This window comes from Vidua macroura, chromosome 9 (genome assembly GCF_024509145.1).
Source record: "Vidua macroura isolate BioBank_ID:100142 chromosome 9, ASM2450914v1, whole genome shotgun sequence".
Lineage (NCBI taxonomy): Eukaryota > Metazoa > Chordata > Aves > Passeriformes > Viduidae > Vidua > Vidua macroura.
Window position 1 is genome coordinate 29,708,531 of NC_071579.1, and position 143,451 is coordinate 29,851,981.

Below are 143,451 nucleotides of genomic sequence, written 5' to 3' on the forward strand. Positions count from 1 at the left end.
TCTAGGGAAAATTGAAAAGAGGAAAAGATTGCTCTCTGCTCGTTTCCTCAGCAGGAGAGCAGGAGCTGGAGGTGTGTTCCTGGTGCTGTGCTGATTTCCTGATTTCCCATCCTGTTCCTGGGAGCTGCAGCTTCTGCCTGGAGGTCTCAACAGGCTCCTTGGGGTGCAGCTGTTTCCCAGTTCAGTGCATTTACTGGTGTTAACCATTGGTTGCCAACCTTGGGACTGTTTCATGGTGTAGATGATGGTTCAAAACAGTAATTTGTTGCTGTTATTTTCCAAGGCACCCTTTTCCTCGTTAGACTGTTGAGTGCAGCTGAACTGCATTGTGTGTTGCTGGAGCTCACCCCACTGCCCTCGGACACACCAGCCACTCTGTGATGCTGGGCAGGTAAACAGACAGAAGTTTGCACATTGTAATTCTAACTGTGCTGCCAGGATCATTTTTTCCATCACTTCTGTAGGAATTGCCTTTGCTTTTACAGTGCCAGCCTCCTGCAGCGCAGGGACAGAGACACAGGGCATGGCCAAAGCCTACAGCCTGTGTTGGACATGGCCTGCATTGGGCTTCACTTTGCAGAACACTTCATGACAAAAATGCTTTGATAAAGATTTATTATGTATGAGACAAGTGTTATAGAGTGACTTTTTTTTAGATAAGTTCATATTAAGAAAATGTCAAATTAATACTTGTGTTAATGTTATAACTGGTATTGCTCTCCCACTGCACCCAGCCACAGTGGGTGGCTCAACAGTGCAGTCTCTAAAGTGTCCCTCATTTTGCCAAGGTGAACCATGGCCATCCATCACAAAATTAGGAAATCCCCAAACCCCTCATTAATTTACAGTGCCATAGGGCAAGCCTAATAAGGCCCTGGAAATTCCTAGGCTGATCCCATGATCATCACATCATGGGATACAGAGTGCAATGTCTAATTGTGGAAAAAAAAATATTTTAGAATTGCTTTGAAAGAAATAAACCACCCAGCCTCCCCCTAGAGCTGTCAAGGGCTTGTTTTCAGCACCCCTGACAAAGGATTTTCCATGTGAGGATGGTGGCCAAGGCTTCCCTACCGAGGTACTGCACAGATCTTGTAGGGCTGTGGGGCCACTGTGATGCCTATCATGGGCTGGAGGCTGAGTGTGGTGTCCGGGGGTGCCTGGAAGGTGAATTTCTGGAGCAGGGAGGTGAAGAAGAGGAAGAGCTCGGAACGGGCCAGCAGCTCTCCCAGGCAGGCACGCTTCCCTGTGGAGACAGCAACCCACAGCATCCTCAGACTGAGCTTTTGCTGCTGAAAATGCTTCTGCCTGCCCTTAGGACCGTGGTCCAGCTGTGTTACCCCATTGCTGCGTGAGTTTTTCAACCCAAACCAAGCTTCCCAATAATACTTTGGCATTACAGCAAGGTCTGCCCCCAGACTGCATGACTTTTTACACACACGCGTGACCTGGGTGTGCCCATGCTGGGACAGCTCACCAAAGAGAGCTACCAGAGATGTGTGGTGCTGGTGTGGGAAGCAGGTGCTAAAAGCAACTTCCCCATGGAAGCTGCTGGTTGGGGAACCCTTTAGTGGCAACAGTGAAGCCCAAGCATGAGGGAGCAGAGCAATGGCCTCAGTGAAGATGTTCCTAAGATCTCTGGAATTTACATGGTTTTTTTATTCATCCTCATTTCTCTACTGTGCATGTGAAAGATAGAAAAGGGCTCCAAGTGTGGTTGTGGTTCTTTGGGGAGGCAATGGGAGCATTTTGAGCAGCACCTCCAGGGTGCATCTGCCCTTTCCATTGCTGTTTTCCTCTCTGTCTCCGCCCTGCAGTTAGAAACCCAAGCCCACACGTTCACCATAATTCAACAAATCTTACCCAAAGAAAATGGTAGGAAATGCTCCTTTTTCCAGAACTTCCCATCCTTCAGAAAATGCTCGGGGTTAAAAGTATCAGGGGTTTTCCACTCATTCTTGTCAAACAGCAGAGAGGTTAAATTTGCCATTATAGCAGTGCCCTAAGAGGAAAAAACAATAAATCACACTTTCTTTGGCACTGACAGCAGGAGGGGCAGTTTTATCTTCCAGTCTCCTCTCCATGAAAAACATCCTTAGTCAAATTCTACTGAAATTATTTGTGCAACACCCCACTGCAGGCCCGGATTTTCTACTTCTTGTCTGTTTGGAGGTGCAGTTACATAACTGCATTTTCCCTCATCAGCATCGTTTTCATTGTTGTAATCTTGGGCCAAAGTCCCTGCAGGAGCTGGGAGCCTCAAAGGCACGTGTGGGGGCGTGGCACTCTTCGGAGAACTGGAGAACATTGGATGGCAAAAATCCATATTCAGCAGGAGTGAACTCTGGACAGGGCAGGGACAGTGTCTGCCCAGGAGGGACGTGGCCTGGCACCGTGTCTGGGGAGCTGGGAGTGTCCCTGGAGTCGCAGCACGCTGGAGTTTACCTTTGGGATGTAGTAGCCATCCACGTAGGTGTCCTCCGATGCCATTCTTGGCACATTGAAAGGGATAACGTTGCCTTTCCTCTGCACTTCGTGGATGACAGCGTTGGTGTAGTGCAGGTTGTTCCTGTCCTCCAGGGCTGGTGGCCGTGCCTGGCCGATGACCGCATCGATCTCGGCTTGCACCCGGGCTGGGGAAAGAGCAGCAATGAGCCCAGGGGAAAAACCCTTGGAACAATACAAGGTTATTGCTGTAAGGGTCTACCCAGGGACTTCTTATGTGAGTGTGGGGACACTCCCAACTGGTCTCTCACAAAGCTGTGAGGGATAAAAGCAAGGCAAAACACCTTTTTGTTAATTGTACCTTGAATTTCTGGGTGCGTGGCCATAAACAGCAAAGCCCAGCGGAGAGTTGAGGATGTGGTCTCAGTCCCAGCAAACATCAGGTCGAGTGAACAGGCTATGAGGTGTTCCTCCTGGAAGGTGTCACTGTCATGGTCCTTCAGGAGAAGGTGTGTTACTGACACAGGAACAGTGAGGGTGTCCTGGCACCAGACTGGGTCCAGACCACACCAAGGATTTTGGCAGATGCTGCTGACCCCTCACATCCCCATCCTGCTGATGCATGGCCTGAACCTGATGTCTGTCCTGAGCTCATAAAAAGCCACACAGGCAGCTCAGAGAATCCCACCCCTTCTGGTTTCTAAGCCCCACTCCAGGAGGGTTTTCTCCTCATTGCTGACCTTGGAGATCTCCAGCAGGTAGCTGTCAATGTAGTCCCGGCTCTCTGAGGGGTTCCAGTCCTCCTTGTGTTTGTTGATCTGCTCTTGCATAAATGTTTTCAATAACCTCCAGTTTTTAAAAATGGTATGGTGGGCTCCAGGTATGTACTTCATTATAGATGGGAAACTGTTGTACAGCTTTGAACACAAAAGGAGAAAGACAAATTGAATAAAGGACTTAAAAAACTCTTCTGACATCAAGACTTTAGCCTGTGATTGTACTTGCTGAATTTCTGGAGCTGGTGGAAACAGCTCAGCTCCAGAAGAGCAGAATTCTCATTATGGGGTAACTTGTGTGTTACCCACTATTTCAGCGGGCAGGTTGGCAAACATTGGGCAAGAAAAGTGATTTTGCTTGGGAGAGAGCAGCGTGAGCATGGCACAACTTAAACAGAAGGAAGAAAGAAATGACAGGCAAATCTACCCTGTGCAAAGGAATAGGGAATGACAGCTTGGTGATGACAACACTGTGACTTTTAAGGTTGACTCCAGAGAAGAAACTATGGCCCTGGGTTGGTGGCAGGAGGGCTGTACCTGGCTTGTGACGGCTCCATGGAGGACAGTAATTTCGTACATCATCTTCAGCAGTCTTTGGAAATCCTCATCATGGTATTCAAACCGATTGCCAAAGATGAGAGAGCAGATGACATTTGCAACAGAATTAGTGACTTTCAACTGAGGGTTGAAAGCATTCCCTGGAGAAGAAAAAGATCAGTTCTCTTCCACTCTTCTCAGAAAAGAAGAAAACACACGTCAGAGGTAAAGTAGTCAAGAAATATGAATTAAATTAATGGCCCCTAATGGGCACTGTCCTATATCAGTGCTTTCCTGGGGTGCCTGGCTGACCCCATGAGCTGGCCAAGGCAGGACAACCCCAGTGGTCCCAGTTCAATCAGCTTATGGAGATGTTTGTTTACTTTGGAAAGCAAAGGTCTGTAGGATGTCATTTGACTTCATTGGAAACATCAGCATTTATGCACATGCAGTATCTCCCAGAGAGGAGTAGGCTAAAGGTGGGCTGTGAACAATGCTGTGGGTGTTGCCTGGCTGCATTCCCCAGACACTTGGAAGGCAAAGCACCTGTAGGAAGGAGCAGGGATGCTGGCAGGGTTGTATAAAATACCGCTTGCAAGGTGTGGTATTTTTCAGCATGCAGTGAAATTATAACAGGCCCTGCCAGTTCCTGCCTTCACAGCTGCTGAGGGCCGTGGCACTCACCCTGTTCATCCCCAAACACATCCACGAGGTGTCGGCACTCCTCCTGGATGCGCTCCTCCAGGCTCCTCTTCCCCAGGCCGAAGTTTCGGAGCGTGGTCAGGGTGAACCTCCTCTGTGCCTTCCAGAGGTGCCCGATGGAGGAGATCAGTCCTGGCAGGAACACTCTCCGTGAGCCAGGACTGATCCCCAGCTGAGGGAGAAAAGCTCCAGGGCTCTGCCTTGTCTCCAGCTGTCTCAGACCTCTGCAGGGTCAAGGCTTGGACCTCACAGCTGAGGCACGTCTTGAGGAATAACTCACCGATCTTGCTGAAGATCTCCTTGTCGATGGGAATGTCAGGGCGGTCCATGAACTTGTCCCCTTGGTTTACGAGCACTTCCTTCACCAGCCGCATCCCATTTACCATCACAAACTTCATGCTGCCCATGTGTATGCTGAAGATATCACCATATCTTTTACTTAGCTGGGGGGGGACACAAATAAAAGGGGTTTTCATTTGCAATGAATGTTCCTGGTGAGACCAGGACACCCCTGTCAGGGGACATGGGTAAAGACAAGGGAAGAGTGGGAGGGGAGGCAGAATGTGTGCACTCTGTCTGAGGGCACAGTCTTTTTTCTTTCCTCTTTTCCTGAATCAGTGACCAGGAGATGGTGTTAATTTGCCATAAATAAGTAGACCAGGTTTGATTTTTCAGTCCAGTTTTTGTTTCACCCCATTCCAGCCCCCACTTGGACCTGCAGGGTTTGTACATCTGTGACTGCACCTGTGTGATTGTGCTGTGACCTTTGCCCATGGAATCACTCCACCCTGCTTGTACTCAGGTAAATGTCACCGATGAGGGCAAACCTCCTGCCTGCTTTCACTACCTGTGGGGTTTGGGTTATCCCTTTCCCTGCATGGCCAGGGATGTGTAGCTGCAATCCCTCCATCCCTTCCCCATGCTGCTCACCACCTACGTACCCTCTGCACTGTGACCGCAGGATCTCTGAAGTCTAAGAGGTAGATGTGCCCCAGAAAGGGAAGGCGCAAGGGGGTGGGAGGGAAATTCCTTGGATTTCTGTTCTTCATGTAGTCTGCGATGAGCAGGAAGATGAAGAGAAAGATGAGGAATGTCTGAAGGGAGATGCTGTCCCAGAGGAAGTTCAGCATGGCTGGATGGTGCGGCTCTGCAGGGACGTGTCCCACAGCAGGTCAGGCAGGCTGAGCTCACAGGGCACCACTGAGGCCCCAAGGGCCAGGGGGAGATGGGTGATGTGCTGGCAAAGCTGTGGGTGCAAACACAGGACAGCAAGGAGTGGCTATTTTTGCCTGCTCTCAAGGCTACATTCAGATTCCTACTTTCCCAGCTTTCAGAAAAGATTAAACTCCTTGATAAAACTGAAACATTTCCTCTCATCTGATTTAAAACAAACCCACCAAGAACCAGGACACCCCCAGCTTCCCCCTTCCCCTCCAGCCTCCCCTCAGTGCTTTAGCAAACCCCAGTGCTCCATGCCCTTGTCTAAAGGACAGAAATGAGCATTGTGGGATCGAGATTAAAACCTGGCAGTTTCAGCATGCAGCTCCCACAAACCCATCTCTCAGGATGACTCTGTGCCCTCCTTCCCAGGTGTCCTCACCGTGCTACATCCCAGTTTCAGCTTCTCAGTGCCAGGGAGTCTCCAGCTGCTCCGAGGGCCTTGTGCTTTGCTTGTTTACAGCAGCTCACTCCCTCGTATGAGGAGTCCTGGGCCAAGCCCCAGGTCTCAGGGGATATCTGAGATAAGGTTGCAAAACCTTTCACAAATCATCTGACTCAGTTTCGTGTTTCCATGTGTCCGGGTGACGTGGGCTGAAAGCGAACAGCTGTCCCGGAACTCAGTGGCTCCTGAGCACCAGCATTTTCTGATCACCGGACGAGTGCAGGCAGAGCAGCTGGCTCTGGCCATGCCCTGAGCCCTCCAGCCATCCCTTCCCACTTGCCTTGTCCTTTGGGTCATAGCCCACGATGAAGCTGCTCCCAAAGCCCCACAGAGCTGATGAAGGTGCTGAGAAGCCGATGCAGATGCCCAGCTCTGCAGGCTGGGGCCCTTTGGTGGGAGCTGGCAGCAGAATGTGCCTCGTTTTCCCACCCAGGAGCAGCTCTGGGTTAGGGAGGTGTTCATGCACATGGACCAAGTGGAATTTTGATGTGTTTGTTGTGTTTTACTGTGAAAGAAGTGGGGAGCAGCAGCACTTTGCCCTTGCATCACATGGCTCTGTCACGGCCCCTTGCAGTCATCAGCTGCCACCTCCTGCTCTGGGGGACGTTTTGGGCTCCTTTTGTCTCTTTTGGGCTCATCAGTTGTGGCTGTTGGGATTGTCTAGTGCTGATGACAAGGCACACAGGTGCAGCAGAGCCACTGTAGTGATGCCATACACATGTTCTCCATAACCTTACACTTGGGAAGCTGGAAAAGTCAAATCTCTGTTTTACTGTGGAATTTTAAGGGGAGAGGCCTGTTTTTGAGAATATCTCTTTTCACCTCTGGCTTTTAAGCAAACTTAGGCATAAGTCCCTGGAGATGCATGTGTTCGCCAACATGAAAAGGATCCATTTGAAAATTAAACAAATTCATGCCTCCTGCCTTTAAGGTATGGCACCATTGCATTTAATTGAGAAAAAAAAAAAAGAAAGAAGATGCCTTCAATCATTTATTCTTTCCAGGAGTAGGGGAGGAAACCCCAACGTAATGAAGAAACACAAGCTGGAAATGAGATCAAGATATCAAATGAGATCAATATTTATTTGCTAAGCCAGTGCAACAAGCCAGAGGTCAGACCTACAGCAGAACAAACACAAAAATAGAGAGAAACCAGTTCCTAGTCCCGAGTTCCATTGAAGACTTCATAGGTAAAAAAAAGTCCCTGTATCTTTTATGTTTTCTTTACAAAGACAAAAACACAACATGGGAGCCTGTGACTGTGAAACAATAATTAAAAATGCAATAGGATTACAGTGATCAGTCGGAAGGACAGCTCAGTGACAGAATCCCCGTGTGCCCGGCGTGGCAGGGATGTGATGTGCAGAGGACTCTCCCCTGTGGCATAAATCTGCCACTGCACAGGGATTGCTTTGTACCGCAGCAAAGCCGCTATTGCCGGGGACAGAGGAGAAAACCAGTGGAAATGAAACTCGATGTAATCCTCTTTTCCTGTTAACTAGACCATATCCTACGTGGGTACCCACAGAAAAGTCACTTATGAAAGGTAAGAAGCAAAACAAAACAAAACCAAACCAAGAAGAAGAATCTTTGCTGTGACTATAGTCCAAACTGAAGCACATAGGAGACAGCATTTCTAAGCCCAAATGCCTGGTCACATAAATGGAAAAATTCTCTCCAAGTTGCACATTTAATTAACTCTTATCCAAAGAGGCCTGGCATAGGAAGAAGCTGTGTCCATCATGCAGGGTGCCCTGTCCCAGCCACTTCCTCGGCCCCCCACTATGCCTATGCTGGTCACACACAGACACAAATCTCTGCCAGAAGCAGAGGGGGAAGTGCTGAACTCGTGACTTCCCACCACAAAGCCACTGTTCCAACACTTCCTTCCTGAGGGCCGGCTCTGAGCCGCCACGGGCACGACCCTTCCAACACTCTCTGCTGTTCCCTTTCTGCTGTGCTTCAGGTGAACTGCTCCCCAGCAGCCCCAGAGGATTATTTTGTTGCAGCTTTTCTGATTTGTATTTTACTAGCACAAACCTTTTGCTTTTCTAATATAAAATTGCTGTATCATATTTTTATAGCCCTTCCAGATCTGCTGGAAGCACAGCTCCTTGTGCCATCCCACTTGGGCTGGGCTTTGGTAGAAACAGCTTCTTCCCCTGTAGCCTCCTAATTAAAATTCCCATATGCTCTTTGAGATTCAAAAAAATGCTTGCTGCTGCTGCAGAGATCTCTGCTTAGATATTTTTTATCCCTGGAAGTGTCCAGGGATAAAAGGCCAGGCTGGATGGGGGCTTGGAGCAACCTGATTTTGTGGAATGTGTCCCTGCCCATGGCAGAGGGGCTGATCTTTAATGTCCCTTTCAAGCCAAACTATTCTTTGATTCTGCGATTTCCATCACATAGCAGCAATGTGGTGCTGCAGGGAGTGTCCACCACCCTGAGCCCAAGCCCAGCTGAGGCTCGGGATTGGCTGTGGTCACCTGAAAGTCCAAACTGATGCTGAGTCATGAGTCCAGAGCTTGTGTCCAAGGCCAGCAGCTCTCTCTGAGCAGGGACACCTCAGGAGCCCTTGGCTATTTGGGTGCTGTAGCATTAGGGTCTGCTAAGCTGTGAGGGACATATTCCCTATGGAAAAGTCAACACCAAACCATGCTTTTGCAGCTGGCTCGTTCCCTTCCTGCGGCGTTCTGAACGGGCAGGCAGCCTGGGGCCAGACACCGCGGGAGAGGGGAACGACACGGGGGAAGCACGGGGGTACAAGGACTCGGCTAGCTAACACAAATAAGAACCCCTAATCCCAGAACCCCTAAACCCAGTCCCAGGATGCAACAACTTCCTGGGAATTGCTGACAGTGGAAATTAGGTAATAAGGCTTTTAAATTCATGCATTTTGTCAGACTGGTAGCAGGGAGCAGGAACGAGGTGAAGGGAAGAGCCACAAGGGTTGTGTTTGCGCAGCGTGCGGCATGCGGCCCTTGATCCCTTCCCCTACCACCCAGATGCCGGCAGGTTCTGGACCTCCAGGACCCATCATTTCAGCCCAGCATCTCTGGGGTCGTCAGGAGAAGGGGATTTCCCAGTTTGTGAGGCCGCGGGGGGCTGTGGGGCAGCTCCAGGCCTGGTTCAGTGGCGGGGCACAGCGCAGAGCTGGAAGGGTTTGGGGCAGCGCGTGAGGCTGAGCGTGAAGGCGAAGGACAGCGCTGCTGGGGCCTGGAAGGTGAACTTCTGCAGCAGGGCCACGAAGAAGATGAAGAGCTCGGTCCTGGCGAGCTGCTCCCCGGGACAAGCCCTCTTGCCTGGAAAAGGAGCACAAATAACCCAACAGAGTCCCGAGCGAGCTCCAGCCAGCTCCGAGCCTCCTCTGGCCCACGCCGCCTTGCACAGGCTGCGGCAGCTTTTCTTCCCGGGAAGGTTAGGTGGCAATGTTCACCCACACAATCTGCTCAAACCTTCCCCAGAAGTTTACTGCTGAGCAAACTGCGCCTGTTCCGAGAGGGGAGGAGCGGAAACTGTCTGAACAACCCAGTTATGTAACTTGTGCAAGAAGAAAAAAAACGTATTTTTTTATTTTTTTTTTTTTTATCCTGCAGTAACAAATTGATTTCCTCCCCTCTCCGAGCAGCCTCTATTAACTGTGACTGGGATTTTCACTGTGGGGATGGGCTGGAAGCTGGACAGGAGTGGTACCCCCTATTCTATAAGCAGTGTCTTGGGGAAAAAAAATAAAAGCTTTGCAAAAGGAAAAGCCACCTCCCCATCCTTCATCCTACCTGCAGAGAAGGGCAGAAAAGCCTCCCGCCTCCTGTATTGGCCGTTTTCCAGGAAATGTTCAGGATTAAAGGTGTCTGGAGTCTCCCACACGTTTTTGTCGAACATTATTGAAGTCAGGCTCATCATCAGGGTGGTGCCCTGCGAGAGGTGGAGAAAAGGGGCAATTACGCGGCAGAGGGGACCCCACGTGTTGTCAGACTGGGTTATTATTAGCTCTGTAAACGACACAGTTTTAAGGGCAAAACAGGCTTTTTTTCCCCCCATTAGCTATATAATTAAATGAGGGTGAAAGCCTGCAGGATTGTTCACTTCTGTGTGCCTTTACAGATCACCGAGCGTTGATCTGCATCCTGAGCTGCAGTAACAGGTGATGTTAATGCAAACCAAGTTTAAATTGGTAGCACTGCATTCTCATAGGACCTTGAAGCAATTTAATCAAGTAATTGTCAATTGATTTGTTTAAATGTGTTTTTTTTTTTTTTAATAAATAAAACTGATCTGGTTTATCTCCACATTCTCCATCAGCAAGAGAAATATTCTAATCAATGTGGAGGAAAATGCCTGGATTTTTAAAATTTGCCTCATTGCAACCAGTCATATAGAGGGAAGAGACCAGTTATATATAAATCCCATATTTTCTTTTGTAATTTGCTTTTGTAAACTGCAGAACAGTGTGTGTGAAACAATACTCATTACCTGCCTTTCATCAAGTGCTCCTAATTTTAATAGGTGATTATTAATATTGTGTAGAAGTAACAAACCCAAACTGTTTGCTTTCCTATGTTTCCTCTATTCCCATAACGTGTAGAGGGTGTCTTTTACAAAATTTAAGGCATAAACCTTTTAAAACTGGCAATTACAGCCAACACCATGAGGCTCTCACAATTCTCCTCTGTAAGGACGCAAGACCCATAACAGCCCCACAGAATCCATCAGGAGGGCTCATATTTTCTAAGTAGTTGTGATATTTCTATAAGATCCTGCTGGCTGGTTCCCCTCCAGGTAAGATTTGGGGCTTGAGCCATGAAGACCCTGATATGGTGAGATGAAGGCTGGTGGGGTGAAAGCTGGTGGGATGAAGGTCACTAGGATGAAGGCTGGTGGGATGAAAGGTGGTGGGATGAAAGGTGGTGGGATGAAAGGGGCTGAAGACCAGTGGTCCCCACGCACTTTGGGCAGGTGAAAGCCGGCCAGGGTGGTGTCGCTGGTGGCCATGCGGGGCACCCCCAGCGGCACCACGTTGCCCATGCGCAGGACCTCGCTCAGCACAGCGCTGGTGTAGGGCATCTTCTCCTTGTCGGCCATCGAGGGCTGCCGGCACTGCCCGACCACGGCGTCGATCTCCTGCTGCACTTTCTCTACAGGGAGCAAAAAAGAAAATTCAAAATACCCCTCTTCATAGAATTGTTAGGGTTGGAGAAGCCCTCTTAAATGATCAAGTCCAACCATTGAACCAGCACTGCCAGGCCACCACCAACCCGTGTCCCCAAGTGCCACATCCACACTCCTTTTGAACACTTCCAGGGTGATTACACCACTCCCCTGGGCAGATGTTCCAGGGATGGACAACCTTTTCAGTGAAGAATTTTTCCCTAATATCCAACCTAAACCTCTCCTGGCACAACCTGAAGCCATTTCCCCTTGTCCTATCACTTGTTTCTTGGGAGAAGAGACCGACCCCCACCTGGTTGCAGCCTCCTTTCAGGGACTTGTAGAGCACAAGAAGGTCCCCCCTGAGCCTCCTTTTCTCTGGGCTAAACACTCCCAGTTCCCTCAACAGCTTCTCCTAAGACTTGTCTTCAAAAGGTTCCCAAGAGGATACCTGCGGCACAGGCATATCCAAGATGTGGCAGAGCTGGGATAACTCTGTTCCCTGAGGTTCCCTTACCTAATTTTGGGCTAAGCAAAGGACCCCTGAGTGGCCCTACCCTGAATGTGGGGGTACGCGGCCATGTAGAGCAGAGCCCAGCGGATGGCGGTCGCTGTTGTCTCAGTCCCAGTTAAGAACAGGTCCAAGGTACAGCACAGCAGGTTTTCCTCATGGAAATAGGAGCTGGTGTCACCCTTAAACTTGGAGGAAAAACATGGCAATGAAAGCTCTCACTCTGGAGGGGATGCTTTTAAAACCCAATCCAAAATCACCTGTGCGTAACTGAAGTCCTACTGCTCCTTTATTATCTACACCTGGACTTGGAAATTTCCAGCCTTTACTTTCACTGGATTTCAAGCCCTATGGACTGTTTTGAAAGACACCCTGGTTGCTGTAGAGTGGCTCTTGAAAGCAGGTAGCATTTTTAAATGTCAAGTTTCACAATAGCAAACACAGGCGTGTGAGTGCTCACAGAAACATGAACATGTTCCCTGAGAGTCCTCCTACGCCGTGTGACAGAACGAAAAAGGGAAGAAGACAAAGTGTAAATCCTTTCAAATGGAAAAAAAAAAAAATCTGTGTGTTTTCTACGTGATCAGGCTTCTGCTGCTGCTAAAGTTTGATGTGGCAGAGGTAGGGAGGGAAAGGCAATGTGTGAGGCAAGAGCTCCCCTGACAAAACAGCCCTGAATCTTCTCTGCTCATTCTATGGGTTAATCTTTAGGTGGTTTTAGTTATTTACTTCCTACCTTTTCTATTTCCTTCAGGTAACAGTCAATATAATCTCCTGCCTCGGACTGGTCCAAATCCTCCTTGTGCTTTGCAATCACTCCTTTCACAAAATATTGAAGTTTCTCCCAGTGCCTGAAGATTTTCCTGAAGGGTCCTGGCAACCATCTCATGATCAAAGGAAAAGCATTATAGAGCTGGTAAGAAATCAAACAGAGTAAAAGAGCATTTTTTGAGTTAGAAAAGAGCAGGTATCATAGTTGAGAGGATGAGACTCTCAATTAATTTATTAACTCTGCTTGCTACCATGAAAAAAATCATCCTTGCTATAACAGTCCAATTATACAAATTTATATATATATAAATATATATACAAATGATACAATTATACAAATTTACTTACACAGGTGCAAATAAGATAAGAATTGGACAGATATTTGCTGATAATAAAGTTCTCAAATACTGAGTGGCTAAAGCTGCCCCCTAATGTGAGGTGGCCACAGGTGAGGTGGATGCAGATGAGCCCCTTAGTGTGTCCCCATGGAGGGGACAGAGATCAGACCATGGTGTGTGGCCACGCAGAAAATACATCACCAAATCCACCTATTTTGTTTCTAAACCTGGTATCTCAATTTTTTTCTTAAATAGAAGTTATTTAAGAAACTGGCTGGGATATGCGTGTGGGAAAAGTTAGGAATTTTTATAGTGTTACTAGTTCTTCTTTTTGTAGAAACAGATTCTTTTAAGGTTTTCCTGTTGTTCTTTGGTTATATCAGGAATAAGATTGGTTTCACAATCCTGTAGTAGTTTTTTTTTCCATCCATTTCATCCCAATAATTTTAACTTACTTCCTTGCTTTCCTGATAGACTTTGTGTATAAATCCAATCTAATGTAAAACAATTCTCCTGGTCATTTTCCTTTAAACATGGCTATTTTTCTACAGGAAAAGGCAGATTATACCAGTGCCTTAGAAACCCCAGTTTCTGAGCTGTTACATGGAGCTGAAGCTGGAAAAACATCCAAGTGGATTTACCTGGCCCCAGAAACTTCCGATGAGCAGCAGCGTTTCAGCCAGGGAGTGCAGCAGTTCCTGGAAACGGTTGTCATGGTAGTCAAAGCGGTTCCCAAAAGTTATGGAACAGATGATGTTCGAAACAGCACTATTAATTTTGTAATGAGGGTCAAAGGGTTGTCCTGGAGGAAAGAAAAGGAAAGGAAACTGCCTGAAGGGAGGTTGTGGCCAGGTGGGGGTTGGTCTTGTCTCCCAAGGAACAAGGGATAAGAGGAAACAGCCACAAGTTGTGCCAGAGGAGATTTTGACTGGATATGAGGGAAAATATCTTCATTTGAAAGGATGGCAGGCTTTGGAAGGGGCTGCCCAGGGCAGTGGTGGGGTCACCATTCCTGGAGTGTTTGAAAGGTGTGTGGATGTGGCACTTGGGGCCATGGTTTTGTGGTGAACACGGCAGTGCTGGGTTAATACTTGGACTCAATGAACTTAAGGATCTCTTCCAACATAAATCTCTCCATGATTCTATGATCCTAAAGACAGCTTTCATTCTTTTTTCCTGTTGAGTCTCAGTCAAAACCATGTTCTCTACCAGATCCACAGCTGTGAATCTGGGTGAGACCTGCTTCTCACCCATGGTGGTGCTCAGGTTTCAGCCCATGTTCTGGGGTACCCACCACCCCCATCACCTCCAGCATCCCACTGGAACCTGGGTACTGTGGGCCAGGACATCCCATCGTTTTTCCAGCCCAGGCTGCTGGCAGGCAGTGGCATTAGCACTGAGCTGCCCAAGCAGGGTCTGAAGCATTTTCCAGGGAAAACAACCAGCAGCATGCCATGCTATGTCTGTCAACTTTGCCTGCTCCAACCGGTGTTTGGTGCCAATTTTAAACACCAGGAGAGGGTCCCTCAAAGCTGAGCCCAGGGCTGGGAGCCCAGGACAACCACACTGCAAAAATACCATTGCCCTGGGCTTTAGCTGTCCACCATGAAGAAATCAAGGGAGCTGGAGGAGAGAGAGGAGAGGGCTGCAGATCTCTGCCCACCTGTAAACCCCAGCAATAGCTCATGTGCCCATAGAGCCCATTTATAAAGTGAAGTGTGATGTGATGCTTGTCACATCTGTGTTCCCTGAGAGAGCTACTAAGCAGAGACCTTCATCTCCTCGGGCACATTTCAGCAGCTTGGAGAGCCACTTGCTGTGACAAGAGACTGATCTCAGTGACAAGCCCAGTCCAGCCCTGAGATGCTGTTGAACATCACTTTGAAATGCAAGGCACTCCTCGCAGCACTGCTGATCTCCCCACTCTTCAAGAAAGTAATTAAACTGGGCTGGTACTCAGATATTAGAGTGATGGACATGATCACTATCTGTCATTACTAATGGGAAGAAAGGCCCAAACCAGCAGCTTAATTAGTTTATTGATTAGGACTATAGAGGACTATAATCAATTGGCAACATGGAGTATTTGGCCTGTTCAGTGCAACAGCAATTAAAATGGAGCAAGTTTAGTATATAATTTCACAATTCCTTTTTAGATCTTTCTTGTTTACTATATATAGCTCCATAGAATTAGCTCAACCCCATCTGCTTCTATTTAAAGCTGAAGTGCAACATCACCCATGTACCAACATACAAATTATTCTTACAAATATCCCTCTGGCAGTTTTTAAAAGCTGGACCATAAAAGAGCAAGGCACACGCTTCATCTGTGTGTGATACAAAAGGAAAGCCTGACTAAACAAGTTTTAAAATACTTTGCAAAGCCAAGGACAAGCAGAGGTTAACTAAGCCTCTGAGTGGAAGTGCCTGATAGCAGGAGAGCTGCGTTTATTCCTTCGCAGAATGCACGAGACACTTCCTTAGCCATGTAAACACTCATGTTTTAATAAACACCTAGTATATATTTGCTTAATATTAATAAGGAACAACTGAAATAGGAGGCCTGAGGTCTAAAACAAGTGCTAAAAGGCACAGTCTGGAAGTGTAAGATAGAGATTTGAGCTGTTGAAGAAATGTTTTGCATGTTTGGAGCTGTGCTGGGGTAAGAGTTTTACTTCTCATCATTCATTTAGCTGGAAGCTCTGAGCACAGTGCTGTGCATTAACCCCCACCTTTCTCCTCCTCAATTGTCTCCACGAGGTACCGACTCTCCTCTTGCACTTTTTCCTCAAAATTTACAGAAAGGCTTTTCAGTGTTGCTAAAGCAAACTTCCTCTGCTGCCTCCATATGTGCCCATTGGATGATATGAGCCCTGTAGGTGGAAAAAACAGGTGAACAATCCTCTCTCTGGGTCATTTGTGAGTGTTAGGATTCTGAAACGGCCATTCATCATGGACAAAAACCCCAAACCAAGGCAAACAAAGCTCGTGGATGTGGAAAAGGCTATGCCTTTGCCTGGGAATTAAAATTCAAGAGTAATTGGCTTATGCTAAAGATCTAGCTTTATGGATTTGCTTTAATCTGCTACTTTGTCACTTTGCGTGGGAAAAAAAAGGTGTAAGCCAAAATACTCTGAGTACTATCACGCTGTTGGCAGAGCTGCAGGCAGGAGCACCCCGTCTCTGGAGCTGTGTGCAACCCAGGCAGGAAAAGTAAAGGAGAAATGAAAACCAAGGGGAAACGCTGCAAGTGTCTCGATCTTCAGAGAGCTTGCATTTATATCTCCTCTTGCATTAAAATCTGGTTTTGAGCCCATCCTCATCCCTAAATTGCACAGAGATTAAAACATACCCCTGTGAGATTATTAGTATTCTTGCCTTCCCCCGTGCAGGCTTTCACAGGTGAAGCTCACAAGGGTTGAATTCAACCTGTTTCTTTCCCTCTAACAGTTATCATTCCAAAGAGATGAAAGTTTTGTTCCAAAATCCCGGTAGCTGTGCTTACCAAAGCCTCTAAATATTTCTTGGAGGAGTGGAATATTTGGCCGATCAGCAAATGTTTCAGCCTGGTGGACAAGAGCTTCTCTCACCATCTGGTACCCGTTGACCACCACGAATGTCAGACTTCCAAACTGCACGCTGAAGATGTTCCCGTACCAACCCGTAAGCTGAAAGAGAGCCCATTGTCCTCTGAGAACAAAAAGATGGGGGTTTTCAAAACGCACCAGGCCAAGACCTTGAACAGGGAAATCCGACTTTGAATTTAACCCTGCTTGAAGCAAAGGGACTTCAGAGAAACCCAAACCCAAGCATGCAGGTCCCATCCAATCTCAGTTACTCCATGAAGGCTGGAGAAGGCACAAAAAGGCCTGGAGAGCTGTAGTGTGGGAGAGATGGATTGCTTATATTTGTTATTTAGTGTGACCTGGGCTCAACCAGGTGTTTACATCAGTTTGGCTTGTAACAGGGATGTAATTTGCTTTGTAACTGATGGGCATCTGCTCTGTCCCTTTCTGTCCCACCACCTGGGTCACCACACTCAGGCTCTTCCTGCTGAGGGCAAAGCACGACAAATTATCCCTTTCATCAACTTTTTGTCTAGAGTAGTGTGGCTTCTTCTCCAGCTCTCCCATTTTAGACAGGAGCTCTAACTGCTTATTGCTAGACATGTACTTCTAATTTTAAGCCTGACTGCATTTATGGCCAAATCGCAGCCATTTTCCTTGCATGGACTTTGCTGGCATTAGTGTCTCCTCTGAGATGTATAAGGGTAAAGATGGGATCATATCTTCTCTCTGTCAAGGAGCTCATCCTCTTCTTAGAATGAATCTACGTGAAAGGACACACAGGGTCACCCCAAATTGCTGTGGTGACTCGTGAAACCAGCCTGGGACCAAACGGGTGTCTCAGTCATTGTGTTCTTGTAAATAAATGGGATTAATTTTCATAATAACTGTGTATATTGACAAACTATCCTAAACTCGCTGCCTCAGCCTTCCCCGAGGATTCCCTCAGGAACAACCCATGCTGGTGGCCTGAGAACACCCAGGGTAGACAGGCTGGTGTCAGTCTGAAGCAAAAGCAAGAGACAAATAGTCACCAGAAAGGATTTTTGCAGTCAGCATGCCAGAACTTCTTCCACCTTTTCAGAGAGGAATACTTAGCATGTATAAAATCTCTCTCTTTTTGTCTATGGTGGGAGCCAAGGATGTGGAAACCTTTCCAGAGAGATCACTGCCTCTTTCTGCAACATAGAAGCAGCCACAGGATATAACTCAGGATTTTAAATGTTTCTTTCAGATGTGATTGGGTGAATTGTTGGCCTCTGAGCAAAGACAATGACAGGACTATTTTCAAAGGTGATCTCCAACCAGTTCAGCTGTCACACAGCACTTTTCACCTGTCCCCCAGCCTGGCCCAGCCCTTCTGAGTCCTTTCTGGTGTCCAGAAGGAAATGGTCACAGTCAGATGGGAAGAAAAAGGAGGAACATATAGGTCTTCCTCCATTATGGATTTCTTTCCCATTGGACCATCCTCCTGCCCTGGAAGAGGAGGTGATAGTGAGAGATAAAACCAAGAAGGGTCATCTATCTCATGTGGTTATTATATACCCAGCTCTGCAGAGGCTGCTCTTGCTGCTTCTCAGTGTGCTGGTAAGAGTCATGGAAGGGTAAGATATTGTTAGTAGGGAAAATGTCCATTGAGCTCTTACCTTCTGCAGTGCAAGGTGGAGAGGCTGCTTTAAGTCCACAAAGGTTCCCACGAGAGGAAAGAGCTGCGGCCCTGGAGGGAAATTCCTGGGTCGTCTCTTTTTCACTAGGTCAATAATCAAAAGAGATATGACCAGAACCACCAAGAGCATCCAACTGTTCAGCTTTTTCAAGGGAGACACCAAATCAGGCCAAAACTGAAGCTCCATCTTGGCTGATGAATTCGCAGGTTTTCTTCCCAGGAAGGGACTTGATTCTGGTGTTACATTTGCTAAAACAGGAGTAAGCAACTACTGTAGAAGAAACAAAAAAAGTTAAAATGCTGATAGCTGACTGAAAGCTGCTTTTCCATATACAGCTTCTGCCAGACCACCTGCTGAATAACTAACTTTAAACACCAGGATCTCCAAAAACAACCCTGAAACCTCACAACATTTGGCCAAGCAAAAGCAATCTTGCAAACCTTTAGCTTTACATCTCTGTCAACTCCCCAGTTTTCTTATGGAAGAGCATTCCTCCCTTTTGCCCTGAACAAGGGGCTCCTTTATATGGACACCCCGCTGGGATTATCAGCACAGCAAACATTCGAGGTGAGGTGAAAGCAGCTTATGGGGCCGATCACATGTGGTGGGCATCGCATAGTTTCAGGGATGGTGAGGCATCTGAGGTGATGGACACCACACAAGCGGCTGAGGGGCTGATCCTGTTAAGTGCTAAGCACCATCTGCATGGGCTGGGTGCCTTCAGTGCCCACCAAAGCCTTCCTGGCTTTGCCGGAGCCGTCAGGGGAGGTTCAGACAAGGGAAGCACTGCAGGGGCCCAGGGCTCTCCGAGCTACACAAATGAGAGTTAAAGGAGCTTAATTTCAAGAGTGAGAACATAGGCTCATGTGCTTCCCATGTGTTATGGTTTGACACTGGCGCAATGCCAGCACCTCTATGAAAATGCACCTTCTTAAATAAATGCTGTGAGATGTTATCAGGAACAGAGCAGAGCAGGCCCAAGCTTAATAACAAAGGAAAAAAAAAACTTTATTAAACTACTACTACAAAAGACACACAAACTAAATTCAGGATGAAGACCCTCTAAAACACCCCTCCTCTTCTTCATTTCTAAAACACCCACCATGAAACATTATTTGGGATTATTGATCAAATTACTACCTTTCAGATAATTAATACTTAATCTATCAAGGGAGAGAGAAGTCTCTCTTGTACCACAAACCCCCCAGGAAACACAGTTGCCACCTCCTGTGTTTCCCTGTCACACATGGCAACCGCCCGGAGAAAATCTGCCAGTGTGACCCTCTCCTTTCCATGTCACAGTGCTCTCACCACCGTGCATGGACAGACTGCTCATAGGGCTCCTTTAAGGATGCTTTGCCATGGACCCAAAGATACAACAGTTCAGCTTCTCATCCTGGGACTACAGTCCCCCCCATTTTCCCCTTGGGCCAAGGGTCTAGGAACAGAGATCATCTTCTTCCTGAAGACAGAGGACATCACCATTCCCTCCTCAGCTTTCCTCTGTTCTTGCCATTCCTGTGCTGGTGGTTGCTGAAGCAGGTCTCCTTGGGTCACCACTGCATCCCCTTAAAATGCAGTCTCTATTGCAGGAGAATTTGGTTCAGTCTATGGCTAACAAGAAAAGTCCAGCCAAAAGCTACTCCATCATCTCTTCCTACTTAAAAATTTCTTTTTCTAACATCTTAGGTCCCGGACTGTCTCTCTTCTACTACAAATTGAGGAGGAGTAATATTTTATAAAGCCTTCATTTCCCGGAAAGGGTTAAAAATTCAGACTCCCTGGAGGGCTGAAATTTCTGCCCAGAATTCCTGACTCTTACGATGGGCATCATCCCCCCCCTTTCTCCTTCTCCTCTGCCGGCAAATCTCCAGGTGCGTCAGGCTCTCTGTCACTTTCCCTCTGGGCATGGGAACAAAGACATCTCCGCTTCTCTCCACCCTTCCGTCCGCAGGAGCTGGCTCGGTTCTAGACTTTCAGCCTCCTTGGCTTACCTGGACTAGGCCGCGTGGCTTCCCCTCCCTCACCCAGCCCATGGCTGGGCAGGTGAGAGTCTGCACTCTCTGACGACCGGAACCAAAAGAGAGAGTTCTCCTGGGAGTTCTTGCTTTTAACCCCCTGTGTTCTCAGAGGCGTGTCCATACTTTCAGTGGCCACTCCAGGTGCCAATATCCAAACCTGACACTGATTGGTTTGACCCAACTTCCTGAAAAAAAAATTCACTTCCATGTCAAACTACGACACTCTACCCTTCGCTTCTGAGAACACACCTTTCTAAAATTATTATCAAAATTACATTCAACACACTTTTACATAAAACAATAACTTACACTAGCCCTCTACCTCTATATTTGCACCATAACCTAATACATGCTTTGCTCTTATTCCTTTTGATCCTATCTCACAGTTTTCATCTTATCTTCATTTCATCTTGCCTAGAATTCGATTTCCTGGTCAGGGAACCAAAAATGTCATGGTTTGACACTGGCGCAATGCCAGCGCCCCCATGAAAATACACCTTCTCGAATAAATGCTGTGAGATGTTACCAGGAACAGAGCAGAGCAGGCCCAAGCTTAATAACAAAGGAAAAAAAAAACTTTATTAACCTACTACTACAAAAGACACACATAATAAATTCAGGATGAAGACCCTCTAAAACACCCCTCCTCTTCTTAATTTCTAAAACACCCACCATGAAACATTACCCGGGATTCCTGATCAAACTACCACCCTTCAGATAATCAAAACTCAATCTATCAAGGGAGAGAGAAGTCTCTCTTGTACCACAAACCCCCCAGGAAACACAGTTGCCACCTCCTGTGTTTCCCTGTCACACATGGCAACCGCCCGGAGAAAATCTGCCAGTGTGACCCTCTCCTTTCCATGTCACAGTGCTCTCACCACCGTGCATGGACAGACTGCTCATAGGGCTCCTTTAAGGATGCTTTGCCATGGACCCAAAGATACAACAGTTCAGCTTCTCATCCTGGGACTACAGTCCCCCCCATTTTCCCCTTGGGCCAAGGGTCTAGGAACAGAGATCATCTTCTTCCTGAAGACAGAGGACATCACCATTCCCTCCTCAGCTTTCCTCTGTTCTTGCCATTCCTGTGCTGGTGGTTGCTGAAGCAGGTCTCCTTGGGTCACCACTGCATCCCCTTAAAATGCAGTCTCTATTGCAGGAGAATTTGGTTCAGTCTATGGCTAACAAGAAAAGTCCAGCCAAAAGCTACTCCATCATCTCTTCCTACTTAAAAATTTCTTTTTCTAACATCTTAGGTCCTGGACTGTCTCTCTTCTACTACAAATTGAGGAGGAGTAATATTTTATAAAGCCTTCATTTCCCGGAAAGGGTTAAAAATTCAGACTCCCTGGAGGGCTGAAATTTCTGCCCAGCATTCCTGACTCTTACGATGGGCATCATCCCCCCCCTTTCTCCTTCTCCTCTGCCGGCAAATCTCCAGGTGCGTCAGGCTCTCTGTCACTTTCCCTCTGTGGGGTGGAACAAAGGCATCTCCGCTTTTCTCCACCCTTCCATCCGCAGGAGCTGGCTCGGTTCCAGACCTTCAGCCCCTCGGCCTACCTGGACAAGGCCTCGTGGCTTCCCCTCCCTCACCCAGCCCATGGCTGGGCAGGTGAGAGTCTGCACTCTCTGACCACCAGAACCAAAGAGACAGTTCCCCTGGGAGTTCTCGCTTTTAACCCCCTGTGTTTTCAGAGGCGTGTCCATACTTTCAGTGGTCACTCCAGGTGCCAATATCCAAACCTGACCACTGATTGGTTTAACCCAACTTCCTGAAAAAAAAAAAATCACTTCCATGTCAAACTATGACACCATGGGTTTGGAACTTATGCATTTAAATCTCCTGGGTTTTCCGAAAATCTCCTTTGAATAAAGCTTCACACTGTCCTGGGGGAAGGCTGCAGTGGACTGACAGTGACCTCTATGACTTGGAATTAATCTTGTGTCCCCTGCTGATATTTAGCTACAACTTGGTCTCAGCTCTGTCTTTCTTTTTTTTTTTTTTCTCCTTTTACAAAATTTGCTTTTACAAAGAATCTAAATTTGTACTAAAGCAAAACTATAAAGAATGAGTTTTCAAATTAATTGCCTAGAACAACTTAATGTGAGAAATTCTGTAGGATGGTCCGTTTTTACTGCCACAGAGTCCTATGATGGTTTGGGTTGAATGGGAATTTAATATGAAAAATTCTGAAGGATGGTCATTTTTTGCTGCCATAGAATCCTATGATGGTTTGGGTTGAATGGGAACTTAAAGATCCTCTGGTTCCAACCTCCTGCCATGGGCAGGGATGCTGTGTCTTCAGCTTTAAAGAAAGCTTTAATTTTTAAGGAAAAAAAAGTGCAGCTTTTCATCAGAAACAATAATTGGGGAAAAAAAAAATCTGGGATTTTCTAGTCTCACCATTTTAAAAAGCTTTGCTGTCCCTGTCTTTCCTTATCTTAGAAGCAGGCTATCTGACAGACCTGCACCTTGGCTATGGCAGGAGTCTTTTTTAGGGGCAAAAGTTATCTGCCACTCAGCCCTTCTTGCTTTGAAATATTATTTGCAGCTTCCTAGATGTGATTAGGCAGCAAACGGGGAACAGCAATGGGAGAAACATCTCACATCCCTTGTGTACAAAGCACATTTTGCATGTCCCCATAGCACAGCTGTGAGCAGCAGTGGTTGGATGTGCTTTGCTTCTCCTCATGCCAGCACACCCACGGTGCTCCTGCACCATTTGCATCCATGCACCTCTTCCAGCCTGTTGCATCCTGGGTTTTAGGTTCAGATTAGGGGTTCTGGTCTTTGTTAGCTTATCGGTTCCATGTATCCTCGTGTATCCTCGTGTATCCTCATGTATCTTCGTTTATCGCCCGTGTTTTTCCCCCCCATGGAAGTTAGCCCCGGGCTGCCTGCCATTGGGTTTTCTCCCCTGCCACTCCTGTGCCCACTCCCCCGTCCGATCCCCGGCAGTTCTGTGCTCGTCACCTCATTCCCGCGATCCCACTGGCCCTGAACCCCCGTGTCTGTCCCCGTCGTGTCCCCATTGGCCATTGTGGCAACGTCACCGCCACGGCATCTGCGCTCATTGGGCGGAGAGCTCCCATCCTCCCCTGTCCCACCCCTACATCCCTCCGCGGCACCCCAGCCTCGGGGCCAGATCTGTCCATGCGAGGTTGGGAGTGGCCGCGGCTTCTCCATCACGGCTCCTGTGACCAATGAAGCATCCGGCCGCCACACGGACGGATTTGGACATTTGCCTCTTCGTTTCTTCCCTCACGCCGACGGCGACGTGCGGCCAGCCCACCCCGGGTGCAGCCGCAGAAGTGCCCAGAAGTAGCAGCAGCACCGACCCTGACGAGGAGCCGAGGCGCCAAGCTGCGTTCTGGGGAGCCGGCCGGGGCGGGAAAAGTAACGCGCAGCCGCTCCAGCCTTCCTGGTGTGGCAAGCCAAGCCTGGCTTACCAGAGGCTAAATCAGGATAGCAGGCTCGTGCTCCTCATCCTGGCACCAGGGAGATGACTCGGTTGGTGGAGGTGTCAGCCTACAGCATGCTCAGAGGGACTGTGATGATAAGGCGTCAACTTCTGCTAGCCCAGTTTCACTCCTCTGTTCCTCGCTGTGCCATATGATTTGTCAGCATGCACAGAGTGCAGATCCCTCTACCACTTGTGGCTGCTGTGAATCGGGCTACGTGCAAAGCCAAGGTGTTAATGTGTTCTTCTGGGTGGTGTTGTGGGGGTGGGTGCATCGTGGTTGACAGGAGAAATGTTATTTTTAGCAGGAGGAGCACATTCTGCATGTACTCACATGTGTCTTGTCAGTCAGAAACCTCAAGTCTATTCCTTTGCCTTGAAACTTCACATGTCCAAATGCATCCCCTCACAAAGTTCTTAACACGCCAGATTTACAAAGAATTATGGAAGAGCCTTCCAGTATTACCAGGGCTCTCCTAACCTTGGCAGACAATAACATCAACATGTTATCAAACTGTGGCAATTCTATTTTGGGTCCTAGGCTTTAATCAACCCAGTTCTCAGCACATGCTGATGTGCAAATCCCCAAAGCACTGAGGAGGTCACATCGCTGTGGCACGTGGGCAGTGCAAAGGTTGTTGGACAATGCCAATCTCTGCAGTGACAAGATCCTTATCTGTAAGATTGTAGTCACTTGCAGGATGAACCTGTTCTTCTGGCCAGCACCATGAATGCTGGAACACTGGTCTTCTGCAGATCAAATAACGCAAATTTGAATTCATAAGAGGATGTGCACCCACACGTCTAGTAGGGAACAGGATGTAGACCCACCTTCCCCCAATTTCTCCTCCAATACCTCCGCTGATGCCAGTACACAGCTTTTGACCACCTCACCTGAGCTCAAGGATACCACGTAGATAAATTGTGCCATATTGCGTGGACACACACACATCACTGCCTGAATATTAAGGCATCTTGAACAGCCAAGAGACAGAAATTGGCCCATATGCTTTGTACCTTCTTCCCTGGCTAGATGTCTAACTGTGTGCAGAAGGTTTTGAAACACAAAGAGAAACATTCTGTTAAAAATGCAATTACCATTTGTTTTTCAAGATATAGTATCCCATTATTTTTTCCAGAGAAGTGAAATTCAATAAGGTTACAACAGAATGTAGTCCAACAGTTACCGTACTTTCAGAGCATTATTTAAGCTACAGAATTTCTTAATGATTAGAAACATATGTAGGAAAAATCACATGCAAAATGAGAATGACTGAAGACAATTTTCCCCCAAAACACTTTTTTTCAGGCAAATAACAGCTCATCCACCACTGTTGTTCCATCCATCACGTTGGAGGTGTGAGACTCCCATCCACCCAGGGAGCCGTGAGCTCAGGTCACGTCAACAAACAGGCTTAGCAAAGTCCAAGGACCCATCCTGATTTCCAGCAAAGAATATTTTGCTGTTTCTTTCCTCTTCATGTCAGACCCAAGGAAGTGAGGCCATTTTCACCACGGGCAAGCTCTTGAACAGCAGCGACCACCCCAATGTCTGTCTTAATGCCACATCCCAGAAGGTTTTCACACAGGTGCAGCTGCTGTTTCATGGTCCAGAACAGGTGAGTCTTCATGAACCTGGAGTCAATAACAGATTAGGACACTCATTTCCTTTCAGGATTTACTTTACTGGATCAAATGAAATCTACAGGGGATTTGTAGATTTCAGAAAGCCAGGAATGGAGAGTGCTGGAGCACCCAAACCTCCTGGGGTAAACTCAGGAAAGACATGGTTGAACTCACTTCCTAGGATGAAGTTCCCCACTTGGGGTGATTCCACTGAGGCATAAGGGCTCCCATATATCCCAGACTTTGGCTTCAATGCCCTGAATCAGGGCATTGGAAGCCAAGTCCATATTTACTGCTCTGTGTGTGTGGTGAATACTAAAGTGCTGCCAATTTTGCATCTTCTCTCTCTCCTCCCTCACCCAGACTAGGTGCAAGTAATGTCTAGGTTTTCCTGGGACTGTAGACCTCTCACCTGTAACCTCCCAGCCACAACATTTCCGGTGCTCATTAGAGCTCCAAGTCAGGGAGCTGTCACCAGGAATGGGCAAACTGAGGCATTACAAGCCTAAACCAAGTGGTGTGAGCAGACCTACAGTGTCTGCCTGTGCCATCTGGGAAGGATCCCAGAAGATGGGATGCTCAGTCCCCTTCTGTTAGAGTCCAAAATGTCCCTTTTCTGCTGTAGAAGCCAGTTGTGAAGGGATTACATTCAGACTTCAGCCAGATAATTAAATGCAGTTAGCAGAAAGTGCTGCAGGGAGCCCTCCCTATGCCTCCTGACCCTGGATCACCCCTGGCTTTTTGGTCCAAGATTTTATTCCCTTCACACCCGGGAGCTGCGCCGCCGTTGCCAGCGCCGCCCCGCGGGCACATCCCGTCCGGATGCACCGAGTCAGATTTGGGGGTGCCGGGTGCTTCCCCCCGGGGGCCGCGCCCGCGGCAGCGCCAGAGGCAGCGCCCACCCTCCCCTGGCACAGCTCTCCCACCGTCTGCCGCAACCTGGCAGCACCGGGGCTGCAACCCGGGCTGTTCCGCATCCTCCGGCTCCCCGTAAACCTCGGGAAAACTCTCCCATCTAAGGCGCACCTTTTCAGTATTCACAGAGAAGAGTACAGTCACATATTCCTCTCAAAGCCACAAGGACTTGACTAGAGCTAAAATGTCATTTATGTACATATCACAAGCGTTTTTCTAGGCACAGATGTCTTTCTGGTGCCAATATGCTGTTTATGTACTTATCTGTCACAAGCACATGTCTACATACATATGCCCTGCTGGCAGAGGCACAGAGCATTTTGAAACTCTTATTAGACTGCTAATGAATAATACGCATACAAAGGAGAAAACAGAAGGTGGGTCTATCAGGAACAGCCTCTTTCTTAACTACCTTTTAATTGTAGGAGAGGAAGAAAAGAGATGAATTTTGATATGTTGGCATCTGTGAAGGCCTGCTTAGCAGCATCCAACGCCATCATTTTAAAAGTGGATTTTTCACAGGTTTGGGTATTTTGGGGGGAGGGGAGGATTTTTTTATTTTTTCCCTCTTAAAAAAAACCCACAAAATTTTGACACTGAGAGTATTGCAAATCCTGGTGCCAATGATGTATGATAGTGTGATTGTCACCATGGAATGCTGAAAAGCTCGAGCAGCTGTTTGGCATATTGACAGTGCGAATTTAGAGCATTTTAAATGCAAATGACAGTATTCAATTGATCGCAGGAAAACAATGGGTCATAGCCTTACCTTTCCTTGGCTATGCTCTGAATAATCAGGCTGCAAATCCATGCACAATAGGGATATTGTACACGTTCTGGGGATTTTGTTACCCGTGTTCATGGGGGTCGATATGATGCTTCTTTTGGGCAGAGCTGAAATAGAGGTGCCGCTGAACCATCCCAGGCACCTCGCAGGGGTGAGGTGGGGAAAAGGGCATAATTTGCTCCAAATCCACCACGTCCTAAGTGTCAGCCTGTTTTTCTTCACTTCTATCCTTTTCTGCTTGCTCTTTAATCATTCCCAAGGGTGGCTGGCTTTCTGCCTGACTTGTCTCCATTATACCCTGCTGCAATCAATATGGCAAGCAGAAATCAGCAGGAGAAGGCATGTTCTGCTCCCAGTGAGAGCCGGTGGGAGGGAAGGAGATCAGGCCAGCCAGCTGCAACCCCAGCCCGGCAGGCGAGCCGAAATCCAGCCGAAAAAAGCTGCCGCCAGACGGCTGGGTCCTGTTTCCTGCGTGGTGCCCCCTGCCCTGCAGCCAGCAGCGGGTAAAGGTCTTCCTCCTTCCCCCAGCCCTGGGAGGGCAGGCAGGAAAACCTGGCCCTGGTAAAATTTACCCTGAAAGCCCTAAAGCCCTTCTTTTTTTTCTTTTCTTTTCTTTTTTTTTTTTTTTTTGCTATGGGGGAAAGAAAAAGAAGGGTCTTTCCAAAGCAGAAAAGTCCAGGAATGGGGGAGCCATTTTCACCTGAGCAGGTCTGTTACATGTGGACACTGGTGAGTTCTTCTTGGGTTCAGTCTGGCTCAGGTCTCCAAAGTTGGTCATGATAGATTGAAGCAGCCACTGCCACTCTTGTGTACCTCTAGCAATAGATTTTTGGTTTTAAGACCCACATTTCTTTGAAAACAAGTTAAAAACACATGCAGGAGTGGTGTGGATGAGGACATCACCAAGGCAGTGCTCTCTGCCCATGGCTTTACCTTGCCATGTACATATCTGACATCTCCCGCCAAGAATTTTAACTTGGTGAATTTCTTCCCTTTCCCTAATTTGTAAGTCTGAACTGGATATTCAGGATCCATTCCCTCACTGCAGTCCCCTGATTGTATCTAAATTATACCAGTGAGCAGAGCTTTTCTGGCTCCAGTGCTTCCATCTACCCTTCTGATGTTTCAATCTTAAGTACTTTGGGTCAAGCACTGGTTTTTGTGTCTCCTTGATCCAGGGGTTGTGTGCTCTGGGACATTTCTGAGTGTTTCTGCAATACAACCACTGTACAAGGGGCATCACAGTTGCCAGAGTGGTTGCTGAGATGTCTGCAAGATATCCATGATCAGATTTGCACCTGGGATCAGGAGGGTGAGTGGAACATCACAAATGGCTGATGCTCTTGAGCTGTCTGCATGTGAGATCCGTGTTGTGGGCTCCTTGCGCCAGAAATTGGCTTCTCCAGGGACTCTGACAATGTCAAAAAGTTCTATTTTATAAAGGGGAGGTTCATGAGGAGCTGGGGTTGGAGACCACACGGTTAATGTCATCCGTTTATGGAGTTTTGTTAGAAGACTCCACAAGTTTTTCAGGCTTTCCCATTCTTGCCCAGCAGTCCCAGATGCCCATTCTGCCTAGGTACAAAAATCAAGGGGCTGTACAGCTAAATGACACCTATTTCAGCATCGAGCCCTTAAGTCTCTGATGGAAGGCAATGAATAAAAAAAAACCCAGCATCATTATTACCTATGCCTTCCTAAGATAAATCTGTTTACCTGTAAAACAGATACATTAAAAACCAATCAGCCAATAGAAATAATTAGTTACAGGGTAGGCATGTGATTTGCTCAGCCTCTGGAACGGGGTAATGTCTTGCTTAGCTTGAACTCCTTCCTGATGGATGCTTGGTGAAAGGTCTTGGAGACGATGTACTCAGCTAAACGCTGGGGAGACAGAAAATGATTACTACAGAGACATTGCTCAAGTCAGCTCTGCGAGAAATTCATCACCAGCAGCATTGGCACCACACACGAGCAGCGGCGTATGGAAACTGAACTGTAAAAAGTAACAAAATCAGTGAACTAAGGGAACACTGCATACCGTGAACGTGAGGGAATGCATCGTTTCCCAGAGGGAGAAACGTTCCTATTTAGCAGGCTTTTGTTTTGTTACAGGAAACACTTGGATGGAGGGATTTAGCTGTGAACACAGAGCCTTTGTTTTCTGGGAACAAAGGGAACCCAACCACAGGTTGGTAGTGGTAAACTTTCTATGCTGAGCTGGTAGGTGAAGCCTTGGGCTTGATATAAAACACGCAGGACCGGCTTCTTGTGCCTAAAATCCCGTGGCCCAAAACAGCAGCCAGTGGAGGTAAATTTATAGCTCATGTCTGCTTAGTGGCCACAAGACCACCCTAAAATAAAGCCAAGACCAAGAGGAGGGGCTGCTGCAGAAGGCTGCTGCCCCCTCCCCAACATTAGCAAGACGCTCTTGATAGACCTTTAAAAGACATCAATGTTGTCTGTAGTCTGGAAGGCCAGTGCTGTGTGTCCTGCTGGGAAAATCCTCCTGCGTGGAAAGTGGAATTGGGGTCTCCTCTGCCCCAAAGGCTTCCTGTGAGCCCTTTTACCTGAAAGATGGAGCACAGCAATCTTCAAAGGCTCACAAACACCCGACAATTTAACAAAGGCCCACGTTGTTTACAAGCAGCTTGGCACATCTGGAACGAGAGAGAGGATGCCTTGACTTCAGCTAAGTGAAGGGACTGATCTCATCCTACCAGAAGGAGAAGGGTAACAATAAAACAATTCCACAAGTGTCCCTTGCGATGACAGGACCAGTAGAATTTTTCCAATCCTGCTGGCAAATGGTAGAAGGCAAAAGTCTTGTGGAGACAGAAGGAAGAAAAACAAAATGTCTTGCAGGAGGCTAGAAAACTTTCCCAAAGCATTTTTCTTTAAACTTAACCACATGATTTACAAGCTCATTATTAGTTTCCCCCCTTCCTTACATAAAAAGAGAAAATAAAAAAGTGTAGATTAACACATTTTTGGATATCTTCCAAGCTCTCAATTCCTCTGTTTAAAGGATTATTTTGACAAATCAAAAATCACTTTTTGGGTGGCCTGGAGAGACTCAGATTTGCTCTTTCTCTGTAGCAGAAATGATCCCTTCTCAGAGGGTGCTTACTTGTTCCTCTCAGACAAATAACAGATAGAAATCCAGTCCAGCTTCTGATCTAATTGTAATACAATATTGCCTGCTGATTCCAGGGAATTTTTTTCCAGATTGGCCAGGCTGAGGAATGCATTAGGTACCTTAATCTCTACCTAGTCACTACTCAGGAGATACTAGAGGTTCTCCAGTGAAAGCAGAGCCTTGGGAGCTGTGACAAGACCATCTTCACCCGGGTTATGAGAGCAGAAAATGCTCCTGAGCAGGTACTGACTGACATTTTGGGGGAGGGCACAAGGGTTGGGCTGTCTGCTGGAACTCCCCGGTGTCACTCACCTTCATGGCACCCAGCTGGACACCAGAATGCCACATCCATTGGGATATGCTGGCTTTCTCACTGGGATGTGGCTGCAGCTCATGGTCTGGCCCTGCCACAGTGATCACCCTGCAGCTGGCAAGAATTCCTGGTGGCCTCAAAGCCTAATGAGCTCATTGAAGGATCACAATGCATATTGGAAAGGTAAGTGGATTAGCAAAAAAAGTGCCCAGCAGAGAAGTTCAGAGAGGCAGTTTAAGAGCAAACCAAACCACTGTGAAAGAAACAATTGTCCTGGAATAGAAAAAAGAGTTTTATATATATATTCACTTAAAGGCAATCTTTGTAAACAGGTTGAACAAGACTATGAGGCTGGAGGAACAGATGGGAAAACGGAACAAACAGATGGAAAAACTCTATTTCTGAAAAAAAAAATATCTATTTGTAAAGCTATAGCTACTTGGAATGAATGTTTCAAGGTTAGGAAGCTGAGGCATCAGGAAATTTATAACAAGGCTATAAATTCATCCATCTGAGATCAGTAGGATGGCAGATCTTTTAGACAGGTGAGTAAGGTGATTCCCAAACAGCCATGTACATTATTTATCCATACTTATTGCCACTATCCTTGCTCCCCTTTAAGGCTATATCTTACTCTACAGTTAAAAATTACCTTTCAGCTTTTCATTAACCACAGCTGACTAATATATTAAAAGAAAAGGAGCAAGTTCACCTTGTTTTCTGCTTTCTGCTATCTAATCACAGGGGGAAAAGAGCCCACCAGCACTGTTAGAAAAGTCTTATAGACAAGAAGGGGAGAAGAAGTGAGCACCATGGCTCAGCTCTCCAACTTGATGGGGAAGTAAAGGCATCTTCATTAAATGCCTCCTATCCACCCAGCTGTTCTTGAGCAGCCCTCTGAGTTGTTTTAGAGGGGATGATCAAGAGAAAAAGTGGGAGAAAAGGTTTGATGTTACACTGATTCCAGGGGGAAACTTTTGCAGCAACCAAGCTGCAATGCTTGGGGTGAGACAGCCTTGCAGGAAAATGTGTGTCTTGTGTTTTAGTCAAAGAACCACCACCTGCAGAGACAAATCCGGCCCAAGCTTCGCATGGTGTTCCTTGGTGAAGAAGGGTGAGATACTTACAGAAAAAAAATTCCCAGCCATGGACCAGATGTGCAGAAACTCTCCCTGGAGTAAATGAATTCAGTAACCTCCAAGCAGTGCTGGGATAAGCAACAAAAACTGCATTACAAAAAGGCTAAGTTGCTGCTAGGACTAGGGGGATGGTGGTTTGGGCTGGACAGTGTTAACAGGTGCTGGTTTATGGTGTTGGCTCCAATCCCTCTGAATCACAGCTTCACAGCTGTGAGAAGGGACAGTAGAAGTGCTCCAGCTCACTGGGGAGATGCGAAGATTGAATTTTTAACTGAGTGCATTCAGCAGCGTGGAGGTAAAAAAGGATGTTTGCTTTCAGCACGGGGTCTGGGATGGGGATACAGGGGTGGGGACCCAGCTGCCAAATGTGTTTTGTTGTCTCCCTTATTTCAGGTCATTTCTTTTAAGTTGGTGCAGGGCTTTTAAGGACTGTGTCCCATATCTGGGTCTTAGCAGATTTGCCCACATGTTTTCCTGTGTGTGTCTCTGGGACTCATAAAAGCGTCTTTAGTGCTCAAGTAAGTTCCCCTTTGAGAAGGGACTGTCAAAGACAGGCACTAATGTCATTAGGAGGTTACAAGGGGGAAACAGGAGAGAATTTGCTACAGATCCTCATTTCCATAATCTTGCCTTGGCTTCCTCGTTTGTCAGTTCTTAACCTCAATTCTTTAACCTCCAAATCTGTGGAGTCGTTGACCTTGGGGATTTGTCTTCAAACTGATTTCAAGTTTTAGGCAATCTAAATTAGGCTTCCCGTGACAGAAGACAAAACTTGGTCTTTCACCCAAATGTGAAAGACAGGCCCAGAGTGCAAGTGAAATCTTGCAATCGTTTTTTCAAACCATCTGCCCATCTGCAGTCCCAGAACAATATCAGTTCGGTGCTGCCTTCCATCTCTCTCTCTCAGGAATAAAGAAATTACCATAAACAAAGCAGATCAAGGGTCTTTTTAAGCCAAATGCAGCCAAGACACATTGCTTGAGAAAGGAGCAGGAGAGGAGAAAAGAGCTGCAGGGGAAGTTTCTTCCTAATTCTCATTAACTCCAGTTTGGCCAGTGATGCTGGATGCTGCAGTGTAATTTGGAGGGGATGGTGCTGTGTCCCTCTCCATGGGCACTCAATTTCCAAGGTATTTCTGTGGCAAACAAAAGTGATCACCATGGGGAAAAAAAAAAAAAGGAAAAAAGACTGCAGAACTGCTCCTTAAAAGTGCTCCCTAACTGTGCAGAGGAGGGAGAATACAAGAAAACAGGGAAATTAGTCTGGACACAAAGAGCCTTTTGGTCGCTCAGACCATTCCTGCGTTGCACATGGCAGTCAAACCCCTGCCTGAATCACGCTCTTTATTTCAGGGAGCGAAGCCGTTGTGAGAAGATGCATTTATTTCCAAGAGTGCTCTGAGTTAGAGAGGCTGCAGCAAGCTGGCAGGGCAGCTTGGCACGAGGATTTTCTGGAGCAGCAGGTAGAGATGAACAACGGGAGCTGGACCAGTCCCTGCACGATGGGGAAACAGGGGAGGAAGAGAGATTAAATAATTCAGTGTGTGTTGATGTGATGCATGGAAAAATACCACCAGAAGTCACAAAGCTAAATGCCTGGGTACCTCTCCAATGGATCAGAGAGCAGGTTTGGGGGGTAAAGAGAGGGAAACAGGCACATCCGTGCTGGGGAGCAGCTTGTGCAGTGGTGGCTGCGGAGAGGCTGCCCCCGAGGTGCCGAGAGGGGGAAGGAGATCTGCGGGAGCCTCAGCCTCATTATTTTTATGTTCAGCTGCCTAATTACTACGTGTCAGCTGTCTGTTGGAAGGAACGATGTACTGCAGCCTCTCGTTTGGGAATTTATAGTGATTAATGGGCCTGGAGGGAATGACTAACGAGGAAATGTTAGAATTAGTAAATATGCATCACCGTGCCGTGAGTAAAGCAAGGGACATGACAAATGAGCCCAAGTATGTGAAAGATGTAAATGTTGCAGAGGGACAACCTTTGGGATGTCCCGGGGACCCACAGAAACCGAGAGGAACAGGAGGGTGGGAGCAACACAGGTGTGATCCTGTGGGGAGACAACAAACCAAGTAAGGAGGGCCCTCCAAAGCTTTCCAAGCAGTCCTAGGCAGACTTGGAGGAACAAACTCACTCTGGCAGGCACTGCAGCAGGATGGAAAGCTGTTTCCCTGTCTGTTGCGTCCTGTGGAGCACAGCAAGGAGCACCGGTGTCACGGCCACGTGCTGGGCCATCACCATAATCTGTCCTACACCAGGACCCGGGGCTTTGAAGATATTTAGGTACTGTAAGATCCAAACCACTTGGTTTATCCATTTCATGTGCAGAAATTGCTTTCAGCTCTACTGTTTCAGAAGAACTTGTTTACCAAATAACAGCTTTGCTGCGTGCCAGGGACCTGTAGCTGGTCCAACATCCATGCAAAGTAACACCTGCAGGCTCAGCCTTACAGGCAAGGACAGCACAGAGCAGCATCATGGAGGGACCTGGGTTTTGGGGCTACTTTCCTTCTATTCCTATGTAAGAGAGATGTGTAAACCCCCAGCATTACAGCTTGCAGGTGTTCTTGAATGGCTGTCATTTTAAAAACTGTAACTTTAGGAAAAATTCCACTAATTTCAGTAAATTTATTAAAAGCTGTAAAATGAACAGGATTAAGGAAGAAAAGCAGCTGTCTTAATTTCTTGATCAAACATCTCTCTGAAATCATCTGGTAATCACTGGTCTGTACACCTGTCCACTGCCAGCATCTGCTGGTGAGAACATTCCTTGAGCAGTGCAAGGTAAACTTTTGTACCAGTGCTGCAGTCTTTATATGAAACTAGAACCCAGATTAAAATGTTTGTGAGTTTTGGGTCACAGAAAATCTAGAACTAGATCTGCTACAGAAAACTGAAATTTGGTCTTATTTGGACCTACCAGATCAAACCCCTCACTCCATGTGGCTTTTTCCATTTTATTTCCAGCACAGCAACATTATTCAAATTTCACTCAATTGAAAGATGCAGCTGTTTCTATTTTTGGTGTATCCCTGTTAGAGAATAGGAATCAAACAACAGTTCTGCACTGTTTGGTGATCAGCAATATTCTGTCTGTAAGATAATTTTCACTCATTGGAAACAGAAGTCAGGGGAGCAATAGCTTAGGTGCTTCTGCCCTTTAAATACTGCAAAACAGCTGTAATGTTATGTTTTCTCTAAAACAGATATTTCTGAAAGCTGAGGCAATTTTCAGGGGACATAACTAGATCATAGACAAGCCTGTAGCTATGGAATTGGTATTTTTCCTTTTCCAGCATGCCTAGATGAAAAAAAAAATTATAGGGGGAAAACAAATCAACAAAACAAACACCCCTGCCCCCAAACCAATCAATTAATCTCCTCCATGAAAATGAAATAATCTAAATAACTCCTGCCCTGGAGGATAACTGTGAACTCCTGCAGGTAGAAGGAGGATCACTCTGTGCTTCAAAGTGCTTTAGGGCTCGGAAGGCAAAGCAGAAACCAGTGATGACCTCCAGTTTCTTACTGGACAGCAATGATTTCTGTAATTACATTTAAAAAGAACAAGTCCTTCCCTTGCTTTTTTTGTAGAGATCAATATAAAGTGAGACTAGACACGTACCAAACAACTTCTTCATCAACAGCTTGACTCTGACAGTGGAAGTTATCCAAAGTCACTTCTTTAGTTCCTCCTAAAGCAGAAAATAACAATTCCCCCTGCAACACATCCCCTCTAAAGAAACACTCACAAAGGCTATTTTGGCAAACCAAAGACCACCTCCAGTGTTCCCATGGGCAATGGGAAGTATCTCGTGGACCCAAACCCTCAGAAGCAGCCCAGCACTGCCTCTTTCTCTGGCAGCAATGATGTGAAACACCAAATCCCAGTCTCAAAATCAGGAATTTTCTTTCCCATAGGTCTGTGGCCTCAGCCAAATGCCACTTCCATCACTCCTAATGGTACAATGACCCCTGCACCCCACATGAAGGGAGAGTTCATCTCCCTTGAGAAAGTTCAGGATTGAACCAGGGCTCTCAGTTTCCCTGGTTTCACCACTGCCAAGAGAAGTTCAACACTTGGTTGAATTGATGAAAAAGAAAACTTTTAGATGAAACATTATATATACTCTAATTACAATGAATCCATCTCCAAACAAAATATTTAATTTCAATTTTCCCAACGATGGCTTTATTCGGGGGCTGTACATCCAGAGGGAAAGGATTTCTATTTTTCAACAGCAAAACATGATGTTTTCGAATGTACTTTTTCAGTTGGAAAATGACAGGATGGAAAATCCACAGCTATCTCTACTTATAACACATCATGGTTAGGTGTGTGTGCATAGCACTTAGCACAGCATAAAACATAACATAGCACATAACACATCCAGGTGGGTGTGCATATGGCATGGGCACAAAAAGTAAGTTTTAGAGACAAAGTTTGAGAACACAGAAACTATTGGAAAAGGAGGGTTAAATAGCAGTCAGATCAGATGGTACAAAGCAAGCTGTGCTTTCTTCATCTCAAGGAAAGTTAAAATACAAAAAACCTGTTTGCAGGTGATGCTGAAAACACTTTGGAGGTCCCTACATTTATTGTTGGGTACAGCGAGACCTGGTGCAAGAAACATTTGGAATACAAAGTCATTTGTACTGGGGGAACAATATGCAGCCCTGAGCAGAGAAAAAGTCAAAACTCAGCTGATGTTTCTGAGTCAGAGGCAAGTACAACTGGTCAGATGTGCCACACACTTCTCCCCCTCCAGCTGAAAATAACACCGCTTCCAAATTTTCTGGGAGCATGAAGATTTCAACAAGAGCCTCAGCAGAGCTGCCCTGCGTTGTGTTGTTTACTTTTGAGGAAATTGTTGACTGCTTTCCATTTTGCCACATGTGAGACAAAACAATCCGTTATCCTTTTCTTCCATAAAATTGTTTAATATTCCAAGTTTCTCGTGTGATTCAGAAGGGAACTGTTTCCTAGTGCCAACCTCTCCTGCTGGGGGGTGGAAAACGCCTGCTCATGGCTTGGTTCAGCTGCAGGATGGCAGCAGATTGGCCTTTCCAAAGCAGGGGGCTTGGGCAGCGACAGGCAGACGTGCCCAACCATCAGCCAAAAATATCACCCAAACCCAGGGCAGGAAACATTTTTAATGGCTCACCTAAAAAGGCAAAAAATATTTGCCAGAGGTTCCAGCAGTATCACAGTTAACACAGCCATTTCTCCTGGTAAACAGGGGGAATTGCCTGGATTGCCTGAAATGGGTCAGTTATCACCCCGGGAGCTGCTGGCCAAGTCTGACCTCTCCACCTCACACCTGGGTGCAATTTCCAGCAGCCCAGCCACTGCTTCCAGTGAAATCAAAGCCCATGCAGCCGTTGACTTCTAAGATCTCCAATAGGGAGATCTCAGCTGTGGTTACCAGCTGGGCTGCGCAAGTGTCATTTTCCAAAAAACCCATCTGCCACACTGAGGCTTCAGTAGCCAAGAATCTGCTACTTACTACCACAAAAACTGCTCCAGATTTTCACAGGGGTAACTACTAGCATTTACATTTTGGGAGGGACAGAGAAGGTGGATTTTAGAAACTGTTACTTTCAGTGTTGAAAGGAAATTTTTCTCCTCCTGCGCTGGTCCAAGTCTGCCTTTTTCTCTGCTGCTTTCTTGTTTTGCTGCTTCATTTTCAGATGGGTGCCCTTGGCTTCCCAGGATCGTGGGCCACCTAATGTCTTTTATCTTTCTTGACATTTTGCATCTGTATTATGTCTCTAACTGCCTTTGCTTTCAGCCTGGCTTCCCTTTTCTCATATTCAAGCTTACAGGCAGAGCCAGCCCAGCTGAGATTCGCATCTCCAGGGATGTTAGATGTCTCCAGGGTTGATGTCTACATTGGAGCTGCTGCTCTGGATTCCCTTTAGCATCACTGGAGAGAAATGAGTGACTAAGCCACGATTTATCTGAGCTACTTGAGGCATCTGAACTTAGTGGGGGATAATTTCTGCATCACCAGCATCTCTTTCACTAAGTTAGCAACCAATGGAGAAGTCAATGTTGGGAGGCACGACTCCTGTCCTGTATCACAAAAAAAAAAAAAAAAAAAAAAAAAAAAAAAAAAAAAAAAAAAAAAAAAAAATTTGAAGTGCTCTGAATATGCCTTTCCTTTGGGAGAGTCCTGTCCCTTCACAGGTGCCTTTCTACACCCCTTGGCTCAAACAATTCACATGCACCTGCCTTCTCAGGTGATGCCACCAAGGTTCATGGACCTGGTCACAGATTTCTGCAAGGTCTGGCTGATCCATCTCCACTTATTGCCAGGGTATCTGGTGTGACTTTTCCCCAAGAGGCCACATGAAACCTAAAATACCATCAACAACCCTGTTTGAAGAGTATGGCCATTTACACACAGGGAGGCAGGCTACAGAATGAAGGTTATTTAGTAGAAAAGGAGATTTATCATGATGGATGAAGGGCATTTTTAGCTCAAGAGGCAGCTGGTTTCCCTGCAACCAGATGGCCACAGGGTCCAGGCCAAACTTTGCATCTTGACCATGCTCCAGTGTGATGATTACGACTGACTGAACTCAGAGTTTGGCCACCATGCGAATATTAAACATCCCAGAACGATTTCTAAAGATTATTAGATTAGTGCAGCACTCAGGTCAACATCTCACCACTGAGCTCATGGAATAATGAGAGACTGAAATCAACAGTATTAAATCACAGGCATCAGTAAAAAGCACTCTCCAAGAACAAGACACTAAACTATTAAAACTGGGCCAGGATGGAGATGCTGGAGCCCACCTAACATACAAGGAAATTGAAATATGCACCAAATCTGAGCTCAGAACTCGATCCTGATTTTACAAACATGCATTTTGTCAATAAAAACATTGGCTACAAATATCTCAACACCTCCTGCTTGTCAAAATTTGGCCTGGGATGGAAGTTGAGATGTGTGAGGCACCTCTACTACTTCTTCATAGAGATTATCCAGAATTACCTACTGAACCACAGCCATAAAATCCAGCCTGAGTTGCCCTTATGCTAAATGACTCCAGCACAGATGTGTGAAAATCTGCTAATAGTAATCTTTAGGCTACTTTAGCAAAACAGCTGAGTGTGGTGGAATCTTGGGAACTTGCTGTTAAGTAAATTCCTGATTTGGGGAGCAGCAGGAGCAAGAGGGAAAGGGTCTGGTACCTATCTGCTCTGGTCATCTGGAATTAATCTACAGCCAGGCATCTGTCAAAGCTCCCAGATTCTTTGGGTATCCTAGAGGCAGCTGAGGGAGACAGTGCCTGCAAAGGAAGTCCACTCTGGAAATCACTTCTGTGCACACGAGGCAGCCTGAGCACCCAAAACCTGCACCAACAGAAACCACTCCTGTTCCCACAAAAAGACAGATTTTACACCCAGGTATAATAAACATTTTAAGATTTATACACAGGGACCTGATGAGCCATTTAGCAAAGAAAAGAAGGAGTCAAGAGGAAGACAAATAAAACTACTCTCTCTGCAATGCCTGTGAGTGGCTTCTGTGAATTTTGCACCACGGCTCCTCGACGCATCCCGATCCAGGGTTCATCCGTGGAGGGAGGATCTTCCCCAGTGCATCTGCACTTCATTAGGAGTTTGTAGACTGCAAAATGAGCAACAGACCCCAGCATGAATGCACATTGTCTGAGCTGGGCTGATCACACTGTGTGATACAAGGGAGTGTTAAAAAAAACTGTTGTTCTTCAGTAAACATTGGAAGAGAAGACTGAAGATTAATTCAAACAGCTTGGAAAACTGAAACAAGAGAAATCAGCTGAATATTTCCAAATATGGGCTACCTTACTTCAGTATCAAGCCAGGAGAACCTTGGGGCATGAGAACCAACCAAGCTGCAACTCCCTGGATAACAAGGCCTTAATTAAAAGCTAAATTGCACATACATAAAAAACCCCACAGGGCTCACTTCAGCCACAGAGGTCATGAAATCACAGGCAATCATATGACAAACATTAATCCAAAAGTCCAGGGAACAACTGCTCTGCACACACTCACTCAACACAAGCCACAGAAACACATGCAAAAATGCCATAACGAGCTTAAGGCTTTTAGTACAAATAAATAAAGCCACAAATAGTAACACCAAAGGAAGAGAGAAAAGGAACCACCAAGGGCTCTGGTCTTCTATAGCAGGGAGCTGTTCAGTGAAAAAGCCAAATTAACTCCAAGAGAGAGATTCTATCCAGTGTTCTCCCAAATCCCTGCTTCCCTGCTTCTCTCCCCCAACAATTCCTGCTAATCTGATCTGGAGGAAAGTCTTCTCCACTCCAAATCTGGCACTCATTTTACCCTCACATACAATCAAAACATGCCAACCAGCACTTGAGATGTTTTTCTTTAATACCATTAGGAGCAATAACACACCATGTTCAACATCCCATCTCCAGCTGCTTTGGAGAAAAGCAAAAAAACCCAGCTCAGACACCAAACTATGCACAGGGGGCTCAGGGAGAGGAATAATTAGCTGATTTATGTAATTCCCACACCCAGCCCTGGGTTTTGTTCAGCAGCCTGTGTTGGATGATCCTGAATCCCATCACCTCAAGCAGCAGATCTCCCCACACACACTGTGGCACCAGGGAGGAGCACAGATGGTCCCACGTTGAGGCGGCGTCCAGGAGGTCAGTGCAGGGTGATTTATCCCTTGGAGCACAGCAGACCCTGGGACTCAGCTGCTGTAATTTGGGGGAAAATCAGCTACTGCCATGGATATCTGCTGAGGATCTGCCCCTCTGTTTCAGCACTTTTTTTGCCATTAAAGACCAGCAGCTTACAAGAAAAGCAGTAAGAAAAACTGTAAAAGAGAGGAAATTTATGTAGGGCAAACCAGGTGCATTGTCCCTGTTAGCAGTGCTGACCCATCACCAGCACATCATGGTGCACAACCTACCCTTGCTGACTCTGTATTAATACTTTTGACTAAAGTCACCATTTAATAAACTTTCTTTTCATTTTCATTTCAACTGGAGGCTTCCAAGACCATTTCCTTTGGAAGACACACCAACCCCAACCCAAAGCTCAGCATGATGTTTGGGGATGGTGGGGCTGCCCACAGCAGACTCCTCTTAGATGAAAGTTCCCTGTACCTGTAGGTCTTTCCCAGGCCTTCCCTGATGGCTCATTGCATCTCCCAGGTGTGACATGGAGTCACAAGCCCTTGTCCCATGAGACAGGCAAATAGGGAGTTTCCTGGGAACTAATAATAATAATAGTAATAATAATAATAATAAAAAAATAATCTAGCTTCAGTGGTGGAAGACCAGAACCTTGCCAAGAGCAGGAGACGAGCATGTGGATGTACTCTTGAAAAAACCCAATGTCCTCTCAAATAGGCCACAAAGCAAGACAATTAAACACAGTCTGCCAGCAGAAATACACTTGGGGCAATGGCTCCCGTGCCTCCCCTCTGCACCCAGCACCCTGAGCACGTTGTGGATGTGGGTTTTGCTGTGCTGACTGAGATAGGAAGAGAGCAGCCCCAGCAGCATCACTCTTAGGGCTGGATCCAGAGGCAGCACAGAGCTGGATTTTCCTCCGAGGGTCCAGCCGGTGGGGATGCAGCCACACAGCTGTGAGGGAAGAAGCTGTAGCTATAAATGAGTGTTGTTCTCCATCTCTTGACGTCAAGGGAAGCTTTGCTGGCGAGCCCTGCCAAGCTCCAGGCTCCAGAGAAGCTCTCCCACCCCACACAGCCCCCACGTGAGATCTCAGCCGTCTCCCTCCCAGCCGGGTGCAGGCACCGCCTCCACCCCCGGCCCCGAGCTGCCGGGATGGGGGGACGTGCTGCCAAAAAGCTGCTTGCCCAGAAAGCCACTTTCCGTCAGCAGCACCTCGGGCCGGACCCCAGGCTGGGGGAGGAGATGGTGGTTTGTATCCAGGTGGTTTTGTGTCAGGGGTGTTGTGAGTCCCCGGGTTCACGGCAGCGGGATGGAGAGAAACCATCTCAGCAGCTGCTTCACCCTCTAGTGCTTCTCAATCAACATCTGGGCTTGAGCTGTTGCTCTTTACTTTCATTACTGACAGGGGATATCTCATTGCATTGCTCCCTTCATAGGGAGAGGGAAGAGATCTTTGTGCCTCTTCTAGAAAAAGAAATAAATAAAGTCATACAGCCATTTCCTTTTGCAAATAGTCAGGACTGAGCAGGGGAACAGGTGAGGCCAGGAGCAGGTAACTCTTCATAGCTGTGATGCAGGATTAAAACAACATTCCCAGCACATCCTCAAACAAACCCATGAGAGAAGCCAAAGCCACCCCAAACTTTCCCCTTCAGCCTGTAATTTTCAGACAACAAACCAATCCTTTCACTTTTCTAAAGGAGCGAAGAGAGAGGCAGAGAACTGGAAAAACCCTTTATAGAAATATCAGCTGTTCCTCCTCATTCCCACCCCCAGTTCTGTTTTTTGACAAGTTAAAGTGAGGCCATAACTTATTCTGCTTTGTTCGACAGGGCTAATCACACGTGACTCTAATCACTCATGATGTTTTATTGATTTTAAGCACATTTAATCAGAAATTGGCTCCGAGTTAGATTCCTGCTAATTACTGAGAAGCAGCATTTTGAATGACTTCACAATTGGACTGCAGATTAGAATGGACAATATGTACTAAAATAATGATTCATGCATTCAGCTCCCTGGATTTATTTTGTTTATATTGGATTTTTTAATCTTTAAAGACATAATTCTGCATATGGGCAAGCAGCATTTAAAGCCCTTAACAAAATGGGTTTAATTTAACAGGCCAGGCTTTCACCAGAGATGGGATATGGGAGGGAACAGCTTATCCCCAACTAATACAGTTATTTCCTTGAAGGTCACTGGATGTGCCTTGCCCCACGGTGACACCACACACAGGTGGTGGTGGTGGCACTGCCAGGAGGGGATGGCCACTGCTGGGGGCTCCTTTAGCATCCCCACCAAATCCATCAGTTCTGCTCTGAAGTCAGGGTGAGCTTTCCTCAGTCAGTCCCTGCACAGTCCCTATTTCCACCCCCAAATCCCAAATGCAAATGGCTCCTTAAGGCAAAGGCATCCAGCTCTGAGAGGTGCCCGTGGTGAGCTGAGCTCTGCCACCACCTCACCCCTTCTGCTGCTCAAATCTCTCCACAACACAGGGTTAAACAGTTTACATTTCCATATTTCTCGACCTAAAAGCCACCTTCTCGTGGAAAATCAGATTGTTGCTGATCACAGCCTGGAAAGAGATTTTTGTTTTTCAACAGCTGCAGGTGTCTCTTCTCCACCAGTGTCCAGGAGATCCCTGGCAATGGGGCCGCAAATGCTCCAGTGACATTGTCCATGCTCAGAGAGAGCTGTGGCCAAGCACAGACCTTTCTCAGCTCTGCAAAGCTTCCTCTGCCTCCTGGGAAACACTGATCCATGAGCAACAGGGAAGCTGGAGGCTGGCAGAGAGGCTAGACTAGAGACTACCAGCTATTTGAACTGGTAGGAAAGGAAAATTTCCTTTTGATTGAAAACAGAAACTTTCCACTTCCATCTCTGCTATTTTATTTTTGTTGGAAAACAAGAAGTCACACTGGGGAAGGCTCTCACAGTTTTCAGCTAAAATTTTCAAGTTTTGAGTTATAAAGTCAAAATTTTCCATTAAGAAAAGGAATCTTTTTTCCCCCAACACAACTCCACTGGGAATACTTACAGCAATCTTGCCAGCCAATTGCTTTCATACAAAAACAAGCCTAAATTCAGAATGATGCACAGAATACTCTGCAATAACCAGTGTCTAAGAAGTGACAGCTCCAAAGTCTCCTGTTCTGCTCCCACTCCTTTCCATGGGTCTGTGACACCCCTATTCAGTGGTTGGAACTTGCTCATGAATGATGTGAAACCTGAGTTTCACAGGAAGCTGGAAAATTCACCACTGGCCTCCCAAGGAACCAGCCTGCAAATCTGTGCTAATTCATCCTACATGGAGAAGTGGTGGGATTTTCACTCTTCAAGCGCTGTTGCACTCTGTAAGATGGCAAGGCTCCAGCCTTCATGTGGGACTCAAACTGTAGTAAGTCCAGAGTGTAACTCTGACTCCTGCATCCTTCCCTTCCATCCTCACAACCCTCCCCATTCCCACTGTGCTGTTTCACTCTCACTGCAGAACAAGATTTAGAGGCAAAGGGAACTCTCACCCTGGGTGTAACTTCACAAGTTATAAAAAGGAAATATCTCTTTGAGTTGGACTCCTTTAATATTTTTTCTTTCCTCCTTTTTCTTTTTCATTTCTTCATTTCTTCATTTCTTCATTTCTTCATTTCTTCATTTCTTCATTATTTCTTCATTTCTTCTTCTTTCTTCTGTTCTTTCAGTTGTCCTTTATTCTTTCTTTACTTTTTACTTTCCCAGGAGTTAGACTCCTAGAATCCTGTGAGTCCTTTCTAATCTGGATATTCTAGAACTCTATAAAACTCACTGCATCCAGCACTACTGGGTGTAGGTGTTCACAGCCCTGAGGAGTGTTGTTTTAGTAGTTTTCTGAATGGTCATGAGTGACAAAACAGCAAATCTGTGTTCTTCCACTCACTGGTTGACTCCAACTTCAGAGTCTTCAGTGAGAAGTACAGGCCTGAAATTATTCTGAAGTTACAGCACCTACAAGAATTTTACCAGATGGAAACCTGAAAAAAGATTGCTGATTACTTCTCAGATGCATTGCTCATTTGTTCAGAGTAATTACTAGATGCAAAACCAAAAATAGACCCTTTTCCTTTGATCCTCTCCAGTTGGAGTCTGCACATGACAACGCAGAGCACGTATCTGGATGTTCTGTACTGAAGCTGCCACAGTTTTCATTCAAAACCCAGCCAGTGTTTCTCATCTCACCTATGAAAATGCAAATGAAGATAAAACCTGTCAAAGGACACTGGCAAGCATCAACCTATCCCAGCTCCTCACAGTTCGCATCCTCCTGGTGGGGGGAAGAAATCACTTAGAGAATTTGGAGCGGCTCAGTGATGACACTGTGCTGTTCTCCTCTGGTTATTTAATAATTTGTTAAAAAATCCACCCTGAAGCCTGCAGCCAAAGTCTTTGTAGGTCCAGCTTTGGGATTAGCCCCTTAAACATAGCTTAGGGCAAAGGGTGAGGAAGAAGAGTGGCTTCCAGTAGGTGTGGTCTAAGGGCAGAGCAGATGAGGCCAGGGCAGAGCTTGGCATCCCTCTGTGTGTGTGAGAGCCAGGGGAGAGCTGGCAGATGGAGCTCAGGGGTGCTGGAGATGCTCAGGAATAAATGCTACCAAAGTGACCCAAGAGACACAGGCCAGCTGATTGCTCCAGAAAAGGAGGCAATCCTCTTACAGTGCAAAGCTGGCTGAGCACACACGTGTTGGCCACCCTGCTCCAACATTCCCGAGAGCAGGAGCTGCCTCACTCCCCTCTGAGGAGCTCCAGCACCTTGGCACGGGCACCTGACTCCCAGGGAGGGGCTGGGAGGGGGTAATCAGTACCTGAAGTTTTCTCTGAAGGTTTTTTAGCAAGGCTATATTAAAGGAAGATTATATGGATCTGTTGCTCATCAATGCCTGTAGAGACTTGTCCTCCTTGGATGGCTTTGGTAATGTGGCACCAAGAGCTGGACTGGTTACATGGCCAGGAGTGAAATGGAGGGTGGAGAAGCTGGAATTCACACTGCTGTAGCGTTCTTTTGGCTTGTAGCAAAGCTTCAGCACAATAATACAGTCCTAAATTCAACCATCAGCAAATGATTCCTCTCCCCGAGCAGCAGCACCGAGGCCGCTCAGTGAACGGCACCAGACGAGTGGGATTGTGGTCAATTTTCCAGCTGTACATTCAACAAGCCTCATTCTTTATGCTGGGCATTAGCATTGATATCTGAATTAGAGATTAGGTGATATTACACATTATTTTCAGCTGGGGATTAATTAAATCTCAACATTTCTGAGAGGCAGCTGGTATAAAGGAAGCCATTCATTTCAGCAAGGTCCAAATGAACAAGCTCCTCATTTGTTTCTAGATTTGCTTCATGGTGGAATGAAAAGTAAGCTGGGAACTACCTCCTGCAAATACTTTTAAATGCTTGGTAATAATGTATATTAGGTACTCTCCAGAGGTTCTTTGTGCCAACCACTGCTCCTTCCCCTTCATGTCCTGAAATTGCCTTTTCTCTGCCATAAGAGTAGGTCCCAAATGTGGCAGCAATGTCCCTTTCAGTACATTGCCCAAATGAGCTCTGCAGTGCTTTGTTCCTGACGTTCCTTGGAATGGAGAGAAGCAGCACAAAGCCCGTGGCACCATGCTGGAAAAGAAGGAAAACCCTGTTTGTGTCTTAACATGGTGAGGGGAGGCAAGGGGGGACAGGACTGTGTGTTTTGCTCCAACTGGCTGCAAACAGGGGGTGTGAAGGAGACCAGCAGGGATGAAGATGGGGCAGCAGAGCTGATGTGCCCTGGAGATTGAAGTGAGAGTCCACCAGCCAACATCTTCAGCAGGATTCTTCCCAGGAAAATGGGAAATCTGCCCTCAAAAAGCCCCAAAGCTGAGCAAAACACTGACTTCATTAGAACTTTTCACTGGCAAAATTGCTTACAGATTTACTCATTGTCCTCTCTTGTTCATCATGCTCGTGCCCACATGCACATGGCTACAGAGAGACCTGGGGGTGTCCGTGCCATTCCCCACAAGAGGGCATTTTCCATGGTTTCTTGGCTTTTTCTGGGGCAGCGAAGCAGCTGGGGCTGCCCACAGCTGCTCACTTTGCTTTCTCAAAACCTGCTATTACTTGTTTGGGCTTATTTAAACTCTCTTTCTTCCTGTTCACTTTTATTCTGCTTTTCTTCATCAAAGTCCTGCTTGGGCTGAGGAGGGATTTTGAGACCTGGAGGGTTTCCACGGGTCTGGCTTGTATTAGAGGGGGGCAATTTCCCAACCACCGGCTGAGTTTCAACATTCCCTCTCTCTTTGCCTTACTGAGGAAAACCAGGGGCATACATGCAGCCTCCTGCAAAGACTCCTTTTTCAGCAGGATGAAATCAAGGTGAGGGAATTTTAACAAGTTCAACAGAGTGGACTGGGCTGGAGAGCTGGTGCTGGCATGCTTGGAGTTGAGATTTTTCAGACTGATGTTAATTTCTGCAGCTCTTCCTCCATCCTCCTCCCTCCCTGCAATCACAACCCCATGATCACAGCAGTCCCCATTTGCAATATGCACAGGGGGCTCTTGCACAGGTTGAAGTAAGTGACATTCCCAAAACAGTGTCAATGCCACAATAATAATATAAAAACCATCATAAATCTGGGATTTGCTCTTCATTGTTTCAGTGCAGCTCAAGCTAGTCAAAGAAGTAACATATTGTAAAAATCAATGAAATAATAAAATAATTTCTTAGACATAAGATACTCCACCCCTGGGAACATTTAAGGTCAGGTTGGATGAGGCTTGGAGCAGCCAGGTCTAGTTAAAAATGTCCCTGTTCACTGCAGAGGGGTTGGACTAGAGGATCTTTAAAAAGTCCCTTCCAAACCAAATTTTCTATGATAAGCATGCCAGATATTCCACTCTAAATAACAGCTTTGGTGTCTTTCATAATTTGGAGGAGAGTTTCCTCCTAGTCCTTCTCATGGATTAAATTCCATCCCATACCCACCAAAAAAACCCCAAATCCGCTGGGCAATGATCTCTGTGTCCAGAGATGTGTGTGGCTGCTTAAAGCCACGTGAGTTCCAGAGTGTTGGAACTGAAGCCCCCATTTCCCCCTCCCAACTCCCCTGTTGCTGGCCCAGCTACACAATATTCATTTTAGTCCCCCTCCCCCGCGTGCCTCATGTCCAGTGGATGTTGCATTTTAAAAGGTGCCTTCGTGCAATTCAGCATCAGCAACGCGAGGAGACGTTCTGCAGAGCCAGCAGTTTTTGCAGGGAACCACGAGATGGCGATGGAATAGAAATTTCCATCCAGAGGAAAAGCAGTTCTGGGTTACGAAGAAAGGACTGAACCCCGTGCATGCTGAGCCCTCTGCCAGAAAGTAAAAAGCAGGGAGGTGTTGAAATTTTACATTATTTTGCATCTCTTTTTTGGGTAAAGCATATACTGGTTCTGTATTTATCAAATATCTGAAGCGTAGCCCAGTTTCTCCTTTTTTTCTTCTTCAATATTTTTTTTTAAAGATTAGTATATACTTTTAAATCTCCTAGATTAGAGCAGAACTTAATCCTACTATGACAAATCAAGTCACCATGAAGGGGCAGTAAACTGCAGGCTTTTAGAGTTTGCTGTGTAAGAATAATTAAAAAATGTATCTTTCCTTTCTCCAGTTCCATTTCCCAAGAGATATATTCATCATTGATCAGCCCACTGAAGGGAATTTTGACACAAAGTGAAAAATTAATTAATTAAGATTTTTAATTAAAACACAGAGAGGCATGGGAAATGGGGAGCAGGTAGTTGCAATCCCTTTACCCTCTGAGATCACCCCTTCTCACAGGATGGTGTGACTGGGATTTGGAAGGTGGGATGAATAAGTGTGACTGGAGTTTACAGTCTGAATGAAAGAAGGGTCTGAATATTGTTACTTAACCCTCCCCTACTTTATCAACTTATTTTTGCTTATAGTCTTTCCCCCCTACTGCCTATCCATAGCAAAGGTGCAGTCCTTTTTATTTAATGAATGAATATTCATAAAATGATTTGGGTTGAAGGGGACCTTAAAGCTCATTCAGTTCCACCCTTGCCATGGCCAGGGACACCTTCCACTTCCCCAGGTTGCTCCAAGTCCTGTCCAGCCTGGCTTTGGACACTTCCAGGGATCCAGAGGCTGCCACAGATTTTCTGAGCAATGTTTCCCAGTCTGTGACCACCCTCACAAGGCCCTGTGGTCGTTCCTGTGATTATTCTCAGCATCAAGGAGTAAAGTTGGCAGTTTTTCACAAGGGGAACCAAACAAAAATTGAACTGTTTTCAAATGCTTGCAAAGCAGAAAAAAAATCAATGTCCAGCATCTCCATCCTCCTTCTAAAAATGCTCAGCGAAGAAGTACTCAAATCCTAAACTCATCAAACATTTTTTTTTTTAATGTGACTTTTAAAGGCAATCCCATTAAAAAACGGTGTGCCTCTTCTCTGAGTCTCTGTCCCCCCAGCTGCCACAGTGCAGGGCATGGGAGCAGCACCCACTTCCCACCAGCCCCTTTGACACCACACAGGGAGAGGGTGGCAGTTTTCACCTTCCTTCTCCAGGGTAACAATATTTCTACTGCCAACACCAAATCTGGGGACCTGTTAAACTGAATGACGATAAAGGTCCAAATTCTGAGCTCATCATTCAATTAGGACTTGCACAAATGCAGCTTCAAAGTGCCCTCATGAAGATTTGCCCTGCAAATTTAAACCTCCCTTTGCAAATCTGCCCTTTAGGTTCCTGCTTTAGAAGGAGATGGGAGACAGCTTGAGGAGATTCATTTTTCCTCTAGTTTATATATAACTTGCTAAGCTTTTTATTTTTTCAAATGAGCTTACTATGTCCAATTTAAGTCAAAATTTAATGATCCCTGCAGTAATTCATTTAAGGCTACAGCTTCCATAAACGGCGTAGCATAAGTCAGGGAATAACTGTCCTTGTCTGCAGCACAATCATTAATCAACTTTATTAAAATCAGGATTGGCTGAGGAGGTTTGCATAATAAAAGACTCAGAGCCTTTTCCAGGACTAAAATGGACCTGACACCAAACTTTGGGAATTTCCTCCCCACTTCCCCAGGACTTTGCTCCCCCATGTAACTTGGGAGCATCCAAGTCCAGAGTTCATGGTTGGGCTCACGTGTGGAATTGGATGGGGTGATAATGGTCCTAAAAAGGGTTAAAAAAGACCAATAGTCCCTAACATAGACAGGCATGTTGCTTTGCACTTAGGGCAGGAAGGGGATGTGGGAAACGTCCTATTTCTGGCAATTTTAGTGGGGTTTCTCAATGCTTTGGTGTAGGGATGCTTTCTGGATGAGGCACTAGTCTCAGAGCAAGCACCTGGAGTTATTTTATATTACGCTATTTTACATTATTATATATTATTTTACATCTTCATCTTCCCCTCAGGCTGGGCAAGGCCCTGAATGCCTGCTCTGCTTAGTGATGATGCCCTGAGTGGCTGAGCCCCTTGGCAGGTCAGGGGAGGCAGGAGCAGCCCAGGGTGCCACCACGAGGGACCAATTAGATCTCTGGATCCAATTAGCAGTAGCTGTGATTTGTGTGCAGCCCCTCTGTACATATGGCTATGCTGAACTTTCCCTCTGTTTCAAATGTCCTCACGGAGCGCGGGCGAAACGAGAGGAAGGAACATTTGTCTGGGGTTTTTTTTTTAAGCCTTTATCATGATGGACGAGGAACCTTTTACATCATTCTCCAACTTGCAAACAAATTAGGTACCTTCATCACCTTCCCCTGATAGTGGAGCTGGCAAGTGACAGCGCGATGAGCTGGGGAGAGGGTAAGGAGTGTGCAAGTGTTTCATTGGACATCATCAACCAAGTTTGCTGGAAATAAAATATAAGTGAAGTCAGATGCTGAGGGCTTAAGTGTCCATGCATTAACCAAGATGGTTTCCATCTCATGGAGCAATTTGGGCTCCGGCCATTTAGGGCAGGACAGGAATTGTTACTCATTTTAATGGATGCTGGGCATCCAAATCCCTTTGGTGGCATTGAAACATCTCATCCCTAATTTCTATGTGTTTCAGTCCCTCACACGCAGCCAACTCCTGCAGGGCACTCCAGGAAGCCTGATGAAAGTGTTGCTGGTATTACCCATAACGATTTTCAGTTTCATTGAAGAGATCAGACCAAGAAGAAGAGAAAGAAAGGTCCAGGTCTGTTGACAAAATGTCAGAGAGATGAATAGAGCTGGTTCCTTCATCCCCATCAGTGGTTTCAGCCCAGAAACAGAAGATCCCATCACCTGCAGCCCACCAGCAGCCCCTAGCTCCGGGTTTCACAGGCAATGATTCAGCAGCAGGGCTGGCAGCACAAGGGGACAATGCAGGGCAGGGCAGGTCCTGCTGCTGCTAACCAGGGATGCTGCCAGCCCTGGGGAGCAAGGCTGTAATGAATGACTGAGAGTTCTGCAGCACAGCCCAGGGGTCAGGTCTGCCCCTCTCTCCTCCATATAGGGGGATTTTAATGTTTGGATGTCCTTCCTGGCAGGAGGTGCTGATAATGGGGGTGGATCACCAACTCCAGCCCAAAAGGAGGAGATAAAACCACTTTACAGGATGCTTTAAAAAATAGTCATCTAGCTGGAAAGTCTCTGTTAGAAAAAAAGGCAGTCTTGGAGAAGAAACCCCCGCAGACATTCTTAGCCTTGACAGAATTGTTTAGGGTAGAGTAACAGGAAACAAGGCCCCAGATTTTTTCCTAAATGAGCTCTTTTGCACAGCAGCTGGCTGGCACTCAGCTCCTAGAGACTAGTGTGGGGAGAGGTTGTAAGTAAGTCAGGGGAGCAGCAAAGGGGGCTGAAGGTTGCCTGACATCACTTCAGGTCAGAATGTCTGAAAAAACCCAAAATAGTTTCTCCCTATTTGACTGAAAAGTGAAGGGGGCAGTTCCCCATCCCATCCCTTCTCTTACAGGTGGTTCAATTTGTCTTTCCTTGGTGGGGAGCAGGCAAAGTTGGGCAATGTTTTATCTCTAGAGGGGAAGGATCAAGTGGGTGATGTTTTCCAGAAGTGGAAAATCCAGCAGAATTAAATTTGATCCTTGGAAAAAGATAAACATCTTTAAATGCCCAGCCCAAATGCTGAAGTCACCGTAGCTGACCCACAGAGAGGAAGAATGGTTTTGTGGTTAAGGCACTTCACTGCCATCTGAAAAATCTGGGTTTGATTCCATTAGCCACAACCTCCCTGTGTGCTCACAGACAAATCTCTTCCTATCTTTTTGCCCAGATCACTATTCATAAAATGGGGTTGAGAACTCTTCTCACTGATAGTGCTGCCCATGAGGAGTTTGCAGCCATGGTGAAGTCCACACATTGTGGATTGAAGCAACAAGTTTCAGGAGTGTGTCTCCTTGATAATGATTTTATCTATTCTCCTTCATGGAAGAAGCTGAATTCCTCACTTGAAAGAGAATATTATAGCCACAATCCACTCCTATTCACAGGTCAGGATTTGAAACCAATTCTTGTATTAAAAAAGATGAATCATAGCACAAAAATGACTTAATTAGCTGTGTAGACAGCCAGTGTGAGCACAGAATACCCCGAGCGAGGGTCCTCTCCAGCCAAACACCGTCCTTTAGGGAACTTGGCATTCCTTCCAGGCTGTGTGTCAAGGAGACTGAGCAACTTTACATCAACACAACATGGATTTTCCTTCTACCAAACTACTCTGCAATCTGTAATTTTTAACCTCACAAGTTTGAGATTGTACCTTAACATTTGCAGGAAGCAGATGGCTTCTGCATACTGCCAACCTGTTGTTACAAAAGCATCTTCCAAGAATTGTTTTCTACCCACAGTCGCTAACCATAATTAACCTTTCATATGATTTAATAAACAGCAAAAAATATTTGCCATCTCATATTAATAAAGAGAGCTTTTCAGGACATTTTTCCCCCCTCTTCAAGAACGTAGAAGCTGCGGTAATTTTTGCGTGTGCTTGTTTTTATTGCCTTTCAAATTATTTAGGGATGCAGTTTACCTATGCTGATTAAAGCTGAGAAGGACAGCAGAACAGTGGATGAGCAAAGCATCTTCTGGCATGGCATAAAGTGACCTTTTATTTCAGGAAAAAATGAGGTTTGGGTGAGAAGCATGACTGCTAAGCGTGGGGCAGCGAGGGAGTGCAGAACCCATCGACAGACACAGTTATATCAAGTTGTGTTTTCCAGCTTTCCCACAGTCATGATTTTAATGCTTCATGGAGTTTAAAGTGATAATAATAGAGTCCTGTAGTACTTTGACCTTTTTTATATTGAGAAACTTCAGTGACTGGTCATTTTTGGGCAGTGTGCTCTCTCTATATATACACACACACATACCATGGTGACAGACACCTCCAAAGTGCCTGGGAGACAGCTAAGTGAAAAGTGGGATATTACCATGATTTCATTAATGAATGAAAATGAAGATGTTGGCTAAGACTTACCCCTATATTACAGGGGAAATGAAATGGCAGACATAAGTAAAAAGCTGGCATGGGGGACCAAAGTACATCTTTCTGTTTCTGATGGGCGGTTGCTTTGGCTTAGGATATCAAAGGCTTTCTGAAGAGCTGAAACTATGAAGGAAATATTCTCTTGGTTTAACCAATTTCCATAATGGGGGTTAGGGAACACTGTCCCTTCTAGGACAGGAGAACTTCTTTAATTAATATTTCTTGTGACTGTTGAGTGCTCATCATCCATTAATATGATAATGTACCTTTGAAATTACAAATACAATTATGATGATAACTGCTTGGCTATAAAAAATAAAATAAAATCATAGATATACAAAGACTGAGCTGCAGCCCAGGAACTGATTCCAGGAGATGGCCCCAGGTTTTCTGCTTTTTCCCTGGTTTTGCTGGTAGAATGAAATTTGCCAAATGGTGTTTGGTTCTTGTTTATTATCAATGTGCTGCCAAGGTTGAAATGAATCAGCTTCAATTAAGATGGATGCACATAAAATTATTGCAAGCCCAAGGAGGCTGACTTTGTAGCTGAAAATAAAATACAGTAAAATAATTTAAAAATAATTTTTTTTCTGAATCTAGAAATTAGGTAAGGGAAATCAAAGATCTCAAAGAGACAATGTTTTTTTTTAAATTAAGGATGAAACTTCTGTTTTTATAAATATAATATGCACCTGACACCAACCAAGCAGTTGCAATGTTTTCTCTGCATCACATTTCAGATGTTGACTCATATATTTGCTTGCCTGGGATACAGCAGAAAAGCACCATTTTGTTAAAGATGACATTTCTTTAACTATTTCTGGTAGCCTTTTCCAGTAATTAATGCTTCTGTTATGCCAGCCTGTGGGTACACTCCTTATTTTGCTCCATTTTGTAATAATTTTGTCCTAGTCTTGCTCTGGAGATTTTTTTTACTGTTAGATTTCATCTAGTTTAGAACAACTTAAAAAAAAAAATATTCCCACTAAAAATTATTTTCCTGTGGAGACTGTGAACACAAAACATTTATCATGATATTGACACAAGTTTGAAATATGCAAATATGGTTTTTACTTTTGTAGAGCTCAGTGAAATACAGGATATAAGAAATACAGAATCAGTAATGTTTTATACAATCCTTTTCCTCTTTGCCTGGTACCTCAAGGTGCCCTCTCTGACTGAAAATTCAGAGTTTGTTGCTGCTGTTGTCCTTGGAAACTTTTTTTTAAGCCCAGTTTACAAGGTCTAACCAACTGAATTTAATTTTCTTTCCTTTCCAATTTAGTTTAAAATTCAGGTGGAGGTTTAGCCTTTGACCTTATGAATTTTCTTTTTCCTGTCCAATGTCCCACTATTATTATTATTATTATTATTATTATTATTATTATTATTATTATTATTATGTGTTTTCTTGCTGTTGTTTCTTGTTTTGTTTTGTTTTGGGGTTTTTTTGTTTATTTATTCTGCTGGGGTTTTCTTTCCACCTTTTTCCTACAGGATGGGTTAAACAGTCACTCCCAGCACTTTTTGGACTCATTGGATCCAGCTCAAATCCACGGGACAAACATTTTGTTGGCACAAGAGCCCCAAGGATCCATAATCTGCAGTTCCTTTCAGTGCCCTGGCAGCCGTTTCCAGCCAGGACGTGTTTTTTGGGTTTTTGGAAAAACACGTTTTCATTCAAGAGATGTTACAGCAAAATTCGAGCAAGGTCTGCAGTGGTCTGTGTCCGAAGGCAACAAAGCCAGCTTTCTCCTCGGGTTTGGGTTTCTTTTCAGCACTTACCAACTTTGTCTCACAACACCCTTGAGGAGGCAAAAGCGCTTTTTGTTCCTTTATTAACAGGCGAGGGAAGCGAGACATTAAAATCCCGGTGGTGCAGCAGGAGGCAGCCCTGGGGACGCCTTGGTGGGGCAAAGGGGGGTTTGGGGTGATGCTTTGGGTACCCCCCGGCCCCTGCTCACCTTACCCACCCTAACCTCCTCTCACAAATTTATTCCCTCAAAATTCAGAGCCACAAAGCTCTGGGAGAGATGCTTTGGCGGGAAGGCAGAGGATTTATTTGCCACTAACCTCTTCGGGGAGTTATTTTTTGTCCCTCTCCAGCCTGCACATGGCCCTGCCACCCCTCGCCAGTTTTAAGGCATTTATACACAGATCTCTGTGGAGGAAATGGGCTCTTTTTGTCCCGTATTGCAGATGGCAGCTATGAGAGAGGAAGATTTATGTCACTTGCCCAACTTCGCCCTGGAAGTCTTTGGCAGAGATTTGCACCCCGGTCTCCAACCTCACGCTACAATTTGTGACCATCACTCCTGGCTCCACTTCAGCCTCTCCTCTCTCAAAGCAGGCATAAGGACAATTGCTGTCTTTCACCCTTTTCTAACAAATCTCATGATAATTTATTAATATTTTTTTTTTTTAAAACCCTCTCTTTGAAGTGGTTTGAGACTGTGGAAAACTCCACTTTCATTAAAAGGTAAATTAAAGTTGTGGACAAAAAGGCTGAAGCAGAAAGACTAGAAACTGTAATATTAGCAGAAAAAATTCAACATTAAAACAACAAACTGCTGCTCCAAGGGTCATCCCTTGATTTACATGAAGTAATTCATGATTTTCCAGCACGGTTGCTGGGCAGACCTTAAAGATCAATGCCTCTGAGGGAATACTAATTTTAAAAAGTATTCAGCTCCTCATCAGATGTTGAGGAGTATGGCACGCTTTCATTTCTCCCTGCACATTAGCCAAATTAAATCAAAATAAATATCAATGAAAATATTGCACAGGACATAAAACCCCATCCATTTGTGCTCTATCCATATGCTGCTTTACGAGACGCTGGGTTTCGTTCCTGCTCCGCTCTCCGCTGCCAGCCCCGAGCGCGCAGCAAGGCGCAGAGTCCCCGATGTGCTTCAGGCATTCATCCCTCCAATACTGCACCCCGGGGCCTGCCTGCAGTTTTGTTCTCACCCTGTATCTTCGCCAGGCTTGTTTGTGCCCATGGGCAGCAGCCGTGGCCCGGCCAACGCCTGCCAGGCCGGCTCCAGTCCTGGCCACCGGCTCAGGCTGCGCCGCCATCACTGCGGGACCAGCCGCAAGGTGCGTTCCTGCCAGCGAAAAGTACAGTTGCTAAAAGGTGCTTTGTTCATTAATTATCTTAGGGTGGTTTGGACAAAGTAAACATTTCCACGTCCAGGAAGTTGTTTCTGAGGGATGCTGGTGCATTCGCACCCCGCGGGGTCGCTCGCTGTGCAACTGCACCGAGGCGCCGCGCAACCTGCAAAGCACGGAGTGCTCGCGGCAGAAATCATAAACCACAACTCAGGGTTTGGAAATGCAACCAATTTGTGCCGGCTCAGGAGCAAGAGCAGCAATTTCTGCTTTTAAAACCGGTGCAGTTTTTAGGGTAATGTGATTAGAGATTCAACATTTCCCCCTCTCATTATTATTTAGCTCCCTCATTTGAATGCTCAGGTTTTAGGGAAGGGGGATTGCTTGGAAATTACAGACGCAGCCAAATTTCTTCCTTCCCCTTTGACAGGGCAGCGCTGATGGTTATTGTTCTTTTCTAGCTGCATTACGCTGTCCTTGATTTTTGTTTCAAGCAGTCTAATGGCATGATGTCAAATCCTGCTAATTGGTTTAGGATTAAAATGCAGGGCCACATCACTCTCTTGATTAACCAGCAGCAAAACTGCTTTTGTCTAACGATCGTTTCAGAGGAGAAAGAAAATAAAGCATATAAAGGAAGCGTCAGGCTTTTGTCAGTAAAAATACATAGGAAACTGCTTTTTTTTTTTTTTTTAAAGGAAAAAAAAATTGCCACTGTGAGGCCCACTAAGTTTTGACTTGTAGCAGTTCAAAAGCAGCCCTGTGGGGAAAGATCGCTTCCTGAGGAGCAGGGACTGTGCTTTTATCCAGCATCCAGCCACTCGCTGTGCTGCACCGGAGCATCCGTGGCTGGACCTGCTCGTATTTAACACACCAGCAACAAAAAATCACAGGAACATCTCAGCCCCATTTCTGGCTTCTCTGACACCCAAACAATCCCAGTCCCAGCTGAGTTTGTACCGGGATAAATAACCCAGGACTGAGCAAACGCTGTGGTGGGCAGTGCAGCACCAGGGAGGTGCTGGGAGCTGCAGGCTCTAGCAGGGACCTGAGCAGGATGTAGGATGCCTGGGGCCATGGGAACGGGCTCTGCATCTGCAGCATCCCCCTCCACTCACCCTAAGGACTCAGAAATTAGTTCTGCATCCTGAAACAGGGTTGTGCTTGCTGGGACAGAGCTCACCTGTTGGGTAATGAGCATAAAGAGGTAGTTTTTCATGGGGATTATTGGGAGAGGAAGAGGGGAATTCATGGTTCAAATTAAAATAGTGGAAGCAGCACCAAACCACTACTTTGCTACCCCTCTGCTATTAAAAATAATACCCCAACAAACCCACAAGAACACCCCCAACAACCCTCAAAGATTCTCCCTACTGCACTGTTTAATCTCCTTGGCTCCTGTTTTCCCTGACCAGCTGAGGGATTTAATTTCCAGGGAATTAGACGTCCAATTCAGGGCATTGTTTTGGGAAATGTGCACACGATTTACCACACACAGTCCTGAAAGTCACCATCAGACCCAGCACTCCCAGCACGCTCCAGTCCCATCCCTGCTCTGCCGGGAGGTGAAAGGGGCTTTATTGGGAAGGTTTTGATGCATTTGGCATGTCTTTGAACCTGGCTCCCCCAAAGGGAGAGAATGAACTCAGGCGGAGAAAGAAAAAAGGAAATAAAAGGGCCCTTCCCATCTGCCCGGCTGCATTCAATGGGGAGCTTTTTAAAAGGTATAATAGAGGTTTGTGTGTTCCTGCTGAGATTTGTTCTGGTCAACTTCTCCAGGGCGCTCAGACGGGGCGGTGTGGTGTGCCCGCCCTCCCCCAGCACCCTCAGAAAGAAATTACAGTTGGTTTCCTTTTTCTTTACTAATTTTTTTCTGCTGCAAAAAGTGTATGCCCTGCACACACATTGCTCTTGCACAAAAGCGACTCGAGCCAACCCTGCCGAAAACTAATGTGGGTGTTTCTCTGGGTTTTTACCAGCAGTGCAGTAAAGCCTGGTGTTCCCAAGCATGGCACTGAGGCATCCAACCCCCAAATATCCCTACAGGATCCAGCCCAGGTTTTCCTAGAGAGCATCACTGGGACAATGGGGATGGGGAGCATCTGAGGGCTCAGCCCAGTTTTCCAGCATCCCGTTGTGGAGATAAATCAACAGCACATTGGCCGTACTCCAGAAGTTGTCCTACTCTTTATTGTGCTCTGTGACTTGTTGGTGTGATTATTAAAAGCCAGGTTGGCTGCAAAGCTGATTTTTTTAATGCACTTCTGGCCCAGAGCAGACGAGATGACATTTAACAACAGCAAACGCTCAAGAAGGGGCCCTGTGTCAGCACCCAACAGGTACAGAAACGCCTGAGAAGTTCTTGGCTGTCATGAGCAGCTTTCTGCTTTGCAAACTATGATAGAAAGAGTGGAAATACGCTTTGTGTGCTTTTCCCTGACTCTGGGACTCCAAAGCAGGAAGATGAGAACATCCTGCACACATGTTAATTAGTCATTCCTTAAAACCAAATGTCACAGCGCTCATATTTAATTCCAAGAACAGACTGATGAATATGTACGTATAGTTATATTTCATTTACATACTCTGGGATTTGTTAAGAGACGCCTAATAAAACCATCTAAAATGAATTAGATGTTCTCCTAACAACATTTATTTTGAATTCACGTATATCAGAGAAACATTCCCAATACTGCAATAGGGGATTTTCATAGATATAAAATACATATATTTCATTTCATAAATGAAGATAGGGAGTTAAAGCAGCCACCTTCTAAATGGGATTCGATTCTAGAAGTAGAAAAAACACGAAATGGGGCTTGAGGGTCAGGGGAGGCAGTGATTGGGGTTGTAGGAGCCCAAAGAAGATGAAGCTCAGCACCCAGAACACTGTAAGAAAGTGTCCACATAAGGAAAATATTAAAGGAAATAAATTCACTCCTCAAAGCCAGCAAGAAAAGAAAATCCCCTTGAGACATTTGTGTCCTCTTATTTTCAATTCCCCAGTTCTATATCTAATAGTTTTTGAAATTTATTTTTCCCTTTACTCAGAGCCCCTGCCCTTGGAGTGGGGTACATCCAGGTACGTGCACTCAAAAAAGCCATTCCAGCCCAAGAGGCCCTTCAGGGATTTTTTTCCCTTTTCAAACGAAACCAGTTTATAGAAAAACCCCTGTGGTTTGGTTTTGTGTTTTGTTCTTCCCCCTCTAACTGCCCTGCACCCTGCGAGCTCCCAGGGAGCACAAAAGCGTGTCCTGGCGGGCACATCATCGGCTCGACAGGTCGTGCCGCGGGAATTCAGCTCACACTCCCGCGGATGTGTGAGTCTGGAACAAATCTGGCTCACCCGCCTGCCTTGGCCGGCCTCCGTAGGGCTAAGAGGGGTGGAAGGCAGTAAAATCTCCTTTCAGTCTATAAAAATCTGCAGAGATATTTGGAATGTGCAGAGGGAGCAGATCTCCCGGGTAAAGCAGAGCAATGATTAAAATAGTCACTTTTCTGACCGTAATCGCAATTTAAATACTGCAGCTTTTGTTTGCGGAATGGCTTTGGTTTATATTCTAGTGACAGTCACACAACTCCAGGGGTTGTTTTTGGAGTTAGTGGCAAAAACATGTGGTTTGAATTTAAAGTCTTAAAGTTAGAGGATCGACGTTTCTCCAGCAAAGATATTGCCAGTGTCTCTATGAGTCATAATTTTAAATCATCAGGAACCTGAACACTCCTCATTAAATGATTAAAGGGAACAGTAATGAAAAAGCTAAAAGAAAGGATAAATATACAGCCATAGAAACAGGAACATCTATTTTCAAAGCAGAAAAAAATACTACCATCCTGACAAAGGGCAATAAACTTATCAAACTAACCCTTTTTTTTTTTTTTTTTAGTCGAGAATGTAATCTTAATAAAGAAACAAATTTCAGATGGCAAGGTAAGATTACAGCTCTTCTAGACTAGGACTAGAATTTTCCCATAAACAGGTTATTGCTATGGGTTCTGGTCATAATTAACTCTGTATTTATGCCCCACTTTCTGAGAATAAAATGATCCCTGAGACCAAGTGCTTGATAGTGAAGTTTCCTGCTGGGGTATCAAACTTGTTTCTCTCTATGAGCTCCATGTCCGTGTTTTCCCCAGTAATCATGGCCTCAACTCAGCTCTCCCACACCTGACCTCATTCCCTTCTCCCCTCCTAAAACAGAGAGTGGGACATGCAGACCAGAGCAGGGCTGGGTTTTGCAGACTAGCATCTGTATGCAAGAGAGAGGAGCAAAGATAACCCCACTCTGTGTAAAACCATACCTCAGCTGAGCTGCTTTTTCCTTCCTCAGAAAGACCAGGGGCTGTCCAATTCTCCAAAATCATTCTGACCAGTTTCAGTGGAATGGGAATGATTGTGGTTGCCAGAGATGGTGCTTGTTGGAAATCTTGGCACATTGTGTTTACAGGAATTGCATTGGGTGGGTTGCAGTTTTGCTCCTTCAGTGCCTGTTTTGAAGAAAATATGTGAAAAAAACAAATAAACAAAATATTTTTAAAAAAATAGGTAAATGTATTGACTGAGGCATTACGTAGGATAAATAAATATAAATACATGAGGCTCGCTGCCTGACTGTATCGATACATTGGCACGAATTCAAGGGTTATATTTGCAATGCAGAAAATAAGCCAGTGAGTCATCTTCCCCACGCTTTGGCTTGCCATCCTCTCCCATTTTCGCTTTGACCCGGGAGGGCACAGCACACAGCCTGAAAATAGGCAGTGGGATGATGTGGCGTGGCTGCACCACTCCGCTCCGCGCGGGAAGCGCCCAATCCCATCCGCAGGCAAACGGGAGGGATGCTCAGGAAAAGTCAGAAAAATGCTGCTGTGACAGGCATTCTCCTGCTTTTCTTTGATCTGCATTCTACCAGCCAAGGGAAATGAGCATATAAGGAGAATCCCCCCCAAAATAGGTGATTATAATAATAATAGTGATGATGACGATGATGATAATAATAAAATAATGACACATAGAAACACAACACCCAAAGTTGCTGCATTTTAATCCACAGGTCCATGGACTTAAAACTGAATCACAAACAAAATTAAAACAGGAAACTGGAGGCACACAGTTTAAATAAAAAAATGAAATTTTGGATTGTAACATTTGCAAATGTAAAAATAGGATTCAGCCTTAGGCTCCATTACAGATGACTCCACCATGACAGCTTGGCAAACTGAATCAGTGACTTACCTCCCCAAAACAGCTCTTTTCTAGCAGATTTCCAGGGCCAGGCAAGTGGTTGTGGTCTGGCTGAAAGTGTCTTAATGCAAATGGCCAAGGTGGGCAACTGAGAGCAGAGAGGTGGCTCCAACACCTGGGTCACCAGACCCTTTCCTGATGACTTTCCAGAGCTCTGCTCTCCCACTTGCATTAGATGCTGCTTTTAGAGGGGACAGGACTTTCCCACAGCATCTCCCTGGTCACTGAGTGGTGTGGCAGGTGCTGCACCAATCCCCAAATCTGGTCCTGGGCACTTAACTTCTCTGCAATGACATTGTACAACCCAGCTGGAGATGCCCTCCCCTCCCTCATGTCCCTACACATGGAATGCAATCCCCAGGAGAGAGCCTGTGCTCATGTTTAATCTGCTGCTTTCCTGGAGAAGGAATCTGACAGTCCTGATCCACCCTGTTCTGCTCCTCCACTACTGAGCACCAAATCCTGACTCCTATGAGCATGAGCTGTTGGTCAGGTCAAAGGAACTTTCAACTTACATATATTAAAAAAAAAAAATAAGAAATATATACATGTACACACATATAATATATAGACACAGATGCACAAGATTGTAAGCAAAAGTTACCTAAACCCCTGTGGTTCTAATCACAGTAATACACAGTAGCAGTAATACATTGATATTTCATTTCCAAGGACCCAAGGCATAATTTAGAGAAAGGATTCTTAAGAGTACAGCACCTAGCTTAAAAGCAGGTAATTTCCTTTCATCCCACCATTCTCCTGTCCTTACCCAAGCCTTGCTACTTCATATAAGCCATAGAACCCTTCACAAACAACCAACATACTGTATTCCTATTTAAGATATTGGCTACACTCAGTTTTTATGCAGCTTTTGATCCCCAGTCCTAAAGCATCCATATGAGGGGCCTTAAAAACAGGTGGGTATGTTTGCAAGAGCAAGTTTTCTCCCCCATCCTGCCATCTCTCATCTTGCCATCTTTCATCTTGCTTCATGGATTTTTCCATTAAAAGAATCGAGCATTAAAAAAAAAAAATGATTGAAGTCTTAAGACCTATGTATTAAGATACTTCCTTTTTTTTTTTTTTTTTTTTTTTTTTTTTTTTTTTTTCTTTTGCACATTGGAAGGAAGTTATCTCAGAGATGCATCAAAATGTGGCTGTCTCTTATTTTATCTCCTCAGTCCAACAGCCTGGCAGAGGCACACATGGGACATGGTGACCGAGGGCTTGGTTAAGGATGTAGGAGAAGGTTCCCTTTTCCCTCTGCATCCATCCACACACAAATCATATGTACAACATGGGTGCCTGCTAAGCAATGGATTCAGCACATTCACTAAAGAGATTGTTTTCTTAATAATTCCTCCAAGTGTGGGAAAACAACAGAGCGCTCAGTCCAGAGGCATCCCCAGGGCCAATGTGGTTTTGTTCTGTGCTGTCCTTGGAATATTTGTGCTTTGCAAGTCCCTGGAAAGAGGGATGCTCGTGCAGCAGCATAAACCCCTTTGGTGTGCTACCACGTGCCTTCCCTTGGACAATTTGTATTACAGAGGAGCTACAAAGAGGCAATATGTTTGGAATGGCTGATAGAGGAATTGCTCATATAGGCAAAACATAACATTTTTAATCCCATCCTCATTTAATTTTTTAAGCAAAATAAATGATCCCTGTATCTTGGCATATGCGTCACGTTGAAATGGAGCCATTACTCTGGGCAGCTTTTTCACAATGTCTTGCATAATGTGGTATGAAAATCATGTACAGCTCCTGTGTTTGTATCTCAGAAGGAAAATAAAAGGCAGTTAAATTACAATGCAAGAATTAAGCTATGAATGGATGTTGCACTCAAGAAGTCTAATGCTTAAGAGGGGGAAATGACAAGATTTTTTTTTTCTTCTTCTAGATATTTTATCCTTGCAACAAGCTCAACCATCAAATGTTTTGAGAGAGGTCAAAACTAGTCTATCTGTCTTTTTTATGTGAGTTTGTGAAAGGAATCTCTCTGCGTGGAGTTGTACAGGAATTGACACGATAAACCTAAATGGCTCCTTTACAACTGTTAGGGTTTTCTGTAAACACATGCTGTCCTGCCAGCCAACCAGCTTCAAACCCGGGTGCTGAGCACAGCAGATGGTCTATCCTGCCGATACACACGCTACTAATTCATATTTCAATACACAGCTTTGCTGCCTAAACGAAGCCACTGCCTCTTGGAAAGTTTTAAAACTCCCCATAACTGGTCATCCTGGGGAGGTTAATTGTGAAGACAGGGGAAGGCTGCAAAGAGGAGGCCACTGGCTCTCATGGGAATGGACATTTTGGAGGTGCTTGCTGCAGAGTTGCAGACATGAGTCCTGCCATGCAGTGCCTCCTGCCAAAGGGAAACCATGGCATGGCTGTGCTGCAGTAATAGAGGAATAAATAAACCCAGAGAAATCAGCACTGCGGGACAGAAAAGGTAAGCAGCAATGAAAAATAGGGCTACTGGCAGCATAGTGGTCACAACACCTTGCTATTGGCACGGTCATGTCAGAGGAGGATTTTTAGGGGAAGGCAGCTTTTTGGGAGGGATGAAGGATAATGCAGCTATTTAAACAGCTGCCTTGACCCTTACTGCACCAGCTCTGCAACTACTGCTATGTGCAGGAACATATTTTGGCATCAACACTTGATGTAAAAACCCTTGACTAAATCAGTTTCCCTTCTCATCTCCTGCAACAACCAGCTATCACCTCACAGGTTTGAGGTTTGGGTAAGATGGTGCAGTACAGGATCATCATCTTTCCACTGGGCTGCCAGAGCAGGATGTGAAAGGGAAATTGTTATTTCACCTTGAAAAATAAAAGAGCGGGGGAAAATGCAGGTTCTTGGGGGTTTTATGACTTTATGAGGCAGGGTAGCAGGTTTATGAAGCTGAAGGTACCGTGGACATCATAGTGTGCAGAACCTTGGGCACATCAGCTCAGGGCTTGTCACCATGTCCTGTGGTCAGGGCATTCTGGTGTCACCAACTGGTGACTCTGAGAGTGAACTGGGAGCATCCACTGGTGAGCCATGGACCACTGCTGCTCCTGATGGAGGAGGACACACGAGACACATCCTAAACACTTCCACATGTGCCTGAAGATAGATATTCCATGCATTTGGCCTGGAGCCCCCACACTGGTGTATTAACTTCTCTCCATTGCTGACAATTGCTTACACCAGAAAGAAAAAATAAAGCTAAACCCCTGAAGGAGCAGCAATCCTCAGCATTAATAACCCCTCTCTTTGCAAGGGGATTGCTGCTTGAATTCCCTTTGCTGACGTTTTATCAAATTCTGTACCTCCTCCACTGAGCCATGATCAGCTGGGTGACTTCATCAAGTTCAACACTAAGTAGGAGCAGAACCTCCTTCTAAAATTCATTTAATCTTTCTCCCAAAGGAAAAATGAAAATTAATATTAATTTTCTCTTGCTATTTCAATTTACCTACTTCTCTTCCAGAAACTAAACTATAGAGGTGTTCCCAAATCCACAGGTTTTTTTCTCCGGTTGTAACAGAGAATGAAGAGTTCTGATAAATTTGTTAGAGTGGAAAACAGAATGAAAGTGTCCCTAAGAGGGGGAGAACAGCCATTGTTGTCATACACTATTTTGGCTTTCCTTGGTTAAAGAGTCTCAGATGTATAATTGGGTTTATTCTTAAAACAACCCCCCCCCAAAAAAAAAAAAAAAAACGATTTTGAAATCTTGTGTATTGTTAAAGAATAGAAAATTAAAATCAGGAATTGCTGCAGAAGTCACTCACACTGTAAATAAGGAGAACATAAATCAGCAGAGAGACAGAGTCTTACAACTTAATGACTAATTAAAAAATACTAGTATGCAATTAAGGAGTGTCTTTTGATAAACATGCTGTACTACACGAGTTAGCTCTATGCAGACACACAGCATTGCAATAATTTATTATTTTTATATCCTAGGCATAAATGTATGGCATGTGTGCGTGTGTATTATATTGATGCAAGGTAACGTGCAGGGCTCTGTGTGTTGCCATTTGAAATGAAAAATCTACTTACTATAAATCAGATAACCCCCTTCCATTTAGATTTAAACCTTCTCCTTAGCACACCTACTGCCAAGCTGTGGGAAAAAGGCAGGGGAGGCATTTCCAGAGGGAAAAGTGGAAGCTAATGAGAAACAGCCACGTGTCTGCGCCTTTTTGTGAGGTTCTGCAGTGCTCTTGGTCCATGGGATAGGAGTCATTGCAAATGGCAGTGGCACTATTTCTAATGGATCAGGGAAGGGTCTTGCTTTTCCAACTTTCTTTTGGTCACCTGAACCATTTTCAAAGTCTTCTAAATGAGACTTATTGCCATCACACACATCCAACTGCAAACCAAATCCTGCCACTTGCAGCTCCAAAAGCCACTCCCCACGTCCAACTGCTTCTCTCTGTGCTTCGACTCAAGGCAAATGACAGACACAGAACTACTCACATTTTGGGTTCCTGAGACCAGGATACTCCACCCCACTAATGGCATGAACCATGTTGCTGAAGAACACCTAGAACAGAGCAGGTGGATGATAATAAGATGGATTGATCAGACAAAAGATGAGCAGCAAAGCAACACAAGCTCAACATGCCATCCCTCAGAGCTTATCTCATTTCTCCTGCAGCCAGGCTGTTTAGATCAGGAATACATTTTCTAAAATTCTCCCCCTTTCTTACTTTCTGGAAGATCCTCCCAGAAATGCTTGGCTCTCTGCAAGCCATGGGGGGGTCTCGGGGTGCTGCTCGGGTGGACAAGTGGCTGCGCTCCCGCCTGGAGGCAGAAACCACAGCAGCAAAAAACCAGATTTCACGAGAAGAGCAGGGGAGGGAGGGGATGAACAAAAAAAAAAGGGAATGTGTTAGTTAACTTCGTGTGGTTGTTCGAGCCACTTCCTGACACCCGAGCGAGTCATCTGAATTTAACACATTTCTCTTTTGCATTTTGCAGCTCACCTTTAAGAGAGCACAAGGCGGAGGAGGTGGGAATATATGGACTTCAGCCCTTCCCATCCGTTTCCCCCTGTTACTTTCAAAGATTTTCTATTTAGAAAGGAAGGCTTTTTTTTTTTTCCTGCTGTTCATACATTACACATACTTCCCAGCCAAAATATCTTGCTTGTATATTTTTTTAATTTAACCTACATTACTCAAAATTGCTCTAAGAATAATTAAAGATAATTACTTTCCCCATCTCTTTGATTTACCTGAGATTTTATTTCTGAAGAGTGTTTTAAGAAAAACCATTTAAAAAATGGAGAGATTAACAATTACAGAAAAAAACAATCCCACATCCTCCTTCTTGTCTGAATCTAATGAAAATGTTTAAACTGCATGGATATTTATCCTTATGAAAAACATATGAACAAAACAAAACCCCCAGTATTCTGGTGAGATTCTGTAAACAGGACAAAACGTTAACTGCGGAAATATATCATTTAAGACCTTTATTTCCTTCTAGCTCTTTCCAGGCACCAAACGAGCTTTGCATGCAGATTTCGTTTCAGCTGGGTGGAATCATTCTCATAACTATTCTCCAAAGCCCAAGCTTTGAGGTCAGCCCTGCTCTTTCTGCAATGGGATAAATATTAACAAGTGTGACTAACCCATTCCTTGCGCCCTTCTTAAATTTTCCAGAGTGTGTCAGCAAGCATGAAAGCCAGAGATCAAAAAAGGCAAGGGTTTTATTGTTGGAACCGGATGGGAACAGGGATGCAATATAGGCGAAGTCCCAGCACCTCGGAGAAGTTGGTTTATAACAACACCAATAAAAAATGAAGGAATTACTGGGCTTCAAGAAAATGACCTTGTTCTCCTGCTCAAAAATGAGTCAGTTTTCACTTGACCCCTACAATAACGTTTTACAAGGGCTGGACCAGTTCCCCAGGAGCAAACCTGGCCTTTCCCTGTGGGTCCCAAAGGACCCAGGAGGGGACAGAGAAGGTGTAATATAGCTCAGTGCCTCCTGGGCAGAGGTGACAGGGCTGTGGTGGCCTCAAGGGCTCAGGCTCGCTCCTCTTTTTCTCTGCACAGCTTCTGCTTATGAAGTTTCATGGATAATCTTCCCCCCTCCCATGCAATGCATCCTGCTGTGACCCAACCTGCCCCCTGTGATGGAGTTTGTGAGACCAAGACACAACTGGTTATATCACCCAGATGTCTCTAGGGGGGAAACTCTTAGTTTAACAAATCTGGTGTTCAATAAAGCACCTCAAGATGCTTATTACAAGTGCAGTTTGATCCGTGCAGCAGCAGCAATGCAGAGCCCAGTTTGGAGAGGAATTGGGACACAGGAGCCAAGCAGTTTTGTGCATAATCAGTTAAGTGACAAGAGGGAAGTGGATTGCACTTCTGGTGAGCAGGGTATTGGGAAGGGAGGGAAATAAACCAGGGAGGGTTGGGAATTTAAAGGCATCTATCATACAGCTTCCCAAAACTGGACAAATCCTGTAGACATGAGGAGAGCACGGGGCCTCTGTACACACTGCTCATACCAAAAATTTGTCAAAACCAGATTACAGCCTTGAGAATATCCCTGCTCAAACTCAGATCTAGTCCTGACAAAGCCAAGGAAAATTAAAAGCCAACTGAAAAAAACCCCAAACCACCAGAAATGATGAGCAGTGGTATTAAATCCTGAAAGAGGTTTTATTCACGTGATCAACCAGAACCTGGGCCCGTATGATTCAGAGTTGTTCCCTCATAATGCACATACCTCTTGCTTTCCAGAATGTGTTTAATTCTCCTATGCATTCCCTCAAACAAAAGGTATGTCCCACATTTCAGCAGCTCTGTTGCATCTACTCCACTGACCCCAGAAGAAATCATCTCACTCACTTTGTTTCCACACCTGGCTTTCCTCTCCTCCAGGATGTTAAACTGCAGAACAGTACACACCCAAGAACATAAACTTTTCTCCCTTCATCTCTTGAAGCACTTTAGCTTGAAAACCAGCAATTTTTGAGGTTACTGGGTTTGCAGATTATAAGAAAAAAAAGAAGGTACCTGAATTGTGGTCCTGACTTAGATAGTTCCTGTTCCACAGTCTTGTTCCACCCTGGTGCAGTGATAGCCAGAGCTTCCAAAGGCATGAAGGGAGCTTGAAAAGAAAGGAGGAAAAGGCAACCTTTAGTGACCCCTTATCTCATAGCCTGTGATGTCTGCCATGGCTTGACAGAACATGTGAAAACCCCCCGCAGACACTGTACAGGAGAGGTGGGCCTGTCCAGAGGTGACACTAGTGAAAGCAAACCTCATACCCAAACTCTAGATCAAAAGAAAGCCCTTATGTTTTTCCAGCATAGGAAATATTTGGATTTGGGCTTTTTTTTTTTAACTCAGTGGCTCCTGATGCCCTAAAAATTCCTGTGTGTAAATGCCAGACACCCAGCTGAGTCCAAGGAGTGTCACAAAGGAGCCACCTGCGAATCAGTGCCCACTGCTCTGCTGAGGTCACCATCTCCATGGCATGGCAGTGACATTCCCTGCAGCAGTGCCAACGGAGCCGTGCCGGAGAGGCCATAAGGAAAAGTCCCAGGAAACTTTGTAACTTGCATAACTTCTAAACTTTGCCCAATTAAACTGTGGTTCCATTAAACTTTCCTTTAGCTGGCAAAGGACTGGCTGAGTTATTATGGGGAACAGCCCCAGGCAATTAAAAGCAAGAGCAACATTACAAATCTACGATTTGTTAGACAAAAATCCCTTGCAAAAGACACAGCCTTACAGAGTTATAGCTTACACAAATGGGGAAAACCAAATTAAATGAAAAAACATATTGTATATTATCTTAATTTATATATAAGATTTTAGACAGTTCCAGATTTCTGGATTAAATACAATACCATGTGGCTCCATTAAGCCTCACTGGCCTTTTAGAATATTATTGAAAGAAATAATATATAACAGTTTGAAAGGTTTTTGGATGCTTGGTGGCATCATTATGCAATTTATTAATATGTGGGCAGAGTGACTAATGCCTCTGAGGATGTATTTTTAGTTTCAAAAATAAAATTTATAAAAAAGAAAAGTGTGCTGGGGGGGCCAAGAAGGAAAAGCAGCTACAACTGGGTTTGTGCTGGAGGCATGTGATGGCATCCCTCATTCTGTCTGTCCCTCCACACACCCAGTGCCCAGAACAGCCCTTCTCCTTTCACTTATGCCATTCCCAAAGGGGCCCAGAGGCTCCTGCTATTGCAATTTGGTAGAATTTGGATATTTAGCTCCATTTCTGGCATCTTTCCTCCATTTTTAAGGCTGAAAGGGACAATTCAGATCATCTAGTTTAACGCTCAATATAAATCCCCAAGAAAATAATTTCACACATTCACTCGCTAATTGAGCCGACTACTATATGTTTCACCAGTCATCTGGGCTGGCCTCCAGTTCTGATTTCAAGATGCAAAAGGATGACAAATCCCCTGCCCCCTTCAACAGTCTGCCCCCTCTCCCTTCCCAATCTCTCAATTTTGCCTGTCTTAAATTTCCAGCCATTGCATCTCATTATGTTTTCCCCCCATTAGACTATAAAGCCCTTTTGTACACGGTATTTTTTTCCTCCAAAAGCATTTTCTGCCCAGAGTCAGAGCACTGCCTGATCTGCTTTTTTTGCTAAGTTCACCAAATGGAGCACCTTAAGCCTCTCTCCACAAGATTTCTTTTTCCAACCCTCAAATCATCCCTGTAAAACTGTACCATAGGCTGAGAGTTTACAGCCTTCATCATGAAGCTGAATCCCTGAATCTCAGGTTAATAAACTCTATTTTTTAATAAGGCTTCTGTGAAATGACCAGAAATAGTCCCACAGGATGTGTTATTTGGAGGTAACTATTTCCACATGGGCTGAAGGTACAGCCCTGGGAGCAAAGCCTGGGGAGAGCAGTAGGAGAGTCCTTTACCCTTTTCTGCAGCCGTTTTTAGCACTCTTCCAAGCTGCATTTCAAAACCTAGGATTTTTCTGGAAGGGCCCATCCTGGTGGACATTTCCTGGACCACTAGGAAGAAGCTGAACAATTTTACCTCCCCATGCACACAGAGAAATTAGCTCCCAAGAAAGTTGCTTCTCTCAGCACAAAACCTTCCCTATGCTCAACAGCACTGGGAGCCCCATCTCCATCAGGAGCAGAGGCACTGACAGGTCTTGGCACATCTCAGTTCCCAAACCACTCCTTCCCCAGGCCCAAAGAGATAACTAGAAAATTTCTGAGATATCATCAGAGCCCCCCCTTCCCCAAAATTAATAGGATTAAGAATAAACCCTGGGGTTTTTCTTTCCCTTTTTTTCCTAGTGTTTGTGTCCATGCTTTGAAGCGGCTTCTTCCCATTATTAATTGGTTTATTTTCTGCTTGTTAAATGACAGTGGAGTTTCAAAGGAAGCTTGGCTCTACATCATTGGAGAAAACTTCCCAATATTGCCAAAAATACAGTGAAATGACAAGACATGGTGAGTTCTAGACAGTCTCCTCAGGCGCCGGAGCTACAGCTCACTGTTCCACAGAATCTGGATGACATAATACTCCACTTTTTCATCCGTCCTGTTTGACTTGGATGTGAGATTACACACCAAATGAGGAGCTTGGAAGAAGTGCCAGCTCAGTTCCATTTGGCCTGGACTTTATATACCCCACAGGGACAAACTTGTTGTTCTGAACTAAGACAAAAAATTTCAGAGTCAATCATAAGTGATAAAATATCTAAGCGAGGTCAGTGCTACTTTTAGGCTTGTTTTCCTCACTTGATTTGTTTGACTCTGTTGCTCAGCTTTACTCCCAATGCTAGTGATTAAAATCCTTCAAGACAGGCCATTCATTTCACTTCAGGCCATTTTCTACTTCCCAAAGTTGCCTACACATGCTGTGAAATCTTCCTGTGACTTAAGAGCTCCCCTAACCTACTTTCACTATTTGGTTTCAAACAAATCTTTTGTTCCCCTCTCTGATGAAAGACCACCAGTTTAAATGCAAATGTGAGTAGGCATTACAACTAGAGCAAACCAGCTAATAAACCCTCCAAACCAGTTAATATGACCCTCCTTTCCAGCTGTGAATTGTCCACAAAGAACATATGGAACATCTGGATTAGAAGAACATGCCATTGATTAACGACTCGGCATCCCAGTACTGGTGTTACACCCAAAAAGTAATGCAGGCTTCTGCAAGCAGCCTGCAAAATCTATTAGATTTCCAGGAGATTTTGAATTCTGGTGTAAAATGAAAAATTTCCACATGGCAAGCAGAATTGCTCAAGTATTCTCAAAAAATTTCTGTGCTAGGGAAAGCCTAAAAGTCTGATTTTATTGTGGAAGCAGGCAGGAATGGGTCAAAAATGCAAATAGGCTTGCATGCAAAGGAAATAGAAATAATCTTTGAAAGGAAAGAACATTAGTGGATGTTTCCTAATGGTCACCATTCACCCTGGTCATTTTTTTGCACTCCACTTGCCAAAGGCATAAGGTTTTAATTTATAGTCAATGTAATGTTTGTAGTTTCATCTACTTGAACGATTCTTTGGGGAATGGTTGCAATAGCTATATTCTGGGTTTAAATTGCATTTATTTTATTTTATTTTTTTAACTAGAACAGAATCTTACCAAGGAGTGAAACTGGAAAGGATAAAATTAGATTCCTGAACCTTCATCTCTTTTTAGAAACAGACATGAAAAAAACTGCATTCAGTTTTGTTAAATATTTTTTCCACATCTGGTGTTCAGTCAAAACCATAAGAAAAGTGCTGGAAATCTCACAAGAAGGCTCGTACTCTTGTGATTTCCAGTCCAATTTTTGCAGCCACAGGAGATCTGTATAGTTCAGATAAGAATCTGAAGCAGAAGCCAAACCCAAACTGTGAACCTCCTGAGGCTCACCCCACCCACAACAGCTTATGTCTTTACCCATCATTTGCAGCAGATGTTCTCCCAAATTCTCCAGTGAGATAAATTCCATTAAAAGTTTCAGGAGAAAGATTATAAGATACATACAATACCAAATAAAAGTGTCCGGAGGAGCTCATCATGGCCCATTAAACTATTGTTAAAGACCTTCATCCAGCAACATCTATTGATTAGAGCAGTTTGCTTCTCCTTAGGACTCATTTTTCCATGCTGAGCTTTGGGGGCTTTTTGATCTAAAGGCCACTGACGTCAAAGAGAGCATTTCCATTGTCTTCAGCGGGCTCCAGATCAAGCCCTTGACAAGCTGGTTCCCCCATAGGTCAGTCTGGAGAGTGGGCTTCTGCCAGCAGATTGTCCCTAGAACATTTCACTGTAGATTTACAATCTTTATAACATTTTTAAATGAAGTTCTATAGTTAGATTCATATGGTAAATCATAAATTACAGCAGACTCTGCAAGCTTGGGTTTGAGAGTTGGGATTTTTTTTTTTTTTCATTTTGCTCTCGGGAAGCATATAGCTTTTTTCCATAGGAACTTTTCTCCAAATGCTAATTTTACCTGTTTTCTTCCTTTTTTTTTTTTTTTTTTTTCCCTCAACATGTGCCTTTTCACTGCCAAACTCCTCTGAGGAAGGTTGTGCCTGTGGCAGTGTTGGCGATGTGGGCAGGCAGGGACTCACCATCCTCTGTCTTGATGTTTGTTGGAAGGGCAGGAGGTGTTTTTGGGCTCTGCCTGGTACCAGACTAGTGAAAAAGGAAAGCAAGCCAAGAGTTTCAGAGTACTTTTCCCTTTTAAGGTGTATTTAAAGTTGAAGGAACATCTTATGTCCAACTCTTCCATCAAACCCTTGAGGTATAAATCCCTGGAGCAAGGGATGATCCTGATGCAGAGCCTTGCACACATGAACAGTGGTGCTAACTGGGACCTCAAGGATCTCAACACTTACTGCAGTGGCCAGGCCATGTGAGAGCAGGACACAAGGACAGTCCTCGGACACTCAAGTCCTAATTCAGATTCTCCCTCTCCAGAGCCTAAATTTAAGAATTCAAGCAGCATTACTAGGCCCATCTGCAAAGTGAGAGCAAAAATCCCACAATACCTTCACAGAAACACTGCGAGGCCACGAACTTTCTCTACACAGAGTAGTACTGTTCAGTAGTAAATGAAATCTGTTTTCACTTCCAAGGCTATGGCATAAATTACTATAGGCAGAAATCCAGCCTAGCAGGCAATGAACTGGATGGGGCCCACTCAGTTCCTTCCATCTTTAGCTTTGATTTTCATTGTTCTGTTTCATTAATAGAATTTCCTTTTTTTTCTCTTTTTCCCTCCCCCCACTGTAATTTTTCTAAGTTGCTAATTTGCCAGCAGAAAGAACAGCCTCAAAATTGTATACCAGCTCCTCCAAAGCACCCACAAGACTCTGAACAGTTTTTAGCAGACTCAGCATTTTCCTCTTTACTTCACAGCACTGGTGTATATATAGAAAAAGAGGCTGAAGAAAGTCTGTTGTTGTGTTTGCACTGGGGGGCCATAATCTGGACACTTGTTTTCTGCTTAAAATACATTGCATTCTGCAGAGATTGTCCTTAAAATCAGGGTTATCCTCCCAAGTCAGTGGGGCTGTTATAATTGGCACTACAGGTTTTGAAGGACATAAATATCACCCCAAACCAGGCATCAGCTGAGAATGCCTTAATTCATTCTATTGTCTCATTTATTTCTTTTATTTTTAAGGAGGGATACTCTGCTCAGATCTTCTCTGCAGGAAGGAGAATGGGGGACATGCCCAGGAAAACTGTAAGGAACAACAAAATCATCCAGAGATTTTTCCAACTCTCCCTCTTTGCTTTCCCATGTTCCCAGCCCCTAAATCCTACCAGGGACAAGCTCCACTGCTGGCCCCTTCTCTGATCAGCGGTGTCAAAGGCTGTGGATGAACAGGCATTTCATCACCTCTAGCTGCCCCTTCTGATTCATGATATCTATGAAAGGAATTAACAGCAATAAATTTGATCCAAATCCTATTTTTTCCCTAATAGCAGAGTTTTTGAGTGCATACAAGTGCTCCCTCTGGAAAGAGGACTGGAAAGCTAAAAATAAATAAGATGAATGAGGGATTACAGGATAAAATGACGGCCACTTGCAGCCAAACAGGATTTGCTGCTGGAGGCTGATAAGTCTCCTCTGATGTTGAGAGCAGTAGAGAATCTGTTCCATAATTTTTGTTCCACCAAGCTCTCCTGGAAGTTCCACCTGACCATCTACTATTTCCTTGGGGCCCTGGCAGGGAGGATTTTTGATGTCAACCTCTGCAGGAGGAGCACCCCCTGATTAATGAGCTCAGAGTGCTGGGGTCTGTGGGGTTGGATGACCCAGGTTTTAGGGACCGAGGTGAGAAGGGTGGTGTGGAAACCATCACCTAATGCATCCCTTGCCAAACTTACCTCCTCCCAAACATGATTAAATCCTCACCAAGGAGGTTTCTGCAGGCAATTAGGAAAGGGCACATAGCAGGATATTATCCACCCATATCTGAACTTGGGATTTCCATTGTGGTTTGGCTTTGCCTATCAAAAAGCCCTTGCTTTATCTCCACTTTTGAGATACAAACTCTCAGGCACAGAAAGGTTAAGAATGAGCCCAAGCCTCAGAGCCAGAAATAAAACTCATTAGTTCTTTGTCCACAGGGAGCCCTTTGCTTCCGTCTCATCCGAACTGCCGTACAAGCACCACTGTCAAAGGCATCTCAAAGGAGGAGATCAATTTTATAGTGGTTTTACTCTTTGAAAGCATGAACAGGCTCTCCATTAGGAGCTATAATTTATCTGTCTGTGACCACTGACTGCAGGTCTATGAAATGCATCTAAATGGATTGCACGGAGCCAGAAAACTCAACTCAAGTATGTATAGCACACATATAACAAAGCTCTGCAAGGCTGAAAGTGCAGAATATCAGCAAGCACTCTGGTTTCTGGATTGATTTGGGAGGTAGGTAGGCTTAGCTGAGGGCTGTGGTTTCTAAATTGGACATGGTTACCTAAAACTATTGGAAATTTGAATTGCATGTCAGATGTCTGGAATAAATGGACTCAAGAGACATAAGAAAAAACATGTGGCCCAGTATTTTTCTCTTTTTTTAATGTCTTTTGGAAACTGTTTAAATCTCATCTGGGGCTTGTATAGTTTCTTTGTTTAGCAATTCAGAATTGAAATTCTTTATAAAGCTTTGCTAATCAAAAGGTAAAAACTTGATTGTTGCACACAGAGCCCTTCATCCTGAAAGATGCCTGTACATTTTCCAAAAACATACTCTCCTTTCCAGAAAAGTAAATGATCCTTTGCAAACTAGGCAGTGCAGTTATTTTATTTACCTCAAGTAGACCGAATTTAAATTCCAAGTTGGGCCCGCATGGCCTGACCCTGTTTCTAACTCTGCCAAGAGCTGTTGTAGCTGGGCTGTTCCCCCCAGCTTCCTGGTGTAAGGCAGACTTTGGGCTGCACATCTTTAGCAAGACCGTGCAATACAGTGATGGAGATTTCAAGCCATAAATTTCCTGTGCACTGCAGTCACCTCTGGGGTGAACTGTATCCCCTTGCCATGTCAAGCAAGGGCTGTATTGTCCCCGTGACACTGAAAGGGACACAAGAAAACACCTTACGGTAGGTAGAGTGGCCTAACCTGAACCAAGGAGGCAGAACTTGGGATGAAATGCTTCCCACCAAGGTGTGGCTTTGGTTCATAAAAAAGGAAAGGGGATTTTTCAGCCTTACCACATCTTGGAGATGGCACATGGCTTCCTGTGCTCACCTTGGGGTCTCCAATTTCTGTTTTTCTCAACCTTCATTGTTTGCTTGGTCAACCAACCAATCAACCTACTCTTCTGCTTCTTTTTCCACATTCTTTACCTGGTGGATCTTCCCACTTCTGGTGTTCTCTAGGAAGTCCCCAGAACAATGCATATGTTTTTTAAAGCTTTTCTACTTCTTATTTCTTACAGCATGCCCAAGCTGGACAAGAGATCTTTTCTTTCTCTTTTCACCTGACAAAGATGCAAATGCTCAGGCCTAGAAAAAGCTGGGAATGACATAAGGGCATAAAATATCACTTTTTGTTCTAGGATACCTCATCCTCTCCAGGAATTTTAATACCATGAAAAATGGCAGACAATCTATGTAGGAGTCCCAGAAAAAGTTGCAGCTCCTCTCAGCAGAAATCTACAGTAGTTATTTCATCTGATGTCATGTTTTCTAAAAGCCCTAAACTACACCAGCTAAAGCAGAGTTAATGGCAGCATATAAATGTCATTGGAAAGAATTACTGCTGTTTTATTTGCTGCTTTTGTGGACATTCAGGAATCTCCATGCAGGCTCTGTTTTGGATATATGGATATTCTGGTCTGTGCAGTCTTGGCAGGGTTAAACTGCCGGGGATAAGAAAGGACATAAGCTCTTGGAAGGATTTGACACCCCTCTCATTCCTACTCCCAGCATTCAGGTGTGCCAAGACAGTATGGTTTCTTTTAGATCCGTATAATTGAGTGATGAGGATTCTCTCACCAATATAAAACTAAATTATTTGTTGCTTAAAATAGAGCTGTACCCTCTCCAGGGCGTCAGCTGGTGTCAATCAGCCTGTTCTGGGACACTTATTGGGAATAACACCACGAAAATCAGGACAGCATGGTGCAAACCCAGCACCAGGATTGGGAAGGGAGCATTAGAGTGACCAGAAGAGAAGCAATTATTGAAATACTTTTTTTTTTTTTTTTTTTTTTTTTTTTTAAGTGTTTTAGTGTTTGGGCAGGAATTCTCACTCCGTGGGGCAGCTTGTGGAGTTGTGGAGGACACAGAGAGTTGCTGAAGGGGAAGCCCACGCAGTTTTTCTCCCGGTTTAACAGACAGTCCGGGTTCATAGTTGCCAAATTTTGCGAGCAGGCAGTAGATTTACGAGCTGCAGGAGCGCACCGGGCTCCGGCTGCGGAGCTGCGCGGCCGCGGAGCCGGGGAACCGTGGCGGGGCAGGAGCCGCTGTCCCTCGCTGAGCTGCAGGGCCGAAACCCAGTATAAATGGGGGGAAAACAACTATAAAAAGGGGGAAAAGCAAAGAGGAACAAAAGGGAAGGGGGGATTTCGGTCTCATCCCTAGTCCGCATTTTTAAGGCGATGAGATTACGCCGGTCCCTGAGCATCGCGGGGCTTGCAGCGGCAACACCTGGGCTGGGAAAGGAGGAGAGATGGGAAAGGAAAACTCTGGGGAGGGAGAATAAAGAGGCAGACGAAAAGTAGCACGCGAGAAAGCCTATAAGGTTACGGAAAAGAGTAACTTGTCCACAGGGTGTCACTCTTGACCCACTTTTGGGCCAGCACCCGGCCTGATCTGTGGCCCCAGGAAATTGGGGATTTTTAGCTCCCCAAGAAGTCTCCAAAAAGGCAAAAGTCTCAAAAAAGGGCAGACTGGCACCTCTGGGTGTGCTGGCCTGGACAGTCACCTGCCTGGCCGCTCCTGACTCTGCTTGCCCACCTGGCTGCCTTCCTTGCCCATGATGTATCTTGCCTTTCCTGTCCATAGAGCACAGTTTGAAGTGTGTCTTCCTTAGACCAGGCTCACAGCCCACCATGGAAAAGGGGATGAAGAGTGGAAGAAACCACTCTTTCCCACAGCCAAACTCTTTCTCACCATTCTTGCACAAACTCCTGCCATTCCCTTTCAATGTTTCCAGGAGTGTTTTAGCTTCACATGAAATTCCCCTATCATCCCATGTTAGTCTGCTCCTTCCCTGCTGGAAACCTCCTGTTTCTCAGGCACTTCCTCATGGAAGATGCTGCATTACAGCTTTATGGTGAGCCCAAAACCAGAATAAATCAAGTGCTGATAATCCTTTGCTTTTGGTAGCTGTAACTGAGCAGAGATTAAAGAGGTTCTTAGGTTAAGGAGAAGCCCTATGAGTTCCTTCTTGTTTTCTGCATTGAGCTGTAGGCTTCTGCAGCCATGAGGGCAAAGCTGAGGGTTGGCTGAAAGCAGGGAGAGCCCTGACCTTTGGTGGGATGTGGTGCAGATCCAGGCAAGGCAGGACTGCCTGCCTGCATTGCCTGTGCCAGCTGAAGGGGCAGTTGATGCGTTAGCCTTCCCAGGACAGGCACAGGGAACTGCGGTCATCCACCAGGCATGGAGGGGCTGCAGGCTGACATGGATGCTGGGGTCAGCAGCACAGCAGCCAAAGTACAGGCTGCAACTTTTACAAAACATCAGCAGAGCATGAATTATGGTGTGTCCTCCTGGCAAGGTTCCTGGAGCAGAGGACACACCGGCAAGAGTGCTATCTCCTCTTCCAGGGCTGGTTGGGACAGGATTTGTGTGTAGTGTGTACAGCACATAATTCATCAGGCTATCACTTATAGAGCATGAGCTCAGCACTGCAGCACTCTCTGACATTTTGAAATATTCTGCTGGGGGCCCAGCAGTTTACTGGGAGCATTGCACAGGACACATCCCAAAAGGGATGCTGTCCTCCTCTTGCACGACTCAACTCTCTGTAGGGAGGTGTGCCCCTGAAAAGCCCACATCCATTAATCCTACCTGTCTGTGCTCCCTTGTTCATGCAGTGACTTCACTCTTCTGCCCCAGGACAATATTTGTAAGTGTGCTCAGTAACATTTTAAACACTTCTCCATTTTCTTTCAGGCCATCCTGAATGTGTCTACCCTGAGCTTTTATGGAAACACCTGCAATATGTAAACGCAAACGTATAAATCTCTGTAATGTGAAGAAACAGCTTCATGAAGCTGTACAAGAATGCAGCCATATGACTGCAAAACTTCATTTATAAGTATCTAAATATAGATCATAGCAAGCAGCAAACCCAGCCTTCAATTTTAAAAGCGAGGGCATAGGGGAGAGCGCAGAGTCAGCACTTCTTAAATAAGAAGTTCTTCTTGTACTAATTCATTTACAGCGGCATCTTCCTTTGACACAGCAAATTTGCATCACCGAATCCTGATCACAGAGACATAAAGATTTTTATGGGAGTCGGAAATAGCCTCCATGCAGGCGCTGCTGTGGAAGCACTGCACCACCACCGACCTCTGTGCCCAGACAAGGGCACACTGCAGTTTTTGCACCAAGTGCTGTGCAGGCTTTGCTCCTCCGGGTGCTTTGATCACATCCCATTTCCATTCCCTGGTTCCAGTTCACTCAAGTTATTTCCCAGCACCAGGGGCTGTGATTGCCCATGATCCCATGCACAGAATGTGCAGGCTGAGCAGAGAATGCTGGACACATCCTCTGTTCCACCTGCCCACACCTGCAGCTCAACTGTTTAGGATGATGGGGATGTCATAGTCTGGATGATATTCCTTCATCAGGAACTATAGTGACAGGACAAGGGGGAATGGCTTCAAACTGAAAGAGGGAAGGTTTAGGTGAGATGTCAGGAAGAAATTCTTCCCTGTGAGGGTGGTGAGGCCCTGGCACAGGTAGTGCAGAGAAGTGGATGTGTGGATGACACATCCCTGGGAGTGTGTGAGGCCAGGCTAGTTCAGGCTTGGAGCAACCTGTTCTCATGGAAAGTTTCCCCCTAGAAGATCTTTAAGGTCCCTTCTAACACAAACCACGCGATGATCCTATGATTCTATATCCCACACATCATTGTGTGGCTGTCTATTGCCATTATCTGGGCTACCATTAGGCATGAAACTTTCTCAAATCATTCTTCTATCCTTGCAGTTTCCATAGAAATAGATTTTAAATTTAGACAAAGTCAACTGTCCTTTGAAAATCACTGAAAACTCTGCAGAGAGACAGAGTTCCCCTGGTCAAGCAGTGAGGCAGTTTTGCAGGACTCAATGATTCTCCATGTTTGCACAAGGAATAACCTCACAAACCCACCTGCCAGGGTTTGAGCAGAGAGCAGTGTGCGGAACTAAGACTTTAGGAGCCAAAACTCTAATAACCAGAAATTATCCTTGTTCTGGGTTTACAGGAACCACTTCCTAAACCGTGAGGATTGTGTCCAACTCACAGCCAAGACTGGATCCAGCTGCAGGGAACAGGAGATGTTTGGGGAAATTACTCCCTCCCCCTGGACATCTACCCCAGTGCAGGAGTGGTGGTGAGAAAAGCTTTAAACAGACCCAACAGGGAAACACTTTTTCAACCTGAATCCTCACCTGGGAACACACTGTTATTTAGGAATGGGATTTAGGTCTTATAGCATCAACAGGACCTAAGCAGATGCTTGAATGAATCCCTACATCTAAATCACCACAGAGACTGCTCTGCAAATTCCTAAACATTTTCCACTGGAATAATCAGAAGATCACACATTTTCTAAATATTGCATAAGTTGGCTAGTTGCTTGAATTTAAAATTTTGGGGCAAGGATCTGTGTCATTATCAACAAAATCTGAAATTATTATAGAACATTTTTCACACTCTCTTTCTTACTCACTGATTTCCTATTTAATAAACATAAAGAACATTAACTGGTATTTGTTTTCAGCCAAATGTTGAAGCACTGAGGTTTTCTTACAGAAGAAAAATCAAGTCACAACTGTTTATGTTGGATGGGACATACAATGGAGCACTATGATGTTCTCAGATCAGGACATCCAGCTGAAGCTGCTGGACTTTGGCACATTGGTGTGATCCCAGAACACAGTGCTGCATTTTGATTACCCCCATCAGATTTTTCCATAGTAAATTTGAGATTTTCATGTGGAAACTTCCTTTTTTTTCAATTAAAAAACCCCAAACACACAGAAATCTGGTCTACACATCATGTACTAGGCTGAAGAGCCAGTACATGACCAAAGAACACCCACCACAACCATTCTGTGTTTTATCTATTAAAAACACATCTGTATTAGCAGCAGTTTTCTGTGCTCATGCCTGTGCTCCCTAGTGCTGCCTAATGTGTTTAAGAGCACTTTCTGCCATGGTGTTTGGCCAAAATCCCAGCAGGACAACCACAACTGCTCCACTCACACATTTACGGGGCAGGCAAGAAGCAAAGGTGCCATCAGATGGGAGGAGATGACAGAGGTCTGCCAAGAACTGGCCAGGCAACAAAAGCAGGGGGCCAAAAAGTGTGAGCAGGGGCTGTTACACTGCCTGAAATCCAGCAACGGAGGAGGCTGCAGCTACTTCATGCTCCAAAACCCAGCTTCTTGCAGCCACCCAGCACACAGAGGCAACACATTAATTATAAATGCATATATATCTCCAAGAATGACTTGGTAACTGTAAAAAAGTACCTGCATTATGATACTTTACTACTGCTTTTGTTGGACTCGCTCTGCAGTTACAAAGTGGTTGCTAAGGAAAACCAATCTCTTGGTTTTGCCACGAGCAATTTAACTCAGGTTACCAACATGATGGTTACACAGGGCCAAGGCTAACACTGGCACCCAACCATATTATCCATCTCTCAGTTGTGGCTCCCCAATAATGAATGCTCTGCCTCACATTACATATCCACAAGCTCAGGGAAGAAACAGTACCAGAAACCCAACTGTGCTACAGGAAGGAAAGCTCCAGGAGCAGACACCTTGTGTGGGTTGTGGTTCCTTTCACGGGATTCCTGGTTTTGATAAAAAGGCAGAGCTGGCTCTCCTCTTGCTCCATAGGGAAGGTTTGTGGACGAGTACCTTTGCCACCCATAGGTTTTGTGTACGCCTTGCTTTTCTCACCTCTCAGATTTGGTTTTCTTGTGGCTGCTCAACACCTGACTGCAGCACTGCAACAGTCTTGGGTACCATAAAATCTGGAGCAAGAATCCACTGACAACTTTGGAATCACTTTTAGGCAGCAGGATTTAATCCGTGGTACACAGGGGGATCTCCTTGCCATGGGACTGTGTTCAATGCTCTCTGCCATTTGACTCACCCATCTCTGATACACAGAAAACACAAACTGTGATTATTTACAACACTAGAAATGATGGGGCAGATCATTGGTCACTTGCTCCTCATCTGAGGCACAAAAAACACAGGCAAAAGCTCCTTAGTGTTCACATCTGTCCCGCTGCTACATGTTAAAAACACTGTCAGGAAACCATATTTAACACTGTGCTGTTTTCTCAAAGTAGGAGAAAGAGAAAAAACAATTACAGGGACTTTGGAACATTTAGACCACATCTAAAACAAGGTAAGAAAAAACGGCAGGAGAATCTGCCATTTCCACTTCCTCCCACTGGGGAAATCATCATGACTTTCCAGTCATGAGGCCAGCACAAAGAGGTGACTGTAGGAGTATAGGAGTTCCAGTGCCAGTGGTGGTCACCAGGGAATTGGTTTAGACTGATGAGAAACAGAAATATATCTGTGGTCCCTGTCAGCCCAGAATGCAAGAAAAAAATTTTTTTTTCAGGTTTTTCTTCCATCCTTGTCAGGGACATGGGAATAGGAGCAATATTTGCATTTTATTGCCTATTCTGGGTTACAAAAGTACAACTAAGGACTTCAAAATTGCAGGCTGCTTCTTAAAATTGCAGCCTGCATGGTGCCAGTGTTAGGAATGGTTGTTCATTGTCCTTGCCTGGAAAAGCGGTCACACTCCCTTGCCTCTTCCTGCTTTCCTTATGCCGGGAGGTGCCTAACACTTGTCGGGATAGGGATGCTTACCCAAAAAACTCAGCGAGGCTGGATCCTAGTGTGAAACAATGGGTAAATGCTGGTGGTGGGTCATCCACACTGTCTTATCCTAGAAGGAACAACAATCTTTAGCCCTGCAGGTGAACCTTAGCCAGCTCCAGATGAACCTTCTTGGCCCTTAATAACAAAGCAAGGCTCATTAGCCTAAATTAGAGCCATCAACCAGAAATTTAGGCTTCAGATCATTAAGAGGTGCTAATGGCAGCCTGCAGGCATCCTCTACCCAAACTTCTTTCATATCCTACCTTGATGCTGGTGTGAATGATGGCTCCACACTCTCACCTGTCTTTGCCACCTGTAACAACTCTTTCACAAGCATGATCAAAAGTTCTGTGCAAATCAGTTCTGTACTGTTTTGTTTCAAGTCTGAAAAAAAAAAAATCAAAACAAAAGGGATCTTCAGTATTAAAATAACAGTTTATTTGCTACAGCCGAGGCAGCTTCTGGCCATTGCTGCCTTCTGCGATGTCACAGAGATGTCCCATGCTCTGAGCAAGCAGAGAGCACCTACCCCAAAGCCACCCCAAAACCATGAGAATGCACCAAAGCTGTGCTCCTCCATTTCACGTTAAAATTACAGATTTAACTGTATCATAATTTACCACACTTGATTCTTCAGCATCCAATCTTTTCCTTATTTTCAACATCTCCACATTTTTCATTTTCTTTCCCCATCACATATTCATTGGATGCTGTACAAACAAGTGTAGATTTAAAGTGTCCCTGTAACTTTTTACTTATTCTGTGACTTAATAATAAAAAGAGCACTGAATAGAAAGGCTAGAGTTCAATTTCTGAGTTCTATTGCCACTTGCAAGCTGCACTCTCCCACAGCTCCTTGCTTGAAATACAGCCACCCATTCAGCTTTATGCTGCCTCTGGAGCAAAAACTGCACTTTGCTGGAAGAATTTAAATTGTTCTACACCAATGCAGAGATCTTTAAAAAAGAAATCTAAAAATGTAAAAAGTGAGGGTCAAAGCAAAACTCTAGATTTTACCAAGTGGGTAAATTTTCCAAGAAATTTTTCCTTTGCTTTCAGAAGTGAAAAGGGACCTTTTCTTTTCTCTTTTCTTTTCTTTTCTTTTCTTTTCTTTTCTTTTCTTTTCTTTTCTTTTCTTTTCTTTTCTTTTCTTTTCTTTTCTTTTCTTTTCTTTTCTTTTCTTTTCTTTTCTTTTCTTTTCTTTTCTTTTCTTTTCTTTTCTTTTCTTTTCTTTTCTTTTCTCTTTTTTTTTCTTTTTTCTTTTTTTTCTTTTATGGGGATTTTTATTTAAAAAGGCTCCAGCAATGTAAAACTTGTAGAATGAGAATAAGAAAAACAAAAATCTACCTTATGTGAAAATCTCCATCATATTGATGCAACTTAGACTGCAGGAGCCTATAACCCAGACTCTGCTCCCGAGGTTGTGTTCATGTGGGGTGTGTGGGCAGCTCTTGGGAGCATTAATGTGGCTGATGTGCAGCAGGACATGATCCCCTGCTCCAGACCAAGGGGAACAACATCAGGTCTGAGCATCTTGCCTGGCGCAGGATGGTCATTATTTGAAAAGTGTCACAGTGCAATGAGCAGGCCAGGGAGGGGACATTTCCATGTCCTGCTGCCTGTGGCTTGGCATTGCTCTGCCAGGTGCTTGTTTTTTCTCCGTGTTTTCTTTGTCTGCCTTGGATTGAGTGTCCCTGGAGGAGAGCTCACTTCTGCGCAGTGCAAAGCGCTGCGGAGGCCTGGCTGCACCTGGCTTTCTAGGAGGGAAATTAAGCAATTGCAAATCGTTACTCTTATTTTTTTGGCAATTTCAATGCCAAAGTTCTGTTTTCCTTCAAAGCTAAAGGTCAATGATTAATTGAAAACTTGTATTTTCCCCAAAATTATGGACTAGGGAAATAATACAGAGGCAGTGAGCCCAATTCCACTCTCCTTTATACCTTTGTAAAGCTGAAACAGCTCACTCTGCACCAAGTCTCTGCCTTCTGATTTCTTCTGGCCTGTTCCAGAGCTGTTCTGGGTGCTGCAGATGCAGCACTGACTTTCTATGGATCGAGGTCCTCCCACGACCCATGTATGCATTGCCCTCCTTCTTGGACCAGCTAAGCTGGACACCAGCACTCCACAGCCCAGGAAACATCTTATCTGGGGTTCAAAAGTCCTTTCAGTGCAGGGCTTGATGATCTACATGGTGACAGATGATGTGATTCTTGGGGATGTCCTGTGCAGGGCCACGACTTGGACTTGATGATCCTTGTGGGCACCTTCCAAATCAGGATATTCTGTGATTCCACGTATGAAATTATGCACTGATTTAAACCTTCCTGGATGAAGGTGTTGAACCTGTGAGAGATCACAAAAATTTTAGTAGAGTACAGATTTTACAATCCATTATGGACACTGCTCTGTTTTTATTATTAATGTGTCTTGTAAAATAAGATATTTAGCTAAGCTTACTAATTCCTTGAAACTCAAATAATTTAAGCTGTCTAACCTTGTTCAGGATAATTATTTCTATCCATTATCCATCATGTTAAAAATGACAGCTCTGGGACAAGGAAGCTTTTCAAGCAAATGTTTTAAGACAGTGTTTTAGGTTGCAGGCACTAGCAAATGTTAATTAAATTAGATAAACAATGACTCAGAGTAGCTGTGCAACACTAGAAAGATGGGAGGTAATGGGGGAAGGAATTTGGCAGCTCAAAGGTCAGAGCAGCTTTTTTGGAACCAAGAATCTGTCCTTCAAGTAAGTACCTTGCCTGAATTCAACAGGATGGAAGGAACTGGTGTCTTTTTACTTTTACAGCTCCAGACAGCATTTGTGTGGGCTTGCTGAGTGTGGTTCTGCCAGGGCATGTGGTCCACACTACCTGTGCAAGGCATCCTCCAGGCCTGTCTGCCAGCCTTGGTGACATGATCATATTGTCCTCCAACAGCATCCTTTTCCCTGGGTTTGGTCAGTCCTGAAACTGTGGGTCCAGGCTGAGCACTGGATTGCCACATTTGGTAGTAGTCTAATGCACTGAATGATGCCCTTGTAAGAGTAAGGCTCAAAAGTGACCTCCAGGCCTGGGAATCTCCTGATAATTCCTGTGACATGGCCATCCTTAATCTGTACAGCAAGGCAGCTAAATACTACTAATACTTAATGAATCAATCTTGCATGACTCTTCTTGCAGTGTAAAATAACACTTTGGACATCAAAGCACCAAAAAGAAGATTTTCTCCTGAGGACTTGTTGCACTAAAGATCCCAAATTAAATCCCTGGGTTTAAGCTTACCCTAGGAGAAGGGGCTAGAACTGGGATCCTCATTTTTGCTGACCAAGCGAGTGACTTGCTGATGTGAGGGGTTCCTGGCGTCCCACACTGACCCACGCCCAGGTCCCGCAGGGGGATGGGGCTCATCCATTGGAGGAATTTTGGAGAGGATTTGTTCCACTGCTGCACCTGTGGAGTTTGAATAGGGAGACAGAATTCTATGAGTGCAGCAGGGGTGCACCTGTATTGGGGCGGGATGAAGGGAAAAGGGAAGAAAGTCACACAGCACTTTTAAAACAATTACTGTTAAAGGAGTATATGGGACACTTATAAGTGTTAAGTCTTTTACATATTTTAGTCCACAAGAGAGGTTCTTATGTTTGTTCCTGAGGCCTTTTGCCCCCAGCTGCATCAGGAAGCAATGGTTCCTCAGCTCTGCTGGCTCAATCACCATCACCTGCCTGAAGGGAGTGCAGAAGGGAGTGAAGGGTGGCCTGTCTGGTGCCCACAGAGAATGACCAATGCTGACTCTCGCAGTGACCAGGAAGGAAAGGCTTTGGGAATGAGTTGGCAAATAAGCCAGATAGCTACAGCTCTTCCGAATGAAACCAGAAACTGCTCAACTATTCTAATCCCTGCACGTCTCAGGTCATGCTCCTCCAAGCATTCAGCTGACTTGCCTTTCTTTCTGGAAGCAGCGGTGCTGCAGTCCCCTACCATGCACATCCCTGAGGAGGACCCGTGGTGCCCTCACCCTCAGCATCCCTGTGAATTCAGCCAAGTGTTGGGTTTTATACCACAGAGATACTGGTCTGTCCAAACTTTCTTCACCTGCTCTGATCATTTCAGCTCCTTGGGGACACACACCTCCATGCCACTGCCCAACTAATTAGTTGCTTCACTGACTGCATTCTATAATTCTTCAGTGATGGGTCCCCATCTGACATCTTATGACAACTGATTAGTAAAGTAGGCCACGAGTTTAAGAAATATGTAATTTAGGCACCACTTGCTATTAACTGTTTGCATGCTCTTGTTTGTTTTCCTGTTTTTAAGAAACTGTTACCCTTCAATATAAATATCAAGGGAGGAGAAGAAGTTTGTGACCTAGCAATTTTACAAAACAAGATGCAGTGAATCTTAAGATAATTTCAATAACAAGCCCTGCAGAGGCAATAAGGGAATATATATCCTTACTGCAACACTATATATTATAGAAGTCTAGAAACCAAGGCAAGATCAAAAATTGCTGCCTGTCCTGTAGTCTTGGGCCAGAACAAGATGCAAGCTAATTAATTAACTAGAATTAAGTCAAAACATCCTGTCTTCACCCCAAGTTTCCCCTGCCAACAAAGCAGAAAAGAAACAATAAATAAAATTGAAGGTTTTGAACACTTCTCTCCAGGTTAAAAGGATGTCAGCAAGCTACAGCACCACAGCGGTTAAATGTCGTTGAAGATTTGACTGCCTTTGGTCTGGGATTTGCTCTCGCTTCAGAGCTGGTCAAACCAATCTTTCCAAAACACTGACTTCTGAACTTTTGCCAGAGGTGCCTCTCTCCGGTGACCAGGCAAACGACATGTTAAACCTGTCAGTTCAGAATAAGCAGAAAAGTGTGCACCCGCCACGGGGAGGGCATTTAAAGGCACAGGGCTTCCTTTGCTGGGTGAGGTAGAGGCCTTGCTTATGTACCTGGAGGCTTAGGAACACTTGGGGAGAGCGCTGGGACCCCATTACCAGTAGGCTTTCTCCATCCCAGTGGGGTGGAGAGAGCCACCCCAGTTTTAAAATTCATCTTTTCTAAAAGACAGAGCACTGCCCTTGCAGGATGATGCACAATCTGATTTCAGGGAATCCCAAAAGATAAAGAATAGGAAAGAATAAAAACCAAGCTGCTACCAAAAAGAAAAGAGAGGCAAAAATCTTACAGGTTTTTTGTTCACATACAGGCCACCCCTAGCTAAGGATCTCAAGTAATTTCTGGTCTAAGCCACTCTTGACAACATGTTCAGCCATCCTAATAGTTTTGAGGGAACTGCAACCACTGGTGACACAGGTTGTGATCACATTACTGCAGTGGTTAGTCCAGAATTTATAAGATACAAGCAGTCAACAGAAACCACCAACGATCCTGGTTTTAGCATCATGGTTTAGAGGCAGAATCACAGACAACTTGTGCTCCTCTTGAACTAAACGGTCACAGTGGAATACAGCAAAGGAGTCTTTCTTTGCTCCTTTGAACAAACACTTCTAAAGAAGTTCCCTCTATTATACATTAGTAAACAAATGCCTGCATGAACCTCTGGTGTCAGAGCAGGATAGCTGGACTGATCTAGCTGGGAAGCTGAACATTTGTTTTGCTGTGACCTGTGGTCCAGCCTAGCACAAACAAGACTCACAGCAGATGCACAGATGAAACGATTCTGCTGCCACCAACCTGAGGTCTCATCCCATCCATGGAGAAGATGATCCACTCCCATCCATCCATCCATCCATCCATCTATCCATCCATCCATCCATCCATCCATCCATCCTCTTTTTATTTATACAAAGTCACTTAGCTTGGCATTGCCATCTCACCTGCAAGAAGCAACATGGGTTCAGAGCAAAGTCTGAGCCTGCGTCTTCACCCTGGGGCATAAAATCAGCCAAGATGTATCTCCAGGTCTTTCAATATTTATATACAGCTGGGGGTAAGTGGTCCCAGTGCTGGCAAGGCACAGAAAACAAACATCTAAATTTTTCACCATACACAATCATGCCAGTGCCAGGATGAGGTTCCAATGCTGAGTCAAGACATCCTGAGAGGTTCACCACAGGTAGGAGAAGTTGAACTCAAGTAGACATGAGATGTCAGTATGCAGAGGAGAGAATGTGGAGTAGGTGGCCAAAGCACAGATTGACGTTTGAGCTTCTATAAAAAAGAAAATAGAAAAAAAAAAAAAGAAAAAAAAAGGAGAAGAATCCACAAGTACATTCAGCTCTCTCATAGCAGCAATTATCACTTCCAGCCATCCCCAGTTGGCTGGAAGACTGCATCCCATCCTGCCAGATACTGACCTGGCCTTAGTTTTTCACACCTTGGTCACTTGGCTGTATTACAGCAAACCGATATACCTGGGCATGAAGCCTGCAACACTTAGGAAAGTCCAAACAGTACAAAATGTTACAGAAAAACTCTTCAGTGACACTCTCTGCCACAAATATATCACAGCTATCCTCAACTGTCTATAATAGCTTCACAATTTTAATTTGGAGACATGTTCAAGTTTTTAAACCTTTTCCTTCTGATGCTCCTTGGCCTGAAGTTAGTATATATGAAAAACTATGTGAAACTATTGGATAAAAACCATGGACAAGAAACATGCTTCTTTGTTGCAGTGCAAACCTTTACAGCAGGTGTAAAGCTTGTCTAAGTGGGAGACTGAACTTTTACATGAGCATGGTATGAACTTGCTTAATCATAGATGATTGTGTGTGCTGTAAACAGGAGTCATCCCCCTCTCTCAGCCAAGAACACTTGTGATTGCTTGATGAATATATGGTATAAAAACAAATAAATCAGAAAAGCTCTGGAGGAAGGCACCAAGCTCTCCTCCAGCATGGATTCAGTTGCAGGTATTGCTCTTATTGGTGCTCCTGGCTCACACAGACCCTCCCCTCACTCAAAACAGATATGAGTAAGCAAATAAATTAGTTGCAGGCTGCTGAGACAGTCAGCAAGATGCTGTCAAAGGGAGTTCCCAAATGATCTACTCTCTGCATCTCTCATTTGTAACCAGAATCTACAGTAAGTTAATTTTTAGTTATTTGAGATGAATAACAACTAGACTGCTACAGTTGTTTAAACCCATTAGGGGTAGTTACATCTCATCACATTCAGATCTCTCTCCTCCCAGACCTAAATGGTTTGAGCAAAAATCAAACAATCCTGTGTTTAATGTCAGGAAAACTATGCAAGCTGTAGGTGACTCATAAAAAACACCCTTGTGTTTACATTTGAGTTCTTGATTTGTCTGAATAACGCCAATAAAAAAGAGAAGCCTTCACCTTAGATTTCCAAGACCTGGCTGACACAAAGAGGAGGTGAATACTGTTTTTTAGTAAGTTTGGCAGACTCTTAAAGAGGAAGTGCCATTTTTCAGAGAAAGTTGCTTTTATTCAGTGGTAAATGTATATTTGGTCAGAGTTTTGGCAAACAACTCCAGCTACTTTTTGTCCTATGTAAGCCTTTTACGTCATGCCCTAGAAGAAACAACAGCTGTTAATTATTTATCAGCTGATGAGCACTGGCCTGTTAATTGCAAAACATTATAAAATAGATTAGGCAGAAAAGCTTGATATGTATGCAAGCAGGGGATTTTTTTATGCTTTGTATGTGACTTGATTAAATAAGCAATTTTATGACTCTGCTTAGTTTACAAGAAAGACCTTCACCAGTGTCTTGATCTCCAAAACTCTACCTGGCCCACAATCTTCAGGTAAGTTTACTAAAAATTAGAAGATTTTTCAGACATCTAGCTCTTTGTGCCCCTATCACAATTCTAATCATATGGAAGATGTCTCCACTCTCCAGCATATGTTGCTTTGACCCAAAATTATTAGATTTCCTTCAGAAGCAGAAGTACTAATGAGCAAGGAGAAGACCACAGGATCCAAACTTCTGCATGCTAAGTCTTAGTCTCAACATCGTATTATTGTCTTTCAGTACTATTTAGTGTTACATGAGAAGACCACTGTACACAGGTCCCACTGCATTACAGGTCTTATTGGCTTCTTTTTTGGTCTGCTGAAAAGAAAACCTCAATTGACTTTGTACCAATGGAATAAAAATTTTCCAATTTTCCTACCACATCCCCCGTGCCAACGGAGTGTTTCATCCTATTAAACTGGCCCCAGTATACAACAGTGTCTTTCATATACAAATGGCTATACCAGGGCAAGGAGATAATATAAACAAAAGGGCTTTTGAGAGGCTGTGCCAGGTGAATGACCTCTGGGCAGGATTCCCATGCCTTTGTTCAGTGCAGGCACTTGGATATGTGTGAGCATGAGTGGTCTGATATTAGCATTGAAGCAATCTGTTCCAGTTGCCATCACTGCTCCATACCCGTCACTTGGCCCCATCCTCTTGATGGCCTTCAAACATCACAGATTTGGAGGATGATAAGAGGAATCTTGGTTTTTTTACTCTAATCTCTGGTGCATTGTCTCCTTCCCTTTTTAAGAAGGAAGGCAATTTTCTGTGACAAACTCAAACATCCCAAGAGGCCAGCGCTCATCGAATGACACGAGGTGGATCTTAAACCAGTGCACATTTGAGTAGGTTAATTGGATTAAACAGAGTCTTGCTGATTCACACCAGTTGAGAAGAGGACTAGAGGAAGGGATTTGAGAGGATTTAGGAGCTGTCCCAGCAGAGAAATGTTTCAAAGTTTGGTTCACAGACCAGCAAGGCAGAGAACAGACTGGCATTATGTGCATCGAAATTAAAAACAGCCCCAAAGGTGGTGAGACACTTCCACCAGGATTTTGTCCTATTTGCTGGACTTCTTGTGCCAGTTACAAACCACTCCATATTTCAGCATCCAAGCTGCTGGAAAGAGCAAGAAATCTCATGCTCTGACCAGCTTCTTGCAGTGCTCACTAGAGAAACTTCTCTCATTTCCATTGCATTTTGGTACTACAACACCTTAGGTCAGCACTTCCAAAGAAAACCTTTTAAGCTTTTCTGAAAGTTATACCAAGCCTTATCCAACTCCAAAGAAAACAAGAGAAACCCAAACCAGATGCATACAAGCTTGGTCTTAAGAAACAGGGAAGGGTGGGGACAGTGTGCTTGTTGCTTTTTACTCCAAATAGCAACAGGAAGCCCTACAAAACCCTGAATTAAAAAGGAAATAAACTTTCAGTGCAGGCTGTGGGACCAACAGTTTACACAGGAAGGCAATATTCATGTTTAACAGTCTGAAAATGAGACAGGTTTACACCACACAGAAAATAAACTAAATCCTTGGAACAACCATCCTGGAAGGTTTCGGCTCCAAGTCAGACCACCATTTCAGTGTACAATGAAGGTGTGACTGCAGGGAGGCCAAAGATCCTCCAGCTGGGACCCAGGGGCTGGGAAACAGGGGCCAAGTCCATCCCTCTCGCCACGAAGCCAAGGTCAGCTTTGACTGAACAAAGGATGCTGGAAGGGGGCCATAATTCACAAAATCATTTAAATGGTTAAATGGGCTACACATGTGGTAGAGTGCTCCTGGAGTGACAAATTTAGAGTGCTGTATGCTGTTTAAATAATAAATGATGTATTTTTTCTTTTCTTTTTTTTTTTACAGGACTTGTACAGCCTGTAAAGTGTCTTCAAGTATAGAAAATTCCCAATTGCTCTAAGTCTCAAATCACCCTGACCACTGGGCTTTGGCCAGCTAAACCAGAGCAGAACTGGGACAAAAATGAAAGTGCATTTACAAAAATATCAACCACCTTCACCAATATCTACCATTTAGATACCCCTAAACTCTTTCCTAACAGTATCTGATCTAAAGAGGAGCTTGAACTCCAGTTTCATAGGTACTGCTTGGATCTCTGAATGCTCCTCATGTTCTTAATCACGTCTGCTCCAGAGATGAGGCTATGAATAATTAACTATGCCTCCAACATTACAGTCATAGATTATGGTGGTGGTGACTTGTGGACTGCCATGCGCAGCATAAACCATTTAGGAAACTCTGTTATCCACTTTCCCTTTATATTTGTCTTGCAATCACTTACCGCTTAAAAGGGTAAATCTTTCATAGCTTTAATTAAAGCATTTAAAATAATTTACACTGAAATTGTATGTGCTTGGGTCTGTCAAAATTGATGCTTTAATAACATGTCATCCCTTTTTTCGATTGCCCTGAAATCTGTTAAAATTACCACTAATCTAATTGGGAACAAAGTTGTCAAATGCATGCAGCTCTGACAGTTTGTCTTTCTGCAAACTGCCGACAGATTGCAAGTTACGCATGTGTTGAGCAGATGGGTAAGTTAAAAGGAACACAAAAAAAAGCAATTTATTAAATCACCTGGAACCAGCAGCTCCATTCCAAAAATAGTGAGAATGAAATATAGCAAGAGCTAGGAGAGTTGGCACTGGAATATGCCAGAAGGTACCAGTTACAAAACAAGATAAACATTTTGAGAAGCCTCAGCTGTGTTGCAGAATAATGAGGCGTTATTTAACCCGATATAGATTACCAGCAGAAATTAATTTAGGGTGCAGGGTTTTGTGAGAGTGTGTGAGTGTGTGAGTGTGTGTGAGTGTGTTTTTTTATTTTTTTTAAGGATTTTTTTTAATCCCTGTGTTTTAACTCCTTCATGTCTGAAAGACAAGTCCCCCATCTCTTTTCCTGAATCTCAGTCTTCCTGCAGAGCTGTCGGACCCACTGTATACTCCTGTGGTGGAGGCAGCCCGTGGGTGCCCTCACCTTTGGCTTCATCTTACATCCTCCTTTTCACAGGCATCTCCCTCATATCTGAGAGAGGCCAAGGTTGCATGATCCTCGGACACAACTTGGCCACTGAAACCCTTGGGCTACCTGCCCATAAATTCCATTTTTTTGGAAAGAATTGTGAAGAGGAGAGAGGCAGACATGGCACCCTGAAGGGACAACTGGCCTATCCATTCAAGTTCTACCCTTCACAATCCGTTCCTTGGTCCTGCTGCTGCTCCTCTGCTCTCTGCCCATTGCCCATGCCCTCAACTCTCTGCCCCCACCAGCAGCAGGAAATGGAGACATACTCCATGGGTCCAGCCCTCCCCACACATGTCCCTCTGCCCTGGGGACACACACTGGGCTGTGTTTATACAGAAAAAACAGACTTCATTCTTGGTTGCTCTGTAAGCACTACTCTGTTCTGCAGCATTTATTATTGAAGAACAAGACCAAGATTAAAACCAGTGCAGAAGCACTGGATAAGCACGATGCACCCACTGAGACCAGCATGGAGGACACTGGGATGAAGATGTTTGTGTGCTTCCCCTGGTTCAGTGCCAGCTCAGAGGGAGGGATGAGGGCACAAGGCTTCCCTGGTTCACGGTGATTTTTGGTGGAAGCCCTGTGATTGGGGATGTTGTGAACAGGGAGAGACTGCTGTGCCTTGGGGTCCTGCGCTTTGCCAAAAGACCCAAACCAAATCCTGCCCACAGCAGCCAGGTGGGCAAAAGAGAGAGAGGACAAACAAGTTCCAAGACACAACATCACCTTGAATCAATGGAATATTTCCCAGTGCCACAAAAAAAAAAAAAAAAAAAAAAAAAGAGATGAGCTCCCATGGCCACAAAGTATTTAGGAAAGAGACTCTCTCAGCAACTTTATGAACTAACTTTATAAGCCAGAGTTTAAATGGCTACAGCATCATTTCAGCAAATGGAGATATCCTGATTTAAACCAGCTGAAAAACCAGCCCATAACACAAGGCAATAGGTACCCCTTCCCAGTGAGCAGGGAGCTGGGGCCATTTCATAATGTGTTCAGGGAGGAGAGAAGATCATAAAAAGAATTGCAAATGGGACGTTACAAGCAGAATTGCTTCTCCCTTCCTCTTTTATTTTTTTCCTTTTAACAAAGGAATAAGCATTTTGACCCCTTCTTTCCCATAGAAAACTCAAGGAGGAAAGTCTACCCAATTTCTACAGTTTAAAGATGTCCTAACATATTGGTGTGAAGATGGATGAGCCACTCTTCTGCAAAAGTGATGGTATTCCCTGTATAAAATTAAAATTTTTAAGTCTCAATGAACAAGAAAGATGGAAATCTAGCCCTAGGTAACATTACTGCACTCAACATGACACCAGGCAAAGTATGATCCTTAATGCAAGATTAAAAGGATGTAACATAAACCAGCTAAGAAGCATGATAGGCCTGGTGCTGGAATGGTCTCCAAGTAGTTTAAATTGTCACTAACCCTATGAAGACAAATGAAAAAAAAAAAAATATCAAAGAGGAGTGAAAATATTTGAGATATTTCGATCAAGGCTGGGTCAGCCCCTGCATTCCTGAGCTCCCGCGCAGAGCAGGGATGGAGGCAGAAGGTGCTATTAAACAATATTTCTGCCTAAACATTCAAAAACCAGAGCTTTTCTGATCCCTGCTTGGCTGCCTCCCGACAGCTGGTCTGTGGCAACCATCACAGGGAAACCACAACTCTGCCTTGTCCCAGGGTTCTTCCCTGGAGCTCCTTCCCTGTCCTCCGCCCCCCTCCTTGTGCAGTGTGTGGGGGCCACAGATGTTGGCCCTCACTTTCCTTTTCCTTTCACTGCAATTTAAATGGACATTTTTTTTCCCCTCTCATATCCAAGAGGGTCATCATTTAGAGTCTGTGATTTATTTAATGGTGGTTTTAACCCCACTTAGAAATAGGCTGCTTTCATGATTTATTGATTCCTTCTTCCCCTTGTTAATTTGACTCATTTCTTAGGAAATTATTCATAGTTAATCATGGTAAGAATAAAATTAGTTATAGTGCCCACTTTGCTGCAAAGGGAGCGTAAATAACTTTTAAAGCAAATCGGAAAGAAAAACATGTTAAAGAAAAAAAAGAAAAAGAAAAAAGAAGAAGCCAGAAGAATATAAAAAAACAATGATCATCCGAAGGGGGCAGTAAATTAAACCTCTCCACTGTTACTGGTTGGAGGAAGGCACAAATTTACATTCCACAGGAGCACGGCTTTTACAGCAGGCTCTCCTCAATTGAATTTGCCATGTCTTCTGGGAAACACACCATTTGGAAGATAAAATCTCCCACCACTCCACCACCACTGCCACCATTCAGAAGATTAAAAAACCCCGCCAACTCTGTTGTGTGCCTTTTGTGCCCACTAGAGGAATGTAAAACCATTATATTTAAGTATCATAATGGCCAACATATGCTTTTTCTTAGAAATGACACCACCATCTGGATTAAGTTCTCCTGATCATTTCAGACAATGTTACGATTATTATTTTTTTTTTCCCCTTTAGGAGAACGAACTGCCCAGAAAGCAACAACAGTCACAGATGGGGAATTTTTGCTTTTCCTTTTCCACCACTGGCATCCTTGAGAAACGTGGTAAATTCTTTATATGTACTTAAATCGTTTGATTTCACTTGCTAATTGGTATGAAAGCCTACCTGGTTACACCCCATTCCTAAGCCTGTGAGACTCCAATTGCCTTTGGCCATACAACTTCACCATTACAGTTAATAAAGTATGTAATTGCTGTAATGATAAAATTACATCGTGTTACTGTTTGCAGCAGCCTCTTCCCCACAACCACATCAGTCATTAAATATTGCACCAACTGGTACAGAGAGAAGGAGAGGCAGACTTAACCCTTCCCTGGATGAGGGATTTCAGCACACTGGTGTGCAAAGGGGAGGTGTTCTCACCTGAGTGTCTCCTTACCGGCCCCATGGCTATTGTCATGGACGTCGGAGACCTTCTGGGCCACCACATCCAACTGGCTGTAACTGGAAATGGGCACGCCGGGATAATTGATGTGCTCAATCTGACCGTGCACAGGTGGCAGGGAGACGGCATACAGCAGCTTCTCGGGTTTGCTAGTGCCATCTGTTGCCACAGGAACATCTGTCGTCAAGGTCACCCTGTCACCCTCTGTTAAAGTTACAGGTTTGGCGAGTAGAACAATGTCACCTAAAAAAATGAAACCAGTAAAAGGGGAAACCAACACGAGAGAAATTGAAAAAGGGAATATTTCTTTTTACATCCCAGATCAGGAGAGAATAGGGTAAAAGTGAGCCCTTCTGTTCAGGGCAAGGAGAAGAATGTTACCAAAATAGGCTGGGAAAATATTTTTGCTTTAGGTTTTAGAGGCAGACAGGACATTTACAACAGAAAAAGCTCCAGAGCCATATCGTTTGTTTTCAAATATGCCCTACAGAGAGTCTCACTTTAAGACTGATGCTAAATGGAATCACAAGATTTTAATCTAACCTCAGCCTGAGTGAGTTTATAGAGGAGCCCATGTTTTTATCTGGCTGTGTGATTTGTCCAAAATGTCGAAGCCAGCTTTGATTTTCTGTTTGGGCAGAGAGAATGACCCAGTTGTTTAGAAAGAACAATTATGTTAATAGATCCAAACGAGCCAATGGACAGGGCGCGTTAATGAACTAAGCGTTAAGCACAAATGCAGTGTTTTAAGCCGATAGTGGTGCTGTAACCTCAGCAACAGAGGTTCCAGCTCCATTGGATTTATTTATGAGGAGCTCCACTGCATCAGCCAAAGGACAGGCAATTCTGACTTGTACAAAGGAGTAGCCCCAGAAAATTGAGATTGTTGGAAAGATGAACTGGTCTTCTCAGAAGAGGAGTAGCAATGATTTACCTCATCATATCCACTTCATCCTTTTCTATCATAGCCTTACTTGTTTTTAAAAACATATCTTTATCAGCATGGCAGCACAGGGGTTGATCTGCCAAAAGCAGAAGCAGAGACAAGTTTTTGTCAGAGGATATTCTCTTGCAAGAGCAAGAGAATAATGTCAATCAGTTTCCATTGCTGTCAGTCAACCTGCTGATGAAAATATACAATAGTGGCATTTCTAGCCTGGGCTCTAGGGGAGCTTTTTTCTGTTTCTTGTCTATTATGTTGCCAACTGAGTTTTAAAAACAACAGGTTCCTTATTAAGTGGAGAAGGCTGCCAGCAACATTTGAGTCTAGTGGTTGTCAGGGCTTGGGGGGATTTAAAATTTTATTTCCACAACAAAATGTGCATCAATTTCCATGCTTTTGGCCCCATTTGATGGCTCATCTTTGCTATTAACTCATTTAACTCCACTTCTCCCATGCAGCTAGCAGGGCAAATGAAAAGTGTGGCTGAGACTTGACACATTCCAGAAGTGACTGTTATCTGAGGAAATTAGTCTAAGACATCTGAGTCATTAAAAATATAAATACAATTAGCTAGCTTACCTTCATATAACAAAAATTGCAATTCTGTTTGAGAAAAAGCAACAAAAAGGAAAATAACCAACCTCTTCCCCAGCACAAGCAACATTATCAGAACTCATCAGCCTTGGAGCATTTAGACAAATTGTTTGTGCTGTGTTGGAGAAGAAATTGGGTGTTTTTTACTTTTTGGTTGCACCTTCCAACTACCCTAAATCTGTATGAAATCTCACTGAATGGGGACTTGCTTTCAGACTGTTTCCAAAAGTAATTTGAGATCAAGAAGGAGTGCAGAGACAGGACCTGAGAAGGCAAAGGACAGGACAACACTGTAGGAAGCAGCCAGAAATGCAGGACATTGACTTGCTGTACAACCTGCTCAGGGGTTACAGAAGTCCACAGTCAAGCCCAGGCTGATTAAGTAGATGCAGTGCTCACACTGACTCATTTTCTTTACAAGAAATCCAAACAAATAAGATTAAATAAAGAAGCAACAGTGAAATAGGCAAGTGCAGGTGATTCAAATTATCTTTGCCCACATGGAAATAAGGACTAGTTTTCCCATAGCAACTTGAAAGTCTTTTTGCCCCAAGCTCCATGATACAGAGAAGACCCTCCTGATCAGTCCTTTGACCAGCCAGTTATATGGTCCCTTTGCTTAATGTTGTAGGAAGAATCAGGCTCCTGATGTCCCTAATTATGAGCCTAAGGATGAAGCTTTCAAGCCCTTTCTTAAGGCACAGTGATCCAAGTACAAACCCGAACTGGGATGTCAGCCATCAACCAGTACAGTTTGATCACCATGAAGTAGATATTATTTAAAATAATCACAGAGTCCTAGAATGCTTTGGGCTGGAAGGGGCTTTAAAGACCACCTTGTTCCAACCCCTTGCCATGAGCAGGGACACCTTTCACTCTCCCAGGTTGTTCCAAGCCCTGTCCAACCTGGCCTTGGACACTTCCAGGGATGGGTCATCCACAGCTTCTCTAGGCAACCTGAACCAGGGCCTCACCACTCTCACAGGGAAGAATTTCTTCTTAATATCTAACCCTGCCCTCTGTCAGTGTGAAGCCATTCCCCCTTAAGCTGTCACTCCATGCCTTTGTCAAAATTCCCTCTCCAGCTCTCCTGTAGCCCCTTTATGTACTGGAAGGCTGCTAAAAATAACTTAACAAAAAAGTTTCCCAGTTTACATCAGTAATTCAAAGAATAAATAAATGCTCATCTGATCTTCTGGGTAGCCTGATTTTCTTCTTTCTTTTTTTTCAGCCCAATACCCATCATGGTCAGGTCTACCCTCTAAGCCTATGTGACGCATGACAAGAAGACACGTACATCTGAAGTTGTTCATCTAGCAGCAACAGTTGGCCTTAATATGTTCATTTTTTATAGACTCTAGAAGAAAAGTCAAGAAGCACTTTCAGATATAAAGGAAAAAAAACAGACTTCAACTGCTAGGAAGGGTGAAACCCCACAACCTCAGCAGCTCGAGCGGTCAGCAGCATCCCCCGCGCACTCCTCGAGGCCACGCCAGCTCCCTGCCTTGCAAGGCTGGTGAAGCCACTTGGAATTTTTTTTATTCACTTGCTTAAATGTCGTAGGCTTGAAAGTTTGACTTGAAATATAACATTAGTGGGTTTGTGGTAAAAGCAGCAGAGAGGATAGGATGACAGGAGGGGCAGAGGGGACTGATTGAAAGCAGGTGTGGAGGAGGAAGATGGGAGGAGGAGAAAGAGGAAAACATGACTGAGTAAGTAAATTCAATGTTATACATATTGAAAAAGAGCACCCATATATAGAGCACCCACCTGTGCTCATTTCTTTTGAACATTGTTTTTTTAACATAAAACAAGAGACAGGCTTTAAAATCGAGCAACCAAAACAAGGCACAGCGTGGCACGTGCTGCTCCCACAGAGGTGGTTGTGGCAGGAGTGCAGGGCAGGTGTTCTCCACGGTGTTTAACTCTCCACTGGAATGTTCTGGGATCTTATGGGAAGAAGAGCCCATATAGACTTGAAGGTGGGCTTGGTTTCTGGCTGCAGGGGGTATCTTGTATTTATGTCTGTAGACACACATGCAGAGAGAATAAAATATAATGGAGATTAATCATAGAAACATAGAATATTCTGAGCTGGAAGGAACTCATCAGGATCATCATCATCCAGCTCCTAGCCTCGCACAGGACAGCCTGAACATCACACCATGTGCCTGAGAGCATTGTCTAGATGTTTCTTGAACTCGGGCAGACTTTATGCTGTGACCACTGTGCTGGGGAACCTGTCCCAGTCCCAACCACCCTCTGAGTGAAAAACATTTTCCTAATATCCAGCCTAAACCTCCCCTGACCCAGCTTCATGCCCTCAGATCCCGTCACTGGGCAACAGAGAGGAGATCAGTGTCTGCCCCTGTGCTTCCCCTCATGAGCTATAAGGTCTCCCCTTCTATGTTTCACCTGGATTTGAGTTGCAGAAAGAAAAGGTGCAACAACCTGGTTTGGCCTCTTGAGTACCCTCATCATGTTCATTTGACCACTACACACAATACAGCCGTCTTCCCTTAATTAAACACATCCTCAAGCAAAAAACCAAAAATTCCCCTTTTAAGGGGAAGGAAATTCCCAGGAAGGAAAATTTAAAATTATGGGACATTATTGACCCTATGAAGCTTTAGGGAGGCTGGTGAACCTCTTCTCTCTCCACACATGCATATACCATCCCAATTCCATACAGTTTTACCTATTCTTTTACTGCATTTTTACTTGATTATATATATTATTGTCTCATTAACTGCAAACCTTTCCAGAGCACTGAAAAGGAGAGAGCATTAAAATACACTGGAAAGTCCTGCAGCTCAATTAACACACACCAGGGGGTTCAAGGGGAGGGGAAGGGGGAGTGGGGGTCAGCTCCAATTATAAAAGGCAAACTTATCTTTTTCTTTTTTTCTTTTCTTTTCTTTTTTTTTTTTTTTTGATAATATCAGCTAATTAGACTTTGACAACCAATTAGCAGATTTTTAGCTTTGCTGAGAATCAAGTTAGCACCGAGAAATGAGAAGGCAAGTAAACCAAACACGCAAAATGCTCCTCTTGTACCACAAACAGGCTGTCCTAAAGAAAAAAATATGCCCAGGGCCAGATCCTGCTCCTGGATTTATAGCCCTTTCAGCTGGCTGTCACGCCAGTTACTTCCAGGTGTAAATTGAGTGTAGGACTTGGCCTGCAAACTTAAGCTCACCATAACTCATGCAAGCCCACAGCAAAGAAGCGCTCTCCAGCCTCCTTGCAAGGTTACATTTTAACTTTTAATAACCTTTTTTTTTCCATTTTTTTTTCCTACGAACCATGAAGTACCCAGATGATTATTTAGGATTAATGGATTATCAAAAGTGCCAGTTGGCACACTCCTGCTAAAGAGAAAAAAAAAAAAAAAGGGGGGGGGGGAGAAGTGTAACAAATGCAGCTGTTTACTAATAAATAAAGCCTCAGCTGTAACAGAAATAAATTAGATGCATTTAATTGGTCGACTGCAAACCTCCTCTCTTTATTACAATGCTGCTTCTTGTTATTTTATGATGTCAGGGTAGATGGCAGACTGACAGAGTGTTTATGAATCACAGTTTGCAGATGGCACTCCTGGTTTTTCGGCAGTTATGAGCACAAGTAGCATGAGGACTCAATAGAGGGTTTTTGCCAGGGAGGACCCCCTGAGAATTAGCTGCCTTCATTTCTCTGGTGCCAATCTCCCCCTGACAGGAGCACTATTTCACAAAACCTACATTCAATAAATTATACTCGCCTGGCAAGAACTTGGAAATATTTAACACTCGGAGGATACCAGCGTCTCAATTTAATTTCTATTCATTTCCAGAGGACGCCAGGCACTACTTGGAGGAGCCCTGGTTTGTGTGCATGCGCATGTGTTTCCCCCCTCCCCAACTAAAAAGAAAATATAAAATATAATGGTCTCTGCAGCCAGGAATATCTCACCATGCCTTCAAAATGACTTCAAGTCTCCTGAGGATAGTTTACGGTCTCGTGCCCTGGTCCTCCCAAGTTGCCCTGCCTAATGACAGCTTTGTAATCCAGTTGGGAAATAATCTCACATGGCTGCACTCGGAGCTCATGAGCTGTAAAACTTCTGGATTGAACTCCTTCACCTGGTCACTTCAGTGAGCTACAAGCAAATGCAATGAGGGATGTGGTCATAATTGTCAACAGATTTGTAAATTTGTGTCATTAGTTATGCGCATAATGGATTTTATTCTAATGAGCTTGTTCATAAGAATGCTAGGAGGACTTGGCCCCTTTGGAGGAAATAAAGTACAAACTTTGCCTATGCATTTTAAAACACATCAGTGCCACATAAAGGGGTAAAAAGAAATGTTTCCTCTCCTTTGAGTGCACTGCAGTTTTCACTTAGTTGAACCTGATGCAATAAGCTATGGCTCCTTTTACTGCTGTAAACTCATTTCCTACCTTTCCTGGGTTTTCTCAGGGATACATAGACATTTTCAGATGGGGACATGTTTTTTCTATTCATTGAATAAAACTGGAAACTATCAGGACTCTTTGGGCTCAAGATACCAGTGTAAATACGAAAGCCAGCCCTTGTCCATACTCTCAAAAATGAAATTTATTCCAGGGCACAACACTGTCAAAGCTGCCACAGCCTGAAAACCACAGCACTTCTCCCGCCAAACCCGGCTAGAAATGCTCAGTGGTGCTCAGGGGGTCAGTCAACAGTACCTGATACACATGGAAGAACAGTAAAAGTAAGTATTATTAAATCAGAGGTTTATTATATATATTACTATTAAATGTATTCTTATTAAATCTAGTTATAGCATAAGCCTTGTTCTCCAGAGACAAAGAATGAGGCTTCTAGCCTTGCTCTTTGGGGAAATCTACTCCTGCTTTTCTTTGAAACAACCTGGATATTTTTATTGAATGCATGAGCTGAGCAAAGAAGCAGACAAGCCCATGGAAACCTACTGGCACCTTTGCCAAAATGATGTTCTCCGCGTGCCCAGCGGAGCCCTCTTCCCCTGCTCTCCCTCCTCTCTCTCTCTGATCCTGCTTTTCAGCCAACCACACATAAAAATCTCCGGCATGTGCCAAGTACTACAGATGGGTCCATTGTAGCACACCCTAATGTTCATAGCTGACACCCAGGTGTTACAGTTTGTACTTGCTCGCTAGCCAGACGGTGGCTGTGTGCCAAGGGGAAGGCACAAAGCACTTGGATACCATGCTGAAAAGCTATATAAGAGAGACTTTAAGAGTCAGAAGAGCAGGTAAAAAGGCTAAGAAAAAGCAAGAGGAGACCCATCCACCAGCAAACACCTCCCTCTGCTGCGCATCCAGCCTCCCGTCCCGTCTCCATAAAGCTCTGATTTATTATTGGATTCTATCCAAGCATCCCTGTTCCCCTGACCTTATCCACTGTCACACCAGCTCATTTCAAACCTACTGCTGATCTGCAAGTTATTTCAGGTCTGGCTAACAATGAAGTGACTTATTTAAAAGACATGGGCAGAGGGAGAATGGGCTGTCCATTTCTTATGTGCTCATCCCACCTGGGTTAAGAACACTGCCTGCACAGGATCTGAATGTGTAAGGAGCAGAGCTCCTGAAATCACACCAACCCTCTGTCTGCATGTATTTGAGTATCCTGGAGAGTATTTATGAGCCTTTCCTATTTAATAACAGTAGCTGGAAAGGGTTAACACCAGTATCCTATTTTCTCTTCCATTTTCCCCTCCCAGGAGCCTATTCCCCTTCCAGCCTAATTTCCTTCAGTTTAATTAATTTTCAGTAATCACAAGTCTAGACACCACAAGCAGCAGCTTCACACCCCAGGTGACACGGTAACGCTCGCAGAGGATGGGCAAAGGGACGCGATATGGTTTCATGCACCAGCCCCCTGCACGGAGCCAGAGCTGCCCATGTCTCAGCTAAGCCCTTTTTGCAGAACAAACAATTTTTTGGAGAACAAATGCTTTTAAGGATTCAGGTGCAGGGAGCTTTTCGACCATCTGGCTGGCGGGGGCTCCCCAGCTGTCTGCAGCGGGTGCGTTCGGAGCAGCACGTACGAGCAGGGTCCAACTCTTCGGAGACATGCCAAACCTGCGGCACATGTGGAGAGCAACTGTGCAGCGCTGGCTCACTCCAGAAAGCCTTGGATCAGCGGTGTGTGGGCTATAAAGCCATGCACCATGCATATGCTGTGGTCCAGGCAGGGTTTCTGGAGGGTTGGCAGCGCTTGCTGACACAATCAGAGGTGCTGGACCAACATCCACCTGCTATGTGACCCCATACCTTTCTACTCAGGGTAAGTCCAGAGGTTCTCACTTCTTGGATAGAATTTCAGAAGGAAGAAGAGAAAAGGGCAAGAGCAGCTCTGATGGCCCTGAGGAGGTCACCCTTTATTGACCATTTGTATTTGCTACCCGTGGCAAAGCAAGAAAAATTACAAGGTGTCAGGAAGGCAAGTTAGGAAATAGTAGCAATCTCTTGGAAATACACAGAGATGGATCACTTGAGACAAGCACAGGAAGAGCAGTACAGAAGTAGCCCAAGAAGAACAGGGGCAGGGTGTCAGTAGAGCATGGAGGAGCAGAAGTGAACAAGACATTGCTTCGTGCATTAGAAATTGCACCTTTTTCAACCCAGAGCTATTCAACAAAAGATTGGATGTAGCAGTTAGTGCCATGGTCTAGTTGGCAAGGTGGTGATAAATCAAGGTTTTGGACTCAAGGTTTTGGATCTCAGAGGTCCTTTTCCAACCTAAATAATTCTGTAATTTATAAAACCCCAGGCTGAAGCATCTCCTAGAGTTGCCACCATGTAGTGGTTTTCCATGCATTAATATGGATTATTTTGCATCCTGACACTCACAGTCACTGATTGAAGTCACTTGCACTATTCCCCACTCATGAGCACTCATGAGCTCCAGAAAACACTTGGTGGTGTTTGAGGAACTTGCACATATTGGAAAGTAATCCCACAGCACATGAGAATGAATTTGGGATCCAAAGAGAGAGCTAACACCCACCAGCCCTAGTAGCTGCTGCTTACACAGAGGCTCCGGACCAATTTTTAGCCCTATAAAAAGCACACAGTTTAAAACACACAAAATTGGACCAACTGATAGCCAGCCAACTTTTGGTATAATCTCTCTTTCAATCTAACGCCAGTAAAGGAAGAAAAAGAATACTAATGAAGACGCTTGACAGAAAGGACAGTTAGTTCATGCATGCATTAGTGAACAGCTATGGTGTGTGAAAAAAAACCTTCCTATCCTTTGGTTGCAGAATATCACTGCTAAAATATTTTCCCACCCTCAGCCCAGTCTGAGATTTAGTACTGGTATTTATTGAGCACAGTCCACAGGGCTCTCTTTCCCAGCCCATTCTGAAGATTTCCACCTTCACCAGGACTAAGGAGGATGAAAGCCAGCCCTTGCTTGGCCCTCCCTGTAAAGCCTGGTCCTTATTAGAGATCATTGCTCACAAATTGCTGGCTTGCAGCAGGGCATTGCTCTGCTGCATCCCCAGCCCTCACAGCTCGTATTTAACTCCCACACAACCTGCGTATTCAGGTTGGGAGCACAAAGCCTCCCTCAGAGGGTCACTTCCTTCCTCTTCTGAAATAAATGACTCCACAGATCTGTTGGTTGGGCAAAGACATTCCTATGGAGAGAAAGTAAATATTTCACCCTGTTTATGAAGACTGAGAATAATGCCCTGGGCTTCATCGAGCTGGGATCAGCAGCATCCAAGACACTCGCAGCACTGTATCATGACCCAGGATGAATAACACCATCCTCATCCCCCCCAAAGTCACAGAATCACAGAATGGCTTGGTTTAGATGGGACATTAAATTCATCTCATTTCAACTCCCCTGCCATGGGGAGGGACACCTTCCACTACATCAGGTTGCTTCAAGCCCCATTCAACCTGGCCTTGGACACTTCCAGGGATGGGGCATCCACCGCTTCTCTGGGCAATGTGTCCCAGCGCCTCACCTCCTCACAGGGAAGAATTTCTTCCATGTATCTAACCTAAATTTTCACCCATGACTCCTTGTCCTATCCCCAAAGCTCCTGATGAAGAGTCCCTTTCTGGCCTCCTTGTAATATTTTCCGGCTTCTGATTATTATGTTGTAGTTACTGAAACGAGACCACCTGACTCCTGAAAGGTTTTGTGTGTGTGTGTTCCCAGCAAGCAAAGCAAAACAAAATAAATTAACTTCACAGGACAAAGCACATTAAAGTCTATTTGGCTGTAACGAGCTAGATTTACTAATGCACTCAGGATGCCCAAAAAAATGGAAGTTCACTTTTCCAGTCACCTTTCTCTCCTCTCATGCACTCCCCCCACCCCTTCCTTTCAGTAGATTATGTGACACTCATTACTTTTTATAGCTCTGAACAAAAAACATAATCTTACTGTTTCTTACTAATATTAGGCAATGACATAATGCCATTTGCAGAGGTGTCACTGACTTTTACTGGCTTCTGATGGCAAGGCTCTCCACTTTATATTCTGTTTTATGTAAGCCTCCTCAGAATTTATTGACCTCAAAGGATTTCTCAAGTTGCTTAATTATAAAAGGAAGAAGACAGCACAGTGGCTTAGTGAACCAACATAAAAGTCAGCTAAAACGTGTCATTGCAGAGAGAGATGGTGGAGGGAGATGTGCAGCAAGAAGCAGTTTCTAGGATCTGAGCCCAAGAGGCAAAGCCTTCTCTCTGAGTTATTCCCCAGCTGGAATGCTGCAGGGTGAGGCTGAGGATGGTGTCCAGGTTGCCCCGGTGTTCCATAGGTGTGTTGTGTTCACTCCAAGTGGGATAGGGAGAGAGGCTATGGGCACCTTGAGGCAAAGACAAGGAGGAAACAAGAAAAAAATCCTGCAGGAGACCTTCCAGAGCCACCTCAACACAGGAGAAAGTGTCAGATAAAAATCTGTGTTTGGTCTCACTGCTTACCCTATCAACCAAAACCAAGTCACGGACTAAACTACTACCAGAACAAGCCTACTCCTGCAGGAGCTGGCTGGGGATTTCACTCATCCCCAGGACAAAGGAGGAATAAGATCCCTAAAGCTACTGCTGCCTCCAGTTGCAGATCTGGGCATATGGGGACAGTTTGGTCGAGCTCATCCCCTGAAGCATCTTTGGTGTCTGTTTGTGGCCCAGTACTGGAAATGGCTTTTTGTCAGCTGCTTCAGCTTCCAAACCCATATTCCTGGGGGAAAAAAAAAAAAAAAAAAGTAAAAAAAGAAACAGGAAGCGAGGCACTGGTGGAAAAACAAACCACCAGCAGTCACTGCCCATTTAGCAAGATGAATTTAATGACTTGAGGCAGACTTCCTTGAGCTCAGCATTGCACAGCAGTTACTTGCTTCACACACTCTCTTTTCCAAACTCAAAGCAACATTTCCAATGCCATCCTTTCTCCTCTGGAAGGGAACTAAGAGATTTCTCAAGGTTACTGTGGGAAAAGTAGCTTACTAAGGAGAGAGGCTGGAAAAAAATTAGTTAAGATCACAAATCTGGGTAAAAATAATTAAAATACATGAATGTGCTGCAAGAAAGGCCACTGGCTTCTCGGCATGGCCTGCAGCAGGAACAGCACTGATGTGTTGGTACAACACCCAGCATAGGGTGACAGGCAGCAGCCCCTTCTGAGGTTTCTTATTTCTTAGTTACTTCTAATTTCAAAGTGGTAGAAGAGGCAGCTCAGATTGTTTAAAGATGTTATTTTGGTCTCTCCTACACCGCTTGGTACGCGGCCCATGACTGTGTCCAAAAGAGGCAGATTTGGCTGGAAAGACTGAATGCTGCTTAGTATTTTCCCTGTTATATTTTCACATCTTGGGGAAAACTGTGGCAGCGAGGGATCTGTACCTAAGCTTTTCTAATTCGTGTGGCCATCACTTACTCGGCACGACACCACAGGTCTCACGTCTCTTGGCAGCAGTACAGGGCTCGCACTTTCATATGGATGAAGTATTTGTGAGCAATTTCTCCGATTTATTAAGCAGGAACAGGCTCCTCTTAGCATGGAGCAGATAGAATTTTTAAAAAACATTTCAACAAATCTGCTCCTGTGGGACTGGGACAGAAAGCTTTGCCACGTATGCACATGTGATTTTTTCTTATGTTGCCCTTCAGCCTCACGGGTTTTGATGAAACTAAGAATTGGATTTATGGCTTTGTGCAGAAGAAGAGTGCACTTCCAGCTCCACGGCTTGGTGGAAAATGGTCATATGGGCATTATGAGAGGACTCTATTTGATCCATGGACTGGGAATATATAAACAAGACCTGAGATATGAAGCTCACCTCTGACAGACTAGAAAACAACGTGGAAATTAAAAGACTAAATAAAGGGGTGTCTCCATGGGGTTGCTCACAGTTGGAAGGAGAGAACATATGGAACTGGGAAAGCCATTTCACGTGCGTGAAAATAGAAATGGCAGCAAGGAACCATCCTCAGAGAGTGAAATTGGAAGAAATGGGGGAAAGGAGGTAAAGACGTGAAGCATAAGCAAATCAGACTGAGGGAGTAGGCAAAGAGCAGGATGAAGGAGACAACAGAGCTGCAGATCACGCCTTGCAAGCAGAGGACCTGGCTGGAGAGGGAAGGGGGAGGCTGGCAGCATTCCCCCTGAGCAAAGGGGCTTAATGGCTCCTCACCCACGAGCTCCTAAAGAAATTCTGATAGGAAGGAGGGCCACATGTCCATTTTATAACTTCATGTTGTTTACTACTTCTATGAAATTTTTTAAAATACACACATGATGCTCTGGGAAAGAAGCCAAAGCTGTTTCAGGTTTTGATGCCCCTCTATGCATGCTATGGGCTGCTGCTACTCTCCAGAGAGGGGCAACCACAGATTTTGGTTGGATTTTTTGGCTTTTCCCTGCAAAAAGGACCCAGAAAGGGGGCCCCAGGCACCCAGGCAGAGCAACATGGGATTTCATATGTGCACTGATTTCCGCCTCAGAGAGAAAGTTCGTACTTTTTTCACAACTAGACTTCACCAGGTATTTTATGATCCAACAGGTTTCTGGTACCCTGAAAATGGGGATTCAAACCTTGCTAGTGGGAAGATTTGGACCTGGATACAATTTTGAGGTTTGTTTGGCAAGTCTTAAATATTCCTTTGGCATAAGAATAGAAATTATATTAAGTTCTACAAAATATTTTTGTGAGTCAAGAAAATGTAGCACCATTCAGGGAAATTTTAGCCTTGCTGGTGCTTCATCCCCTACAGCCCATGGAGGACTTTAAAGGGTCTACATAACACAAGAAGCAAACCCAGTATTTTATTCTTCTTTTTACAGACTGGATCTGGCATTTCTGGAAGGAATCAGCAGGTCCACATAATTTATTTTATTTTTTTACTTGCAAATTCTTAAAAGTAGAAACCCAAATTAGGCCAAAACATATGTTACTGCCATGAAGTGAGTGAAACCACATCACCTGCATCCCAGTCCTACAAAACGCCAGGTTTCTTCCTCGTTCTTCTGCAGACCAAGAAACAAAATGCTCATGACAGGGTTTAGACATGCCATGCCACTCAAAAACCTGATGATAAACTATTTTATGGTGAAAGAATGTCAGAAGGACTTCACTGCTGGCAAAGAGAGACAATTAATTAATATTACTCTCCATTCCACCTCTATGAAGCTTTATTCCCAGAGATGGCACTCTGGCTCTCTTGAAAGGAATGTGAGCATTAACACTGCCTTCAACTGTTTTTGGACCTTAAATATTAAAAAATTCCCAAGCCATGCCATGTTCTTCCCAACAAGATTCACTGTTAAAAATAGATTAAAGAGAATGGAGAAAACATACAGAAGGGAATAAAGAAAGTGGGAGACAGACATAGGTTGTGAAAAAAGAGCAACTCTGGCCTAACTGAAGACAACCAGAGTTTTGCCACTAACTTAAATATAAACAAGCCTTTGCTCAGAGACCAGAAACCAGCTTTTTCTGCATGAATGGTTTTTGCTGGATTGCATTGTGTGGCTTGTCACAGTTCTGTACCAGGCAGCAGAGTGCACAGCCTTGTGATGAACCAGCTTTCAGGGACAACCCATGCAACGGAAGCCAGATCTCCTCTATAATGTGGGTGGGCTTGGAGATGCCGGTGTTGAGATTAGTTCCTCTCATTTCTTTCTTTCTTTTTTTCTTTGTAAGTCTTTATGCAGCGAATGTCACTTAGATAGCTAACCTGGAAAGATGAGGGATTTCATCGTTGACTGGCATGATGTAGATGTAAAGTGTCCCTTGGACTGTGCGCTTGCCATCTGTCAGCTGCATGGTAAAACTATCCTCTAGGCTTTCTGTGTCATTATGCATGTACAACAGCATCAGTCCTACAGGAAAAAGGGGAAAATTAAAATAGAAATCCTGGATTCTCTAAAAACTTAGAACATAGATATCATATTATTAAAAAAAAAAAAAAAAAAAAGCTCCACAACTCTCTGGAGTTTAAGACATCAGTTGTGATCTTTAAACACTACAGATTCAGAAAGCCCATCCTGCTTCCACTGAAAGAAATCCTTGCTGCTGCTGTGATGCCAATGCCCATGTAAGCTCATAAAACCCACAGCCCAAGTAGCACTCAAACGAGGTGCTGCTCCTCTGTCAGCATGCCCCCAATAGCTGCTCCTCCCCACAGCTGAGCTTTCTGAGGCTTTCATATTTCTCATCTGTGGTCTCCCACCTTGCCTCGTAGCTCGGACCCCTCCCAAGGGGTTAAGACTGTGTTTAGCAGCCCTGGGTGGAGGCTTTATTCGTGCTGTGATTCCTGCAAATGCAAGAGCAGAAGCAGCACAGCAGGGCTCTGGAACTCATTCCCAGCTAACTTACAGAGCACAGAGTGAGCCAAGCTCGGCACACTTTGGAGCAGTCCCCATGGGAGGCCTCAATTGCTAGTGAGATACTGGCAATATCTTCAGTAAATTTTGGGGGCACTTAAAAGAGATTCATACATGATGTGTTCTTCAACACATCTGCTTTGCAGGGCTAGAGTGCTCCCTAAATTCCTTATTCCCTGGGCACAAACACAGCCCTTGTCACCACGGTATCCAAATGCTTCACACTCGGTCAGTGGCCATGGCTTGCCAGGCCCTCACTACGGCAGGAAAACACAGCCGGGCACAAGCCAAATTTAACAAGTAACCTGGAAAGTCAGTGTCTGCACGAAGATTGGAAACAATGCTCCTGGAGACCTGGTGCTGCTTCCTACCCATGTGTGGCTTTTCAATCCATTTTGGGGCAAGGAAATGGGAAAACATGGAATCAAGGTGTTCATGGAATTGGCTTAACTAGCAGTGTATGCAGGTAAATACATAGAGCGTGTGCTTGAATACACTGCAGGGGAAAATAATGAAATGTTTTTTGAATTAAACACAAAACCCAAACAAACATTCCGTGAAATAATTCCCCGGAACAAGGATCCGGCTCCGCTGTGGGGCCGGGTGCAGTGAGCGGCCGCCCCCGGCAGGGGCCCCCCGCGGCCCGCGCAGCCCGCGCTCCAAGCGCGGCTGGGCCGTGAGGGGACAGGCCCGGGGCCGCCTGTCGCCCCACAGCCCTGGAAACAGAGTCATTTCCTTGGGAAAAACCCTTAAAGATCACCGAATCCGACTGTTCCCCCAGCACTGCCAAGGCCACTACTAAACCATGTCCCCAAATGCCGCATCCACCCGGCTTTTAAATGCCTCCAGCAGTGGGGACTCCACCACTGCCCTGGGCAGCAGGGCAACCTTTTCAGTAAGGATATTTGCCCGAATATTCAATCTAAGCTTTCCTTGGCACAGCTTAAGGCTGTTTCCTCTTGTCCTGTCTCTTGTTATTTGGGAGCAGAGCCCGGCCCCCCCGGCTGTCCCCTCCTGTAAGGAGTTGTGCAGAGCCAGAAGGGCCCCCCTGAGCCTCCTTTTCTCCAGGCTGAGCCCCTTCCCAGCTCCCTCAGCTGCTCCTCGTCGCACTTGTGCTCCGGCCCAAAGGTGCACCAAAAGCAGCTAAACAGCACAGGGGTACAAGGAAAGGTGAAGTGTCATCACTCACACCTTGCTGGAGCTCAGCTGGGGAAAAAGCAGTAAATCATAGAATCCTAGAATGGTTTGGGTCAGAAGGAATTTAAAGCCTGTAGCATCCCACCCTCTACGGTGCGCAGGGACGCCTTCCACTAGACCAGGTTGCTCCAAGCCCTGTCCAGCCTTGCCTTGGACACTTCCAGGGATGGGTCATCCACAGCTTTTCTGTGCAGCCTGTTCCAGTGCCACACCCCGGTAAGGCACATCTCCAGCATCTCCACCAGTGAGCCCATAAGCTCGTGGAGGCTGATGATGGGATACTCAGTGTGCCCATGGCAATGGCAAAGTCTTCACCATTCAGCGTGGTTAGTCCTGTAACACTCTGGACACCTTCTCCAACCTGCTGCAAGGAAAATGATGTCAGATGAGAGGAAATTCAACTAGGGTAATCATCAAAATTTATGAAATAAAGTTAAACAAGAACTTTTAAAACATAATGAAGGGAGACATTTTGCCAAAAATATATCCCAGCAAACCCCTCTGCTTTTTTGATAGCAATATTATAACTTCCAGTGGAAGCAGGCGTTTGCCTTTTGTTTTCAAAAATCAGTTTCTGGAGGCCAGATGCACAGAGAGGGACTCATTCTGCATCCAGACCTGCTGACCCTGCCCTGCCTTTACCAGGATACATGAGGGGACCCTAAAAAGAAAGAACAGATCCTATTGTTGCTCTCAGCACGTGCTCTGCCACATGGGTACAAGGCTGCAAAGTCTACAGGTGCTCCCAGATTTGCTTTCTCTCCCTTCACCCAGGGACTGCCACATATCATCGCTAATGAAACCTCCGTTTACATTACTCGGTCCTTTCCCACTCGCAGCATATGCTCACTGGAAAAAAAAAAAAAATTACTGCTGGTAGCCCCACTGCAGGATCTTTTTTTTGCACTTCAAAGTAGTCTATAATGTACGATGGAGCGCCAACGCTTTCATTGACATATAGCTTGTTCACTTGGATGTCATGAGAGAGCACACGAGTGAATCTAAACAGCACAGCAAGCTAGTTAGATGGCTAATCTGGTGGGTTGCTTTGATTTCATAAATAAATTAGTTTAGTCTTCTGAACAGGGAGAGAAACGCGAACCAGTGATCTCAGCAGCACTGCTGCCCTTCATTACCAAGAGGGCCTTGCTCAATTAGAAATGCCATTTGTTTTGATTATGAGGTTTTATGTGAGTAGAACCAAATTTTACCCTAATACATTGAATAAGGACTTGTATAAAGAACCACAGCCAGAGTTGTTTTCCAGCTGAAATACTGGACACAGGCTGTATGTTAAGGGGTGCAGGTAAGGGACTGAGGGCTGGGGGTGCAGACCAGCACCCCCAAGGGTGTCCTGTATTCAGGCTGTGTTAGCACTAATTGCTGCCAGCTCACCGCTGACAGCGTACCAGACACCAGCATGAGTTTTTCTTGGGAATGAACCACAGGATTTTTTTTTCCTGCCTACCTTCTGGATGGAAATAGCTCATTAAATATTTAATTTTTCAATTAAAGAGTCACTTTGAAAAAACAAAAGTTAATATTCATCCTTTTAACATGTGGCGGGTTCAGAGCAGCCGTGCTCTTTGCACACATCAGAACCAGAGCTCAGACATGAGCAGAAACTGTTTAAAATGCATCTGAACTGCATGATGCACAAAAAAAGGCAAAAAAAAAAAAAAAGGAGTGCTTCAATCAAAATAAATACAAATCCCACAAAACTTGAACAAAAAAAAGTAGAGGGTAGAATAGTAATTTTTTTAAGAAGTGTTTAAAGTGGAGAATTTCAGGTGGTATTTGAAATCATATTTCATCTAAAAGCATCATAAAACAATTAGGCAAGATGGTAAATGAAATCTTTACATTCCACAGGAACATGTTTGTCATTGAATTTGGTCAGCAAGACATTGGCAAAAGATTTTCAATCTTTTGTACTGTTTTTACAAAAAGGTCTTCAAATTTTCACTGCTGTGGCACAGCCCATTTGCTCTGTTGTAGAAGGACAAGTGAGTGATTAGCTCAGTGCTTTGAAATTTCGATTTCAATGCACCATCCCTGAGCCAGCTCACACAAATCTTTAAACTCTTTGCATTCCACTTCTTTCTCTGTGGCTGGAGGTGGTGACACTTCTCTTCCTACAACCTTTTAGGGGGACAAATGAAGACTCTGGTGCAGAGGTGACAGGACCACACAGCCCTGTGCCGTTTATTGTGATCCCAACCTTGTGGAACTGGAAGTACAAAATGAAAGCACTCTGTTGTGGGCAGATTAGAACTCCAGAGTTTTGCTGCACATTTTCTGTAGAGCCAGGTTATAGATGCACAAGCAGGAGATCCTTCCACCCATGTGAGTCATTTCCTTGGGTCATAACATTCCTATTTATGGAACCTATTTTAGCACTTCTTAAAAATTGCCTACAATTAATGCAGCTAAAATTGCATGTTCAGCAGGAGGGAAAGCTGTGCCTCGACACAGCTTGGGAGAACTAGAGCCAGCTGAAAGAAATATAATCTCACCTTGAACTTTATGTATAACAAAGATACTTCTTCTAGTGACGGAAAAATTCATTGGAAAAAGCTGATGTGAGTGGCAGAGAGATGGGTGGACTTGTTAGCAGAGACGTGTGCTTTGAAGCATTGTAGATTTTTAAGATCTATCAGCTAAGATAGTCAGATCCATGCAGGGTCATAAATAAAGATTTTTTTCCAATCATTGCTCTGTTGAGCCTGCTAACTTTTATTTCACAATGGCATTTCTTCAAGTAAAACCTACATAATTCTGTGTCACTGTGTACTAATCTGGGAAGAGTTGTTCCAACTCCAAAACAAAATGTAATTTCGTGTTCATTTGGAGTACAACACAATGGAAGAGGGGGTACCTAGGCTGTGTAATCTCACTGTAATGAAATGTGATTGAGGGCCAGTAAACTGGGCAAATATGGCTCAGAGTTGCAGAGCATTTGGTTGAATTTTAGGAAGTGACTCAGCAGAGTTTTCTTATATGGACAGTTGTGTGGAGGGGCCAATTTCAAGCATCCTGCATCTAGAGTCATCTCTGTCAAAGTCAGGATGCCCTGGCAACACTTCTACTCCAGATACAGGTTAGTTTTTGGGAATATGCTCCCAAAATTTTGTCACAGACAACTGAAAGAGTGGGACAAAGGGATGATCATGCTCTTTGTGATCACAGCGCACTTGTCCTCAAAATAATCTGGAAACAAAACTTGCATGGGTATAGCAGAGAAGAAGCCAAATTTCTTTTTTTTGTTATGTAGATAGCAATTGCTGGGACAGAGGGGGGTGCCAGAGTGGGAAGCTCTGTAGAGGAACAGAGCAGATACTCTGGCCTAACACTTGCAAGTTTACCTTATCTCCTCCTACAGCCTGAGCTGCTGCTGTGCAGGTCCCTGTGGCTTCTTCCAGCCCTGTTGTAGCATATGAGGCATAAAATGCCCCTAGAGGGAGGGATGGATACACAAGTGCTTATTTTGTGCAACAAATCAAGGAAAACAGTTGAAATTTTGATCATAAGACAATGAACATTTGGTAACATCCTTGACTAAACTATAGAATCCATACTTTAAAAAAAACTCTGCCAAATCAGTTTAAAGAAAAAAGGTGGGAATTTCTGGCTCCTGTCCTCTTGTTCAAGGACAGCCCCAGTTGTCCTTGTGATAAATACAAATAAACTGCTACAGAAATAACATCAGGCTTAAAAATTTTCAGTCAAGTTCCTCAGTATGCTGCAGCAAGGTCGAATCCACAGGGGTAACATATTTTCATTACCTCTTTTGCTGGTGGCCTCTGTTGCTGCAAAGCACTCCAGCATTCTTCTCAACGCCGAGCGCTGCCGTTTCAAAGGACACGGCTTGTTCGGGACCAAAATACACGGCAGTTGTTGCCCTTTCCATTTAGGCCTTAAGCCCTGAATCAACGGTAAGAATCCTGGACATGGGAAAATACAGTGCTGACAAATACGTAATTCAATTAAATGGGCTGGCATTGTTTAAGCAATAGCCCTTTCCTCTGATCCATCTCTTTCAGGGCTCTGTGTCTTAATATTATGGCCTACTTGAAACACTCGAGCTCATGAATGGATTAAAGAGGGTTTCATTTGTTTTATTTATTATTTTACTGCTTTGCTTGGCTTTTTGCAAACAGGGGAGGCACAGGCCTCATTTAGAATTCACTGTAACATGCACATTCTTCCCTCCTCTGTCGAGAGAAGGGGGAAAGAAAACAACAACAAAAAGATCGCAACTGTTTGTAAAGTACCAAACCTCTTGGGTAATTCATCATCAATGTTGACTGATTAACAAAAGTGGCTTTAGAGTGCAATCATTTCAAAACATGGATAACATATACATTTACTGCCACAGCAATTTGACAGATTTGAAAAAAGGGGAAGTATTTTACCCAATTTTTTGTTCAAAATTACATTGGATTATTGAATATTTGCCTTTTTAATTTCAGTCTTTGATTTTAAAGAGCAAATCCCTTTATTCTCCCAAATGTGATCTCAGTATTGTAGTTTCTCACTGTGATAGCTGTCTATCCCTTGAAATGCATCGATGTTGCATTACATCAACAAGGACTCAAGCTTCCATTTATCTTCAAAAATGTCACAATCCACTGCAGTATATTCTCAGTTGCAATTTCTGCTTTCAAGTTTGGCCACCATGTGCATAGCATTAATTTCTCTGTTCACATGTAATTCATTCAGGGACTTACACCAGCTGAGAACCACATATGGAGGCCCAGATTTACAGAGCTTTTATTTTGTGCCATGGAAGCCTACAAGAAACAATTTTCTATTTGAATATTGAGTGTTTACAGAGGTCTTGTTGTTCACTAGAGACAGGGGATTATGAAATCATATTCTGCAAGAATCCTATCCAAAAAAACCTGACTGTAACATTTATTAACTCCTCTTTGTTTGAGTGCTCACAGGGTTCTTACAGGGCAATTGAAAATTGCTTCTCCTCTCTCAGAGTTTGTTGTTTGTTACTATTATTTACCACTTTTTAAAAATGGCTGGTCGAGGTTCAGCCAGTTTCTGTTGTGCCTGACATTGCAACTTTAAATGACCAAGACATGGCAGCAGAGACAGGTGAGGAGTGGGGGATGTAGGTCCAAGCAGAGCCACAGGAGTGCTCTAAAGCTTAATATAGTTTTGGAGTCAGAAAATTGTATGAGGGGTATTTACACCACACAACTCCCCCGCGCTGGTGTCTGTACCAGGCAATGTTTCGTTTTGAGAATACACTCCTGTTCTATCACATCTGGGTGAGCTCCAAATGCAGATCTCTAAGACCCTTCTGTGGTGTTCATTTAGGCTTGTTTTGAGACAATAATGACACATATTGAATGACTAATGTCCCACATAATTAATTCTGTAGCTCCTTATTTATCAAAATTTCAAGGGGAGTGGAGCATTTTGATGGAAAGCAAGACATTAGCAGTTAAACCTAACACAGAGAAAAATTCTTGGAGAGATGCTTCAGGGTTCCGGCTACCTGAGAGAGCTGGAGAGTCCCTGGGTACTCGTGGTTGTTTGGGAGGAGAGCTGAGGTAGAGGTTAAGCATTCCCAGCGTTCCACAGGCCTCTCCCCCTGTCCCCTGAAGTCACCCCTTCCTGATTGCTACTAGGGGGAGCAGAGCTGGGTGGACATGAGCTCTGGTCTGGAAAGCCCTGCCAACCTCCCTGGCAAAGGACAGAAAGTGTAAATTGATTTTAATTAGGGATCACTCATGTGGCCTCTGAAGTATCAGTTTAAATCAAACATTAGCAACTGTCAATTTCTTCTTTCACCCAAGACCCAAATCCTGTAAACACAAGGACCGTAACAAATCCCTGAAGCAGGCTCTAGTGCACATATATGGAAAACATACTAAACTATAAATACTCTATACCATATGGCAGTGAGATTATCTAATTTCACTTCATAACTGGTGATAAAATGACCAATCAACTGACGTGCAGAATGAAATGCCAAGCCAAGGATTCAGATACCCTTAAGATGGCTCTGAGGTTTCATTGTATCCCACCATATCCCACTGCATCCCTAAAAGTAAGCACGTACCTGTTTCATTGATGTGAGTGTGGACACTGCAGGAATATGTGCAAGGCTGGGTCTGCCTTCAGAGCCAGAGTTTGTCCTCATTTCTCTGCAACTAAATTAAAGGTGGGGAAGCTGGACTGGGAGGACACCAGCAGTACTAGAGGAGAAATTTTGAGCTTTAGAAATTTGTTTCTTTATACAAAGGAAGTGTTTGGGACAGGTACCACTCATTCCTCAGCTTTTGCTGAGCCCAGAGGCTCATTACAAGCTTTACTGCAATACAGAAAAACAACAGTGTGCACAATATTTACAAACAACAGAACTTCATTGTGTACATACCTTCATCAATTTCTTTCCTCACTACTAAAAACATTTCATCATTGCACAGGCCACAGCTCTACTGTTCTGCTCCCCATGACTGTACAGGGCTCCTACTCCAGCAGTGAGGTATCAGTTCTCAGAAATAAAGGGTCAAGTCTTTTAAGACCAAATTCAATTTTAAGACCATACTGATATATTCCTGAGTTAGAAGGAAAGGGATTTTGTTGTTTGCTGGATTCATGTGACAAAGAGAGGAACCACCAGGGAACTATTGAAGGTTGTCTCTAATAGAATTCACAAAGTAATTTGTAATGATGCCTGAATGTTTGCATGTTTGAAGAGAACACAGTGGGTATAACCTTCTAGGCACTGGAAGTTATATGAATCTTGGAGGAATGCAAGAGATTTAAACCACACCAAGCTTTAAAAAATAGACTAAATCTGAAATCAGTTTGTTTCAAAGTCAAACCACCAATGTCATCAGCTCAGATTTTGTGGGGGCTTAGCCCCAGAAGCAGAAAGATCCATCAGTCCACAGATTCATTTCCCAGGAGAGTGGTGGAAAATGGCTTTGTTGGCTCATTTAAAATTAGCTTGGGTACAGCAGTTATGAATATACTGTGCAGAAAATTGTGCACTGAATTATAAGCAAATAGGTTGCTATGATTTGATGCTATTTTAATAGCTGGTGATTAACCAAATGAATGCTATTTGGTCTGGCCTGATTTGCCAAATGGTTCCTCTCTTCTACCATCCATCCAGCTGTAAAGTAGTGCCCCATACAACCAGGCACTATTACCATATTAAACTCTAATAAAATATTTTTAGAGGAATAGCAGCATATTGTAGGGTATATACCTATCAATTCCAGCATTGATCTTCTTGAGCCAGCTGGGGTAAGAGCATTTTCTAGCAAGCTGTACTCAGGGTTCCCATTTGATGTGAAGTTTAAGATCCTTGAGGTCTTCTTCAAAAGCACTGAGATATTTCAATTGAATACATGCTCAATGTTCCTCATTCACCCCAAGTAGCTCCTGCTGAGAAAAACCCACATTAATATGCCTCTAGTGGGGACAAACCTCTTCCCTGCCTCAGTTATCAAGAATGTTTCATCTGACAAAGCCAAGAGATTGCCTGTACTCCCACAGAATCTTGGTTTTCTATGCAGTGGTTTTCAGCTGGAGGACTGCTGAGTGTTTGGGGATTTATATTATTAAATTATTTGAAACTGAGCACCTACAAAGGAAAATGCACTGCTAATGTTTAGCTAGAAGTAAAATAGGAATTTCTGTGTTTTTGTCCAGTCCAAAAGAGGTTTATTTTGTGTCCACCATCAGTGTAGGCTTTCCTAGACACCTCCATGCTCACTGCAGTGGTGGCCCTGAGAGGTTCATCTTTGCTCTCCAGTGGAGTTTGCGCCAAGCTGAAGGAAGTGAGAGCTGTCAGTTCTCAGAGAAGCTAGGGTAAATGAACTTAGCAAAGGTGCTGCTGCCCAGCCCAGCAGCAAGGTTCCTGCATTTCCATAACAGCAGCTACAACAGAGCTCATCCTTGTATTAACAAACTGGGGATATGCATTACTGAATCCACTTGATAATTTTATGGCTAAATCTTGTTTTACCTACATTACTTGGACTTTTGACTTTTTGTTATTTTTTTTTAACATGGATTATTTTTATGAGAGAACAGTAATTGGCACCTCAGTGCTGACAGAAGTATGTCTCAGGTGTACAGGGCCAATGCCTCGTTGTGTCCCCTCAGGGTGCATTAATTAGCACTGCTGCACTGGCTCCTGTCGCTGCCCAGTTCTAGCTAATGCCAGAGGTTAAACTGTCCCCTGCCTGTGTCACCAGTTTAGACTCAGAATAGCTCTTCATAAGCACAATGCACGTTAGTATTGCTCTAATCAGGGTGCTGATACTGAACAAATGAATTTTTGAGTCATATTTTGAAGGTTTGCCTTTGCTCCAGCATTAGATTTCTTTTACTTTACTATTTTAAACTAGTATTTACTCCTTACTGCACCTCCACAAAGAAACCTCCCAGAAAAACTAACATTTAATGCAAAAATTTCTACTTCCTTGAAAAATGAATTTTAAAAGAAATTATGTTTAAAATAGTTTCTTAATCAGTAATTTTCATATTTGTTATTAAATTTCTCCAAGTCCTTTACAAATTACTCAGACTGCATGTAAATAACGCCTTAGCATGTATATTGTTCTCTGCAGACAGCTGGGCAACTTCTTGTGTACCTTAAAAAAAAAGTCCAGGTTAAAATGCTTTGCTGAATTGCACAAAACAGGAGAGTAATTTTTGTTCCTTTTCTATGAAAGATGGAATGGGGTCATGGAAGGTTTAATGTTGATGTTATCAGAGGACAACCCAAACTGTAGTTTCTTCCAGTTTTTGGGACTGAATGGCAGAGGCAGTGGTCAATACCACCTTCTTCTGCTCCTGCAGCCAGACAGTGCTTCCTTCTCCCCTAGACAAGCCCTGTTCCTGCCTTATCAGGGAAATTTGCATTTCATTTCTCTGTTACACGAGATACTGCATTGTGTGGCTGCACAAAGAGGGGGCTTTGTCTCCTCACCAAAGGCAGGGAAATAACCAGCTATTGAAACTGGAAAGGAAAGGAATAACGTGACGAAATGCCACGTTGTTGGAATGCTTCTGCTCAGGAGTGTGCCGGCACAGATGGAGCACAGCCTTGTCACCAGTGACCTTGTTCGCTCTTCCGCACCAGTTGCATTTTTCCAAGTTCCTTATTCCTACTGCAGCTCTGGACCTTCCCTTCTCTGTGGTATTGCAACTTGCCAGCACTCATCTCTGAAAGGGAAGCCTTGAGCAAATCATTTAAAACGTATCACAGAGGAAAATTGTAGCACATTGATGTGCCAAATCAAGCTATCTCTGTGTTGTGGCAGCATGATTGTATCACCTGCCCTGCAAAGACTGGCAATTTCACCTGTCTCGTCATTGCAGACGGATGCTCCAGTGCTACCAAACCACAATATTGAATCGCCTGGTCCTCTCCGGCAATGAAATTAGCCATTCATAACAGGATTTTTTAAATGTCATCTTTGTAAGAAATTTGGATTAGTTAACTATTTCATAATTTTTGAATCATTAACTACAGTAAACACAAATCCAAATGACAAAACAGACTTGGGAGTTTATTGACGTCTCCCCAAACTTCAGGCACAGCAGCTAAGGGAGCTGCTGGGATCTGCACTGGCAGAAGAGACACAGTGAATGAGCTGACCAAGGTGGATGTATTTGTGCTTATTAGCCTGTACTGATGCTTACACGGCCTCGACATTATCTGTGTTGACATTTGCAACCTCACCTGACTCACACCACTGCAACACTTAGTGCTTGCACTGATAAATCCTTTTGGTCCATTTCTATTCTCCTGTACATCCTCTCAGTTCTATACCATCATGCTTGGTGTCTGGGATCTGTGTTTGGCACTGACAGCAAGCCTGGATGATATTTCTTCCCATTGGGTTGCAGCAGGGGAAGGGTGAGATGCCGTCACAGAGGAGTTTGTGACAAGTCCTCAGTTATGAGCACACCAGCAGAGGAAGGGGCTGCAGCCCGTGACCCCATCAGCTCTGGCACGCTCCAGTGCTACTGAGCCACCATTCATAATCACCTGTGCTCACCAGGGCACTTCCAGGGCTGCCCTACATCCCTGCACTGTGCCTCACCTCTGGCAGGTAGCAATGAATACAAATAGCTCTGAATTCACGGACTGAGCAGCCTTACAGCAGGAGAGCATCTGCACGGGGAGCTCAGCACTCGTCCCCCTGCACCCTGCCCAGCAAGGCAGGAGACACAACATGTCACACCAAGTCCCCAGTATGCCTCATTTTTGCTCCAAGAGCCTCTTTAAAAGTCAGATTAAAAAGCATCAAGACAGGAGAATTATTCTCTAACATCAAGACCTTTCTTAACCAGGTAAACTACTTCAGCCTGCAGCATAATCAGAGTCCCTGGGATCACACAATTTGTAATTAACTTGCTGAAGTAGGTCAGGACTGTGTGTATTGCAGTGCAGGGGTACTCTGGCTTTAATGATTTCAAATATTTTGAGAAGCAAACTGAAAACACTTAGTCAAATTAAGTGTTTTCTTTAAGCTGTCAGCATTGCGAGCACTGCCAAGATGAACAGGATAAATTGGATTAGATGCAGTCTATATGCTTCGAATTCTAATGGCAAGGGATCCAAAATGTAAAGTAGTGCACAAAGGCAAAGCAAATATTATATTATTGTCTGTAAAGCAGCAGATCTCAGTTTACTGATTAACCAGATAGTTTGAAAATAGCATGACTCATCTCCAGGGGAGCTGAAGGTTGCTGCTGACTCCCATGCAACCCAGCTGGTGACAACATGACAGTCTCTGCCTGCTAAATGATGGGTCTTACAACAGGACCAACAGCACAATTTGGTTCTACCCAGGGTAAATCCTGTCACTGCAGTCTGGCCTGAAACAATCCAGGCTTAAATACAGACCTAAAAAATTACGTGCTGGTAGTAATTTAGGTTAAATTTGAAGGTAAAATCTTGTTACACAAGGTGTGCTTGTGAGTCTTGAGCCACATGTTATCAACAGACAGGGATGTAGCATTCAGGTTACAAACTTGGAGAGCAGTAGGAAGTGGCAGAGGTGGATGAAGACCTTCCTAAAACCAGAAATCAGTCACTGCACCCGTCCCTTTGTCAGAGACGATGTGGAGGTGTCCGTACAGGATGTGCCTGAAGGGAGGAGCAGAGAGCACCAACCCAGAAATCACACTCAGGTGAACACACAACTGATTCAGGAGCTGGAAACAGAGTTAGAAACGAATGCCTTGTGGGGTGTTCATTGCTGTGGGAGGGATAATCCCAGCAAAGGGATGGGAGCACCCAGAGCTCAGAGCTGCTCCAAATACTTTTCCTCTACTGGATGGAAACCATCCTTTAATTGCTGGCCTGAATTTTCTCATGGTGCTTTCAATCTGTTTGGGGTTTTTGCCAATATTCCCTATTAGTGTAAATAATTTAGGTTTTATTTACCCCCTATGTTTATTCCCTCAAGATACTTGGGGGTTACTTATCTCCATCTCAGGCTTTGTTTTGCTGAGCTCAATATGCCAAACTCCTGATCATCTCTGAGGATAGACCCTCCATTCTTCTGATGATGCTGTTATTTTATCTCTGTGCTTGGTTTGGTTTGACTTTGTTTTTCTGGATGTTTTTTCATGTTTTTTACAATGAAGGTGGTGAGACCCTGGGACAGGTTACCCAGAGGAGCTGCCCCAGCTCTGGAAGTGTTCAAAGCCAGGTTAGAAGGGGCTCTGGGCAGCCCAAGCTAGTGGAAGGCGTCCTCGCTCATTGTAGGGGTGTTGGACTAGATGACCTTTAAAGATCCCTTCCAACCCAAACTGTTCTGTGACTCTGTGTCCACATGTCTACTCAGTACTCTGCAACAGGTAGGACTTAATTCATACTGGAAATTCATGATTGATTGGAGATATGAGCACTAAGAATCTCAGAGTTAAGGCTAAAGGGTCTCCAGGTTGCCTTGCTTACTCCAGTCCTCATCCATCAGCTCCTAAAATAAAGCAGGAAAAACCTGGCCAATGTCTTGGAAGATGAGTCTATGGCAAAATCAGGAATAAATCCCAAATAAGCCATTTACTTCAGCCATATGAACACAAATATCAAACAAGAGTATCTAAAACATCAACAAATTATGATAAGTAGCTAAAACACAGAAGTTGTCATCACCATGTCTGGACAGAATTTTGACAAGTCCTCAGATAAATCTTCTTCATCTCCCTTTTCCACGGTATGTTGGTATTTTGAACAGAAATTCTCAAGTCAAAAAACATACATCAATTTTTAGTTCTAGCAAAAAAAAGAAAAAAAATCCCAACCAAACTAGACATACAAAGCAGATGCTTTTCACTAAAGCTTTTTTACATTAAAGTCTATTCTCTCATCACAAAGCTGGTTCAAAAATTTTCTGAACAGCTCTAAACAGTAGCAGTAAAAATGGTTCCCAGTGGAGATAGACTACAGGTGCATGTTACATCTGTTCATCTGACAGTATACAAATCCTTTAAAAATCATAAAAATCTTTTGTTTAGTTAGGGAGGCCCACCAAGTATTAGAGAGGGATCAGCTTCAAAGTTCAGCTTTAAAAATGCACTGTAGTAAAATGAGAAATCCCAGTTACGTACAGAAAGATGTTTGCATGCAGGATTCAATCCTATAAACTCAACAGGTCTCAGTGCTGTACCAAAGTGACTTTTTGTCATGTCCCAAATCAACTCCATCTCCAAGAAAATAATAATAAAAATTCCTCTAAAAGAGCAAAGGGATCTCATGGGATAGGTTTTAGAAGATCCAAAGGGGAAAACTCAACTTCCAGAAATGCTCACTGCAGCAGATCTCAAGGTAGATTTATGTTATTCAACAGCAATTAGGAGGCATCCAATTATAGAAGACCTGGCAATAGTAGGAGTATTCAGAGGGAACTACAACACTGGCAGTGATTAAAAAGTCCACTCTGCCTACAAGATGAGCAACTGCTTCTTGTAGAAGAGCAAACCAGCAAGGAAAATGTTTTTCTGTCTCAGAAGATGAGACCACTGGAGGTGTGGGGGTGGGGGGGGAAATAGGTGGAGAAAGAGAGAAGCAGGAGTTGAACTTGAAAAGAAGATTGATATATTGAAGTAGAGCTCTTGTCTATGGCAGTGACTTGAGCAATGATCTAAGTTTGATAATAAATTTGGTATCTGTGCTACAGCTGAGTAGTTGCTGTGATAGAGAACTGAATGATCAAAGATCTGTGCATGGAGACATCTCCTAATACATCTCCAAAGACATCTCCAGAATACCAACATGCAAGTTGTTCCTTTTTTTCCTCCCCTGTATAATGAATGCATTTTACAAGATGATTCTCTTTTAATGATCTTTCATTTCTCCAAGCATGCATGAGAAGAGGAGCAGGGACAAACTGTGTTATTTTCCCCTGTGTATTTTAGCATGAAGTAAAGCCAGGAAAGTTGCAGAGCAAAGAAATTGCCCAGAAAAATATAATATTTAAATAGTGGCACCACTTAAAAAGGATAATTGGGCAACCTGAGTTGAAAGAACTTATTCCAGGTAATTCAGTGTAGCAGAGGGCTCTAGAGTGTGGCACCAGAAATGTAAATGGCTTGAAATCACTCTCCAAAACAGAATATTTAGTATTTTTTTAGAACATTTGTGCCATAAGTGGTGGCATTATGTCATTGCACAGTTGTGTGAGCAAGCCCAGCAAAACGAAGGTGAGAAAATGGAACCACCTGACTCCCAGACAGGAGCACTTCTGCAACACAAACTCATGAGTTAAAAGTCTCAGACTAAAAGAATATGTATTATGTTTTTAAATTACTGTGAGACTACTAAATGCTTTGTAGTGTTTGTAGTAATGATCAAGGAAGAAACAGGATTAACATTTAAAAAAGCAGCTTGTATTCTGATTTTCCATTCTAAATGGGTGCCAAAAGTCACAACTGAGCTTAAGACAATCTTTCATTGAACTTACTTTAATAAATTTTTAAAAATAGTATTAAAGCAGTAACTTTAGGCTAAACTTTTATAGAAAGACCCGTTATTGAATAGGATGATGTGACCCAAAATACTGGTCTTTGAAGGGATGAAAGTCAGCTTTTGACAGCCATAGCTGCTTCTGCAGCTGCAGGGAGAACATTTTCTTCATGTCAATTTATATTTCATTTCCTTCAGCTCAATGGCTGATTCATTCAAGTTCAGACACTGATGAGGAGTTGAGACACAGGAATGTTTATTTTCTCTCTTGCAAATGATGAGAGCAGACCAGCACTAAAGCACGATCCACTACATCTAAATCCTCCAGGGACAAATGGTGGAAAAAACATCAGATTGATTAACTCAGGGCATTTTTCCTTTCTTAATAATTTATCAAGTTTTGAAAAACAAGATATTTACCTTTATTTTCTGATACATCCAGCAAACTTCACACAGTTTGAGCTAGCAAATAAAATGCCTTCATAAAACATGTGTTCGTGATTTTCCCTGAATTACAATTTTCATCCAAAGCACTCTGTCATGAATCACAAATTAAAAACATAATCACTTTAACTGGAAAGACCAAGCAGCACATTCTGAGCTGATGCAGAGCAGACAGGGACATGTAGAAGTCCTGATGAAAATGGGGAAGGAACAGAGGCTCTCCAGCTTTCACAAGTACCAGTGATTTACATTGCAGCCCTTTGCTTAATGCTCTTTGGTTGAACTGGAATTTGAATGTTTTGGAGCAAAGTATGAGATTATTTACTAAAGGGAATCTTTTGCCTCCCAGTACCTTTTCTACAGACCTAGAAAGTTTCTTAATATGTATTAAGTTCTATTACTATGTGTAAATGCAGTGCTTTACCCACCTGTTTCTCACAAATGGGTACCAAATGTGCTGTCCTGCTGGCAAAAACTGAGACTGAACCTTTCTCAAGCAACACAACTCTGTGCTACAAATGCAGAACAAGTTTAAAAGACACTATTTAAATCAAAACTGAGACATCTGACAATTTGAGTAATTTTTGATTCAACTAATTCTCATAAGCAAGGAAGGAAAAAAGAAAAACAGAGAAGGAGGGTTCAAACATTGCCAGTAAGATGAAAAGTCCATCCTACCAGTTTGCACACGGGAGAAATATTTCCAGATTGGAGAATGGAGGCACCATGACTCATGTCCTTTGTGTCACCCCTTGAGTCAGTGCCTGGGGAGCTGCTTTCATCAGCTCCGTGCGACACCTTCAGCTTCCACCACAGGGAGATGCTCGGGGTGATCCTGGCTGATCCTCCCTGCACACACCCATCCCTGCCTGCCCTCCCTGCTGCAGCCATGGGGCTCACTGCTCGCCCGTGGAATGTGGACAGCAAGGGAAGGGAAGGGAAGGGAAGGGAAGGGAAGGGAAGGGAAGGGAAGGGAAGGGAAGGGAAGGGAAGGGAAGGGAAGGGAAGGGAAGGGAAGGGAAGGGAAGGGAAGGGAAGGGAAGGGAAGGGAAGGGAAGGGAAGGGAAGGGAAGGGAAGGGAAGGGAAGGGAAGGGAAGGGAAGGGAAGGGAAGGGAAGGGAAGGGAAGGGAAGGGAAGGGAAGGGAAGGGAAGGGAAGGGAAGGGAAGGGAAGGGAAGGGAAGGGAAGGGAAGAGTTTATTTAGTTTATTTCAAGGTGTAAGTGAAAATTAAACAGAAATACTACTTATCTTTACAGTCTAGCAACAAGCTCCCCCTCCCCACAAGAGCAGTGTGGGACCTGAGTTACAAACCACTCATCTCGACTGGTAGCCCTAAGGAGACACCATATTTAGAGCCATTTATGCTCACAGCTTTATTTGATTACCATGGTCAATCGATCAGTACCTGTTTGTATCTCTGTGGAGTACAAAAGCCTGTCAGGAAGTAGACAGCACACTCATTTCACATCATTAAACATGCTCACCTGTGGTTTCCAGTCATGCTCAATTTTATTTCCAGTCATGTTGAATTTTATTGCCTGATCTTTTTTTTTCTTATCAGCCAAGATGAAGATACTGTATTGTCAAGTGAGAGTCCATTTTTCAGAGAGAATTCCAGTTTTTCACTACATTTTCAGGGTTCACGGATAGCTAAAAAACTAAATAGTTCAGCAAAAGACTGCAACATTTGAGCAAAGTATTTTTTGGGACTTAAAACTTAGGTGTTGAATGCTTATGTTGTTGTTTACAACAGTCCATCTGGCCATCCATGGTCATCATGGAACACCATGGCTGTGCGCTCCCACCAGGGAAAGAAAACCTCATAAGGGAATCAGTGGAGTTACAGCCTCATCAAATACCTGGACCCACAGAAAAGAATGTGAACATAAACCATCCACAAAAAAAAAATGTATTTAAAAGAATAATGTTTTTGTTGTCACCAAAACTCTGTTTTATATTCCTGGTCTAAAATAGATTTTTGCATGAGCTGGAATTGTGCCCTACCACACTCCCCATTCCCTGAGTCCCCAGGTGGCACACTGGAGCAGGGACCACTTTGTGATCCTACAAATAATATCCTAGTTATAAATGGCATTAATTAAAGAATCAGAGTCATGGCATGCAACCAGGCATCACTGATTACTCTGGTCCTGCATGGTCTGCTCAGAGCAAAAACTCCCCTGAAAATCCAGGCTTCAAATACAACCTCACTGAAGAAGTGCATTAAAAAAATCCCAGCAAACTGACAGGGTTTATGGGAATAACAGCAGACATTTTTCTGCATGCAGATAATTCCAAATAGTCTGTACTTAAAGAAAATAATGAGGAATGGCACCCCCCCCCCCCCCATTTTGTCTACATTCTAACTCCCAGTCCTGCAAAGGTTTAGACTGATGGTTCACTTCTATAAGTGGAGCTTTTCAAATTGCTGCTTTCTGCTCCTAATCCTGCAGGCAGCCATTCCTGCTGGCAGATTTCCAGCAGCCCCCATGAAGGGAAGGGTCTGGGCTTTACCACTAACTGGTCACCAGCTGAAACTTGGGCCATATGAATGGGGGCCCCTCTGACAGCCTTATTAACACAAATGATTTTTATTCTGCATGCCTGGGTAAGCCATGGGCACATGCCTGCAAGATCAAGGCTTCAGTCATTAATAATTTGGGCAATCGCTTCACCTAAAGCCACACTCTGTCTGCACAGAAATATTTCCGGGAATCTGGTAAAAAGATTGATGAAAATTAAACATCTACTTAGTGAAGCTGAAGTAACCAATATATGATTAATACTTTCCAATTATATTTCAGTACAGTACATTGCTGAGTTTGTTATTACCTGCACTCTTAACACTCCATCTGCAGTGTTAAATCCATCTGTTGCTGAAAATATGACTATATCTTCAAGGGTTTCTGAATCATCACGCTGGTACCTTTTAACATAATTATAATGAAAAGTGACATTCATTATCCAGCGGAAATTAGAAACCTATAAATATGAGGGGAGGGGAGCAAGGGAAGAGCTGAGGTCCAGCATTGCCCACTATCTCAATTGATCATGTTGGCTTCTCTCACTTGAAGTATTGCTCTGGGTTCTGGATTTAGCACCACCAGTCCCACTGGTTTCACTGATGTTCTGTTAACACCTCTCACGGGGACCTGGTCCCTCAGCTTTATTCTGCCAGGTGGAGGTGGGCAAGAGAAGTGGCCACATGACTGGCATGCACATCAGGGTGTGGAGACAGCACAGACCTAAGGGTGTGTCCCATGGCCAAAGCTTCTGGTGGGGCAGGATGTCAAATCTTGAGAATTGCTCACCTGTCTGAGGGGGAATGGCTGTGCTGGACCCTTAGCACTGGGCTCTCACCTGATGAAATGGCAAGAGAAATGTTCTGGTTGTTCCTGCCTTTGAGAAGGATCTAAAGCCGAGGGTGCTATTTTTAAATACTCAGTTAAATTTTCAGAATAAATATATCATATTTTTGTGCATATATCTTAGATGTTAAAGAAACCCCCTCTTTAATACAGCAGCAGCTGGTTTAAATGTGCCTGCAGGTAACAGAAGGCAAAGCTTATGCCACAGTCTTCCCTGAACTCTGCTCCCTCCACTTCCTTCCCTCTACCCTGTTAGGATTTGTCCTTGCAAAACCACAAATCTCCTTTTTAAACCATTAAAATAAAAATATGAATTTTCAGACACCATTACACAATTATGGATAAGACATAAGCTTCACTTCCCCCCAGATCCCAAAGCAGAGGGTCCATTTTTGAAACTCTGGGTAATAACCAGCGATGGAGAATTTTACAGGAAGAACTCAAACTAACTTATTCTAAAAGCCTGCAAACAAAACTCCTTCCACCTTGGCAAGTCCATACAGATCAATGAAACTGGAGAGAGGAGGTTTATTAACTATAAAAACTTTCAGATCCTCATGGGAGCATGAAGCAGGGTTTTCCTGTGCTGCTTCCAGGAGGGACCATACTAGGACCAACCATTCCAGCAGTGCACCTGCCCTCAGTTTGGGCCTGGAAGGGGTTCTGTGGTGCTCAGCAGGTGTGCCTGTGCTGTTGGAATAGGAGCAATCCTGTCACTTGGCGTGAGAGATGGACAAAAAATGCAAGGAAAACAAGGGTACCTGTCTATCTAAGACTGTTGAGTTAGAAGTGAAGCTGCTGTGCCTTCTCAGCAAGAGAGGACAGAGATGCTTTCCTCTGTGCCATCAGAAATAGGGGATAAGTGGAGTATTACCCCACTGTGGTGGTTTTTGAGGCTCGTGGATTTTGGGAATCAATCTTTCCTCTATCTGAAAGAAAGCCACAGGGTTAATAGCTAAAGGCACACAGCTAAAATGTGATTTTGAGAAAAACAAGAACAAGACTATGCAGTATTTCTACAGAAGAGAAAATGGGCTCAGAGTTTTAAAAATATCCTTCAGAAAAAAACATAGAAATGAAAACTACTGAGCTGACTGACGAAGCTTCAGTATTGTTTTCCTCTCACCAAGCTTTTATTGCTATTCTTTGGAATATAATTGGTGATAATTTTCTACTTGGAGTCTGACACAAATCTTACAAGTTACTGAAGGTGCTTGGAAAACAAAAGAATAGGTTGTTTTATTTATCTTCATAGACAATTTGCTGTTGGAAACAGGGAACGACTCCCAGACTTCAACTGCTTGTTTTAATTTCTCAAATAATCCTCTCCTGTGGTTGTATTTTCTTCACTACAAGTAACTCTCGCTTCTTTTCTGCTTTCCCACTGTTCTGGGCAGATTGGTTTTAGGGCAGAGTTTAACCATTTAACTGAAGAATATAGCCTTGAGCATTATAAGCTTTACACAGCACACTCAAAATTCACCCTCCACAAATATTCATTTAATACTGGCAGGAATTTTGCTGATCCCCTTAACCTAGCTGGCATTTTAGTATTTGTTAGAACACTTAACAAAGAATACACGCACACATACAAACCCCAGATGGAATAAATTTGATGAATAATTCGCATTTGTGGAGAAAACGTTTGCCTGAATCCTTTCAAGGAATGCAGGCACCTTGAATAAGCTTTATGCTCTGACTTTAGCAGGGGCTTACTTACACAGTGGTATAATACAAATACATTTGAAAACTATAGGAAGAAGCCAGACAATAAATATGTGGAAAAATCTTCAGGGCTTATTATTCAGCAAAGGAATTGACAAACCTAGATTTTTCGAGCAATGCCATGAAAAGATAGAAAGGTAGAAAACACTTAATTGAGAGAACTTTCCTGCCAGACGTGTCAAAGTGCTGGCAAGGAACAGAAACACCAGCAGTGGGTACAGCTCACCATTTTCATTTTTTATTGGGTGAAATCAGAGATGGGGTTTGACTGGTTTGGCACAGAAACTGCCAAGATCTTACTCTACAGAGTAACAGGAGTGAACACAGCTCCTGCTGTTTGCCACAGGGAACCCAGGAGCTTGTGCAGGTCATTGAAATTCAGGTCCATTATCAAAAAAAGAAAGTGACTCATGTTGCTGGAAAGTACTGGAGTCCTCACCAGACAGATTTCAATGAAACACTAAGAAAATCACTGATTTTGGTCCTTTTTTTACAAGAATCATGGAGGAATTCTCCAATCTCTGCACTGATTTGGAATATTATTCTCTGCAGTGAGGCTGCACTGTCTTCAACAGTCAGAAATAGGATTGAGAAGGTGATGCTAGACTTCTGCCTTTTTTCTACTTTTATGCTTATTTGTTGTATTTTAACTTAAAAATTTAGATTTCAATAAGCATAATTTGTTCTCATGCCTCTCCCAGCACCTTTTTATGAAAGCAGAGCTTTAAAAAAATTATAGTAATAATACTTGCAAATTATGTCAAAAGCTTTTCTTGTTTACCTGAAAGATGTCAGGTCTGAAGCAGCAGGACTTGTTTTGTTTGGTTGGCTTTTAGGCTGCAAAAATTAGCTTCCACACACTGTAAAAATTTGTAAAAGGGAAAAAGAAATGTTAGATCTTTTCCCTATCACCTTATAAAGTGTAATTCAGCTTGACAGTTTCATATACATGGGAGAAGTGAGAGAAACAAAGCATTAACAGCACACATGAGTTGATTGTCTGGAGATTTGGTCTCTGGAGAGCAGAGCTGATGCCTTGTGATGGTGCAAGTTTCTTTGACAACGAGTTGCGTGTAGTTCCAGGCTCACTCTGGCTCATGTAACACAAGGGAACAGTCTAAAAGATGGCTGAAAAATGTGGAAATCCAGACTTATCCCACTCTACTGGTACCAGCTCAGCTCTCAGCTCATCAGTTCATAAAAATTCTCTTTCAAGCATTGTTTTTTCCCAGTGTCTTGACATTTCTATTAATTTTCTGTATTTGTTAAAGTGTTGCAAGGAATGAATTGAAACAGCATGCCTAAAAAAAAAAAAAAAAGAAGAAAAATAAAAATTCAATTGATCTTTTTGCTTTTGCTTTCACCTGTTTTAATACTGGTGAAAATCCAGAGCAGGTCTTGATTTTAATCAAGTCATTTGTGTAAAACCAAAGCATTGTGTTATTACAGATGAACAGCTTCAACCTTCTCATTCCTGCACAATTTCCTATTATGCAATATTTCTTTTCATGGCTTTAAAATATTTTGAATGCTATGTCATTTTTTTAAAAAAAGCCATACTTACACGAGCATCAAAGATTAGGCATTTCTTGACTATCAGATAAAATGAATTGAAGTGAGTCATGAAAAGACCTCTTCTTCAAAATGGTGATGGTAGACAAGGCTGTAGAAGAGATTGCTTTGCAAGCACATTGACTCAGGGATATCTTAAAAATACAAGATCCAGCACAGCTCCTTTTAGGCACTCGTCTGCTGTTTTTCTTTTCTCCTTTTACTCCTGTATTAATTCAAGCCCCAGATAACCCCATCCATCACAGCAGGGGACCAATAGCAGTTATTAATTTTCAGCTGTGTGGACAGCTCAGTCCTGCACTCCCAAACATTCATCATTCAATCACAGGATCATCATAGTTGGAAAAGGCCTTTAAGATCAAGTCCAACCATGAGCCCAGCACTGCCAGCCCAGCACTACTCACTCCATCACCAAGCACTACCAGGGGACCTCCCCAGGCTGCAGCACCTACTTGGCCCATCTGCAGTGGATTCCTTGATAACCTCCAGCACTTGTTGCCTCGGTTGTTTCAGTAAGAATATAGTAATCACTTGAATTAATCCCACAAATAAAACATCAATATAGGTGTTTCAGGAAGAACTATCTTCCCTTTTGCAAGCTTAAAGGTGACATTGCTCATCAGGTTGTCATCTGTTGGTGGGATGACAATGGGACACCATTGCCTGAGAGGAAACCAGTGCCCAATGCTTTGCCTTCCATCAAATATTCTTAAAACAGCCCAATCCTTGGCTGTGTCTCTCTCATCGTGCTGGAAATAGGCAACTGCATCCTCAATGTTTTCAAACTCGAGGCTTTTGCCTCCTGTTATATAAATGCTGAAAGAAAGTTACCATGTGCTCTTTCTATCAACACAAATTACCAATAACATTTTCAAATTTAAGCAGATGAGACACACGTCTTCTGTTCCCCGTGTAAAGGCTGGATCCACTTAAAACCAACAGGAGCCTTTTCATTCACTTCAGTGAACTTTAGATCACGTTCCAAAGAAGTGACATGATTATTTTTTCACCCTCAAATATACATTGGGCTGTTCTTAGTAACAAGCCTGAACTCTGCAGACTCTCACTGCAGAAGTTCCAAAAGATGTGAAAATCTTATGTTTCTTTCAGAAGAATTTCTATTAATTTTTCTGAGACACATGCAAAAAAAGTCTAACCTTGACTAGGCAGATGATGGGGGTAGGTTTAAGAAGATAAAATGTGCTTATATTCTGTAGGTGTTGCATTGCATCCCCTGGTTGAGCCCAGATCCAACACAGCACCTCACACTATGATCCGTCCGTGCTGGGGACCTTCCACCACCAGGAGCTGGACAGCAGTCAGGTAATCATGGGCAGCAGTCTGTAGAGGATCAGAGAAAAACAGAATCACCAAGGCTGGAAAATACTCCAAGGTCATCAAGTCTAGCTGTCAGCCAAGTACCACCTTGTCAGCTAAACCATACCATGAATTGCTATGACTTCTCTATCGCTTTTTGAGCACTTCCACTTTTGGATGGTGACCCCACCGCTTCCCTGGGGAGCCTGTTCCAATGTTTAACCACTTTTTCTGTGAAGAAATGTTTGCTAATATCCAATCTAAACTCTCCCCTGGCACAACTGGAGGCTGTTCCCTCTTGTCCTGTGTATCCTATGCTGCAGGATACTCCACAGCCCAGCCCTATGATACACATGCATATAAAAAATGAAGGCTGATAATAAGCATTTGCATTGCTCTTCACAAAGAGCCACACAGCAAAATCCAAGATGCCAAATCCTCTCTTGCATCCACGTTAAGCCATTCATTTGGGGAAGGGAGGTTTTATAATGTTTATTTGAGCCTGGAGGAACTATCCAATAAATGTTAGTGTAATACCACAACACTTTCCCGTACCAAGGGAATTCTCACAGCGCTTGTGTCTGCAGCAGGCAAGGAAAAGCAACAGCTTTCCCCCCTGAGCCAGCCTGCCTGCCGTGTGCCAGGTCTGCATGAGCCCGGGGTCCTTCCAGAACAATATGTTAACCAGGAAATTGGAACTTTGGAGTAGAAACTTAATCCAAAACCAGAAAGAAACATGAAAATGTGTACAAACAGCTCTCCAACTGGTGTATTTAAAAACACGCTTCTTTTTTTCTTCATTTCTGCCTTTTTAATCCCCCTTATTGTGAGCAGGAAAAGGTAGAAGATTAGGGTAACAGTAAAAGTGAGGAAAATTTTCACAAACTGAAAGGCAGAAAAGAGAAAAGCACCTAATTATTACCCTTATTTCTCCAGCCAAAACCTTCTCGAAGTATATTCCCACTTAAAATTTAAGCAGAGGGTATACATATTGATCAAAAATACACTTTAAAAAGTACTGTGGTATGTAGCACTACCTTTGGAGTACTCTTCACAGAATAGATTTTATGTAAAACATTGATTCTCAGCAAAAGTTTGTAGGAGAAGTATATGCACGTGAAATATCCACAGGATTTGTCTTAATCCCAACACCATAAAAATTGTCATTTTGTAACAGACTCACTGCCCAGCCACATTCTTTCAGACTATGTAAGCAGGCTAAAAGACCTCAAGATCACAGTGCATCCTTCTGTTCTCACTCTGGGAGCTAAAATTCTCTTCACTTGTGAAAATGTTGCAAGATTTTTATTTTGCAAGTCATCTAAGAGCACGGAGTATCTTAAAATAAAAATCACCAAAAAAAGTCCAGAAAAGGATCTGCACATACAAGAGTCTCCAGACTTGAGTTTTCCACATCCTGAAATTTATTCGTGTGTCTAAATTCCTTTTTGCTTAGAGGAGCTAAGTGCAAAAAGACTTGGAAGGATGGGCCTTTAAGTGGGAGCTGTAACTTCAGTGCTGCAGCTGGACAGAGCAGCAACACAGCAGGGGCAAGTGAGAACAAGCCAGGCACACTGTCATTTACCTCCTGAAATTTCAGGCATTTCAACACTTAAAACCCTGTGACCTGTAAAATATTTGTCTTATCTAACCCTCAGAAGCCTTCAGAGTTTCTCCTTCAGCTGTCAGAAGCTTTGGCTATTGCTCAGCAAACAAAAGTACATCTCATTAGCAGTGAGATAACTCCACAAGCAGAATTAGCACTAACAGAGAAGAACCAAGTCCAAGATGTATTTTTAAAACACTCATCAGACTTCAAAGAGCCACAATTCCACTGTCCCAAATGTACCTGCAGGTGTATTAGCATGCACTCAAAAGCACTGTGAGCTCACACAATGAAGCAAGACCATATACAACCCTTCCAACCCATGTTCTACCCAACCTTGGGGGCTTTGGCCTTCACACTTCCTTTTGAAAAATGGGCTGCAACAGGAGAACTGCTCATGAGCACATTATCAGTTGCTTGAAACTCAGCCTAGCAAAACAAGCAAAACAAACACTCCCTGAAAGATTAATGCAGCATTTGCTGACTGGCAAGCTTGCTTTGGATGTAGTACAGCAGAGCTGACTGCAGACAGCCAGGCTCCATTACTTCATAGACCTGTCTCGCAGCAGGAGACACATCGGGTGGCAGGTACCAATTCTCAGATCACAGAGATCCTGCCAAGTGAGGGATGTCATGGGCTGTGCACAGCCCTCCAGATGGGTGAGCCACCCCTGCAGCAGGGGGTTAGCAATGTGCAACGTTACTGTTTCCCTTTGCTGTTTCTGCATCTTCAGCATCTTGAGCCATGGCCGTCAGTGTGCAAGGGTGAGCTGCTGAGCTTCTGAGATGAACACAGACACAAAGGCAGCTATACATTGTGTTTGTAATATCTCCCTTTATCAGGACATAAGTCCAAACATTTTCTGTTTACGAATAAAAAGCCCAGTGAATCTTTGCACTCACATTAGCAAGGGCGAGGGAATTCCCAAAGGCAGGCGAGTGCACACGCGTGGGTGTGTGTATATATAGACATCAAGCAACTCTTGGATGCATCAACAAGTTACTGGGATAATGATAGAGAATTAACAGTTAAACACAACAATTACCTTCTAAGCTTTGCCTCAGACAGTCAATAATCTTGTCCCAGTTAATGCAGCTGGCAAAATTCCCATTTGAAAGGGCAGGATTCTCCAGTAGACTCTTGAACAACTGCACAGAGAAAGGCGATACACAGGTTAGCATAGATGCACAGGGCAATCCAGTCATGGATTTCCCAGAGTTTGGCACTTGTTTTTTATTAGTTATGTCAGCTAAGTGTAGGAAGGCATGGCATGGATGATAAGCCCTGGAAAACTTCAAAAGTCCAGTTTGTGCTCTTAATCTGGACAACTAGAATTCTGCATGGGAATGCAGAATGCATACACTGTCCACAGGGGAAAAAACCCATAGGGTTTTCAAATTCACAAAAGTGACTCTGTGTGTAATTGTGGCCATAGCTACTTCTGATCAAGTCCCAGCTAGACAAAAAGCCCCATTTGCAAGCTACCCCTTGTCTACTTTTTATAAATAAAATTAATTCAATTCAGACAGGTAATCACAGGCATGTTTTTAGCTAAAAATGGATAGGGGTTGTGATAAATCACTATTTCCTTCCTATATCATTTATGAATGGCAAGGCACTGACAGGACACTGACAAAATACAGACAAGATTCATTACAAGACCACAGAAAGTTATTAGGAGTCCAGGTACCAGAAGGCCACAACTTTATTTTCTTTCAAGATCCATTGAACTCTTCCACATCAGTTTTTGTTTTGTTTTACCACTATTTTGTAAAGACACCTTCAAGATGCAAAACAAAGCTAGATGAGTTGCAAGCTAAGATAAATGTTAAAAATCTAGGCAATGCTTCTACAACAAATGTTTTGAAGTCCAAAAATACGCTTATCCCAACACTGTTTGTTTTCAAATCTTTCCTTCTAGTTGCATTTTTTCAGATATTCAGGTAGGTGCCCCTTCTCCCCTGCCACTGCTTGACCTGAAGCAGGGAGCAGTGCCTCCAAAGCCATGCTCCATGCAGGCAAACTGTACAGGAAACGAAGGCTGGCATTATTCTGCCTGCTCTGTCAGATGTGCCAAGCAATTCGTGGAATTCCAGAGGCATTTGTCCAACAGGAGGAATACTTGACTCCAGCTTCCTGGTCTGTACATGAGGAACAAGTATTTCTATGATAGTCTCCAGTTCAGCAGACCTGAAAGCAGAGGATTTATTACACACAAGATCAAGAAGCCTCTCCTTTGATCATTTATACAGTGAATGAAGGCATTCAGAGCCCAGCTCCAGCACACTCTGAAATATTCCTGGACACAGCCAAGAACAATAACTAAGCATTGGTTGGAGAGCAGATCCTTTGCTGGGGGACATCACACAGCAACTTGGTTGGCTTTGGTGGGGAAACAACAGTTTACACAAGCTAAAAATGTAATCTTTTTGCACATGGAGCTCTTCTTTGTAAACCATGCTTTGATACACATCTGGGAGCCAGATAATAAACACTTCAGATAAATCACTGGAAGGCTTAAAGAGCTTTACGTGCTCTCTCAGACTTTCAGTTGAAGAGCAGAGGCCAGAAGTCAGCACTGGTTACACCTCAGTAGCAAGTAACCATTATAAATATCAAAGTTGCACTCATTTGGACAATTTCTGGGAGCTTTCTGTTCTGTTTCTGAAGAGCTCTCTTCAGGCCTCGGCATCTTTTGTTCAGTGGTACTTAGATACTTACACCTCATGCTTGAGTAAGGCTGGATATCCCACTGAGCTTTGAAACATCAAAAAAGGATTGCCAGAACATTTCTTTCTCCTGCAAATCAAATAGCTCCATGATGCCCACAGCAAGTTTTCCCCATGACTCAACCCCTCATTCATCCATGGCCTGTCCCAGAACTGGGACAGCATCTGCAAGTTATTGTCACTTTGAAAGGAGTCATTCACCCCAAGCACTTGGGGTTTTAAGGTGTAGGGAAGTCCCAGCCAGCTGGAGCTACCCAAGGAGATCAATATTTGTCAAGAAGTTTTCTTAGACACTTGTCTGAGGTGTAGTTCTGAAGTGATCTTCTCATAAGAGTTACCACAGCTCTTAATTAACAACTGAGATTTTTCAGATGGAGATAAAAAATGAGGTGGTGGACAACTTCCAACAGGGGTGAGCTTTGCAAAACCCTAGGTGGCAAAAAATGCAAGGACAATGATCACCTCCAACTCAGTATTGAAACACAAAAGAGGGCACTCCCTTAAAATTTGTCACATTATCACGACTGAGTTCCCACCTCTAAGTTCTCAGACTTGCACTATTTTCTTCCAAAAACTGGTCTGCCATTGTCAGTATTATTAACTGCTTCGTGGCAATCAAAATTTTTGTTAAGATAAATGGTACTAACAAACTGGTAAAGAGAAAGAACATCATTATTTTACCAGCCAAATCCAACAGTGTTGTCTCAGGAGGCACCTGAAATTTTGCTTACATAAGTACTGCAGGCTTGAGCTCATGCTAAGACAATCTCAACAACATTTTAAGCTTTAGTAGAATAACTTTCATGTTATAACTTCATTCAGTCATTAAGACAGGAATAATTTAAGATAGGAAATATAGAGGGAAAATTTGTCTTTGCACAAGTTATTCTATGAAGGACTGGAATATTAATATTATTGGGTACATGAAACCCTGTGCAACCATGGAAACCATGGCATTGGATCCATTCAGCCTCCAAAGCTGAGCTGGGCCTATGGTTGCTATGAGAGGATATAGCACACACCTCTCAGCAGTTCTGCTTAGAAAGTTCTATTGTGTGTTTGTCTACACTTCATCTCAGCATAAAGCTATTTGTGGAACCGAGGTTAAGGAGAGGGTTCTGAAATCTGAAAACATACCTTACAGATTAATTTAGGAAATCAGTTGCTCTTTCACAACAGTTTGGGGCTTATTTGTGACAATTTGACTGATATCTTCCCTTGTTCTGAAAAGATAAAAAAAGGATATAGTGAATTTGACTTGGAGAAGTTAGGGATTAATTTATATTCCAGGAGCATATATGTATCCTTTTCAAGCTCATCCTCAGCCCAGACATCCTACAGACAGCCTGCAGGAGATGGTATAGAAACATGCTGCTGGTTTATGGGTTTTTTTTTAATGTAATTGCACAATTTGAAGGAAAAATATAAATGTAGATCTTTTGAAACACAATAAACTCAAAACTGTAGCTATTATTTAATCAATTATCTTTTCTTATTGCAAGAGCAATTACACTAGGAACAATAACATGGCAAATAAAACCATCTTGATGTACAATAATAAAGCCTAAAAATCAAACAGAAGTTTCCTAAAAAGTTTATGAACTCTCAATTCAGGGAATGACATCTGTAGCAGGGTGGAGTGGGAGAAAACTTTCCCTGTGAAAAGCATGGAACTCACCTAAACCAACAGCACACTTTTGTTTAAAGTGACTTATTAAGCCTTCAAAGCAGGTGATGATCTCTACACCAGCTCCTCTGACAGCATCTCCCCCCATACCAATTTTCAATGCTCAAGGTGCTGTTGTCAGACACATCTTCCCTCTCAGCATCAGAACAGTACCCTACCCAAGCCATTCATATTCCAACTTTCTGTGTCACTGTCTCATTTAAAACAACTTTTCCTACCTTGCAGGACCCGCTCTCTCTGGGAAGTTTGAGCCGTAGTTTGGTCCCCGTAACGTTCACCATCTGTCCCCTCTCTGAGCTGATGCCTCTGTTCCCCAAGACAAATTTTGCTGCTTCTACATATGCAGGATGCACCAGAAATACCAGAATATCCAACTTGAGAAAACTGAGCAGAGCTTCGATCTTCTGAGTCCAGGTGCCTCCTTTAGTGTGGTTGAAGTGTTCAGCGGATGACAGTGCTCGTTTCTGGGAGTAACAGTCAGGAGCAGCCTTTCTGCTCAGGAAAGGCTCGGAATTGCTTCCAGCTTTACCTCTGTCAGAAGGAGTTTTTATTCCTATTTAATTTTAAAGTCTATAAAAAAGCCACCCAGTTTCCTCCAAGCTGTTGCAGGTGCATCTCGCTCGGTGTCGCTCAGCGGCCCGGTGGCCACTCCTGAGCAGCTCACAGGTGCTGCAGGTGTTGCATGGGTGGAGGTCAGTAGTTCACCCGAGGAGTGTTCAGCAGATGGAGATGGCTCCCCTGGCACTCAGGCAGGCTGAGGAACAAGCTCCAGAGAAATACTCTACAATAACATCAGAGCAGGCAGAAGCTGTTTACCTGAAGGTGTTCAAAACTGTACACTCAGCACCAAAAATGCTTATTCAGTTGTGGCAGTAACCAAAAATTACGGAACCTTATAGAACCTTAAGTTACAGTAACCTTACAGAACCTTAAATTCTTTACTTACATAGCAGATGGCAGAGCACTCTTCTTCCCTTGCTTTTGTTTAGTGGACCATTATTTTGGAAGACCTAACTCCAAGGGCAGTTTCCTGCTCTATGCAAGACTCACATGTCCTGCACAAGAAACCAAAGTGGTTCAAATCTCCTTTGCACCAGAAAGGGCAAGCCTGGTTCATGGAGAGTGGTGCCACATCCATGGAGGATGTCACATCCCCTTAGGAAAGCATTCTCTAAAATTCCTCAGTCCCTCCTTTTTCATGTATGATTTTTCCAAATGTGATTGTAACACCTGCATCCTACTCTTGCATCACACTTTGCTCTTACCAAGCAAAACTATTGGTGTGTAAATGCTTTCATAAAAGTGCTTTTGGAAAATTCTATGTGAGAAATACCAGGCAAATGGCCAACTCCTGATTTACAAATGGTAGCAAATCCCTCAGCCTGAGCTTTTGCCATTAATTTACAAAATAAACATTTTCAGGAAGAGCAGAAGCTGTGAATGTGCTGTAGGCAGCAGGGTTGGTGCCCTGGTTCAAACACCAGTACAGTCATGAACCACTAGAAAGACAGGGGCCCTGTTTTGGGCACATCTCTGTTGTTATCTCCAAGGATCCGGATTAAAGGGCTGCCAGGAATTATGAATCCAGACATCCTCTATTGGTTTAGCAGATCTCTTATCTTTGGGATAATGCACACGAGAATCCTCACTTTAAGCCAAGCACAAAACCAGACAGGTGTCTTGTGGATGGCAAGGAGCACCAAGGATCACTCTGCTCATTCAGGATCAGCCTTGTTTCAGAGACAGCTCAGAAGCTTCTGTTTGCAGCACGTTTGCAGCTATAGCCTTAAGGTTTCAGAGTGTGAATTACTGTGGTGACATGATGAGGCAGAGAGAAATGGCAGTGACCTGCAAGCTACTGTTTGGAAGTGTGTTAACCCATTCCTACCCATAGCCATGAGCATTTCTCATGGCTGAAAGCACATTCTACAGGTCATTAGGTGCCCTAATTTAGGTAAGTCTTTGGAATTTGGGTCCATTGAGACACACAAGGAGAAATACTTTAAAGGAGTAAAAATCAGGAACATAAAATTTAAACCAAGGGCTATTTTTAATATTCAAGTAGTTGTAGTAATAGAGCCTTTCTCTTACTTTCTACCCAAACCATGTTTCCCACAAAACTGAGTAGCTCTCAAAAACTGTACCCATCTGTCAATAAATAGAGAGAGAAACTGCCATGTTTAGAGGAAGAACAAAGCTTAGGACTTCTGCATTAGTGCCTAAGCAATATCAGAATCTCTCTTGGCTTTCTGATTTTCTCAATAAAATTCCGCAGACTTCCTCACAGCAGGAAGTAAATCTCCATTCTGGATGGCAAGATCTCCACTCTGCTGAAGTCAAAGTTACTTTTCCCTATGAGATACAAACTGAAAGAGGATTTCATCTACTTCCTTATGCAAGTATATGAACTATAACTTCCTTAAGCCTTATGCTTAAGGCTTTTGCATCTAGTTGGGATTTGGCTGTGCATTTATATTTTAATGTCTAAGTTCTAACACTCCTGGAAATCATGCATGTTCCAAAGTTCCAATCAGTATGTAGGGATGGCAATTGTGATATCTAGCCTAGGTTCAGGTACTCCAAACTCTTATCCCTGCTATGCCCCATACATATCCTTAGGCCCTCAGAGCTACGTAGGCAATATGGAATATTAGTGAAAGTAACTTAGAATGTAGGCCAACACAATCTTGGCCTATAGAGCATCATATAAATGTGATATATTTACATGTGATAGGTTGATGTAATATATAAAACACTTTAGCTCTAACTGTATTTAATAAATGCTGAGAGCTAGCAGTATCAAGATAGATTTATGATTTCCCCATCCATTGTTTTACCAGTGATAAGCAAAAAAGACCACTTGATTTAGACCATTTAGCTGACTTTTTTTGTCATTTTGTGGTTAATGTACATTTTAGTATATTTTCCCTCACTTTTAACAAACTTGTATAGGTGCAGACTCACGCACAAATCAAAAAGTTGCCTGACTGTTTATTGCATCTTTTTAGGAACTTGTTGGTATATCTCTATTCTGGAAAACATTTCACAGTTCAGTGATGGAAAATAGTTTGCACTTCATTTGTGCATGTACTAATTTTAGATTAAGCAGGATCACATAAATCCTGCTGAAAAATGATG

The 143,451-nt window shown here is 44.1% G+C and overlaps 3 protein-coding genes and 2 long non-coding RNA genes across 6 annotated transcripts; all 5 read right to left on the reverse strand.

Moving 5' to 3' along the window:
- Positions 1-661: 661 nt before the first annotated feature.
- On the reverse strand, positions 662-5,686 carry LOC128811372 (cytochrome P450 2J2). The gene is made up of 9 exons (XM_053984967.1): positions 5,402-5,686; positions 4,741-4,903; positions 4,443-4,592; positions 3,759-3,919; positions 3,186-3,362; positions 2,807-2,942; positions 2,446-2,633; positions 1,864-2,002; positions 662-1,246 (listed from the first exon to the last, which is right to left on the reverse strand). Exons 1-9 carry the CDS (start codon positions 5,588-5,590, stop codon positions 1,071-1,073), a joined length of 1,479 nt encoding a protein of 492 aa, XP_053840942.1. The 5' UTR covers positions 5,591-5,686; the 3' UTR covers positions 662-1,070.
- Positions 5,687-7,179: 1,493 nt separating this feature from the next.
- Positions 7,180-21,159, reverse strand: LOC128811371 (cytochrome P450 2J2-like). The gene is made up of 11 exons (XM_053984966.1): positions 20,818-21,159; positions 20,119-20,330; positions 18,104-18,394; positions 16,397-16,559; positions 15,624-15,764; positions 13,533-13,693; positions 12,519-12,695; positions 11,829-11,970; positions 11,071-11,258; positions 9,900-10,038; positions 7,180-9,425 (listed from the first exon to the last, which is right to left on the reverse strand). The coding sequence occupies exons 3-11, from the start codon at positions 18,308-18,310 to the stop codon at positions 9,253-9,255; spliced, it is 1,491 nt and encodes a 496-aa protein (XP_053840941.1). The 5' UTR covers positions 18,311-18,394; positions 20,119-20,330; positions 20,818-21,159; the 3' UTR covers positions 7,180-9,252.
- A 3,614-nt stretch (positions 21,160-24,773) lies between these two features.
- Positions 24,774-28,831, reverse strand: LOC128811373 (uncharacterized). The gene is made up of 3 exons (XR_008438326.1): positions 28,706-28,831; positions 27,638-27,752; positions 24,774-25,244 (listed from the first exon to the last, which is right to left on the reverse strand). It is a non-coding gene; the product is annotated as an uncharacterized LOC128811373 (long non-coding RNA).
- Positions 28,832-29,515: 684 nt separating this feature from the next.
- On the reverse strand, positions 29,516-65,599 carry LOC128811562 (uncharacterized). Its single transcript, XR_008438384.1, has 3 exons — positions 65,531-65,599; positions 60,109-60,294; positions 29,516-29,597 (listed from the first exon to the last, which is right to left on the reverse strand). It is a non-coding gene; the product is annotated as an uncharacterized LOC128811562 (long non-coding RNA).
- Positions 65,600-99,169: 33,570 nt separating this feature from the next.
- On the reverse strand, positions 99,170-111,424 carry LOC128811510 (FRAS1-related extracellular matrix protein 2-like). 2 transcript variants are annotated; one of them, XM_053985172.1, is made up of 3 exons: positions 111,009-111,424; positions 110,055-110,199; positions 99,170-99,869 (listed from the first exon to the last, which is right to left on the reverse strand). In XM_053985172.1, exons 1-3 carry the CDS (start codon positions 111,121-111,123, stop codon positions 99,395-99,397), a joined length of 735 nt encoding a protein of 244 aa, XP_053841147.1. In that variant the 5' UTR covers positions 111,124-111,424; the 3' UTR covers positions 99,170-99,394. The 2 variants fall into 2 exon arrangements, with proteins under 2 accessions (XP_053841147.1, XP_053841148.1); XM_053985173.1 differs by lacking the exon at positions 99,170-99,869 and adding an exon at positions 106,128-107,058.
- Between the last annotated feature and the right edge of the window lie 32,027 nt (positions 111,425-143,451).

Excerpts from the sequence above, each read along its gene's own strand:
- LOC128811371 (XM_053984966.1), bottom strand. The coding sequence starts at position 18,310 with ATGGAGCTTCAGTTTTGGCCTGATTTGGTGTCTCCCTTGAAAAAGCTG. Across the intron at positions 16,560-18,103 it reads TCCACCTTGCACTGCAGAAG|CTTACGGGTTGGTACGGGAA; the intron begins GTAAGAGCTCAA and ends GCTCTCTTTCAG. Across the intron at positions 11,971-12,518 it reads ACCTGAAGGAAATAGAAAAG|TTTAAGGGTGACACCAGCTC; the intron begins GTAGGAAGTAAA and ends TTTTCCTCCAAG.
- LOC128811510 (XM_053985172.1), bottom strand. The coding sequence starts at position 111,123 with ATGTTTTCCCATTTCCTTGCCCCAAAATGGATTGAAAAGCCACACATG. Across the intron at positions 110,200-111,008 it reads TGCAGACACTGACTTTCCAG|GACTGATGCTGTTGTACATG; the intron begins GTTACTTGTTAA and ends TTTTTCCTGTAG. Across the intron at positions 99,870-110,054 it reads GAAATCCCTCATCTTTCCAG|ACATAAATACAAGATACCCC; the intron begins GTTAGCTATCTA and ends GTGTGTCTACAG.
- LOC128811372 (XM_053984967.1), bottom strand. The coding sequence starts at position 5,590 with ATGCTGAACTTCCTCTGGGACAGCATCTCCCTTCAGACATTCCTCATC. Across the intron at positions 3,920-4,442 it reads TGTGTTTGGGGATGAACAGG|GGAATGCTTTCAACCCTCAG; the intron begins GTGAGTGCCACG and ends TTTCTTCTCCAG. Across the intron at positions 2,003-2,445 it reads ATGGCTACTACATCCCAAAG|GGCACTGCTATAATGGCAAA; the intron begins GTAAACTCCAGC and ends TTTTCCTCTTAG.